The sequence below is a fragment of the Anolis carolinensis genome, chromosome 6 (assembly GCF_035594765.1).
Source record: "Anolis carolinensis isolate JA03-04 chromosome 6, rAnoCar3.1.pri, whole genome shotgun sequence".
In the NCBI taxonomy this organism is placed as follows: domain Eukaryota; kingdom Metazoa; phylum Chordata; class Lepidosauria; order Squamata; family Dactyloidae; genus Anolis; species Anolis carolinensis.
In genome coordinates this window covers 14,128,985-14,270,006 of record NC_085846.1, presented here as the reverse complement: position 1 = coordinate 14,270,006, position 141,022 = coordinate 14,128,985, and the positions used below count along the sequence as shown (strand labels likewise).

At 42.4% G+C, this 141,022-nt stretch overlaps 11 protein-coding genes across 21 annotated transcripts in view; 5 read left to right on the top strand and 6 right to left on the bottom strand.

Moving 5' to 3' along the window:
* mpv17l (MPV17 mitochondrial inner membrane protein like) overlaps positions 1–5,332 on the top strand; it is an 8,887-nt gene extending 3,555 nt beyond the window's left edge. Inside the window, exons 2-6 of the mRNA XM_008117176.2 lie at positions 1–119; positions 2,525–2,934; positions 3,014–3,084; positions 3,759–3,788; positions 4,607–5,332. The exon at positions 1–119 is cut by the window's left edge and continues 91 nt beyond it. Coding sequence (XP_008115383.1) covers positions 2,613–2,934; positions 3,014–3,084; positions 3,759–3,788; positions 4,607–4,813 — 630 coding nt within the window. The 5' untranslated portion in view covers positions 1–119; positions 2,525–2,612 and the 3' untranslated portion in view covers positions 4,814–5,332. The remainder of the gene's footprint in view (positions 120–2,524; positions 2,935–3,013; positions 3,085–3,758; positions 3,789–4,606) is intronic.
* Positions 5,333–6,526: 1,194 nt separating this feature from the next.
* Positions 6,527–12,723, top strand: izumo2 (IZUMO family member 2). The gene is made up of 7 exons (XM_062958104.1): positions 6,527–6,987; positions 8,927–9,001; positions 9,354–9,440; positions 10,756–10,776; positions 11,391–11,471; positions 12,260–12,383; positions 12,494–12,723. Exons 1-7 carry the CDS (start codon positions 6,753–6,755, stop codon positions 12,534–12,536), a joined length of 666 nt encoding a protein of 221 aa, XP_062814174.1. The 5' UTR covers positions 6,527–6,752; the 3' UTR covers positions 12,537–12,723.
* A 184-nt stretch (positions 12,724–12,907) lies between these two features.
* Positions 12,908–16,929, bottom strand: izumo3 (IZUMO family member 3). Its single transcript, XM_062958105.1, has 7 exons — positions 16,491–16,929; positions 16,181–16,255; positions 15,730–15,819; positions 14,609–14,626; positions 14,370–14,450; positions 13,909–13,999; positions 12,908–13,069 (listed from the first exon to the last, which is right to left on the bottom strand). Exons 1-7 carry the CDS (start codon positions 16,714–16,716, stop codon positions 13,012–13,014), a joined length of 639 nt encoding a protein of 212 aa, XP_062814175.1. The 5' UTR covers positions 16,717–16,929; the 3' UTR covers positions 12,908–13,011.
* On the top strand, positions 16,909–25,903 carry tex51 (testis expressed 51). Its single transcript, XM_062958103.1, has 7 exons — positions 16,909–17,187; positions 17,887–17,961; positions 18,528–18,611; positions 19,814–19,831; positions 21,293–21,382; positions 22,295–22,361; positions 22,556–25,903. The coding sequence occupies exons 1-7, from the start codon at positions 16,929–16,931 to the stop codon at positions 22,917–22,919; spliced, it is 957 nt and encodes a 318-aa protein (XP_062814173.1). The 5' UTR covers positions 16,909–16,928; the 3' UTR covers positions 22,920–25,903.
* epn1 (epsin 1) lies at positions 25,479–58,998 on the bottom strand. Of its 7 annotated transcripts, XM_016996060.2 has the most exons (12): positions 58,600–58,998; positions 58,333–58,504; positions 43,590–44,118; positions 42,347–42,596; positions 38,061–38,200; positions 34,428–34,499; positions 33,308–33,394; positions 31,831–32,089; positions 30,658–30,825; positions 30,327–30,428; positions 29,122–29,364; positions 25,479–27,969 (listed from the first exon to the last, which is right to left on the bottom strand). In XM_016996060.2, exons 3-12 carry the CDS (start codon positions 43,815–43,817, stop codon positions 27,620–27,622), a joined length of 1,899 nt encoding a protein of 632 aa, XP_016851549.1. In that variant the 5' UTR covers positions 43,818–44,118; positions 58,333–58,504; positions 58,600–58,998; the 3' UTR covers positions 25,479–27,619. The 7 variants fall into 7 exon arrangements, with proteins under 7 accessions (XP_016851549.1, XP_008115377.1, XP_008115380.1 ...); XM_008117170.3 differs by having other exon boundaries at positions 38,073–38,200; positions 58,333–58,998; XM_008117173.3 differs by lacking the exon at positions 30,327–30,428 and having other exon boundaries at positions 58,333–58,998.
* Positions 58,999–64,111: 5,113 nt separating this feature from the next.
* Positions 64,112–83,750, bottom strand: u2af2 (U2 small nuclear RNA auxiliary factor 2). The gene is made up of 12 exons (XM_008117168.3): positions 83,364–83,750; positions 76,116–76,251; positions 74,986–75,015; positions 74,661–74,764; positions 74,181–74,332; positions 73,233–73,349; positions 71,591–71,729; positions 71,381–71,460; positions 70,613–70,735; positions 66,789–66,875; positions 65,606–65,854; positions 64,112–64,647 (listed from the first exon to the last, which is right to left on the bottom strand). Exons 1-12 carry the CDS (start codon positions 83,410–83,412, stop codon positions 64,513–64,515), a joined length of 1,401 nt encoding a protein of 466 aa, XP_008115375.1. The 5' UTR covers positions 83,413–83,750; the 3' UTR covers positions 64,112–64,512.
* A 2,803-nt stretch (positions 83,751–86,553) lies between these two features.
* ccdc106 (coiled-coil domain containing 106) lies at positions 86,554–95,088 on the bottom strand. The gene is made up of 6 exons (XM_003225013.4): positions 94,998–95,088; positions 92,712–92,817; positions 91,562–91,675; positions 90,613–90,789; positions 90,023–90,202; positions 86,554–89,332 (listed from the first exon to the last, which is right to left on the bottom strand). The coding sequence occupies exons 2-6, from the start codon at positions 92,779–92,781 to the stop codon at positions 88,920–88,922; spliced, it is 954 nt and encodes a 317-aa protein (XP_003225061.1). The 5' UTR covers positions 92,782–92,817; positions 94,998–95,088; the 3' UTR covers positions 86,554–88,919.
* Positions 94,383–109,242, top strand: LOC100552086 (zinc finger protein 581). Of its 4 annotated transcripts, XM_062958100.1 has the most exons (4): positions 94,383–94,609; positions 96,962–97,135; positions 101,947–102,372; positions 106,113–109,242. In XM_062958100.1, exon 4 carries the CDS (start codon positions 106,159–106,161, stop codon positions 106,936–106,938), a length of 780 nt encoding a protein of 259 aa, XP_062814170.1. In that variant the 5' UTR covers positions 94,383–94,609; positions 96,962–97,135; positions 101,947–102,372; positions 106,113–106,158; the 3' UTR covers positions 106,939–109,242. The 4 variants fall into 4 exon arrangements, with proteins under 4 accessions (XP_062814170.1, XP_062814171.1, XP_008115373.1 ...); XM_062958101.1 differs by lacking the exon at positions 96,962–97,135; XM_008117166.3 differs by lacking the exons at positions 94,383–94,609; positions 96,962–97,135 and adding an exon at positions 100,915–101,556.
* Positions 109,243–112,903: 3,661 nt separating this feature from the next.
* Positions 112,904–118,963, top strand: znf784 (zinc finger protein 784). 2 transcript variants are annotated; one of them, XM_008117164.3, is made up of 2 exons: positions 112,904–113,092; positions 115,655–118,963. In XM_008117164.3, exon 2 carries the CDS (start codon positions 115,697–115,699, stop codon positions 117,674–117,676), a length of 1,980 nt encoding a protein of 659 aa, XP_008115371.1. In that variant the 5' UTR covers positions 112,904–113,092; positions 115,655–115,696; the 3' UTR covers positions 117,677–118,963. The 2 variants fall into 2 exon arrangements, with proteins under 2 accessions (XP_008115371.1, XP_008115372.1); XM_008117165.3 differs by lacking the exon at positions 112,904–113,092 and adding an exon at positions 114,843–115,066.
* Positions 118,964–121,326: 2,363 nt separating this feature from the next.
* Positions 121,327–135,581, bottom strand: znf865 (zinc finger protein 865). The gene is made up of 2 exons (XM_008117163.1): positions 135,379–135,581; positions 121,327–128,753 (listed from the first exon to the last, which is right to left on the bottom strand). Exon 2 carries the CDS (start codon positions 128,728–128,730, stop codon positions 125,794–125,796), a length of 2,937 nt encoding a protein of 978 aa, XP_008115370.1. The 5' UTR covers positions 128,731–128,753; positions 135,379–135,581; the 3' UTR covers positions 121,327–125,793.
* Positions 135,582–139,253: 3,672 nt separating this feature from the next.
* On the bottom strand, positions 139,254–140,618 carry LOC100551690 (zinc finger protein 524). Its single transcript, XM_003225010.3, has one exon. It carries the CDS (start codon positions 140,456–140,458, stop codon positions 139,823–139,825), a length of 636 nt encoding a protein of 211 aa, XP_003225058.3. The 5' UTR covers positions 140,459–140,618; the 3' UTR covers positions 139,254–139,822.
* Positions 140,619–141,022: the final 404 nt, after the last annotated feature.

Here is a 141,022-nt window from a genome sequence, read left to right as displayed (position 1 = left end):
TTTGCTTCAGCTGGTCTTCATTTCCACACCCTTCCCACATGTCCGGCTATTTTTAGTTCTGTGGAGCAGAGAGAGAGGCTGGGCCATCCTGTCTTCCTTCTACCACCAAGATATCTGGGGTAAGAAATATAAATACAATGTGATTAGGAGAAAGGTTGAAGGGGTGAGGGTCAAAGACAGGCATGGGCAAACTTCAGCCCTCCAGGTGTTTTTGGACTTCATCTCCCACAATTCCTAACAGCTGGTAGGTTGTGATGATAAAATAGTGTGATCATGTGTCACTTTAGACTCCTTGGGGGAGATTTAAGTGTAAAAATAAGCACATACCACAAGACAGGATCCTAGATGTCTGTCAGAACCCACTCACAGGTTTCTCCCTAGAAGCTATTACTGAGGTTATATGGATAAGACCGTTCTCTTGTCGAACAAATCAAAACTTTTCTATAGGCGTAGGTGGCTTTCAGGGCTGCTTTGAACACTTATCCTTTTCAGCACGAAAAGAAGTGCTGTGGGAGGCAAACATATGTTAAGCCCAAGAAGAATGGGGCTGTCGCTTCTTAATGCCATGTGAATATGGAAAGCATTCGGCAGGTTAATACAGACAAGGTCTGTAGGAGTCTGTCTTCACAATGTGCATAAGAGGACATAGGGTTACCTTACTGTGAGGGAAGTATACTGTTAGATGCCTAAGAAGGATGCATGATATGTTTCTATAGCCCCATCTACACTGCCATATAATGCAGTTTGAAACTGGCTGCACAATTCTCACTCTGAGTCTAGAAATCAGACAGTGTTAAAACAGGGGCATGCAGTGTTGGCGTGCACACAATGTGTTTGTATAAGGTGCGGAATATTAGTGTATGCATGGATAAAAGGTTTATATTATGGGTGTGGAGTGTCATGTGCTGTGAAAATTTAGGCATGAGATTAACACATTTATTAAGTACACAGACATGTTGACAGCGTATTTACATACTACAAATTAAATAAAATTGTTTCTACTTAACTATTAGATCAAAGGGGAGATCTGACTATGGATTGAGAGCCAACATCGTACAGTAGTTTGAGCACGGGACTACAGGTGTGACGTTCATTTATTGAGCAAGTCACATACCCTCAGCCTCCAAAACCTTCATGATAGGTGTGCCTCAGGGTTGCCATAAGTCAGAAATGACTGAAAGGCACACACAACAATTCTGTGTTGTGCCCTAGAAGATGTGCCCACTACTATTTATTTATTTACAGGGTTCATTCAAAGGTTTTTTTTCCTGCCAATAAAGTTCCCTAAAGGACTGTAACTTAATTGGGTTGCTGTGAGTTTTCCGGGCTGTATGGCCATGTTCCAGGAGCATTCTCTCCTGACGTTTTGCCCACATATATGACAGGTATCCTCAGAGGTTGTGAGGTCTGTTGGAAACTAGGCAAGTAGGGTTTATATATCTGTGGAATAATATCCAGGGTGGGAGAAAGAACTCTTTTCTGCCTGAGGCAAGTGTGAATGTTGCAATTGGACACCTTGATTAGCTTTGAATGGCCTTTCAGCTTCAAAGCCTGGCTGCTTCCTGCCGAGTGAATTCTTTGTTGGGAAGTATTAGTTGGCCCTGATTGTTTCCTGTCTGGAATTCCCCTGTCTTCTGAGTGCTGTTCTTTATTTACTGTCCTGATTTTAGGGTTTTTAAATACTGGTAGCCAGATTTTGTTCATGGTGTTAAAAACTCTAAAATCAGGACCGTAAGTAAAGCACAACACTAAAAAAAAACAGGGGAATTCCAGACAGGAAACAATCAGGGCCAGCTAACATTTACCGCAGACAGGAAGCAACCAGGCTTTGAAGCTGAAAAGCCATTCAATGCTGATCAAGGTATCCAATTTCAACATTCACACCAGCCTCAAGTTCTTTCTCCCACCCTGGATCTTCCACAGATATATAAACTCCACTTGCCTAGTTTCCAACAGATCTCACGGCCTCTGAGGATGCCTACCATAGATGTGGCCAAAATGTCAGGACATAGCCATACAGCCTGGAAAACTCACAGCAAGCCAATGATTCCGGCCATGAAAGCCTTCGACAACACATTGCAACTTAATTGTCTTGAAAGGAGAGAGGTACCATCTCCTAAGAGTCAGAGGACTTGAAAGACTTTCTAATAAGACTTAGAATCCTTTTAATCTGCCTGGTACAGACCATGAAAAAGGGGTCTTCATTACATACAAATATTCATGCTTAATTTTATGATAATTTCTTGTTATTTAGGAATTTTTCTAATGCGGTTGTATTTAAATGATGCAATGCCAATCAATAGAGGTTATGTGTAAAATGCACAAGGTTATAAATACCTGTTCAAGTTAATATGCTTTGGGGGGGAAACTAAATGTTAGGAAACTATTTCTCAGATGTTTTTTTCCTCCATTCTGCAGAATTACAAAATTAAAAACTTATTGGTTTCTAATAATTTAGGGGTTTTTTTAAATTCAAAAATGTGTGTGTGTCTTTCCCTCCATCTCTCTCTGTGTGCATTTGTAGACAACACAACTGCTATTACAATCCATCTGAAAAGAGAGATTCACCACCTTGAGGAACTGCTCTTCTGCCACTTTGGTGTGCCAACTAAATGCGCCCTTTGCGCAGCCTGGTGCATCGCCATCCTTGGGTGCTGAATGTTGCTGCCTATGGGACTCTGTTTTCTGCAGCCGATGTGGTCCAGCAGGTATTGTCAAGGGCCCATCAGGACCAGCTTTGGTGCACTGCTTTGGACCTGAAGCAGACGGCCAAAGTGGCGCTGGTAGGGTTCACTTTCCACGCCAACTTCAATTATGTCTGGTTCCGGGCCTTGGAACGTCTTCTTCCAGGAGCAAATGTTTCCAAGGTGATTGTAAAGGTGGCATGTGACCAGGCCATAGCCGCCCCAATCACCATTGGGGCATTTTACACAGGTGAGAGAAGGTACAGGTGAGAAGGGTGTCTTCCAAATATGGTGACATGGTTTGGAGACCAGTTTTCTGTGTTTTCCAGGCCTCTCTCTTCTGGATGGTGAACGTGACATCTTCGGGAATTTGCGGGAAAAATTCTGGTCATCTTACAAGGTAATGTGTTGTATATTAATTTTCATAACCCTGCAAAACTGAGAGTCATAGAAACTATGGGATAAAAATTATGCCTGCTTTGTGTGAGACTTTTATTGTGTTTTCCCCACATTAGAAACAGGGTGAGATTTTTCATCACAGCTCTGTGATTTCTGGATTCCTGATGGAATATTGTATTGATGATGCCGTGATAGATGCTGCTATTAAATATGAAATAAAAATGTTAACATATAACATTTATATTATTCAATTACCATCAATAAATATTAAATATTATACAGAAAAACTAACATACCAATGGAACTTGTACCCATGAATTTGTTTAAATGGCCAATACAATTTTCTCTCTAGGTATTTACTAGGTCCTCCAGCAGAATTCTATGATATGCTTTTACCAAAAGTTAACCATAGTATTATTCAGGAGGGGGATCATCTGTCTAAAATAATGGTTCTCAATCTGTGGGTCCCCAGGTGTTTTGGCCAACAACTCCCAGAAATGCCAGCCAGAAATCGCAGCTGTTAGGATTTCTGGGAGTTGAAGCCAAAACATCTGGGATCCCACATCTTGAGAACCACTGGTCCAAAATTTTCAGTGCTTAAAGAGAGATCTTGTTAGGGACTTTGACACTTAGTCTGGATGCTCCATTTTTTATTTTTGCTTCCTCTTCCTTCAGGCTGGGGTGTTGTGCTGGACTTTGTTCCAGGTAAGTGTTTCTGATTTCACTTTCCTTTTCTAGTCCCACTACCTGAAATATGGAGTTAATAGGTTTTTGAATGCAGAGAAGGAAATGATGGATTCAGTGCCTTTAAACAGCTATGGTGTCAAACATACTTCTCCATTTTAAATTCAGTTTATTGCAGCTTCTGGAGGACCCATTAGTTCTCCAAAAACAGCAGGACTACAACTCCCACTCTGCCCAACTACTGGTCATGGTATCTCGAACTAATGGGAGTTGGAGTCCATTTTTATTTGTGTCAGGAGCAACTTGAGAAACAACAAGTCGCTTTTGGTGTGAGAGAATTGGCTGTCTGCAAGGACGTTGCCCAGGGGAAGCTTGGATGTTTAATGTTTTACCATCCTTGTGGGAAGCTTCTCTCATGTCCCTGCATGGGGAGCTGGAGCTAACAGAGGGAGCTCACCCACTCTCCCCGGATTCAAACTGCCAACCTGTTGGTCAGCAGTCCTGTCGGCACAAGAGTTTAACCCATTGCGCCACCTGGGCTTCAATGGAGTCTAATGACATCTGGAAAGTCATGACTTCTTCAACTAGATTTAGAACATCTCCAAACCTCACCAGCATCCCAGTCTAGGTTGACCTAGAAAAACCAGTTTCAGAAGGAAGTACAGAAGGAACTTTGGGTTGACTATGCTAGGTGGAGGAGCTGTTCTCCCAAGGCAATCATGTTTCCAAACTCTAGGTATGTCCCAGCCAGTCTGAGATGAGAAGAGGCATCATACTGGAAAATCCACTTCAACCAAAATGTTAATGTTCCAGCTTGTCATCTCTCTCCTTTTCACCAGGCAGTGAATTTTGCTCTTGTGCCACCCATGTTCCGCACAACTTACGTGGGCGCCTGCTCCTTTGTGTGGACAGCTTTTCTGTGCTACCTGCGCCAAAGGGATGCCGGTGATGCCACCTCCCACCTCTTCCGAACCGTGCCAGGCTTGGCTCAGCTATTTCCACCTACAGCCCCAGAGAATCACATGAACCAGAACTCCGAGAAATAACAAAGAGACCTAATACTTAGGCTGATGCTTCTGTTCTCACAAAACTGTAGTATTTGTGTTTGAAAACATTGCCATTTGCTCTTATACTCAAGATTAATTCTTGCCCACCTGAACAGTGGTTTTGTTCAGGCTAAAAATATTAATAATGAATATTTTTTACTTTCCATAGCACCACATGCCTGTTGTCCATGGCAGCTGCTTTACTGTGCTTCCTCCCTACATTTTCCTTTCATATAACGTCTTTTAGATTGTAAGATTGAAAGTGCAATTTTCTTTTTTTCTAACCATCCATCTATCTGTTGTCTTGATCTGTAAACCACTTGGAATAAATACATATTTAATACATTTTTAAAATGCTTTATAAGTAATGAAACCTAATCATAATGTGTATGTCTCTGGAATATGATCATGTAATTACACACAGCCTTCTTATTGGGCATTTTGTGTGATCCATGAGCTTAAACAAGGATCGGTGACAATAAATCTGGTGTTCATGTTCACAGATGCTTAGCTCCAAAAGTCTGGACAATTTGTGAATTATTGTGGGACTAAAATTCCCAACAGATACAACTAGCATGGCACTGAATATGGAAAAAGTGGAGGTAACAAAATGTAGGAGGCCACAAATTTACCATCACTTCGAAACATCAAACTTTACCAAAACTTGAGAAGAGCTTGAGGTCTCATCTACATGACCTTATAACACTATTTGAACTGCATTATATGGTCAGCTTAGACTCATATAATGCAGATTGAACTGTGTTGAACTGGATTATATGAATTTATGGCCCCTTCTACACTGTCATACAAAATCCAGATTATGTGATTTGAACTAGATTGTGGTAGTATAGATTTAGATAATCCAGTACAAGGAAGGGCTGGGCTGTGGCGCAGATGGTTAGTTGCCTGCTCCAATAAATCACTACTGACCGAGAAGTCATGAGATCGAAGCCCGGGTCGGATTGAGTTCCTGACCATTTAATAGCCTAGCTTGCTGTTGACCTAAGCAGCTCAAAAGACAGTTGCATCTGTCGAGTAGAAAATTTAAGTACTGCTTTATGCAGGGAGGCTAATTTAACTAATTTACAACACTGTAAAAACTTCCAGCAGCGTGCGGAAAGGAATGAGGAAGTACTCCATCAAGGACTCGGTGTCACAAGTGGACGATGAAGCGGCAGCTCCCCCTGTGGCTGGAAACGAGTATACCCTCATGAAGCTGGAAAATGTTGCCTCTGTGTCTGTCTATATGTCATATGTCTAATGGCATTGAATATTTGCCATGTATATGTGCATTGTGATCCGCCCTGAGTCTCCTTTGGTGTGAGAAGGGTGGAATATAAATACAGTAGAGTCTCACTTATCCAACATAAACAGGCTGGCAGAATGTTGGATAAGCGAATATGTTGGATAATAAGGAAGCATTAAGGAAAAGCCTATTGAACATCAAATTAGGTTATGATTTTACAAATTAAGCATCAAAACATCATGTTATACAACAAATTTGACAGAAAAAGTAGTTCAATACGCAGTAATGCTAAGTAGTAATTACTGTATTTACAAATTTAGCACCAAAATATCACAATGTATTGAAAACATTGACTACAAAAATGTGTTGGATAATCCAGAACGTTGGATAAGCGAGTGTTGGATAAGTGAGACTCTACTGTACAGTAAATAAATAATAAAATAATGTGGATTATCTGATTAGATCATCTGGATTATATGGCAATGTAGAAGAGGCCTACATTGCCATACTGTCCAGTCCAATGCAGTTAATCTACATTCTGAAACTGTGTGATATGGCAGTGTAGATGGGTCCTGAGAGGCAAAATCCCATAAAAGAACTTTCTCAATTTCTGTGCTGAGAATAATGCAACACCCTCCATTATGATGTCATTTCCTACAGAACCTCGAAAGAGCAACTTTCTTGGCTTGCGCCATGCTTGATTCAGGTCTTCCATTTGTGTTGTCTCTGCTCTGTTTGCCCACAGCTGCCTTGGGCTGCTTGCAATGTGATGAACAGTTCAAGGAAAATGTGGAAAAACTCCGGACGATAGTCGTGCCGCGTCAGATCCATGACACCCGCATCAAGGGACGGGCTGAAGTTCTCCTCGAAGACCTTGAAAAAAACTTTTTCTACAACTACGCCAACAACCAGTTTCCTGGCCTTGCCGGTATGGCCTTGGCTCCATTTTGCGTGGTCAGAAATTAGAATCAAAACTTTGGGGTTGCTTCGGTGGATATGTTGTGACGGTGTGAAGAATTCACGCTTTGTGTCCCCAACGTGTATCTTTCTCCCATCTCACTGCTGAGAAGATGTGGTAACGTTTCTTTAATGTACTTTGTGAATTGCAAAGTGAAATTCATCAATTCATGCAAGAATTATACGGATAGTTATTAGCTCGTGCTTGAGACATCACTAACTCATGACATCTTCATCCTGCTTGAGCCATGTAATTAACTTAGTGAAAGGGTGGTTCTCAGCACATTTTAAAAATTAAATCCACTTTTAGACCACATCAGCACAGGAGTTTTTTTAAGGCACTTTGACAGAAGTTAGTATTTAAAAAAGGGGGGGGGGGGATAAATACTTATTACTGCTGGAGATGAATGCCCCGACTTTCTCCAATATTGTGACTTAAGGCAATTTACAAACTTTTTAGACAATAGAAAGGATCATAATTAAAAGGTAACTAACTGACAATGTCAGCAAGATTTCTGTCTTCCCACAGGTATGAAACACTCCTTATTTCATAAACCTTTCCTCTGCTTAAAGGCTCTATCAGTATAGACCTGGCATGAGCAAACTTTGTCCCTCCGGATGTTTTGGACTCCAACTCCCACCATTCCTAACAGCCTCAGGCCCTTTCCTTTTCCCTCTCAGCCGCTTAAGCGAAGGGGCCTGAGGCTGTTAGGAATGGTGGGAGTTGGAGTCCAAAACACCTGGAGGGACAAAGTTTGCCCATGCCTGGTACAGACTCATATAATGAAGTTTAACTACATTGAACTGCATGGCATTTTATTGATTCTACTTATATCACACTTTTCCTCCAATGACATTTCTTCCTCTCTACTGTATACTTATAGCCAAGCAGACAGAGTAATGTTGCCAGATCCCAGATCCTGAGTTTCCAGTTTTCAAGGTCCATCTTCAGGCGAAGGTGCACATTTTCCCATTTAGGTCCAGACAAGCAGCAAGGACTTGGGAGTGCAAGAGTTTGGTACACTTTCCAAAGTTTCATCGGATTCTAAGGAGAATCTAGATATCGACTTTGTTAGGTTTTCAGTCCCCTATGGGAGCCCCCGATGGTGCAGCGGGTTAAACCCTTGTGCTGGAAGGACTGATGACTTAAAGGTTGGGTTGCTGACCTGAAAGTTGCCGGTTTGAATCCAACCTGGGGAGAGTGGGGATGAGCTCCCTCTATCAGCTCCAGCTCCATGCGGCAACATGAGAGAAGCCTCTCACAAGAATGGTAAAAACATCAAAACATCCGGGCGTTCCCTGGGCAACGTCCTTGCAGACAGCCAGTTCTCTCACACCAGTTTCTCATGAAAAAAAGTTCCCTATCAGTCACTACAGTGCCAGGATTCACCTTCCACTCCGCTCTGCATTTACCTCTGGGATAGACACAAAAGGGATGGGTTAACAATTCCTTGTCCTATTTTCCCATGTCAGTGAGAAGGAATTATCACCTCACTTTGAACAGATTTCTGTCTTAATTTCCAAACCGGAAAATATGTTCTTCCGGTGATACATTTCACTTAATGCCATCAGTAATGTGTTTCACTACATGACATTAAATAGGGGCCAACCCTAGGTCTCAGGGTTGACCCATAAAACCTCTGGACTGACAATTATGGACTGGCAGGGAGGAGAACTAGCTGAAGAACATTTAGTTCATGTTTTGGTAGGAACTAGAACTTGGGCTTCCACGTTCTTAATTGAACCTTCTAACCACTCCATTATATGATTTTAAAAAAATATCAAATTAAACTGGGAAAGTGCAATGTGCCATTATTTGTTGCAGACTCTCGTCTTCTGTCATATACTCAGAGGTGCAGTGTGCTTTCTTTATATAATTTGGGTAAGGGGCATCTTTGTGTTCTTCCTAGTTAAGAGAAAAGTTGACGACTTGATCGTGGAGGTGAGAGCCACCACTGCAGAACTCCTTAAAACAACACTTACAGGTGAGGATATTAACTCCTCCTTTCCTAAAGTGCCTTTATATTGGGATTGTTCCCAAGCTGTCTCTCCCAGGCATGGGCAAACTTGGGCCCTCCAGGTGTTTTGGACTTCAACTCCCACCATTCCTGGCCTCAGGCCCCTTCCTTTCCCCCCTCAGCCGCTTAAGCGGCTGAGGGGGAAAAGGAAAGGGCCTGAGGCCAGGAATGGTGGGAGTTGAAGTCCAAAACACCTGGAGGGCCCAAGTTTGCCCTGGTCTAACCAATATGCTATTTTGCCAGGAAGTCTCTTTTGGTTCCTGAACCAACCTTGCAGGGGACCTCTCCCCAGCCACGCATCTTCTCATTCTGTTCCCAGATGAGGATCTGCTGGAAAAACTGGTCGCTTTCCGGAAGGCTACCACCCTGAAGCTGAAGCGGGCATTAAAAGAACACCAGGTGAAAGGTATTGGGTTCTCTCTAAGTCCCATAATTGGAGACCTTTGTATTTCGGCAGGCCTTTTGAGGACTGAGTGCTCAAGGCAGAAAATAGCCTTTTTTTTAAAAAAAACTATTATTTTTTCTAGCAATATAAGTATTACAGTAGAGTCTCACTTATCCAAAATAAATGGGCCGGCAGAATGTTGGATAAGCGAATATGTTGGATAATAAGGAGGCATTAAGGAAAGCCTATTAAACATCAAATTAGGTTATGATTTTACAAATTAAGCACCAAAACATCATGTTATACAACAAATTAGACAGAAAACGTAGTTGAATACACAGTAATGCTATCTAGTAATTACTGTATTTACGAATTTAGCACCAAAATATCATGATGTATTGAAAACATTGACTACAAAAATGCGTTGGATAATCCAGAACGTTGGATAAGCTAGTGTTGGATAAGTGAGACTCTACTGTATTGTACAATTGATATAGACAATAATTTTCCCCTCTATGACTTACAGCGCTATGCATATCCATTTAAACTAGTTTCCCCCACCTGCCCTATTGAAAAGCAATAATAAAAATGATAATCCAAGATCAAAATAGACTTCCCACCTCCCACCTTTAACAGTGAAAATATTGGGTTGCTGTGAGTTTTCCTGGCTGTATGGCCATTTTCCAGAAGCATTCTCTCCTGACGTTGCCCAAGGGATGCCCAGATGTGATAGCTGGGAGGCTTCTCTCATGTCCCCGCAAGCTAGAGCTGACAGATGGGAGCTCACCCTGTCTCACGGATTTCTACCGGCCACCTTCAGGTCAGCAACCCAACCTTCAGGTCAGCAGTTCATCTGGCACAAGGGTTTAACCCAGTGTGCCACTGCGGCTCCTTTATACAGTAGAGTCTCACTTATCCAACAGAAACGGGCTGGCAGAATAAGCGAATATGTTGGATAATAAGGAGGCATTAAGGAAATGCCTATTAAACATCAAATTAGGTTATGATTTTACAAATTAAGCACCAAAACATCATGTTTAACAACAAATTTGACAGAAAAAGTAGTTCAATACGCAGCAATGCTATGTATTAATTACTGTATTTACGAATTTAGCACCAAAATATCACGATGTATTGAAAACATTGACTACAAAAATGTGTTGGATAATCCAGAACGTTGGATAAGCGAGTGTTGGATAAGTGAGACTCTACTGTATGTATATACAAGCACATGATTCTAGAATTGAAGGGGAGTGGAGAGAGATGCGAAAATAGACTTGTGGACAATGGATCTTTTTGCCATGGTATACTAATGTCAGATTCTCATTCTTCACAGCTTGTAATAAAAAAATATGTGGTAAGTTTACTTAATCTACTTTCAGAATATTTGAAGCAGAATATTTGAGGGGGATCTGGCAAATAAAAGCTATTGTTATGAGTGCATGGGATGTGGTTGGGGAGGAATTCAAAGGAGCAAACTGTAGTGAGCTGAGAAATCCCATTTGCATTGTCAATGGCTGAGTGTCTCTAGAAAAAACGAATCACTGCTGTCTCCAAAGTATCTAAGAAAAATAATTATTTTGGTCTACAACTCCCAAAATATCATTATAGCCATGTTTCGCGGGGAGGGGGTATCATTCAGAAAGTTTCCAACAATTACAATTCCTACAAACAATTATAGCAGTATCCTTCCCCTTTAGCTGCATGGCAATGTCCTATGGAATACTCTTTCGCTGAGGATTCTAAAGGTCCCTTCCTAAACTGCAAATCCCAGGATTCCTAAGATGGAATCATGTCATGAAACATCTCAGAAGTATAAAGAATCTTCCCTTTGTCTTAGGAATTGTGTAAATCCGTGGGACGAGTTTTGGGAATAGGCTCTGCCAGTGTTTATATGACTGGGATTATTCTATGGCTGGTGTGACCTATATTTCCTTCCTCCATCCTATTCCTGGCCTGCCCCGGTTTCAGGCACACTCAACTATCAAGTGATGAATTGCAAAGGATGCCATGCGACTGCGGCTTACTGCATGACTATAGGCCAGTGCTTTGGTAAGTCCTGCTGGAAATATGAGGTGGTGGGTGGACAGCAGGCGTGTGACAGAAGGCACGAGGCTGCATGCAGCAGAGGAGGAGATTAGTATCATGGCGTGCCTCGCTCAAGACTTGCTGGATTTATGTCCTCCAACATGAAAGCAATTAAAAAACAAAGTTGGCCAATCACAGCAATGTCAGCAAAGAGCTCGTATTGTCCAAGCCAAAGAGAAGGACTGACATAGATGGGTTTTTTAAAATAAAGATCAAGAAGCTCCTGCAATTCCATAGCATTGAGTGAAGGGGGTGTCAAATTATTGATTCTACAGTGTAGATACGCCCCTAGAGACAAGCAAATGTGATATTTCAGGCCTTCGTGATGTTACAAAAAGTGCAGCTCTTGATAGTGTATCATATAAGAATGAAACACATAAATGTGAGGTATTTATAGTCATGCAGACACATGCTTTTCAAGGCCGTGTCCTTTTCCTGAGAGTCCCCCTCCTTCCGTAGGGCCAATGAAGAGGAACCAGACCCCAAGTGTTGGGAATCTAATCTGGAGTGTCTCTGGCCCCTTTCACACAGCTGAATAAAATCCACATTGAACTAGATTATATGGCAGTGTGGACACAGATAATCAAGTTCAAAGCAGATATTGTGGATTATATGCCTTGATATTCTGAGTTATATAGCTGTGTGGAAGGGCCCTCTAAGTTGCTTGGGGTATGAGCTCAAGTGGTAGAAAGAAGAGACTAGAAATTGCTGTTTCCATCCAAATACCAAATCTGGAACTTCTCCCCTTGCAGTTGATTTCGAGGAACGCCTGTCCCTCCGTTATGGACAGCCCCTGAAGGACCCCAATATTGCCCGAACTGGAGTCGCCATTGTTCTGTGTATGGGTGCAGTGCTCTTTCTGGTGATGTTATTCTCGTGAGTATCACCAACAACCAAGCTCTCCATCTCAAATAAATTTGTCGCCACATTAAAGGCTAAGATTTAGGGAGGATGGCAGAGGGACACTAACTCTCCCTTCTCTCCAGGATTATCGTCTACTGGAGGAACTGGCTATTTCAATATATTTAGTTGGAAGTCCTGCCTGAACGTGTTTAGTTGAAAGACCCACTGTATTCTCACCCACAAAGGATGTCTTCTGGAAAAGATTCCAAAGTATCCAGACAACCTTTGAACTCAAAATCTTTTTCTGACCCAAACAACGCGAACCCTGTCTTTTTTCAAATCTCTTAATTTTCCAAAATAAATACAAAACCTAGTTTTGTGCCTTTTCTATTTTTGTTTTGGTCTACAGAGATCTTGAATGGCATTCTCCTATCTCCTTCAGGTGTTTGACAGCCAGCACCCTTCTTGTCTTCATGACTAATTCACGAGGCATCGCTCCCATCCCAGGGAACCAAATGAGATTCCAAATTGGCTTTCCTCTGTTGAAGACAGAAACCTTCTTCCTTAGAGAAATGTCCTTTTATTTGTTCTGAGTGTTCAAAGGTGAAGGATATGTTGGAAGGTGGTGCAGCGTTGGGAAATCTTCTGGATTCCAACACAGCTAACGGGCCAAAGCTTTCTGCAGACTTGTCCTCGTGTGTTTTATGCACACCATGTATCTGGAGGTACAGTTAGGAAGGGGAGAGGTTCCTTCATCTTCTAGAACACAAATCAGGCCTCATCTAAACATGGTCCTTCATTGAGAAAAGTTTTAAGCTCGTCCTTAAGGCCCTTAGTTGTCTTTCTACCATCTCAGCATTCTCCAGCCATAGCCTGATGAATCCAAATAGGGCTACAAGGTAGTAAGTAGTTGTCCAGAAGTTGTGAAACTACAACTCCCAACATTTCCTTCACATTTGACTGTCATTGCTGGGACCTGCCGTCCAATAACATATGGTGGACCACATACTGTTTATACTCATGTATAACCCAACCTCATGTATAACTCGAGAGAAGGTTTTGTGGAAAAAATTATGGAACTTGATATGATCCACAGATACGTTGAGGGTCATTCCATAGAGAGGGGAAAAACCAATGTCATTTCAGGGGGCCGCTGCCCTTGGCTGCCACTGCAACTATTTCTCCACCCAGACATTTAAAAAAGCAAGAAGATGCTCTACGGTGGGGAGAGTAGAGAGGATCGGTGCTTCTTTTACTTTCTTTTGGGGTGGATTAAGCTCTTGCCTTCCGCCACACCACTCAGATAATAGAATGGTACATTCTCTGATAAGAATTGAGGTAGAGTACACACATCGACCTGTGGGTAGGTTAACCCAGGTTTTGGGGGTTGATTTTTGACTAAAAATTCAAGATTTATACATGAGTATACAGAGTAATTCCCATCAATGGGGTTTTGGGAAAGAATTACAAAGAGATACAAGAAGATCAACAAAAACCTCAGTTTGAATTCCCGAATTTCATAGGAGGCTGGAGGGACATGGCGGAGCAAGTTACTCACATAAGCAGAGTTGAGGTCAACACCACAGACTCACAAACGAGGAACACGTAAAGAACAACTTCATTGTATTCTGCAAGACGTTTGTCTTCCACTAAGAAGCAAAAGGAACACCATATTAACATCTTGTATTGCTTTGGGAATTGAGACAAGAAACAGAATACTGTATTACCAAACTACCAATGTGTCCACATAAATACCTGAAGTTAACAGAGAGTTTCAGATCTTGGAAGCTAAGCATGGTCAAGCCTGAATGGGAGATCACCAAGGAACACCAGTTTCTGTATGCTATTATTTTAGAAGACGGCAATAGCAAACCACATCTGAGTATACTTTGCCAAAGAAAACCCTACAAAATTCCTGGGGCTATCAATTAAAAGGTGATTTGAAGGCACGTATATGCACACACAAACTCAGTACCAAGTCCTGCCATATATTAGGTACCATACTTTTCTATGGCATACCTCCACAGAGCTCTCCATCATAACATTGGGCAAGAATCCGTAAGCATGTCCAGCAGTCCAAAATGGGACCTTCAGTCACAGCTGCCAAAAGGAAGAACATCACGGCTAAGAACCCAAAGCTCTTGGGGTGTCATACATTTCAGACACAGAAGATTTCAGGGACTGGCTGGTTAAAAAAACTTGGAAGGGTTCAGAGAAGTGTTTGGAATGGGGAGGGGAAAGGGGGACACAATACTTACTACAGTCCTCTGAACAAGCTGAATTGTGGGAAGAGAAGAGAAAAGATTGGATTAGGATCATAATTTTGCAGGAATTCTTGCTTCGTTCTTATACAATTCATGGTTTTATGTTAGTTAATCAACAATTCATAGTCATAAAACTAATTACACCCTCTAATGTTTCCCAGATGAAATGTGGGACAGCTTTATGCTGAGAGTGACTTGGTGGTTGCAGAATGCCACCTTGTGAGTGAATTGTGATGTTGCACAAGGAAAGCACATGCTCATCTGCATGTAAAATTCCTACTGGCATTTACAGTGTGCATCTGTATGTTGAAATGCGTACACAATGGAACTTATGTGCAACTTTGGGGCCACAAATTTGGATAGAATGGATATTTCCAACTGGTCAACAATGTCTAGCTCTTTTCACCACAGAACTCAGATGTATGTAAGACATCAACAGGATTCTAGCCGTTGCTTGTGTATTTCTTATTTTTCTGTATACAGTAGAGTCTCACTTATCCAACATAAACGGGCCGGCAGAACATTGGATAAGCGAATATGTTGGATAATAAGGAGAGATTAAAGAGAAGCCTATTAAACATCAAATTAGGTTATGATTTTACAAATTAAGCACCAAAACATGTTAGACAACAAATCTGGCAGAAAAAGTAGTTCAATACGCAGTAATGCTACGTAGTAATTACTGTATTTACGAATCTAGCACCAAAATATCATGATATATTGAAAACATTGACTAAAAAAATGCGTTGGATAATCCAGAACGTTGGATAAGCGAGTGTTGGATAAGTGAGAGACTACTGTATTTTCTGTTTGTCTGTCTTTCCTAGCTATCATATTCATTTTAGAAAAAGAAACCCATGGTGCATCACAGGTTGTAGCCCTGGCTCAACAACACGCGTCACCAAACCCTTGACATATAGGGAATCCCCATCAGTTCAGTGATTCACAAGCTCTAGTCCTCCATGTTTTGGACTTCAACTCCCAGAAGCCTCAGCTGCCTTGGCTAATTATCAGGGATGTCCAACACACCTGGAAGACCAGAGTTTGGGAAACACAGCAAATGATTATAAGGAGTTGGGCCCTGGTGGGTCTGCCCTTCCCTGCACGATTGGTACCAAGGTCGGCGAATTTCTCCAGCATCCGTTGCATGCGCTGTCGCAGGGAGGTTCTAATCTCGTACAAGGAGAGTTGCCACAAGAAAACCCCTAAGTGGAAAGAAGGGAAAAGGAGCTAAAGCAAAGCAGAGGGAGTGAGGACGTACTTGCCAACATTTCAGAGATGAAAACTGGGACATGTGTATCCAAACATTAGAGTTTGTTCAAAAGGATGAAAGCTATTAGTGTTGTTGCAACTTTTAAGAAGGGCAAGCTTGAAATATGCTGGCTCTCATTTTCAGCCAGGGTTGATGAGGATAATTGGGTCTGTAGTTCAAGACAGCTAAGAGAATGCTACATTTAGGAGAATACCTTTATGGTATCCACACGAAAACTTACTGTATGAAGCTAAGAGTTCCCCACAATCCAATCTCAGTGGGAAAATCCCACATGCACCAGCTTCCCAACATACCTTTCCACGTGCCGGCCTTTATCTCTCGCAGACGACTGATAATATCTGATTTAATAGCCTTCACTCCACGTACATCTAAAAGAAGACATCCACAGATTTAACTCTACATGTCTGATGCTAAAGCCAGAGCTTGGAAAATTACTGTGGTGCTGCAGCTCCCAGGATCCTCCAGTGAGCATGGACACCAGCCACTTTGTTTGTGGCATTCTGGGAGCTACAGTCCCCAAAGGTAACTTTCCCAAACTCTGATTATGTTACACTTTTCCTCTGCTTTCCCAGCCCCAGTGATGCATCTCTGTTCAGGTCGCACCCAGCACTCTTTCGTATTTCTGTCGGAGGTAAGTGCCATGAATATTTGACAAGGCCTCAACATGCCGTTCAATAAGCATTTCACGGTCAGGTACGTCTCCAGGCAATGTTTCCTTCATGACGGTGGCTGCAGAATCCAAGAAGCGGCGGTCACATTGCAGACAACCAGATGCTGCTTTGAAGGAGAGCAGAAACAGAAGGAAAACTGATAGGAACCAAGGCACCATGGAAGCAGCCCCAAAATCAGGACCAAATGCCGCAATGGCAAAAACAACCTCTCTTAAAGCAAGGAGATCAGTCAGAAAAGGTTGCCAAGGAGAGCGAGTGTATAGGCAAATGGTGGTGTGAGTCTCTATGATGCTAGATCTAGAACACAAAGTGATGTCAGCTATGTAGAAGCTGGAACACTGAACTGATGCCAGGTTCCTATTGATCTTCCATGCTTCTGTTCTTCCTCAAAGCAGTGTTTGGCTCTAGCCTTTTCGTTCTGCTTTTCATGGCTAAAGGACCTCTGATAGGATTGCTGGCCTGGACTCTGCCCATGCAGTTGGCTGGCACATGTCTCCGCTGCTGGCCAGATGCTGTAGTGAGCTTTGGCTACGATGCCAATCTGCTGCTTGGTCAGGATTCAGAAGCCGCTCGGAGCCTGGTGAACATCTTCCTGGGCGACACTACTTCCAATGGCAGAAGATATTTGGGTATAAATGAGGACGGGGCAATGGTTTGAGTCTACGGGACCACAAAGGAGTGTTAGGCACACTCCTTGCAACAATCCAGTACAATATACTACAATCTCCCTTAATGCCATTTCTTCAATGTTGTTTGTCCCCTGATGCCCTCTATGGCATTTTGTCACCCAAGACACCAGAAACATGGCAAAAATGCCCCTCTCGAAGGGGCCAAAAATGACTGCTGGTACTGGGATTGCATTGAGCTTACAGGCTGCATTTTGACCAACTCAACATAGAAATAATGGAAGAGAAAGGCCACACGACATCTTTTGAGATGCTAGGAAAGGCATTGCTAGTGATCTTGATTTCAGAGATAGATTGGAAGCTATGGGTCATGTATCTTTCCATCAGAACTCTTTACTGTAAAAATGTAACTACAGAACAATGATAAATATTTTGTGGGGAACCAAGCTTGTAAATAAATACCTTCAACAATAACTTTCTAAATTCTGAAACACCATCTTTCCCTGATCTGGTACCTGCTGGTTGCATTGGATTACAATTTATGTCATCTCCAGGAAGCACAGAAGTCTAAAATAAATATGACAACAATATGTCAAACTATTCCTAGTGTCTTCTTCAAAGCGGGAGATGATGTTCCAAAAGGAGGGTTTGGTCAGGAACTCTGCGCCTCAACTTTTGTGTTATCTGCCCTTATTTATGCAGAACGAGATCACATGGAGCGTGAAGCTGGGCAACTCTTTCGTCGGATTGAAAATATTATTTCGACAAGAGGAAAAGGTAGGAAATGATGCTATTTTGGACAGAGAAAACATTCTTAGATGGCAGCTGCGCTTGCTATCAAAATATCTTCTTGCACCATAATAATTTCTGATACATTTGTCAAGTGATAATCTGGATGAATTTGAGCAAGTCACATTCTCTCAATTTCAGAAGAAAGCAAAGGCAACCCTTTTCTGAATAAAACTTGCAAAAAAGTGTGATAGGTTTTCCTTAGGATCGTCATAAGTTGGAAATGACTTGAAGGTCCACAATAAATCCTATTCTATAACAACAATAGCTGGAAATCACGATCACAATTAGAGATGCGTAACTTAGACATAAACTTCCATACCAGGTTCATATTCATAGTTCCTACTCAATACCAATCGTGGCACTTTTGCCATAACTATAAAAGTATCTGGCTCCTAAATCTCACCCAGGCATTATCTTTTCTTCATTACTCAGAGCTTGGAAATTATTCTGGGGGACCAGAGCTCCCACAATCCCACTAGCTGAAAGATCATAGAAGTTTTAGTCCAATAAAGTATTTTGCTCTTTTTCGGTGCATTTTTTAAATCCCACAGAACATGTGATAGGTGCAGCAGAGGAGGAAAAAAAGAACTTTGTCAAGAAATTGGAAGAGGCATCCAATGCCTTTATGAAGCAACGTAAGTGCCATTCCATCCTAAATTCCTCAGTTTGTGTTGATGAATGATCCAGATACATAGGAAGATATTTTATGCTGAGTATCTATATTACTGCTGTCTGCATTGGCCAACAGTGACTGTTTGTGATATTACAGAGCAAACTCAGGCACCAGATATTGGGTGCCATGGAAGGGCAGTACCTTTTAAGTGATTGATTTAATGACAAAACAAGGAAAGAAGCTTGTGGAAGTTTGTTTTATGTTCTGAAATAATTTGATTAGCTTTGAGTACTTGCACTTTGACATTGCTGTTTTATCTCAAGACAGCATTTCTCATGAAGATTTTTAGTCCTGTCTAAAAATGCCAGCAATTGAATTTAGGACCATCTATAGTTGGATGGTTATATTCCACAGCTAATGCTGAGTTCAGAGGTAGTCGGATATTCTTTGCTTTAAGTCATTTTACTTGTTGCCATTTGTTGTGAAAAGTGAGAAAAAACTAGACTCTAAAATCACGGGAGTTGTAGGCATCAGCACTATTTGGCAGATAAGGCTAAAAACCTTGCAAAACTACAACTTATGACTCCAAGTAATATCAAACTGCATTTATTCTACATGTAGATACATCCTCAAAAGCAACACTTGTGTGTGGGCAGAATGGTTAACTTTTCACTAATGCCCTTTCAAGGCCTATTTATGATTTTTTTACTCCACTTCAGGTGGCTGTGAAAATGCAGCCAGTTCTTCCAGAGAATAAAGGTGGATTTATTAATGTGGGGTTTGGTAGTTTGTTTCACCTATATTCCACCTTTCTTCCAATGAGGACGTGGTGGTTCTATACTCCGCTCACTTTATCTTCACAACAATCCTGTGAGGTTGGCCAGGTTGAGACAAAATGTGTAATTTGACATCATCCAGTAAATTTGACAGTCTGTTGAAGACTAGATCCAGAGTATCCTAACTCCCGTCTTTTGTTGTCTTCATCCCGAGCTCAGAATAAAAAGTGATGGCTTCAATAGTCTTGGGACTATATACTGAATATAGATCAGCCATAAGAATGTAATGGAAGCATAACAAAGGAAAACGTACTTTGTTGTGTTGGGTAGGATTGGGCAATGGAAGCCTGGATAGGCTTTGCAAGTATTGTGTTGGAGAAAATTCCATTTGCTGATTCTCCTAATTTGTTCTTTTTTTCTCTACCTCCTCCTGTTTTAACCCTCACAGTCTGCGGCCTTTCCTGCGGTGAGTCAATCTGTCTAAACCAGATGTGCCTCTGTCTGGCCATCTGTTGCCTGGGGTGCATACATGTGTCGGTGTCCGTTGGGGTACATTTTTAATTTGCTTGCTTAGCTGCATATGTGAGTGTCAAGGGTGATGTGAATTCTAAATGTTAGATAGGAGGTACCAATTTTTCTACCCTTCTCCAAACTAGACCCATTCCCTTCCCTGTTGTTTGGAGTCACAACACTGGCAAAATATAGGCATAACTTGTAAATGTTACTTTTTGGACTACTGTTCTTAAGAATGCCCCAAGTAGGGCCTAAATCAAAAATGTTCTGAATACAACTTTCAAACAACCTAATTTTTTGCCACCAGCTACACACTTCCACATTTGAGATGGTGGCTGCAGTTTGAGAGACAGTTTGTCTGTCTCTCAGATCCTCAGTCTCTCTCAGCCTTGTGACTCATACACAACACAAGTAGCAAATTAATGAGATGCAAGGATGAAGAGACCAAGGTTCTGAGAGATGGATGGAGTGATGCAGCTGCCACTTCAAAAGATGATGAAGGTGGCTGATGGCAATAAGAAAGAGGCTGAGGATCTGTGAAACGACATGAGATAAAATCTGATAAACATCCTCCAATCTTGAAAAGAGAACAGCTCATCTGAAAATTAATGTGCATTTGTAGTTGTCAAAAGAACATTTGTACTCTCTTTCTGTCTCATATTGGCTCCTCTGACATCAATGTGGAGAGCATAGGATTATGGATACAGAGTTGTACAGATGGAGACATAATTCCAAACAAACTAGAAATGAATGAAGATGATCTTGTTTAGACATCCATGCATATGTTGACAATTCTAAACCACATTAGTGTCCAGTCAAAATGAAGAAACTCATGACTCTATAAACTTACACTATAAAGGATTGGATCCAAACATAATCATACTTCATAAAGACATACTGAAAACAATGGGATTCAAATTTGACTCCCTTGAGTCCTGTTAATTTTCGTAAGACTTTTCTTAGTAAATCTAGGCCTAGCTCCAACTTAATGGGTTTGCTAAAGTCTGGATCCAACTCATAACAGCTTTGTGTCAGTAGGTTGAGTTGCTTCAGATGTAATAACAAACTGTGGTTTGTGCTAACCAATCATACTTGAGGTTTTGAATCAGATATGCTAGAAAATCATGATAGGTGTTGTTTCCTCCTTTACTCACCTTCCTTGAGAAGCAATAGCTTCTGAACCAGATGTCTTAGACTAAGGTTGTTGATTCATATGGGGGTACCAAACCACAACTTGACCAAGCCATGATTCACAAACATATTCCAGACTGTTTCTTCAGATTGTTGGAGAACCATTTAGTTTGGTTCAGAAGTCGCAAACCATGGTTTGTCATTCATCTAAATCGATGACAATTTTATTTAATGTTTGAACCATTTCACGATTGGATCAAACCTTTTTCTGACATTTCCATAGCCAAGTCTCGCTTTCGGCCCTATGAAGTGGCTCACTGCATTGACTGCCAGGTTAGCAACGTTTTTTGCAATGACCCTGTAGTATGTGCAGGTAAGTGTCTTTTCTCCTTCTTCCCCGCCTCTCCATCCCTCCTTCAAACGTAACATACTTTCATCTTTCTGTGCACCCGCTCTTCAAAGCCGATTTGAGGGATACATTTCCACACTAGCAAAGCCTTTTTAAAGTAAAAACTAAATCCTGAAGGAGATTCATTTTCCCATTTACATCATAGTTACCAACTGCCACTGAAATTAAAAACTGCATCCAAGACCCTAAGCTAGAATTATACCTTTCTTCTTTGGAATAATTTACTCTCTTGCCTCGATAATTTAAGTGAACCAATGAGGTTCACCATTAACAATCTTAAATTCTTTAAGACACAGTATTCAAGAAGTTCTTGTTAGCATAGTCACAAATCACTCACAAGGAGAGTATCTGGTTCTTGCAAAGCGATCCAGTGTATGCTATGTAAGCACTTTAAAAAAGCGAATATTGTTGAAGACTTGACAACTTCAAAGGAGTTTTCATTAACCTTTCTAAGAAATGAAATATTTAAGCATACCTTCCAAAATTTCACAGATGGAAAATTGGACACATGGGGACAAGTAACAACAGAATATGACCAAGATGGCAAAAGGTATTGATGTGAAAGAACAGGAGAGGTGGCAACAGTTTGCTTTTGCCTGAGCTGCCTGGGAGGGGCAAGATTCTGCTTTCGCCTCTACTCTTCTACTTTGGCATTTTGAATTCATTTTGCAGCTACTGAAATAAACTGAGGGACAAAAGAGAAAAGGAGGAGGAGGGAAACTGGAATATTTTAATAGCAGCTGAAAGAGAAGATTAATAGGGACTGCCCTTACCAATTTGAGACAGAGGGTGTACTAAAAGTAGGCAATTATGTCATAGTACCCATTGAAATTTTCACCAGGTATGATTCCTCTCCTTTTTCTTTTTCTTATATAGGGGCTAACGTTCTGGCAGGAGTGCTGGTGACATTTTTCCTCTTGCTGGGCATAGGCGGTGGGGTTTGGTGAGTTCACTTTAGGAGGTTGTTACAAGGTGGATAATACAGATGAGACATTGTGAAGATTGAAGGCACTTGTCATGATTTCCCCCATCAATTTTTCCCCACTCCCTGGGGAGTGCTGCTAAAAAAAAGGACAGCCTTTTTTCTGTATCTCTAAGGACAAGCTGTATTTACAATTTCTGTCACTTTGGTTATAGGTACTACCGTCGTAAGAAAAAGGCAGAAGAAGAAGAGGAGAAAGAAGATGAGGACAAAGAGGACGAGGAGAAAGAAGATGAGGACAAAGAGGACGAGGAGAAAGAAGATGAAGACAAAGAGGACGAGGAGAAAGAAGATGAGGACAAAGAGGACGAGGAGGCTTCAGAGAGTTCCAAGAGCAATGAGGAGTCGGAAGAATCCAAAGCAAAAAAGCCACCAGCCTCAAATATCCCAAGCCCTCCACCATTCGACATCCCAAGCCCTCCACCATTCGACATCCCAAGCCCTCCACCATTCGACATCCCAAGCCCTCCACCATTCAACATTCCAAGCCCTCCACCACTTCCAGGTACTAGATATTAAATTGTTTACCACCGTATTTTCTCTGCATCAGCTGTGTCATGCAATACGTATCCTGCTCTTTCTTTGTGATGTATTAAGCTAAACCCACCTCATTTTGTATCAACACAGGGGGTATTTCAGACAGACTGATAATTTGAAAACTTTTTCCTTAGAGCTTACAGACTAGGGATAGTGAAGAGATTTTCCCACCTTTCCTCCTGACAGATCAGAACTTGGGTGGCCTTCGTCCCTCATACCGTAGGTGAGAGAGGGACGTCTTGCTTTGTTTTTCTTGGCCGAATTTAAGTGATACCAAAAACCTGTTCCAGCCTCAGCTCACAGTCCTTGGTCATAATCTGGTGTGTCTGTGATGTTGTGGACATGAGCCACAAACAGAATAATCCCTGACAAAAACTCCACATCACTCTAATGACAACCCCAAACCATTACATTTCAAACAGATGTAACTAACACATTGTCATGGCATCCAAATGAGATGTGAATGTATAGACCAGCCCTCAAACCACGCTTCTGACATGCTGTCAGGATCCAACCAACTCAGAAAAGAACCAGCCCTGCAATTGTACACAAAGGCTTGGTACAAAAGTACTCCCAATCCCATGTATTCCCCAGATCAAAGCTCTGCCTACAAGATCTTTCCCACAGCAAAAAAGTGAGATTTCAGCCTTATTAGACATCTTTATGAAAAGGCCTGGTGTGAAACTCTGAAAAGTAGAGTAGTAGTACATAGAGGATATAGATCTTGAGGTTGGGGAATAAAATGGGGGTAAAGAGATACTTGTGAGGCTAAGCTACAGGATGAAGAGTAGTGTTGTGGCTGATTTGGGGTAGCATTGCATGTAGCGGTAGGGAAGGATGGGCATATATTTGAACAAATGGAGATGTATATACCCTGTTTCCCCTAAATTAAGACATCCCCGAAAAATAAGACCTAGTAGAAGTTTTGCTGAATTGCTAAATATAAGGCCTCCCCTGAAAGTAAGACCTAGCAAAGTTTTTGTTTGGAAGCATGCCTGCTGAACAGAACACCAAAGCATGCAGGATTGGTAAATATACGTACAATAGATTGTTGTACATGGAAATAGTGGTAGTAACAAGAAATTCTTGATAGGATTCACAGTTTGTCTGGTTATGCTGGTTTGTGGTGACAACTACTGTACAGTATATAATAAATGTTCATTTTTTGTTCAACAATAAATGTGAATTCTTCTCCATGGAAAAATAAGACATCCCCTGAAAATAAGACCTAGCACATCTTTGGGAGCAAAAATTAATATAAGACACTGTCTTATTTTCGGGGAAACACGGTATATGGGAGTATATGGAGATTGGTGAATAGGGGAAGACTGCTGTGTCTATGGATGAAATGTGGAGCAGCTGTATGATGGAGATGAGGCAGCCTATTAGCGACTCTGATCGAGATTCAGTTGTGATGTCTTAGTTTGAATGTTGAGTTCAAATCCTTGCTTGGCTATGGAAGTCCACTAGGTGACCTGGGGCAAATCACACTCCTCAGCCTCGGAGGAAAGAAATAATAAACCCCTCTGAACAAATCTTGCCAAGAAAACCCCATGATAAGTTCATCTTGGGGTCACCATATGTCAGAAACAAGGGCATGCAACAAGGTGTCCATGGTGATATAGGCTTTATACTTTTAAGTCTCTAATTTACTTATGCATTCAGTGGATAAATGAAAGAAAAATCAGCAGGAGTGAGCAGAATCAACAACGCAACATGCAATATGTTCTTCCCACATATGTGTGCATATATACAGTATATACTTGTGTCATGAGCAACTTGAGAAACTGCAAGTCGCTTCTGGTGAGAGAGAATTGGCCGTCTGCAAGGACATTGCCCAGGGGATGCCTGGATGTTTTTACCATCCTTGTGGGAGGCTTCTCTCATGTCCCCCACATGGAGCTGAAGCTGATAGAGGGAGCTCATCCATGCTCTCCCCGGGTTGGATTCAAACTGGCAACCTTCAGATCAGCAACCCAACCTTCAAGTAATCAGTCCTGCTGGCACAAGGGTTTAACTCACTGCGCCACTGAGGGTTCCATCTTTATATTAACAGATGGATTGATGTCTCTAATCACTAAAGTTGGAGCATTTTTCAAAGGTATATGAATGATTTTGGCTAGCAAATATTGGGTATAATCAGGAAATTATCTAAAATTGTGTGAACAGCTCTAGGGCAGTCATAAAACATGGAAGATGTTGTGGGGTAGAACGTAGAAACATAGAATCCTAGAGTTGGAAGAGACCCAAGAACCAACCAGTGCGACCCCATCATGCTGGAACACATAACCTAATCATTCCAGACAGATGCCATCCAGCCTGTTAGAAAATCTTCAGAAAAGGTGACTCCATCACACTTTCAGGTAGCATGATGGCCCTCTAGATATCGTACCACAACTTGCCACTAATTCGGCTTGATGGGCATTGCAATCTAAGGCCACAGGATCCAGACAAAGGAGCAGTCCTCATCTTCCCTCATCTGAGACTTGCCTCCCTTCCTCCCTCAAAAGGACTCCCAGGAGAGGGGGCAAAGACTCTGGGTGCCATAGAAGAATTTCCATTTATTTCAATTCATTGAGAGCATTTGTTCCTGATGCATACCAGAGCGGGTAGGGGATCAGGACGGCAGGGGAGGGCGGGAGACAGAGCCAACAGGGAGGGCCACACACAGCCAAGATCACTCTGCCCTGCCCAAACCCACAACACAATGATTCTCCAAAGATACTCAGTGTGGGGAGTCAAATTGCCCCCTGGCATGATTGGTTTTTTGGGGGAGAAGGGCAGGGAGAACTAGGAAACACAACTGCAACATCTTTTTCTTCTTCAGGAACAGAAGGGAACGGAACAAAAGATTTAGCGGAGTGTCTTGGGCCGTAATGAGCATTAAACAGGAACTGACAACCACAGCAGCAACACATACACACACGCTCACTCACACACACACACACACACACATACAAACACAGCCTTTGACCCCCGCTTCCCCATAAGTGGCTTCGGCAGGAGAGGAAGACGCTGCCCATCATTGACGCCCTCCCTTTGTTCAACCAGTCTGAAGAATGAAGTTGAAGCGTCTCTGCTCAGTGCTGGTTGGGCGAAGGCAGCAGGACTCCATTCAATGCCCCCCAAAAGCACCCTCTCTGGAGCAGCATGGCGAGCGGGCTGCAGTGCGGAGAGAAAAGGAAGGTCACATGTGGAAAGCTGTGATGGAACAGGTTGTCTTGGTTCGCACCCAGGGTGGTGAGTGCTGCCTGGTGGCTTGTGGAGTGTTTGGCCTCTCCTTCCCAACCCTTTTGAGTGCATTGTTGGTGAAAGAGAGAGGAAGGGGAAAGCAAGAGAGATAATGTGTATACACTCGGTGTCCTTCACAGGTCACTTTTTCTACACTCCTCCTTTTGAGTCCTTCTTTGGGCTTGCCGTCACTTGCAGATGAAAGAAAGGAGAGCTCTTACAACCCACATCTCTTAAAATCCATAAAGGCTCTTGCTTTTCCTGGATCTCCAAAGAAGTAGGCCAAGAGCCTCAATCCCCACACAAGTTTTGCTCTGTTCATGTCAAGTGGAGAAACGTTTGAGAAGATTTCGAGACTCATAGAATCCTCCAATGGTTCCCAAATTCCCCTTTCATAGTAGGATGTTTTGATGATTTCCAGGCTCCTTTCCCAAGGGTGATGCATGAAAGGGCCTCCATGCAGTTTGCAAAAGGTGGTTGCCTTCGCTCTCTCTCTCTCTCTCAATTTTGGGAGAGGACAGGGGACCACGTGTAGTGCTGCCTTCCCAGCTTTGGTCTCTGACCTCAAATTAGTGGTACTCCTCTTGGCCCCCGGGAATGGAGGAGACAAATATATTCCTGGTGTCTCAATCCATCCCCAAATTAGCAAAGGGCCTTCACTGATTTCAACCCCATCTGATATCACTCCCACCTCCCCGGCTGATAAAAGACTGGTCCCAGCTGTGGGGGGAGGGAATGGGATGGTTTTAATCTGGAAACTGGGATGAAGGGTTTCTATTTCATTTAAAGGGAAGTGTGTGCCCTCCATCCTTCCCTCACCCCACAAGAAAACATCATTTGTAAGGGCCTAAAGAAGGGCCTGTACTCCTTCTAAAATGTGCAGGAAAGAGATTTATGTGCCAAGATGAGGGTGAGGCTAAAATATCCCAAACTTGCCACTGCATCCAAAATGGGATGAATATTTACTATGGTAAGTGTGGGAAAGGCATAAAAAAACCCTCAACCTTTGGAGACGATACCCCTGCCTTTCTAACCACCCCTTCCCTGTCCCCCATTTTGGCGGCTGCTTCTCAGTCCCCTCCCTTTTGGCTTCCCCATCTCCCCCAAACCCAATGAGAACGAGCAGGGGTCACTACTGCTGGGGACTGTGCTACAACAGCCAAAACGCACTCTCCAAGCTGCTTCAAAGCGCAACAAGGGAGATCTTTTATGCCTCACCCCTCTTTAAAACCAAAAAAGGGAAAGCCCCTACTGCCCCCAACATGGCGGTAGAGGAACTTGTGATAAAAAAAACACAAGTCTCTCCCCTTCCTTCCATCCCCACGTAGCCCAGGCTTGGCTGCCCCGCGTTTGTGGGTGGAATCTTAGGGGGCTCCATTGCAAATTGGGAATTATAGGATGAAGGGGGCTGGTGGGGGGTAATGACTGGAGGGCTAGATGGTTCCCACTGATTATAGCAAGAAGGGGTTAGTACTCCCCATGGTGGAAGCAGAGGTGCTGCTGGGGACCATGCCCGCAGGCGCCACGCTCTGAGGGGGCAGCCCCATGGCAGGGAGCCCCATAGCCGGAACGCCCCCCATGGGCTGAACTCCCACAATGGGGGAAACGGTGGCTAAGGGCATCCCGGGGGCCATGGGGGAGACTGAGACCATAGGGGCTGTGGCAGGGAAGGCAGGGGGTGCTGGCTGGGATAAAGGGAGAACCGGGCTGACGCGGAGTTGGTTGAGAGAAAGCGGAGCAGCTGCCGTTGCTTGAAAGGGGTTTGTAGCTGAGGCAGATGGGGCAGGGGCAGAGCCTGAACCTGTAGTGAACAAGAGGAAAAGGGGAGAGTGGAGAGAAGGAAGAGGAAAAGCGGCATTATAATCAACCCCACAAAGGGATTAAACAACTGCCTTTGTAATTTTGAAACACTGATTTTGGAGACTACAACTCCTAACACCCCAAAACCATCATATGGATTCTAGCTGTCATCGTTCCAGTAAGTAATGCTTTCAAAGTCTCTCCCTTATTTTAACTTCCTGTAACCTAGTTCCTATGTACCCCTAGATCAAAATCATGTAGGAAAATCTCCACTCCACCTCACCATGTTAAATTTATCAGAAATACTAAAAATTAACTAGTTATTTTTAATTACAAAAATGTGAGTCAAGCACTGAAAGGGTTAAATAAGCTAGCGTCGCCTTGAGAAGAGTGAGTAGGCCGAAGCCTGTGAAGAGTGAGTAGGCCGAAGCCTGTTAAGAGTTAGTAGGCCAAAGCTACTGTTGTCCTGAGGAGTGTTAGAATGGCTCAGTCTGCGAGAACACCTCAGAGTGAGAAGGTCTCAGTGGGAAAAAGTCCTCTGTATGAGATAGGTCGCTGTGTGAGGAAGGCTGCTGTGAGAAGCTCCTGTTTAAGTTCGGTGTGAGAGGAGGCTCTGTGAGAGCGAAGCTGTTTATCTGCATGAGAAAGAAGCCCAGTGTGGAAGCAAAGAAGGAAGTTAACTATTTGTTATGGAAACCTTGTTCTTGTAAATAGTGCAACCATATTATTTTACTACAAAGAAAAGCCTCCCAAGGAACAGATAACATTCGTCTGTGAGTTTTTGTTCTTTTTACCTCTTTTGGCTACTGGTGCTGGGTCACACTGCTGCTAGTAAGTTAATCTGCTATAGACTTATGGGGAGGGTTTAATCAGCCCATGCACACAACAAAGTTGTCAGTCTCAGTCATGGAGTCTTGAGAAGCAAGGATGGCTCATTTCACTTCTGCCTTAGAAATAAGGGCACAATAGGTCTCTTGGAAAGTGTCTCCTATGTTTATATCTGGTGCATTATTTCCAGGACAGTAAAAGTGAGAAAAGTGTGACTCTATTGTCAACCTCTGTATCATTGTTCTATTTGTATGTTCCTGACTTGGTCAGATTTGTTGGCTGGCTAAAATCACTGTGGCATGGAATTCATCCCTCAGATACTTACCAGTGGGTAGGAAGGGATTTGAGGCCTTTGCGCTACTAGAGAGGGCAGTGGGTTTGCTGACCAATGAGTCCAGATCAACAAGGGCAGCGTTGGGACCCAGGAAAGACTCTGGAGTCTTGCGTGTTGGCTTGGAAGTGTCCGGGAGGGACCCACTCATGGCTGCCATGTCAAAAGCATTGGGGCTCTCAGTGCCACCTCCAGCCCGGCAAACAGGCACCTCACCAGCTAAGAGTGAGAGCTCACCTGGGGATGAAGTAGGAAAGGGAGACAGAGAACAATGGTAAGATGAGAGAAGAAAGGAGAGAATTGTGACCACAAGCACTGGTGGGTGGCCAACAGAACAGATCTGCTGTTTGCATTCACTGATGTACATACATTCTGAAGTAGAAATTGGAAATGTTATTTTTTATTACAATGCCCAGAATCTCTTGGCTTGCCAGAGAACTGTGGGGACGATACATCTCCAAAAGCAACTTTCTTATACTCTGTATTCAATACAGGCCACATAAAACAACATACACCAACACAAGAAATCCCCCAAAGACCACCAAAACATTTTTTAAAATGGGGTACACATAATAATAATATAATAATACTTTATTTTTATACCCCCCTCCATCTCCCCGAAGGGACTTGGGGAGGCTTACATGGGGCCAAGCCCGGATAAAACAAACAAACCAAAATAAAATAACATCAGAAAATACAAAACACGATAATTAAAATGAACATTTTAAAATATAAAAATAATAAACATAATAAAAACATGGATTTGGCACCCAAGTAAAGAGGATAAAACAAACTGGGTAAGATGCAACGAGGGAATATTGTAAACAAGATAGTTAAAAAGGTGCTTTTTTGTTTTTACTCTAAAAGTTCTGAAAACCCCCCCTCCAACACCAAAAAACAAACAAACAGCAAAATCACAGCAACATGCCTTCCTCAGATTCCAAATATAGTGTATATACGTATTAGCTCTTGGTTTGCCAAACCCAAACAGGAGAGAACCTAAGCAGCTGTGTGTGGGAATCCTTCAGGTCAGGTGACCCTATCTTGTGCAATGTGGAACAGCAAACCAGGTTGTGATTTATTTGGGAGGGTCGGAGAATCAGGAAAGCACAAGCAGGTGAAAGGTGAGCAAACATGCAAAGGAAAGGGAGGAGCCAGAGGCAGGAAGGCAGAAGAGCCATGCAGGAAGCAGGGCTCACCTGTGCTGCTCCCGGATTTGGGCAGCGCTGGGCGCAGGCTGTCGAAATCTGAGAATTCGTCCCTGTCCCCAGGACCACCAAACTGCTCAAAGCCTCCGCCAGCTGGAGGGGGAGGGATAAGGCAGAAGGGGGAGTAGGAGGGCAGCTGGATTAAAAGGGAGTGAGGAAAGGTACCCCATTCCATGCTTACCCCCAACCAAATTTCATAGACCAGGATACCATACCAAGGGAACCTGGTTCCCAGCCTGTTGGACCCAATTCTGACTCCTTGAATCTCCCTCCGCCCTTCTGTTCCCAAACCTCAGTGCCCCAGACAACTCTCCAATCTGACCTGCAGTGCCATTGGTGCTGGGTTTGGAAGGGGAACCTCCCCAAGGATCTGAAAAAGTAGATGCTGGAGCCCAAGGATCAGAGGCCGGTTTCCCCTGGGAGGCTGGAGTTGGACTGGACGACCACGGGTCTGTGGATGGGGCTGCTGTTGTCCCACCAGAAACCCCACCTGGGAAGAAAAGTAAGGAACGATTTTAAAACAGCAGAAAAAAGAGTTCATCCTCCAGGCAGATCAAGGCTACAAACCTTGGAAATTTGGAGAGAAAATCTCAGGATCCCACAGCTGACATGGCCATGGAAGGTGGCCAATGGGAAGTCACTACCAGGCCAGTGCTACATGGACAAAGAATCCCACCTGGCTGTTTGACAGCAACTCACTTGTGATTATGGCCAATAGTTTGTTGGTTGGGGAATTCAAGGAGATGGTTGTCCAAAAAATAACTTTTCCAAGCTGTAGATGGTAGTCTGCATGGCCATTATCAGTCCCAAGCAGAGAAGGTCTGTATTAAAATGTCTCTATGCCAAAATGGCAACAACACAAATGGATCTTCGTTAAGAGGTTTAACAAAAAAGCAAAAAAGATGCCTGGAAGATTGCTTCTTCAGTCCAGCTGTTCTGATTGGTAGACCTATCCTGTCAGAGAGTGTATCACTGTCTCCTGAGATCACTGAGTTCATCCTTGATTCTGCTCTAAGACCCACTCACTTGTCTTTTCTAGCAATTCAGGGTATCGATAGAACTTTTCTCCAGCACCATATTTCAAATAAGTTGATTTTCTTTCTATCAGCTTTATTTCACCAAATTCCATAAACATATGTAGAAATCAGAAATACAAATAAAATGGCATGGATACTCTGACCTTCGTGTTCAAAGATACTGTATATCTTGACACTTGAGGAACCAGCTCAGTTTTTTCATAGTCATGCTTCCAAGTCCTACTATTCTGATATCATGACTGCTATTGCTCTACAACACTCAGCATTCTGACAAGGGTTGTGGTCCTAGAAACTTCTGGAAGGCCACATATTCCCCAGTCTTGCCCTGCAAGAATTAATGTGCTGAACATAGAAAGAAGGAAACTTACTGAAGCCTACAAAGCCACTGAATTTTAAAAAGCCCACTTATATTGTGAAAATGTATTAAGCACCTCACTCTGTTAATATGTATTTTTTACCTTCAGTCTTCCAGGGGTCGGTGCCTGCAGCTGAGGGGCCACCCCATGGGTCTGAGGGGGCTGCAGGAGGTGCTGTGGTGGTCCCCCATGGATCTCCTGTAGAAGCCGCTCCGGTAGCGGCTGGTCCCCATGGGTCAGTGGGAGCTGCGGATACAGCTGGGGCAGCACCACCCCAGGGGTCGGGCGGAGCAGGAGGAGCGCCCCATGGATCAGCAGTAGGTTGGGCGGTGAAGACATCAGCAAGATCCATCAGGGATGACTGCAAGCAAAGAAATGGGATGGGGGAGAGAAAATCCATCACGTTTCCACTGTTCACCTAAATCATCTCACCTCTCCCATTGTGTAATACCCGCAGAGTCTGTGCTGTGTGAGAGCACCAGATTAGAACTGGGAGGGACAGAGGTAAGGTATCCTTTGGGTGCTGAAAGGCAGTTCTGTTACTTTAGAAACATAACAATGTGTAATGTATACCCTGTTTTGGCATACAATTATCATGTCTGGTTAATTAAAAATAGAGTTTATTCAGAAAATGGTCCTCCACAGTGTCAAGACATAAGTAAGGTAAAGGTAGAGTTTTCCCTTGAAACCCTTTCCCCGTGTCCGACTCTGGGGTTGGTACTCATCTCCATTTCTAAGCTGAAGAGCCGGCATTGTCCGTAGACATCTCCAAGTTCATGTGGTCGTCATGACTGCATGGAGCACCGTTTACTTTCCTGCTGGAGCAGTTCCTATTGACAGTTGCATGTTTTCAAACTGCTAGGTTGACAAAAGCTGGGGCTAACAGCAGAAGCTCACCCCCACTCCCCGGATTCAAATCGCCAACCTTTCGGTCATCAAGTTCAGCAGCTCAGCGGTTTAACCCGCTATGCCACCAGGGGATCCCAAGACATAAATACTCATTCCAATAAAAAAAATGACGAAAAGAGAATCAGGGCCATAAACTGTAATTGCCGGAAAGCACCTAAGTATAGCATTGGAACATCTAATGGATGGGAAATGCTCTTTTTTCCTAATGAATCATGGATCAGTACTGCATTTACACCCATTGGACAGAAACTGTTGCTTTCAATGTAGACTTAACAGCTCTGTTGAGTATCCCTGCTGTACAAAATCACGCTGTACACAGTCGTAAATAAAATTTAATCTTGTATATATTTTTTAAGAATATATAATTCGTCATAAATGTCAGAACAATTTTTTCTTTAGATTTCTGGAATCTTCCAGGCCTTCGCATCTCTTTAAGTGTACATGGCTCGCATCTTCCCCATTTTATCCTTAGAACAAACCTATGAAGTAGGTCAGACTGAGAGAGCATGAGGCAGGTAGGTGAAAAGTCACCAACTGAGCTCCATGATTTCAGTCCAACCATCTAACTGCTGCATCATATGGCCTTACTGTCTGGCAACCAGACATACTATCTGTATCACAGCTGGTAGCCATAGGTTACCATCACACACAGCCCATTCAAACCCCATACCTCCTCCTTAGCAGGAACAGTCTCCTTCTTGCTCTCCTCAATGGCCATCTGGAGTCGTAGGTCATCCCCGCGCCGGATCCGCTCCTCCTGCAAACGAATCATGAGTGGGACAGAGGCATCAATAACTGGGAGAGGATAATGGCAGCTGGCTACTCACCTTTAGCAGAGGGAGGCAAAGGAACAGTTGACATGGCACAGCAGTAATTAGGCCATGAGCCAGATGAGATTTCAAGCAGCAAACATTACTATTTATTATTTTCATTACTTTACATTACATTGTTTGTACAAGAAGTTTTACATTCCTTATGATACTCCAGACAGCCAAGAACGAGCCAAGTGTTGCTCTGCCTCTGAAATAGTTCCTTGCCTCACAGTAGAATTCTAAAGTCCTCATGCTTTAAAACTATCAACCCCCTCCCCCATTAAGTCTTTCCCAAAATACAAAATCCCACCTACACCATGTCTTCATTTGATCCACCCCATTTCATCTAAGCACTTTGATTCTAACCCCTGGTTGACTAACTTCTGCCTTCCTGTTCTTGGGTTTTCCTTTCATCTCTTGCTTGCCTGGACCCACTATCATTCAGAAGTCTTCCTTCCTGTATCCCCCTCTCTCAAATTAGAATTTGCTTACTACTATCCATTCTCAACCTGTACTCCTATCCAGGAAGGAGCCAAGAGCCTTGCTCTGAGTTACGGCTTTTTCGTTCCATTTGATACGTCCTCACTCTCCCCTCCACCTTTGCACATTTTTCCTCTGGTACATCACTTCAGTTCCTCTGGAAACATATGAAGACGGCTCAGCAGGCCACGGCTTACAGACACAGCAGGCTCAGGACCCACGTACTGACCTGTCCTACCTCCAGGCCTCCCTCCAGGGAAGATATCTTAGGAAATCTTGATTCTACAGCGGACAATTAAAGAGGTCTAAAAGTCAAAATGGAGACATGGCACCACCGTTGTAATCATTCTGCTTGGGACAGGATGTGGAGAGATAGAGAACGCTGAGTTAGTGGAAAAAAGGTGTGAGGCTGGGGCCTGCTTGGGGAAAGTGGTTTAGTTGATTATTTTTGGGAGGAGCTGCTGTGAGGGAGGTGGGGTGCGTGGTTAAGAGTCTAACCTTGTCATGTTCCTCTTTGCTCAAGCTAAGGGCTAGCTGGAGCTGTAGGTCTTCGTCGGCCACTGCGGGGGGCTGGGGGGGGAAGAAACACAACATAAGAGGCATGGAATGAAGCTTGATGCAGCAGAGGTAGAAAAGGAGGGAGGAAGGAAGGAAGGAAGGAAGGAAGGAAGGAAGGAAGGAAGGAAGGAAGGAAGGAAGGAAGGAAGGAAGAGATGAATGGACTACACATACTTCTACTTGATGCAGCCATTGCCACACTTGGTTTCAAAAATCATTTCCAATTAACCTTGGCTGCTCGAATTCTCAGGGTGGATCTACACTGCGATATAAAGCAGTTTCAGAATGCAGATTAAACTTCATTAAACTGGGTTATATGAGTTTACACTGCCGTATAATTCAGTTCAGTATAATTAATCTGCATTTTGAAACTGTATTATATGGCAGTGTAGATTCAACCTCAGTCCATGCAGTTAGCCTTAGGACTGGCACAAACGTTTCTTGAGAACAGAGGTTACAGCTCCAAGAATCCCTTAGCCAAGCAGCAATGATGAGTAGAGGATTCTAGGAATTGTGGTCCACTGTTTTCCTCTGGGTCATCTAGTTTTGGAAAGGAGTACTCACAAAACATAAACTCAACCCATCCCTTAGCTGTTATCTCCATAAGCTGTTGCACATGAACAAAAAGAACCTGCTCTTGGTACTTGGCTTCAGAAACAAGGTGACTGGCTGATATATACAAAGCATGAGAAAGCAATGGCCCTCTAAGATTCCATTTCCCATCACCCCCACTGAGCTGATAGCAGCTGCTTTTCAACAACATCCAGAAGGCCACAGGTTTTCCATTTCTAATGTATAGTGGCAAGTTACATGAATTTACCTTTTATAACTTGGGAAGACATCTCATATTGGCTTCCTATCATTGTGCAAGGATAGGATATGACAGCCAAAAGGGCCAACCTTGGATTCAGGGAAGTCACATTTTAAAAACCTGATCAAACAGGATGCCTCCACAGAAACTTAGGTGATGTTGTGTCAGATTTTTAACCCAATTAAACTCCTATGGCAGTTGTCTAGGATTACTAATCTTGGGTTTCCTGCAGGCAAATTTGAAGGCAGTGATTAATGGCACTATTCCTACAATGGGGGCCAATTCTTGTACTATCGTGGTTTCTTAAAAGTAGAATTTCCTTCTGAGGTCAAGAAAAGGATCTACTATTCCTCAGACCCTTGACTGCCACAGAAGTCTGGGAATAGCATAAGAAAGATGAATAATTCTGAATCTCCTCTGTATCCAGCAGAGAAACCGAAGCCTCTGCACAGAAATGCAACTCTCTACCCCTCAATGAGGTTATTTTATTTAGGTGGGCAAGTTAGTAACCTTGAGGGGATTATTTACAAACAGATTACAGTTTGTAAGTAGCAGTTTCACCACAAATGGTTCAATTGGGAGAATATGTAATTCTTTGCATGCTTTCAGACAGATGTGCATGTTAGGGAAGAAATTGCTTGTGCCAAATTCACCCCTCTTCTCTCCATAAATAAATGTACACCAAAACCTAGATCAGCTCTCCTTTATCAATCTCAGACCTTGAATGTTTTGGAGTACAACTGCTACTCCCTTCCAATCAGCCAGGATAACAGCCATATTAGATAGGAGTTAAGAGTTGCCCCCCCAAAAGGGGGGGGGGACTTGTAGTCCAAAAGGGAACTTTTCTAACATCTGGTGGATCTTACTTCTTTACCTTCTGAGTTATGAATGGGGTGGAGTGGGAAGACATGTGGCATGAAGGAAAAGAAGGGAAGTCAAAATAAAAAACTAAAAAAAGGGGGCAAACACAACTGGAAAAAAAGGTGGGATGGAGAGAGGTGAAACAAACATAATCAACCTGCTGAGGAGGAACCACAAGGGGAGAAGGGGAGGGATGAGGTGACAAAACAGTTAGCGCTGGGAAGTGGGGTTTAAAGGCCTGACAGACTGCAGCATGTGTAGCGAAAATGTCTGGGAACAGCCAACACAGTAGCATCCCTGAAGCTCAGTGGCCGTGGAAGTGATCAGCGCCTGGATGGGCGACAATCTTTGTTTCCCCTAAAGGAAGAGCAGGCCTAAGTAAAAAACAACAATTAATAATAATGAACAGCATGTGGAAGTGAAGAAAAGCCAAGTGCCAGGTCTGATGGCTCAGAGAGATCACTTCTGCCAAAGCCTGGCTGTTCCGTGAGGGAGCCAGGCAAATTGGAACACATTGGTCACCAAAGAATCCCAGATGCCCAGGGAAAGGTTTCTACAGAGATTGGGGGACTGTAACATACAACAGAGAAAAGGTAGGTAAAACCTGGGGTTTTGAGGAGACAGGATCTATTCATGGGAACCCTGTGACAGAAGATGGAAGCAATCCCAATCTCTCCCTCTAGTTGGGGATGGTGCTGAGGGAACAAAGTGAAAATTTGGATGAAAAATCCCAATAGAAAACGTACTTCCTGTTAGAAAACGTCAGTATGAAACACAACAACACTGTTTTTGACTCTCTTTTCCCCCTTTTGTTTCTCAAGCTCTGACGGGAAAAAACACAACTGTCTTAAGATCTTAACATTTGTCTACCCAGGATGTAAAACAGTGGAAGATCATGGCTCCACAAGTTACCCATCAGGCTCTGCTCTCCACATAGCTTGAAAAGAGCTTGCGGCTAGCACATCAGCTACATCTTTGAAGGCAGCCTCCTCCCACAATGTTCTTCAGGTGTTTTAGAAACTATTTTAGAAGACAACCTGCTTTGCTGATGGTTACAATTGTCTCCAAAACTGTCAACTTTGTTGCTACACCATTGGTATTTGATAGGAGACAACAGGGATCCTTTTTCAAAAAAGCAAGATGTGCAGTTGTTATTGGGATCACAGTTTACCATTACCAACTACAGTTCTGTACCATCAGTAATTCAGATTTTGTACAAGAAATCTAGAAGTGTCTCTTTTTTTTAAAAAAATGTACTATTACGATACTCTCTATGGTGATTTCACTCAGATGTTTTGTCAGTCCATTTGGAATAGCTCACAGGGCAACTATCATTGCAGTATGACTCCCGTACCCATGGGGGTGTGTTTCTGGATTTCGTGAGGACATGCAAAACTGTGGATAATAGCAAACCTTATTGAAATGAACAACCTCTCGCCTAACAATGCCATAGAGTTATGCTGGAAGACCTAAAAGATACCTAGGGAGGACATATTTTGTCAAAAGTGGATAAATAAAATCATGGATATCAATCCTGTGTATACGGGTGTCATACTGTGTATTCTTTGTTGTTATTATTACAATATTATAGCTCCATCTTTTTCAGCAAATCAGGCTTCAAGGAAGATTACATAAGAAAAAATAGTTATTTCACTGCTGCACCACTGAATTTTGGCAATGGGAGTTGGGGCAGAACACAGCTAGTGGTGGGGCTAATGTAGTACTCACTCCAAATGCTGTTCAGCGCTGATTGAAACAGCTTACAGCTTGGTTAAATTGTCAGTTTATACCTTTGCCTGGGGACAGGCACACATCATTCTTTAGCACATCTTCAAACTTCCACAGTTTCCCAGAATCCCTTGCCACCCACATAGCCGAAATGCCTCCAGTGACAGATTTACCTTGGCGCTTACCTGCTCCGCTTCCTCTTTACTCATGGCCAGCGCCAGCTGTAGCTGCAGCTCTTCCTCTCCGCTGCTCTGAGGCCAAGCCTGCTCCGCTTCCACAGGGGCATTTGCCAAAGATGAGGAAGCTGAAGAAGCTGAAAAATAGGATGGGGTGGAGAAGAAAGAGTTAAACATCATCAAGATGGGAAGGCAGAAAAGGAGTCCTCCATGCAGATACTTTCCATTGACTTGGAGAGAAGAAACACAAGCAGGGCAGAGTTTAGAAAATCTATGTTGGAATACAACCTATTATATCAAGCTGATGATAGAAGTAATCTATCACTAGACTGCAGGAGCTATTTACACTTGATTGGCAAGTATTCCTTTATTAGGATTTACACTGTGAACTACAGACAAAAAAAGCTCCCAGAGCAGTTTATGGGATCAAGGATTGGGGAAGACAACGGTTCCTATAATCATACTTGTGATTAAGAAAAACACAATACAACAGGAAAGGGAAGGAAGAGGAACACAAGAAAATTCAGGCACTTTGTTAACACTTTGAGATTTCTCAGCATGATGAGAAATGGACGACAGCTGGGCAGAGGCAAATCTGGCTTCTTAGGAAAAGTAATTGTGTCCTACTCTTTTTCTCTCCTGCTTTAACAATCTGTTGGAATGGCTGCTAGATTTCTTCTGAATCCCAACCAGTAAACAACAGCCAAATTAACGAAACCGAAAACAAACCCCTTGTACAGCTGTACTTGTGCCAACTCTTCATCATTTAACCCAAGCACTTTGCCAATTGGCTGAGCCTTAAAACCAAACCTTTGCTCAGTCTACTGGCCATTTCAAGAGCTTTCTGTTCAAACAGTTGACCTGTCTAACAGATGGTGCATCAAAGTACTCTGACTACAGATTTGTCAGGCAGTGTTGGGTTCAAGTTTGGTACACCCAAGTGATGAATAAGCATAGCATAAGGAAAAAGATGACCACTGGCTCTGCTTAAACGCACAAAGGAAATCTGCTGGTTGAAGATCCAGAACAAAGCCCCCCCAAACCCTGTCAGAATTGTTTGGGTGAGGTAGTGGCCAGCGTAGAGGGGGATGCGGAGTGGAAAAAAGAGTGGCCTAGTCAGTGCGCCATGACCTGAATACCAGCCTCTTCCTCCTCCCCTCCACAAAACCCTAGACGGACTGGCACCAACTGTCGCCCTTCATTAACTCAGGGATGCATGTAACTGTGCAAGCAGTGTCATCAGGAGGAGGAACCCAGCTATTGCAGAGATGGGGTGAAAGGAGAACAGTGGCTTTCTTTCCCTAATCACAACCACCACAGCATTTTGCTTTTGAGAAGATTGAATCAGTGAAAAGAAATTCACCACAAAGCAGTGAGCACCTGAAAATTCCTTCTGTCTAAACATGCTTAATCTAAGAGGCAGTTAAAGGAGAGCTGTTGTCCATCCTTCCACACTTCCAAAGCTTGGAGGAAGTTGCCCTGCTGTCCAGCTCCATTTTAGATAGCACCCCCTTTACCATGATTCAATAGTGGTGGAGAAGAGGGGACTTGAGTAGATGTTGTATGTTACCTGGTTTAGTGACAGGCAACACCTGCTGAACTTCCCTCTTTTTTGTTGTAGTTAGCTGTCATTAAATCCACTTCGACTTGTAGTGACCCCATGAACAAGAGGCCTCCAAGTCACCCTATCAACAGCCCCAATCAGGTCTTACAGATTCAAAGCAAGTGTGACTTCCCTTGGATCTATCTATATGGAATGCAGTCTTTCTCTTTTCCTACTGCCTTTCTTCTTACCAAGTACTATTTTTTTTCTAATGAGTCATATCTTCTGATGAAATGGCCAACTTAAGTCTTAGTTGAGTCATCATGGCTTCTAGGGAGAGTTCAGGACTTGATTTTTTTCTAGGAGCAATTTTGTCTTTTTAGTAGTCCATAGTATCAATAGAACTCTTCTCCAGGAGCACTTTTCTATATGCTTAAAGGCATAGGGGCACTACCCCATTTTTATTCTGGCAACCCTAGACCAGATCAATGTCCATACAACATAGCATTACTTATTCAAATTGGCAGTGATTTTGGCCAAGGTGTCAACAAGAGAGGCTTTTCCATCACCTGTTTCTTGGTCATTTTAACCCCAGATTTTGGGGAGTGACTCTGTACTCTTTTGCACAGCAAGTATTGAGGTACACGCTCATCCCTTTCACTCACAGCATTAACATTCAGGATAATCTTCCTATTTGAAGTCACATAGTCTCCACTTGACAGCTTGATTCAGCTCTCTCTTCCATTTCTATCACCAGATTCTAGAGTTTAGATGTCTTAAAAACTAAGACCATATGGCATGTATTTTTGTATACATTAACGTATTGTATTTCAATAAATGTAAGGTTTCCGTCTGCCTAAGGTATTTCTCCAGAAGACAGACTGGCATTTTATGGCTGAAATTCTGTTCATGATATGCATTGTGTATAAGTATAGATTACACAAGCATATCTCTTTCTGGGTGTCCAAAACTCCCTCATCACACAGCTATCAAGCCAAGGAGACAGGAGGTTTTAATGAGAGAACAAGGGGGAGGAGGATATCCCCTTGCAATCAACCCAATAAAATGACAGATGTGATGAGCTGCATGGCCAGTGTTTTGTTCTACCTGTTTGCTGTGGGTCCAGAAGCAGACGCCTCTAAACAGAATTAGGGTAAGAATGAAAAATAAGAACCAAATGATAAACCTGCAAAGAATAGGCCATAATCGACCTTAGTTGTTGGAGGGCTGGAAAAGTTTCTACCTGCTCTTTTCTATTACATTCCTCTACTGTAATTCTTCATATTTCTTCTGAGCATCTTAAAATAGGAAAGAGAAATGCCTCCCATTTCCTTATCTTGACCTAACCCGTCAGAAACTCTGCAAACAACTGTAGTGGAATTTGAACCAAGGGTTATCAGAGTTGGAAAGGAGCAGCCACTGATCCAGCTAGCCAGTAACTCAGCCTCAGAGCCTGGCAAGTTGCCAAGATTAAGAGGGAGGAGATGAGCTTCCACAAGCACAGCTGCATTGGTTTCTATCAGGCAGCTATACCCAGAGATTCAGCAGGTATACATTTCAGGAGAAAGGACAGGAACAATGTTGAGACAGACATCCAACACCTTCACATAACAGCTTCACAGAACTACTCAAAGCAGGCAAGGTACTTGTAGGACATAGCCAACAAGGGCAAAGGGGTTCTACTGGAGACAAGAGGTAGTTTGCAGTTTTCAAACAGCCAGATAACCCAGCTTGTTTCACCTTACACAACTAGAAGGAAATCCTTTGAGTATTATCATCTTATCTCCATATCAATGTTAGGCAATTTGGATCCTTCAGGATGCTTTTGACTACAATCCCGCATCAGGCCCAGTCACTATGGTTAGTTATCAGAAATCATGAAAGTTGCAGTCTTAGACTACTGGGAGGCACCAGGACATCTATTCCTGCTCTACAGGAATGACCAATTCTTCTTTGGTAGGGACAAGTTTTTTTTTTTATGGTTGGGAGCCCAGAGGACAAAGCAATTTTGTTTTCTTATATGTTGTGAGGCTGAACAACGAAGTATTACATTTATATCACACTACTCCTGCACGAAGAAACTAGGGATTGGGCACATATGATTATCAGCTTGTCTCCCATTCAGTTTTTCACTAAATATATACATATATATATACATATATCTATATCTATATCTTTCTTTCTTTAGCCAAACAGCTCCAGTAAGTGCCTTCAGGTCATACACTGGAGGTCTTATGTCATTTAGCAATAAATCCTTTCTTTAAAGTACATGCTCAGATGGTAGGAAGGGCAAAGCGAGGTGGCAGAACAACCATATTTTCTCAACAATTCCCATAAGTGGCAGACTGGCTCCTTGTCTTTCTGGTGCTGAGAGAGAGATGGCAATGAAACCCCACTGATTTGTCAGCTTCCTTAAGAAACAAAACAATGAGCAAAAACCTGTAATTAAAACTACTTCAAGGAATGGGACTAGGAAGAGTCAGAGCCCTTTCAGACAGGCCCTATATCCCAGGATCTGATCCCAGGTTTTCTGCTTTAAACTGGATTATATGAGTCCGCACTGCTAGACAATCTGGGATCTAAGTGCAAAGATGGGTTTGCAAAGAATTATTAGTCCAAATAATTTTGTAGCCGGCTGGACATTTGAACTCCCAGGCCTAATCTAGCAATATCACAGATAGAAAGAACCACAGATCTGTACAACACGTTGGCTACATTTTGATCAATGTAGCTCACTCACCAGTTGCAGTCTGGGCCAGCTTCTCCTTGGTTTTTAGAGCATGGGCTCGTTCCTCTTTAAGTCGCTCATCATCTTTGAGAAGGGCCACTAGCTGCTTGGCTTTCTCCCGCACGTTGACCCCTTGGTCCTTTCCATCACGGTCAACATATTGGAAATCCTTTAGTGTCTGGATGGCATAGATGTTTTCCTTGCATTGCTGAGCCACCCGCTCTGAACCTGTCTTGATCAGGTATTCCATCAATGTCATGGCCTGGAAGACAAAGTAAAGAAGGGGCTCATTATCCACAGAAGAGAGAGGGTGAGGACCAAATCTCCAAGGACACTGTTGTATGAATAAAACCATCCCTGGAGCTGCATGTAACCCATGGCCCAGACTTAGCTCACACTTATTTTAAACCATTTAATGCAAAGACGCAACATGGTATAATAGCGAAGTGCTGATCTAGGACTGTAGAGAGCCACATTCAGATATTCATTCATCTATGAGGTTAATTAGGTGACCTAAGGCCTGTTAGCATACTTAGTCTAATCTATCTCATGCTTGAAGTCGGCATATGGAAATTAGTTGGCTGAGAAATTCTGGGAGCTGTAGTCTATAATTTTGCCAGGTTCTGCCTGATTCCACTGGTGCAAAGGAAGAGCAAAAAATGGAATAAAAATAACCAAGTCAGAAGGTTTCCAACTTTTTTCACATCAGAATATTTTCAATATTAAAGGTCAACAGACCAAAACCTCCAGCTTTCTCTTGAAATCTATCCCACTTCCAAATGGGCAATGGTTATGTAATTTAAATAACATGGTTCTGTAAAAAAGCCATGAGCCCTGGGTTAACTTAAAAGATATCCAGCGAAGCGCATGTGGACTATTTATTTATTTATATCCCACCTTTCCTCATTAATCATAGTTTGGTTCTACTGACCCAGGTTGGGTCAAAACTGATGAACAACTACCAGTTTCAGACACAGTGTTTCTTTATAAAACGTGGCAAACCAGCAGAGACTGAAAAGGTTCCTTTACCAAGATTACAACCTCCAGGTTTGCTCAGTCAGTATGGTCGCTGGCCATGCTGGCTAGGAGAAATGAGTGGCTAAGCCTATACATTTTGCTGCACTGTAGATCCCAGAAGGTCTTTCTAAACCCAAAACCCCTCAGGTTTTGCTCCATCCTAGTGATGACAGGGGCATTCTTTCAAGAGCAGAGAATCCAACAGCACAGAGTAGGGGCTAATGGCTATGCCCATTACCTTATAGACGTGACGCCAATTTTTGCCATGGTCATTGAGGCGCTTCCAGATCATGCTCATAATTTCAGAGAAGGCCACCACATTGTAGGTGAGGTCAGCAATTTCAGACATGAGGGAGCTGGAGGGACCCCATGGGTCGTTCGATGTGGCTTCTCGCACCTTGATCTCTGCTTCGGAGTAGTTGTGGACGATGTTCTTCATCTGACGGCGCAAGGAAGAGGTCGACATGGTGGCGGCAGCAGTTGGAGCAGGCAGTGGGGAAAGCAGCCTGGCTCTCCCCCACCTGCCACACGCTTCCTAGTGACGCCTTTGGAGTGTGGTTGTCTAATGGATCAGCACACTGCCCAGGTCACAAAAAATCCAAAAGACCCCTTTTAAGGCAATGAGTCCCCTCTATCCAGGCAGAAAAGACCCAAGAGCTTGCTTCTTCTGGCCCTCACAGCTGCTCCTGAAACATGTCACTACTCTCTTTTAGGGTGCGACGCTTCTCTTCCGCGGCCACCTCAGCTGGGCAGCCATTTTGAGACACCTGAAAAAGACATGAGGACAAATATTTTCACTCAAGGACAAAGAACTTTTCCCAGACCATGTGCTGAATTCAACTGCAGAGAAATTTTAAAGGCCACATTCCAGTGGTGGGTGGAAGCAAGAACATCAACATATTTTAATTGACTAATTTAAAATAGTTATACCCTGCCCTATACCACAGAATCTCAGGCTAGAAAATCAACTTGAGTAAATTAACACTATCCAAAACAGAAAAATCATTTAAGCAAACAAACAGATTGAAAACATCTTAGAAGGGTTAAAACGGTTTTTAAATTATATGTACAAACACCTTGGAGTTAAACAGCTAGGCCCTAAAATAAAGAGTTATGTATTTACTTACAAGATCCAGTGTACTGTTGTGGTGTGAGTAATGGACTAGGACTTTGAGAATCTGGGTTTGAATCCCCATTCAACCACAGAAACCCACTGGGTGGCCTTGGGTAAGTCAGATTCTCTCAGTCTCTGTTTAAGGCAAACCCAAACCCCTTCTGAACAAATTGTGCCAAGATAACACAGTGACAGGGTCAGCATAGAATTGGCATAGAGTCACCATAAATCAGAAATTACAAGAAAGTATGCAGTTTTTTATTTAGTTGGTGTTCAAATGAAGCCAGCATTGATACCAACTCAACCTCTAAGGGGCGGGCATTCCATAATGGGCTGCCACAGCTGAGAAGCCCCGCCCCAAAATCTTCTCACAATGTACTGACCCAACTCATGGGATCGAGATGAAGGCTCCTTTAGGAGACAGGGCAGACATATATAAGGAGAGATGCTTTCTGAAGTATTTTAATATAATGGCTCTTATTACCAGTAACTAAGGAGACGTATGTAAACCTTTCAATATGGGGAAACTATCCATCTGTGAAAAGGAGTGCGCTCTGGAGAAGCCCAGTGACCAACTGTGCTTTAATCTGCACCAAGGAGAAATGTCATCCTTTTCCCCACAAGTGGTTGGAACGGATGTTGAATGGATTGCAAAGTCACATTTTGAACCCAAGAATTAGGCCACAGAACTTCCTTTTCAATTGGCTTGTCTCCAGGACAAACAGAAAGGGGGTGGTGGTGCAAGGGAGAGATTGCATTGCATCAGTCATGTTTCCTTAAAGGCGGCCACATTCAAGCCCAATGGTGCTAACAGTGAAATTATCTTCTTCAAATTTATGGTACCTTAAGTTCTTTGGCTAGGTGGAACTGAACTCTCGGTGAATCACCTCAATGAACTCTCATATGAACTGAGTGACCTGCCAGTTCACACCTTTTCTTGTTGTCTATTTCTTCCTGAAAATTGGGAGGAAGGCAATGACTTCTGTAGGACATTCAACTCAGGAATACTCGCAGACTGGCTCCATCCTCCTTTTTAAAAGCACTATCCTGGCTAAAATGGCATTCAGAAGCTATGTGATTTCTGGTCATCATTTTGGCTGAGATCCAGCCATAAAGGACAGTATTTTCCTGGATGTGGCTTGCAGGGAATGTAGGAAAACTGGCTACACTGCAGTTGTCCATCTCTTTGCTACATGTTGCCCACATGCTTACCAAACCACTTAGGGTTAGAGACTTTAAAAACTAACAGAACAGGAGCAGAGATATTCCGGACACTAAATTCTACTGTTCTGCAGTACAGTCGCTGATTTGCCATTGGGTTCTTCCAAGTCGCTTCCAACGTATGGGGACCCTAAGGGGTTTTCCGAGGCTAAGAGTACATAGTTTGCCCAAGGCACTCAGTGTTTTCATGGCTAAGAAGGAATTCGAAACCTGTTCTCCAGAGTTGTAGTCCAACACTCAAACCACAATGCCCACTCCAATTTTCAGTAAAAAAGGCCCTTCTCATTCAGTCCTTCCGAAGTAGCCAAAGAGATATCCTAAGGAAGCCATTCCCTCCCATCTGTGCCCTCCAAATGCACTGAATGTGACTCCTATGAAGCCACAGACAACTATGCGAACATTGTAGTTGGAAGTATGTTGGAGGATGGCTGCCCCAGGGGTAACACACACACAGAGCCATTACCTCCTTTACTAGTTACAGTGGTGACTAAACTGGGTAGCAAATACAGGGGAAACGTCAGGAGCAACCAGAACCAGACTTATCTCTTGCCCTTCCCCTCCCCAGCAATCCTGTTTGATCTCCATCCAATGGCACACAGCATGCCTCCCAGCCAAGCTGCTGTGGCCCGGTCACCTTCATGCTCAGAACAGTAACAGAGGTTTAAGGTGTTGGTTTTGGCAGCACTCACCAGCAGCTGGCTCCAGGATCAAAACCAATGTTTCCCATGAGTATTATTTTCAATTTGTAGCTCACCCTTCCCCCAAAGGGCTCAGGGGAGCATATGCAGCTCCTTCTTCCGTCAAAGGAAACATACTAACTTTGGTATAACGTATTTTTTATATTTACCTTTTTTACTTAATCGAATAAAATAAAGTTTGTGCTCTTCAATCTAAGCAGCCTGATGATTCACATAGTGGTAATAATATGCATTGTGCTACCATTTTAACACAATTATTTTTATTACTAATTAATATACATTTGCTATTTATGAAGGAATTTGACTGTAAAAAAATAGAGGAGCCTGTCAAAGTCTTGGTCTACTTACTCCGCAGACTTGGCCAAAGCAGAACAAATGGGTCCAGCAACCCAATAAATCTTCTGGGTGAGGAGGGCTTTGAATCACAGTTTCCACAGTCTAAATCTATTATCTTAAATATCACACAGCCCAAGCAAAAAAAAAATGTCTTGATTTTTATGCCTGTTCCCGAGGTTATGTGGGGTGCTAATTCAGAAAATTGCACTGATAGACCACATCAGCTTTAGTTTCTTAGATATACTTATCATTATTTTCTATGAGCAAGCAGATAGCAACTGGTAGATGCCATATGTTCTGTATCTCATGAACTAGAGCTGACAGGGGAAAGCTGGTGCCATTTCTGGAATCAGCAGGTCAAGTATACTCAGAAACCTAACATTTGAGTGTTATAGCACATCATCACAAGCCCTGGCTCTTTTCTCTCTCTCTCTATGGCTGTCTTACATGAATAAACACCAGGCATCCTACATCATGTCCTTCAGCCTTCCTTGAGCAGGGTCTCTTTGGACTTGTCAATCTACAACCACAAAGAAGCAGAATCATAGGCAACCAATTCTAAAACATCTGGAAGGCACCAGGCAAAGGAAGTCTGCACTGATTTCAGCTGTCTTCCTCTGTGTAGCAAATCTCATTTCTTCCCTACTAAACAACCTTAACCAGCCCAGTGTATTTGTGGTTTGAAAGATATATTTCTTGGAGGATCAGAGATCTGTGAGCCATAGCTTGTGAGTGACTAGAAGCAGAGAAGTGAGGAGTGGAAGGTGAAAGATGCACAAGTTGAGGTTTCAATCTCCAATGTGTTCTTTGCTTCCTGAAGCCCCTCACCCCACCTGACCCTGACATTCTTAAATGTCAGAAAGGAAGGAAGCCTACATTTCTAAGGAATGAGTCACAGCAACCAGTGTTCGGAAACTTCCTCCTTCCACCCCTTTCCGGTTTGGCTGAATATTGCTTTCAGCTGTAAATTCCTGACTTGGACCGTGGATCATCAGAGCTTGGAAAAGTACAAATCATAGAATCTTCCAGTCAACCATAGAAATTGCAGTCCTAAAAAGTAACTTTTACAAAGATCTGAAGAAGATGCAGTGATACTAGCTTAGGATCTTAACTCTCAAATTCTTGATTTTTAAGAAAGATGTACCACTAGCTCAATTGAATTTTAGTAGTTTTCAGCTTGGTCTAGTCTCAGCTGACTTCCCCTAGTTGTGTCTCAAATGTATGTAGAAAACTTTGTTCCTAGCCTTGGGAATCATCATATCCAAATATTGAAGCTAATATCTTCTGCAAATCAGCCCTCTCTAGCCTGGACTCCCCTAGAGGTTTTGAACTAGAAGTCTCATCTTACTATGCCTGTGCGTGCTTGTGATAAGGAAATGGCAATTCTATCCCAATTAACAGCCAAAGTACATCCTCCAAGAATTATTGTGAAGAATTTGTCAATGCTGAAGGATTTCAATCTCTCTCATGCTTGGCAAAGCTAGTTTGTCAAAAAAAAAATCTGGCTATGGAGGTTCTTTCAGTCCCTGGCTGTTTTATGTGGTTCTTTCTTTGTCCTTCTCACTCTCTTGCAACCCTTCTGACAGATCAAAAAAAGAATGATTTCACAGATTAAATCAATGCTCTGAAACAGAGATGTTCTTCTCACCCAGGCTCCAGAACCTCATATTTGATCAAAAGTATTAAAATACAAAAGAGCAGAATGTCTCTTTCCAAAAGAAGTTTCAGCATCGGGAAACTGGTGGCCCTCCAAGATGATGTCATTCATCTATCATCACTGGTGACATTGGTTATGAGAGTTGTGGTTCAGCAATATTTGGGGGATATTATCTTCACCAACCTTGGATTCAATTATAGTACAAACTTTTTCTTCACTAAATGAGGAAAATTACTGGGTAGGTTCAGAGAAAAAGTAATCCTCAATTCATCTCCAGTGGAGATAAGACAAAACAATGCCATTATCACCAAATGAACCCTTTATTGCAGACAGGTCGGATTACAATCCAATTAGTCCCCAGTCCTTTTAAATTAATATATCAATGGATTGCAACAATGCCTCTGACACCCCAAAGCACTGTTTTCTCTGTCTCATATTCCATGCCTCTGTCTCAAATGAATGTATACCGCCCATCAAGACAGACAATAATCAGTTAGATGGATTAGTGGTCCAAATCAGTTTAAGGTAGTTTCATCTGGCAGGATTTACAGAACCCGGTTTATTATACAGATTGCAATGCATAGATTTCTAGAATTTAAAGGTATTTTTCAAAAATAAGTATCAGATTTCTAGTTACCATCCTTCAACAGATGGGCTGCTTATATGGATCAGTAGTTTTTAAATAAACACTCTCCTCAGATTTCTACCTGAGCTGGAAGTCCATCAGATTTCTTTACATCACTACATCAATATATCCCTGGAGCCCCCAGGGACACAATGGGTTAAACCCTTGTGCCAGCAGGACTGATGACTTGAAGGTTGGGTTACTGATCTCAAGGTTGCCGGCTTGAATCCAACCCAGGGAGAGCATGGATAAGCTCCCTCTATCAGCTCCAGCTCCAAACAGGGACATGAGAGAAGCTTCCCACAAGAATGGTAAAAACATCAAAGCATCTGAGCATCCCCTAGGCAATGTCCTTGCAGACGGCCAATTCTCTCACACCAGAAGTGACTTGCAGTTTTTCAAGTTACTCCTGACACAAAAAATATCCCTTATGAAACTGTACCTTTGAGTAGGCTGCAACTGTTTTAAGAGCTAATCTTGACTAAAGTAGTACATAAAAGAAAAGAAAAAAACAGGCAATAGGTGTGTGGTGATACATGCTTCTGGTCTTCTATGACTTCCTCTGCAGATTTTCTACTAATGTAGGGCTCCCAACACATTGGCACTATTACTGACCAATTTTTTTTTCTTTTCCCACAAATGTTATGCCACCCTTTGTGGGAAAGCACAGGTGTGCACCCACAGAGAGTTTTGTAAGAGCTATGTTCTGAATAAAACTCCGGTTGAACAACTTTTATAAGGGTCTAAGACATTTACAGACAAACAGAATAATTTGTTTTACTTAGAGAATCTAATATCTCATCTTGCAGAGTTTATTTTCCTTGCAGAAATTGCTGTGCAACCAGTCACAGATATCAGCACTTTATAACAGTAAGAGGAAAGGCTAGCTCATAAACTCAATGCCCATGCTGGGTTTTAAAAATGTTTCTTATCATTAAAACTGCAAAGAGATGGAAAAGGGAGTAGTATTTAAAAATGAGAAGATTTCTAATGTCTTTCTTATTCTCAAACTATTAGTCAGAACTTGCAAAAGTTATTCTTTTGTACTATAACTCCCAAGGTATAAAAGAAGCTAGCATGATCAAGAGTTTTGGCAATCCTTTTCAAACAGAATGGACAATCGTCTATTGAGAATGAGCCAGCTTTGAATTTCTTGCATCAAATGGGAAAAAATGAACTGGATTGGACAAGGCCTGGATTGGGGCTGGGCTGTGGTGCAGGCTGGTTAGTAGCCAGCTGCAATAAATCACTATGACTAAGAGGTCATGAGTTTAAGGTCAGGCCGTGTTGGAGTGAGCACCCGACAATTAAAATAAAAAACAGCCCCTGCTCGTTGTTGACTTAAGCAACTCGAAAGATAGTTGCATCTATCAAGTAGGAAATTTAGGTGCCACTATGTGGGGAGGCTAATTTAACTAAATTTACGACACCATAAAACTGCCACCAGCGTGCGGAAAGGAATGAAGTCGGTTTCACAGTGGATGATGAAGCAGCTGCTCCCCTGTGGCCGGAATCGAGCATACCCACAGGAAGCTGGAGAAGGTTAAATTGTGTGTCTGTCTTTGTCTCTGTCTCTATGTTCATATGTCACTGAATGTTTGCCATGTATGTGTACATTGTGATCCGCCCTGAGTCCCCTTCAGGATGAGAAGGGCGGAATATAAATACTGCAAATAAATAAATAAATTCTCCAATTCTATGGTTCTAGCCCAGCATTTCTAGTTTTCACTGATCAATGTTATTGCATGATGGGAATGTATCCCATCAAATTCTGGGACATCTTTCACAAAAAAAAGGGAAAAACAGGGAAATTCAGAAATAGATATTGATGTGCCTTCAAATAAGTTTCTGGTTTCTGGTGATCTTAGGGTAAACTGTAATGGGCATTTCTTGGCAAGATATATTCTAAGTTGGTTTGCCATCACCTTCAAGACTGAGAAGATTGTGACTTATTCAAGGTCACCCAGTAGACTTAAATAGCTGAATTGGGGGGGGGGGGGGGAGGCTTGACTATTGGTTTCTCAGATTCCAACTCCTACGTTCCTCTCCAATCCTGGCAATAACCACTGGAGGTCAAGGTCCTTGAAAGGAAGTAGGTTGACAAAGGCTAAATAGTACATAAAAGGCGGCATTTTTCCAATGTTGCTCATTTTTGTTTCACTTCTGCTTCGCCTTTATTGCCTAACTCTGTTCTCTTGCTGCAATCTTACCCTTGCCCCAGAAACAAAGAGGTGTGTACCAACTCAAGCTGTGCACTCAGTACAACCCATCAGATTGCTGTCTGTTTAAAGACAGGTAAAGTTAGTGAATTTCCTAGATGCAAGTGCTGTTTACTGGTTTCTGGGAAGAAACATTTTCTTAAGATGCATTTGTTCTTTATTTCTTTATAGAAAGAGCAAATATTCATCAATTGGTAACTCAGCAAGCTCCATAATCCACAGAGGTAAACCATTTTAAAAGATAGCATGCAAAACCATCTGTGTGGGCTCAGTGAAAAGTGTTTCACTTTTTTATTGTTATATCATCTAACTTAATCCTGTAATCCTGGAAATTACTTTTTTAAAATGGTCTAAAATGTCATAGAAAGAAAGAGACTTTTCTAAAGCTAAGTGCTGGGGGGTGCAGAATTTGGAAAATATACTTATTTGGGCTATAACCCCTAAAATCTCTAATCCTCAGACAGCACGGAACATGTATACAGTATGCTAGCTAATGGGATTCTGGGAGATGCTGTTCAAAAGTAACTTTTCAAAGCTCTCACAAGATCCTTGTGATGACTTCCTGTCCTCAACCTCCGGCCTCAATTTCATTACAACAATATTGTATAGGATATAGATATATTTATTTATTTAATTTATATACTGCTCTTCTGCCCCAGGGGGACATATTTGTGTTTAGACATATTCTGAAATTCTCTTGGTCATAAAGAGAATTCTCTTGGTCCTTGCCTTGCAAGGATTTTTTTTTTTAATTACATTAGGATTTTTGCATATGATATGGAGGGGGGGGGGGGGAATAACAGCTGCACTATTGCTATTATCCAGATGGAAACAGTTTTTCCTAAAATATAGTAACCAATCATTCTAGTTGGGAATAGTTTGCATGGATTTTGCTTTAAAAATGTCTTAAATTCGAGTGAATGGTAAAGTATGTTATACAGTAGAGTCTCACTTATCCAACACTCGCTTATCCAACATTCTGGATTATCCAACGCATTTTTGTAGTCAATGTTTTCAATACATTGTGATATTTTGATGCTAAATTCATAAATACAGTAATTACTACATAGCATTACTGCGTATTGAACTTCTTTTTCTGTCCAATTTGTTGTATAACATGATGTTTTGGTGCTTAATTTGTAAAATCATAACCTAATTTGATGTTTTAATAGGCTTTTCCTTAATGCCTCCTTATTATCCAACATATTCGCTTATCCAACATTCTGCCGGCCCGTTTATGTTGGATAAGTGAGACTCTACTGTACTTATTTTGCACAAGGTGCCATTTTAATACAGATCTAGATATGTTTCATTATTTTTGAATGTATATTTTCTGATTGTCTATTAGATTGTTTGTGTCAAATGATTAATAAAATAATTTCAAAAAAATATTGTATAGGACCCAATATGTCATATTTCTCATATGACATAGAAAGTCCTATGGATCTTTACATAGAAAATCAGGTTGGAACACAATGGTTGCATTCAGATAATCCTCCATTATAACACATACAGTAACTTTTACAGTAAGTCAATGATTCATTTGTTGTTAAAAAAAGAAGAAGATGTAAGCTTAATATGGTATTTATTCATTTATTAAAGTGGAATGGTATTTTCAAACTTACTTTTAAAAATTACTTTGACTTCAGAAATGATTTATTTTCTTCATACTAAATTGCGTTCTCACCTCACATTCAATTGCTAGTGATCACATGCTCCAATGAAGGTTAGGTAAAGGTACAGCAGAACTGCGAGTCCACAAACCCCGGGAGCTGTTAAGTGGAGTGAATCCTACTAAGCCTTGAAGTACAATTGTATTTTTATCTTTTTTAAAAAATCAGTGTAAATGTCTTGCTGTCATGCTGGGGGAAATCTTTATTTTCCTAAAGTGGGGCTTTTAAATGGTTCCATAATGGAGTCCAGGTGTGAAAATCAACCTTAATGTTCTTTTAGCAGTTCCTCAGCATCTTTCACTGCCCACAAGCCTACTATTTCCTGCAATGCCTGCCTTTTCTGTTCCTCTAGTTTGATCCCCCAAATCTTCCTTACTCTTGGCCTTCTCTACTTTCTGTAAAATAGGACGTAGTCCAAGTACTGCAAGATGGGATAAATTAAAATAAATTAAAATAGTACTTTTGAGTATTTGTAAAGTGTTACCACACTTTGTTATACAGCAAAACTAATATCTAAGAGAGTATTTTTCATCCTTTGAGGTAATATCCCAACAGATTAAGCCCCAGAAGTATGTTTCAGAAAGCAATTACAGGATGGTTCCAATTTTTTATCTTCCCATCTCTGTGAAAAGTCAAGTACCAGAAGATCAGGAAAGACTTTAGCCAACTATACAGGGAAGAAGATCTGAAATAGTTTTGACAGGCATAAGAGTTCCTCTCATCTTGTTTGAAGAATGAAGACAAGGAAAGAAAGGGAAGCAAAAGGGCTCATGTGTTCAAATTTGGAGAAGCTTCCTCAGGTAGCCAGGTAAGATCCAACAAGCAGTAAATTAAACTGCTGAAAAGCCTTAAGATCTCTATTGCCTCCTCAAACACAACATCCACTGTCTTCAACAATTGTTAGCTATATATTCCTGCACAGCTCATAAGTAGAAGCAAGAGGCACAATAATCCCTTATTATTTATTAACAGTATCTAGCCAAGTACAAAGCTGACTTTGCTAAAAGTGGTATTTGCCCACAATCTCTATGTATTTGTCAAATACAGTTTTAAACCATCCAAAGGTAGCTACAGTTATCACCATATCTGCAGTGATGAATTTATTACATGGACTTTGCTGCTTTCATTCAACAGAGGGGAGGCAGAATATATTTCTGCACTTTCTCGCCTCTTATGCTATTTTGTAAGCCTGTAAAATGCCCTCCTCCCTTTTTACTCAAAATTAAAACTAAGGAAATATCTTAATAGAGGAAGTCCACAGATGTAAGGCTTCTGTTTCACCAAAGTGCTCTCCTCCTCCTTCTAAGCAATTTGGCACCAATATAAATTGCCTCATATGTTCAACGTCAGCTGCGCTCCATGGAAATGAGCATGTTCCCTCTCCCGCCCACTCATGCCAGGCACGCCTTGTCCTGCAAGCAGATCATCGGGAAAACGATCCAACAAGGACCGAAATGTAAGATTAACAACAAACCCTAACAAATAGGAACATGAGTGTGGACTGCATTGCCCAGCGGTCTGTAGACTTGTAGTTAACCAGAAGTCAAGCAACCAGAATTTTCTTTTTGTAAAAATAATACGTAAAATCAATTTAAGCGGAAATGTTAACATTACATTAAGATTGCCCTTATTTGTCTTAATTTGCTTTAAATTCCTGCATTTTGATATTAATATCAAATCAATACAGAATTTGTAGTGCAGTGTAGTGTGGGGTATAGTATAAAATTCTAGTATCAAAGAGATGGAAGACCCTATGGGACATCTAGTCCAACCACATTCTGCCACAGAGGAAAAGGGGAATCAAACCACCTTTAACAGATGGCTATCCAGCCTCTGATTGAAAGCCTCAAGAAGAAGAGATTCCAACACACTCTGATGCAGCACATTCCACTGCTGAACAGCTCTTACCATCAGGAAGTTCTTCCTAATCCACTGCTCCATTGTGTCCTAGTCTCTAGAGCAGTGGTTCTCAACCTGTTCTCAACCCCAGGTGTTTTGGTCTACAACTCCCAGAAATCCCAGCCAGTTTACCAGCTGTTAGGATTTCTGGGAGTTGAAGGCCAAAATATTTGGGGACCCACAGGTTGAGAACCACTGCTCTTGAGCAGCAGAAAACAAGCTTGCCTCTTCCCCAATGTGACATCCTTTCAAATACTTAAAACATGATTATCATGTTCTCTCTCAGCCTTCTTTTCTCCAAGCTAAACATACCTAGCTCCTTAAGCCTCTCTTCACAGGACTTGGCTTTCAAACCTTTGATCATTTTGGTTGCCCTTCTCTCGACATGTTCTCGGAAAAATTCCTTAGGCTTATTTTTAATAGTTACTCTGAAGCAACCAGGGACTAAATCTATGAATTCTCATGGATGCTAGTTAACTGAGGTCCCTTCTACACTGGCAAAAAAAATCCAGATTATCTAATCCACATTATCTGGTTTGAGCTGGATTATTTGAATCTACAGGGCCATATAATCCAGTTCAAAGCAGATAATCTAGGTTTTATATGGCAGTGCAGAAGGGGGCTGAGAGTCTATCACAGAACTTTCCAAATATTTCGTATTGGTGACACACATTTTTAGCCATGCATCATTTTGCGACACAGTAATTAAGTTTGAATAGCAAACCGGAGATTAAACTCCTTATAAGAGACTAGCTGTGCCCGGCCACGCGTTGCTGTGGCGTAGTATGGTGGTATGGGAAATAAAGTATTGAGGAATTGGTGGTAGTTAAGGTAAAGGGTAAAGGTTTTCCCCTGACATTAAGTCCATTATAAATGGGTTATATAGCTGTGTAGAAGGGCCTTGAGTCTACACTGCCATATAATCCAGTTCAAATCTGATAATCTGTATTTTATAGGCAGTGTGGAAGAGGCCTAAGTGAGGCCTAACTCTGCCTGTCCACTGGGCTGAGTGGGTTGCTAGGAGACCAAGTGGGCAGAGCTTAGCCTTCTAACTGGCAGCAATTGGATAAAAACAATTATTCCTCTCTCTCTAATTAGGACTTTATTTTTCTTTTCTTTTTGTTGTATGAACGTAGAGGCATGGATGAGGGCTTGTGCTGCCAAGTTTAGTGTTTCTGGAATGTGTAGTTTTGTTGTTTTGCCCTAGGCTGAAATTTCATTACCCTTTTATATATATAGATATGGACACATACATAAATTGTAATAATGAAATGTATGGCGGCACAACATACCATGAAAAACTTTTATTTGTATTTTTTTTAAATATGATTTGTAAGATAATAACATAGACCTTTTAAATCCTACATGATTTGCGTTCAGGTTACCTACAGGATCGCCTTCTCCTGTACAATCTGCCCTTTAGGACACTGAGGTCCTCTAGCAGACGCTGACTCCAACCAGTCTGAAACCTGACTGGCAACGGTCACCCAGAGGACTTTTTCATTGTCTGCCCCAAGATGACTGTGGAATGACCTGTCAAAGGAAAAGATCTGACATATAAATGAGGTGTCAGATTTTAAAACTCCATTGAATACCCATCTCTTCTAGCAGGCCTACCTAGTCAACTTTCAATCATGAGTTTTGATTTACATTCTATTATTTCAATATGTCAATTTTGCATCTTTTTATATTTTTGTGTTTTTATCTACGCAATTAATTGTATAATAATAACTATAATAATGATTTTATTTCTTACACGACTCTCCTTGAGGTGGGATACAACACAGCTAAAAACACATAAACATTATATTTAAAAGACACATGTTACAATGTATTTCTACAAAACACAAATATTAAAATAATAGAACAGATTAAAATAGAATGAGTTTAAAATTCATGATTAAAACTGACTCTGCAGGCCTGTTGAAAGAGTTAGGTCTTCAGGTGGGTTTTCAACTCCAACAGCTCATTTAGCTGTCAAAGCTCTTCTGGCAGATCATTCCCCATTCTTGGGGCAGCCGACGAAAAAGTTCATATGCTTTTAACTTTGCCGTACGCTGTCTTGAGGCATCAGGAGAGATGGTTAGTAAATAAAACGTATTATTGGGTTGCTGTGAGTTTTTCGGGCTTTATGGCCATGTTTCAGAAGCATTCTCTCCTGACGTTTCACCCACATCTATGTCAGCCATCCTCAGGGGTTGTGAGGTATATTGGAACCTAGAAAGGGAGGTTTATATATCTGTGGAATGTCTAGGGTAGGAGAAAGAACTCCTGTCTGTTGGAAGCAAGTGTGACTGCTGCAATTGATCACCTTGATTAGCAATGAAAAGCCTTGCAGCTTCAAGGTCTGGCTGATTCCTGCCTGGAGGAATCCTTTGTTGGGAGGTGTTAGCTGGCCCTGATTGTTTCATGTCTGGAATTCCCTTGTTTTCAGAGTGTTGTTCTTTATTTAATACACCAGTGGTTCTCAACCTGTGGGTTCCCAGATGTTTTGGCCTTCAACTCCCAGAAATCCTAACAGCTGGTAAACTGGCTGTGATTTCTGGAAGCTGAAGGCCAAAACACTTGGGGACCCCAGGTTGAGAACCACTGTACTACACAGAGAAGCCATTAAAATCTACAAGCATGTGGGCAATTTCAACAGAAAGGAGGAAACCATGAAAATGAATAAAATCTGGTTACCAGTATTTTTTTCTAAATCTAAAATCAGGACAGTAAATAAAAAACAACACTCGGAAAACAGGCGAATTCCAGGCCTGAAACAATTAGGGCCAGCTAACACCTCCCAACAAAGGATTCCCTCCAAGCAGAAAGCACCCAGGCTTTGAAGCTGCAAGGCTTTTAAATGCTAATCAGGGTGATTAATTGCAACATTCACACTTGCTTCCAACAGACAAGAGTTATTTATCCCACCCTAGACATTCCACAGATATATAAACCTTGCCTAGTTTCTAATATACCTCTCAACCTCTGAGGATGCCTGCCATAGATGTGGGAGAAATGTCAGAAAAGAATGCTTCTGGAACATGGCCATACAGCCCGGAAAACTCACAGCAACCCATTAAAGCCTTTGACAACAAAATGTATTACAGTAGAGTCACACTTATCCAACACTCGCTTATCTAACGTTCTGGATTATCCAACGCATTTTTGTAATCAATGTTTTCAATACATTGTGATATTTTGGTGCTAAACTTGTAAATACAGTAATTACTACATAGCATACTGCATATTGAACTACTTTTTCTGTCAATTTTGTTGTATAACATGATGTTTTGGTGCTTAATTTGTAAAATCATAATCTAATTTGATTTTTAATAGGCTTTCCCTTAATCCCTCCTTATTATCCAACATATTTGCTTATCCAATGTTCTGCCGGCCCGTTTATGTTGGATAAGTGAGACTCTACTGTATTATTTCCCAGATTTTGGTAATTTCTCATTAAGTTAGTGCAGCACAGCAATGTGTTGCGACACACAGTTTAGAAATCGCCAGTGTGTGGTATGATTCCCTCCCCATTCTTTTCAAACCCCACTCACCTGGATAACGGGACCTCGGTGCCCCTTCTCCGGCAGGTGGGCCTCCTCTCTTCTGCCTCAGCCTCCCCGCTTCCCCCAAGCAGGGGGCATCGCCAGAGCTTCTCTGTGAAAAGCGTGGGAATCTTGGCAAAACGAGTGGGGGAAGGCTGGGCCTCTCAACACGGAATTGAAACTGTTAAATAAAATATTCAGGAGTAGAATCAGGGATAGAAACCTGAAAGGATAGGGGAATCCAATGTCTGAAGAAGAAAGGAAATTAAGACAAACCAGAGGGATGACAGGAGGCCTTGCAAGGGAATTAAAGGACAAGGAAGGGTGAGACTCTGAGTTCAAAGGTGACAGAAAGAGAGAGAGAGAAAAAAGCCAGAGGTTGCTCCAGGGTGAGGCCAGGAAAAAAAGCCCTGCCTCTGAAAGGAAGAGGAATGCCAGTCTCAGGGATAAGCAGGAGGTGAGGCGAGTCCCGCTCCGTCCTTTCAGGGAAACCACGGCCTTGAGGAGAACTCCGCCCCGGCCTCCTCCGTCGCCTTGGCAATGCGGGGGTAGGAAAAGGGGCTCTCGGTACAGGAAGCGCCGCTCTGCCCGCCCTCGCTCTATGGCCTTCCCGGAGGCGGCTAGATGCGGCGGTCGCGCCGGCAGGGCTTTCCCCGCAGGACGGAACCGGAAACCAGAGGCGCCCGCAACTTCCGCCTCCAGGTTGCGCCCATTTCCGCCCGCACCCTTCTAGGGGCGACCGCGCCATTAGGCCATAGAGACAGAGAGAGGTTGCCTTGAGAGCGGTGGCTCTCCTCCTATAGCGTTTCGGACTCCACCTCCCAGAGTTCCTGGTAGGTGCCAAAGTTGCTGGGGCTTCTGGGAATTGAAGTCCCCAAACGCTGGAGGCGGGAAGGAGCCACTGTTAAAAGGGAATTGTGGTGGAATCAAAGAAGTGAAGAGGAAAATGAGAGGAACAGAAAGGCTGCGGATCATATAGACCAGGCATGGGCAAACTTGGGCCCTCCAGGTATTTTGGACTACAACTCCCACCATTCCTAGCCTCAGGGCCCTTCCTTGGCCTGAGGCTGTTGGGAATTGTGGGAGTTGTAGTCCAAAACACCTGGAGGGCCCAAGTTTGCCCATGCCTGATATAGAAAGTTGATCCTTCAGTTTTCATTGCATTACTGCTGCAGGGTGATGGTTTTTATTATTATTATTATTATTATTATTATTATTATTATTCTCAGTAAATAGAATATCCAGAACATAACCCTAGCCCATTTCTCTTTAATCAATCGATTTCCCAAAACCCAATGAAACAAGCTAGGAGGTGTCCAGGGCGACTAAAATGACCAAAGGTCTGGAGACCATGAATCCCTCTGAGGAACAGCTTAAAGAGCTGGGTATGTTTACATTGTTTAGCCTGCAGAAGATAAGGTTTGGAGGAGATGATAAACATGTATAAATATGTCGAAGGCTGCCACAAGGACAAGGGAGCAGGCTTGTTTTCTGCTGCCCTGGAGATTAGACTCAAGAGCAATGGGTTCAAATGACAGGAAAGGAGATTTCACCTGAACATTTATTTATTATTTATTTATTTCAATTATTTATACCCCGCCCTTCTCACCCGAGGGGACTCAGGGCGGCTTACAAGTGGCAATTGATGCCGTTACACTGATATACAATAAACTAAAACAATTAAAACAGTTAAAACAGTCATAAAATAGTCATAAAATACAATATACAAGTTTAAAACAATGCAAAGTGCTTATGCCATTCATCCACCAGACCTTATACAAGAGCCGTAATTCAGACCGCGTCGAAGCCAACACATGCTTATTCTTCAAATGCCTGCGTACATTAGGAAGACAGTAGAACTAACTGCCTCGGAGTGTGATGGAAGATCCTTCTCTTTGGAGGCTTTTAAACAGAGGCTGAATGGGCATCTGTTGGAGGTGTTTTGATTTGCTTTTCTTGCATGGCAGGGGATTGGACTGGATGGCCCATGCACAGCCAGGCTGTGGCACAGGCTGGTTAGCAGCCAGCTGCAACAAATCACTCTGACCAAGAGGTCATGAGTTCAAGGCCAGCCCGTGCCTGCGTTTGTCTCTGTCTCTGTTCTATAGTTCCCCCCCCCCCACCTTTGAAGTTGACGGATTTGCATTGGTGGTTGTTTGATATTATTACTGTTATATAAACATTTGTTTTAACTTCTGTTTTATCATCTTCTTGTGTTTTAAACTGTGTATATTGTTTAATGTATTTGTGCTGTTACTTTTGTAACGTTGTGAGCCGCCCCGAGTCCCCACGGGGAGATGGTGGCGGGGTATAAATAAAGTTTTATTATTATTTTATTATTCTATGTTATGGCATTGAATGTTTGCCTATGTGTGTGTAATGTGATCCACCCTGGGTCCCCTTAGGGGCGAGAAGGGCAGAATATAAATACTGTAAATAAATAAATAAATATTCCAACTATTATTCTATGAAACAAACAAACGAAAAGACTTGACCTGCTTGTTGGAAGATGACAAGGAGGGTGCCAGTACAATTCCTTTGGGGAAGATCTTCCAGAGCCTGGGGCAACTAGTGAGAAGGCCTATTCTGTGAATTCACCAGATGTACTTATGAGGACAGTGGGAAGGAGAGCCTCCTATGAATCTCTCAAAACAAAGGACAAGATTCATATAGATCAGGTCTTCTTAAACTTTTCCCACTCATAGCCTCTTTCCGCCCAAAAACGCTTTATAGGACCCATTATATAGGCATATAAAATAAGTATAAAAATAAAACATTTGCAAGGCTTACTAAACAGTTTTTCTTTTATGTGACGTACAGCTGAAGCATTTTCTGCAGAGTCCATTGTAAACACCGCAATGTTGTTGCTAACAGATTTGTGTAAATGGGTGGTATTCAGAAACCTTTTACTGTTGCCAATTGTTTCATGATCTAACATTGAGCTAAGGGGATCCCATTTGGGGTTGAGACCCACATTTTAAGAAGCAGTGATCTAGAGCACTATACTGCTGTGGCCGTTTTCTCTTCCTGAAACTACAGAAAGGAAGGTACTGCTTTTCCAGAGGTATGTATCAGTGATGTATTGATTCTGTAGCACCTGAATGTTTGGGGAATCTCAAAATGCATTAGCACTGTAGGAGACCTGTTATTTTACCTCAATCTATCTCATTGCATTGCTAGAGGTCAAAATTGGGAAGGGGGCAGAAATGGGAACCATGTATTCTGAACTTAATTTTGAGAAATATATAATAAATACATCACACAACCCAAAATATCTTCTGTCAATGAAGATAAAGGGTTTTCTATCAAGACAAGCTGATAGCTAGCTCAGTGTTTATTTCATAGCTTCAGGAAATTTCGTACTGTAACTTGACTGCCGTGTTACTTCAAAGGCAATAGTCCTATATGGAGAAGAATTCCCGTAAGCAATATAATTTACTGGTTTCCAGCCAACTCTCCAGTCTGGATTTTTTTTCCTGTGGAAACAGTTCACTTCAAGCACAATTAAAGCAACAGTGTCATATGGTTTTTCCTGTAGCAGGAAGATTTACTTTGGTAACTGTAAAATTCATTGAGCTAAATCTGCACATTGAAAATTTCAGTATCTTTCTTGTGTACATAAAAATATACTTAGAAGACAAGAGACTTTCCCATAGCCCTGGATCCATTATGTGTATGCCTAAAAGAAAGGCTAAGTTGAGGTAAGATACTTAAAAGCACAAATAGGAGCAACATAAATTCCATTAACAACTTGCACTTAAAACAGGCTTGAAGTTAATGTGCATTATTACTTCAGGATGCTAATGTTAGACATAGCCATTTTTGAATACCCTCCTTCAAGCTGTTTGAAGAATATCCTACTTCTTAGCCTTAATCAGATAACTACCATGTATTCTGGAGATATATTAAAAGCTTTTAGACCAGCTCTTTCTGGGCCAAGTGTCAAGTTTTAGGCTGCAATCCTACATATACTTACATAGCATCAAGCCTCATCAATCACAATAGGCATTTAAATGCAAGTAAATGCACGCAGAATCAAGCTAAAAAATAAATTCTTCAAAACTCATCTAGACAAGGCACCATTTTTAGCGCCATGCAAATTATAGTGGTAGGGCTTCATATACTTTGGTAAAGAAGTTGGAATTCAGTAGTAAAGGAACCAAAAATTCTGCAGCAAGGAAAGATGAATTATGCAAACTGAATCCAAGTTGATGTTAGCACCACAGGTAAAGGCAAAGACAGCAGCCATAATATAAGAAAGGATGTCGTTGGAATGGTAGTAGTCTCACTTATCCAACACTCGCTTATCCAACGTTCTGGATTATCCAATGCATTTTTGTAGTCAATGTTTTCAATACATCATATTTTGGTGCTAAATTCGTAAATACAGTAATTACTACATAGCATTACTGCGTATTGAACTGTCAGATTTGTTGTATAACATGATATTTTGGTGCTTAATTTGTAAAATCATAACCTAATTTGATGTGTAATAGGCTTTTCCTTAATCCCTCCTTATTATCCAACGTATTTGCTTATCCAACGTTCTGTTGGATAAGTGAGACTCTACTGTAATGGGAAGACATCAAATTTGACCGCAGTGGCCTTAGGAAGCAATGCTTTGTTTTGGGACAGCCAACTTTCTACATCAGTGCTTCACATGGTTTTGGATGTGGATGATAGGCAGTTGTTTTTTCATCCATAGTGCCAAAGACTGGTACCATATCTGTACCTATTGGTTACAGTTATTCCTTTATTTCCTGGAAAAGAACAGCAGCTGATGGCTCACAAACCGGCACTGTTTCACAGAACACTCTGGAGATCCCCCTGAAAGGCAGTTCAGGACCATTAGTCACTTCCTCCTAATCATTATGAGAATGGGTCGAAAGTGTAACTCTTAGCAAAAAAGACTATTATGCTAGTGCCATGCGCCAACAGAATTCTGGCCTAAAACAAGGCAAAGCAATTGATTGTTTTAATATGCATAGGTTTCTGTTGTCGCTACCTAGTCACAGATAAGGACATGTACTGCCACGCAAACGCTGCAAATCTTATTGCACAATTTTCTAGGGTTCTAGGTTGTAGTGTGAATTGTCCCCAGTTTTGAGTATGCCTTTTAAGCTACAATGGTTACTTACTTTTTAGGGTGATACAATAATTTCATTAAATTATGTTTTATTTGTGCAACCTAAATAAACACAGTCCTATGTATTGATATTCTGCCCAGAACCACAAACAACTTGATTTCTGCCATGAGATGGCTGTGGTGATTTACCCACAAACAAAATTGATAAAAATGTAAAGGTTATTCATAAGACCCAGGGATAGAAATATAATCTGAGACAAGGAAGATCATATTTTATATACCTTAGTAATAATATATTTAGCTAGTGTCTCAATTACAGAAACAGGGTTACTGCGAGAAATCTTCAGTCAGAAATCAGATGCCCATACTATACGTATAATATAGTTGTTTCATAAAAAAGATCTTAAATTTGCCTTTCTCAACCTTGAACCCTCCAAATATGTTGGGAGTACTGCTTCCATAATCCATCAGCTTGCCCAAGGAACACTGATTGAAAATTGTATATGTAAAAATTGCTTAGTCTGGTAAGGGACCCAGCATTATTTCTCTGTACAAATAACTTGTGTCTGGATATAAGCAGCATCTATAAAAGGCCATTTTTCTTTGACCAAGCATTGGGTATTCTCCTACCCATAATAACTTGCTACTAGGAATTTATAATAAAACAAAAAAAGAGAGGAAAATATCCCCAATGACACCAGGGAATTGGAAAAAATGTTTAATTCTGAGAGACAACGCTAGAGAAATAGTCGTCCATACACACAGCGCAGAGGAAAGGAAAATACAACAAAACGAGCCCGTCCTTTTGAGTGAAACTCCTCTTAGCAAAAATCAGAATCACAGAGAAGGGAGGAGGGGGATATGGGGATAAAGACAACATTCCTACTACAGAGTAACCATCACTGGGAAACCGTGGGGAGGGGAGGGAGGGAGGCTCGTGGCAGGGATAGAAAAGGAAGGAATTGGGGCCCTTAAAAGAAAAAAAAAATACAGGAGATTTTGGCCATAAAATATAAACAGGCTATGCTGCTAAAGGAGCCTCTCTGGCCAGCGAGCTGCCCCTGCCTCCTCAGAAGACGCTTCAAGACCTGCTTTGGGCTGGGCTACCAGAAGTCTCGGCGATGATAGGAGTCCGGGTCACAGTACTTGGTCACCACGACCCGGTTTGCAAACTTTCGCCCAGTCAGGCCTTGCATTGCCTTCTGACAGTCAAAGACTGATGTGAACTCCACAAAGATCTAGGAATTTAGGGAGAAGGAGAGAAAAATAATTAATAATAAACCTATCCTATCTAAACATACAACAATGGTAAAACCAATTGAAAAAGGGGAATCTGGATCCCTCAGAGAAAGCTAACATCCACAAGAGACTGCTTGCTCCCAAAATCTGTTTTGGCCAGGGTTGATTTATTTCAGACTACAGCTGCATGTTGTAGGCAGCATGGACGATGGATCCTGGGATCTGCTGTCAACGTTTTCCAATTTTCAAGAGATGGGATTCCGAAAGAAATAAAGTTTTGAGAGTAGGAAGAATTTTAGAATTCATTACTTACTAAATTCTGCTTTGGAGAAGTATTACTTATTAGTATAATTACTAGGCATATTACACACATTTGGTGCATCAAATGCTAGGCCTGTTTCTGGGTAGATCTGACCTGCTGATTCCAAAAAATGGCACCAGTTTTCTCATATCAGCTCTAGTGTTTGAGATACAGAACATATGACATAGATTACTCTTTATCAGCTCTCCCATAGAAAATTGTGATAACTATATCTAAGAAAAACTAATGCGATCTATTCAATGCAATTTTCTGAATCATCACCCCAAACAACAGGCCTAAAAACCAAGATATCAAGATTTTTTTTTTGTTGGGCTGTTATCAATGGCAAGAATCAGGGATGTAAAACTGGAAAGTCACAAAACCTCTCCCCAGACAGCCAAAGCCCCACATTTTATCTATTGCCACACTATTTCTATGACTGAACCCTGCCATATCTGCACAGCAATGGGAGTTTGCAGTGAATTTATTTGGCATTCAGCAAGGCACTTTTTACCTTTTGCACAATTATTTGTGCTGCCTCATCAGTATTTTATTTGAATTGCAACTTTCTCAGCTCCTGTCCACTATGCTGCATTAAACTTGCCTGATTCCTCTTCCTAGCATCCAACCACTCTTCACAGAGAACTACCAATTACCTTGCCACAGCCAGGCACTTCAACGCCATCAACAGGCCGGGGGATCTCAATGGATTTGACCACGCCATACTTGCTACACTCGTCGCGTACATCCTCTACGATCTCCTCATATTCCTCATCATCCAACAGTTCCTCTGGCAGCACCATGTTCATGAGGCACAGCACCTCAGTGGGGTGACCACCCATCTGCACCTGTGAACTCATCAGGCCCGGTACTTGCAGTGTCACTGGAGTCTGGTTTATTGTACTCTGTCAGGTAGAAAATGGAAGAAGAGTTTAAAATCACAGCCATCTAAGACTCCTCCTTCTACATATTCAACATCACAACCTTTCTACCCAAGAAATCTGCCTCTTCTGTTTTGGATACCACAAAACTGTGGGCTACCTTCTTATTCAGTGAAGCACAGAGGCCAGCTCAGAATGACAGAAAAAGATGCAACAGGAATCATAATTTTCTGCAATTCTCAGACAAGGGACCATTTAGGCCTACGACTCTTGTGCACTTTGGAATTGGTTTCATAGGCTCTAAAACACTGTACAATTCTATACTTTGCTCCTCCAGATGTTTTGGACTTCAAGTCCCAGAAGCCTCAGCCAGCTTGACTAAGAGCCAGGAATTCTGGGAGCTGAGGGTGAAAGCAACTGGAGAAACCAAGGTTTGGGAACCACTGGTTTAGATCTTTTTAACACCAGCAGAATAGTATGGGCTGTTAAAAAGTCACATGTGGAGAGAAAGATTTGACTTCACACAGTAACACTGAGGAACATTTGACTATTTATTTTGGCGACTTGGGGAAATCTCTACATTAAAATTTGAGAAGTCAAATTTTTTCATGAGTACAGATGGTTCTTAATAGAAAAGCAAACTTGATTAAAATCCTATTTTGGTACCTTCTTTCCACAGTGGGTAATTATATCTCTGGGCAGCCCACACAAAAGAAACAAAGACAACAATCCTCCTTTCTCCCCCAACTCTAACAATTGGCTTCCTCTAAATCCAGAGGTGCCATACAACATCGTGAACACAGCCTTATTTCTCTAAGCAGACTTGGCTACCTAAGGGCTAGGCATGGTTTTTCATCATTCTTCTTCTTTTGCCCTAAACCAGATGCAAGAATCTGCAGGAAAGCTTAATTTCTCCCAGCCATGACTTTTCTTTCTCCCAGTTTCTTTCCTTTCTTACCAGAGTAGCATTCTTGGCTCCCACACTGGCTCTCTGCACCAACAGCTTTTTATCGCCCAGTTGCATGCCATTTAAGCCCGCGATGGCCTGTGAGGGCAGAAAAAAGTGAATCCAGACACTTCAAAACTTGAGCCTCAAGGCTGCCTGCCACACAGCCCCTTCCACCCTCTTCCCCATTCCCCAAATCCCACACATTCATACACAAAGGTGGCTTTCTCCTGGCCTCCCACCAGAATCCTACCTGAACTGTACTGCCATGGATCTAAAACCATAATTGGCTTAGTTACCTGCCGGATCCCAAAACGGGCAATGTCGCAAATGGATTTTGATTTTGTTTTTATAAAAACACATCTTGTTGAAAGGATTTAAAGTGGGATAACAATGACTGTCTGCATGAAGGAGACAAATGCAAGAGGTACGTTTTCAGCTGCAGCTAAACATCATTAGCATAGACAGAAAACTCCAGAATATACAGATAAAATTTTATTCATCCCCAAGTGCGACTTCTATTGCTTTTGGGCCACTGCCATCCCTTGGGAGTTCAGCTGAAACTGAACAGGTTTCACACTCTAAAAATTGTTTCCATGGAAACTACAGACAAGATTACAATTCCTTGCTGTGATACAGAAATTGTTCTAGTCATGGGAACCACAGATAGCTAGCTATCTGCCTTAGTCGTGCAATGAGAACTGGCAAGAAAAACCGGAAAGGTCTGTACTGCAAGGAGCCCATCCACCATCAACTCAGAATATTTAGTGGACAAAGGAAGGACTGGTCATGTTCTCAAATGGATCGGATTGAAATCCAACATCAACATGGGCCCATACTCATTAACTCATACCTAGAAATTCATGAATGGAGACATCTACTCAGGTTTCAGATATCTACAGAACCTCTGCTTGTTTCAAAATTGTACAATTTTCTAGGCCCTCTCCTCACAGGAAAGCACATAAGAATTGAATTACCTTATGAAGACTCAAAAAGTAGAGTAGAGATTAGATACAGCTTTCTGGACTAAAAAGAGCAAGGACTCAGTGTCTGACAGTAATCTACTTGCCCTCTTAGCCCAGCTCCATTGAGCTCTTTTGGAGGGCGTGCCTCTATTTTCCTCTTCTCTCAGTACAATTTGTCATCCAAATCTTTGCCAAAAGGAGTGTTTTAAAGATTCTAAATTTTGGAAGTGCAATTAGTTAATTCACACTATGTCTCCACAGTTAAAACACTGACGCCTTGGGACTCATCAAGCTTTGCATCCCATTTGTAAAAAAAAAAATGTAAATGGAACCCTCAAATGTTACAGCTTGAGAAGTACAGTAGAGTCTCACTTATCCAACACTTGCTTATCCAACGTTCTGGATTATCCAATGCATTTTTGTAGTCAATGTTTTCAATACATTGTGATATTTTGGTGCTAAATTTGTAAATACAGTAATTACTACATAGCATTACTGCGTATTGAACTACTTTTATGTCAGATTTGTTGTATAACATGATGTTTTGGTGCTTAATTTGTAAAATCATAACCTAATTTGATGTTTAATAGGCTTTTCCTTAATCTCTCCTTATTATCCAACATATTCGCTTATCCAACGTTCTGCTGGCCCGTTTATGTTGGATAAGCGAGACTCTACTGTAATTGCTTTTCCTCTTTAGATGCAGAAGACCTGGATTTAAATGTCACAGAAGGAGACTGAGTGGTTACAGCCTCTGAGAACTGTTGTATGGATAAAATTCAATTGTAGTTATCAATTGAACTTTAAAGAGCTCCCAGATCTATCAAATCCAAGACTCCAGTGCTAAAACACCACCCTTTAAATCTTGTTTGGTCTGCTTTCTTAACATTTGTTCCTGGATCAAAAATATTAAAACTGCCCTTGTTACTTTTTAATAACCTCTCTATATCTCAATACCTTCACTTTCCAAAGTGCCTCCACATGTTTTAAAGTAAATGCATGTTTAAAAATGCCACAATGCATTCTGAAAAGGTACTCCCAAAGGCATTAAGTATGAATTTTCCATTTTCTGGAGTACAGCACGCTGGCACTTACTTCTCATTCACATTTGCAAACTCCAAAACTGATCACAATAAGTTTTCTGAGTAACCCACCATTTGACTGCATTGTCAGTCATTTATAAAATCTTTTACAAAACCTGCCTGAAATATTTGTAGAGCACAGTAAAGAAACATTTTGTTAAGTCACCATGAAGCAGCATTCCTGATCATAGTATGGCCAGCTTAGAATGCCATTTATTGCCAATTCCAACTTTTCTTTTTAAACCAGTTGACTGACTACTACTTGTCTTACACTTCTTTAAAATAAAGAACTATAGAGATTTATTATTCTAAGTTTTTAAAGGGCAATTGAATTATATGGTTATGTAATCCAATTGTATGGATCTGAAAAAAGTCACCTACTCAAACACACACCTGCAAGTTAAGCAAGCACTGGCAGTACAAAAACTCCTTGTCTTATACACAGAACAAGCAATTCTATATCAATGATGCTAATATCCCCAAAAGCAATAAAATTAAGCAAAAAATGGCACCAGGGTGAGGTGAAAAAAGATTAGATCATCCACCTTCTAGGTCAGTTAAGAGTCCACTAAAAAAAAAAAAGCTTCCCTGAAGCAAATGTTTCCAGCTTTTTTTTTGGTCTTATGACCATAAACAACGTGTTCCTTTACTAAGGTGCTTCTGCAGGTAGGGCATTCAGCAACATGTCAAAACACAACATACATTTCCTGGGGTGTAAATAGGCTTTTATCTATCCTACCCTGAGCAAACACAGCAAATAATTACCATCCAACACTTTTAAATGTCTGAGAACTGCCAACCCACCTTTAGTTTTCTTTTCTTTCCGAAAAACCACAACCTATTTCTGGATGTCTGAACCAAGATTTTAGCTCTTGCTAAAAACTCATACCTTTCTCCTTAGTGCAGAGAGACCAGGGGAAGGGGAAGAATGGGAAAACACACACTTCCCAAGTAGCATATGGGAAGAAAGGCTATACGGAAAGGGAAGCAGGTAGGTTGGGGGGCAATATAAAACACGTATCCATACACACTAACAGAGGCACTCAGTAACAAAAGAAACACATGCACATCCCTTATGGAGGTCAACCCAGAAACAAGAGCTTGTGCTCAGCATGCAAAGTTACCACCGACACTCTCCGAATCCTATAGGGATTTTGGGGTGTTTCCTCTCCACCACAAGTCCCCCCAGTCCAACAGAGGCAAGGGGAATCTGGGGTGCTTTTCCTTTGGTTTAGTGTTACATGATAAATGTCATTACTGGCTTTTTACAACTCCCACCAGTCAGCAAGCAGAGCACATCTGCAGTTTAAGGGCCTGTTTCACCTCCTCCTGCTGTATCAAAAAGCACAGCGGGAGAAATGAAACCCAGTTTTTAAGAATGCAGGTTGGAGAATTCACTTGGGGTGGGGGAACAGGTGAAATGCGCTACGGACCCGGCTCTTCCCTGACTGGTGAGGGGAGGGCTTCTTACCGGCTCTCGGTCGGGCACGGCGGCCGGGGTCTTCGCAAAAAGGCCGAAGCCTTCTCCGACTAACATTCGGGGAGAGTTGTTGTTTTTTTGGGGGGAACAAAAAGCAGAAGTGATCAGAACACTAACTCGATGGTGTCTGCCGCTAAGTCAGCAGCTGTGCTGTAAAGGAGAGAAAAGCTGGCACCCCCTAGAGGGGAGGAGAAAAAAACACCCCACCTGCTCAGAGGACAAAGAACCCCCCTCATCCCACGGACAGATCGGTGGGCCGCTGCGAAGCAAAAATAAAAAGAGAGGACGAGAGCGGGAGGCTGGCCCTACCTGGTCTGTCACGTTGATATCCACATATTCACAGAAGGCATAACCCTTTGACAGGCCAGTGGCACTGTCCTTCACCAGGTTGAAAGCCTTTAGGGGTCCAAAGGAAGTGAGCAGCTCTTTGACCTGACAAGAGAGAAAAGGAGGAAGAAACACTGAGAAATTGTTAGCATTTCACAAACAAGGCAACTATTTCCGGTGGCAGTGGGCAATTTCCTCAAGTTCAATGGCTAGATACTAAAGACTTGTTGGCAATACAGGCAGTCCCCAGGTTACAAATAAGATAGAAAATTTCACTTTGTTCCTGCAACTACTGGCTTTTGAAAATGTTGGGTTGTTGTAGAAACAAGGATTGGTGATAAAACCTTGGTGGCATCACCTTTCCCCCATGATCACTCTTACAGAAGTGAATTTCCCTTCCTAGGGGTAGATTTCTTTTCACACTTCCTGTTGTCTCACCCTCGTTTGTAACTAGGAGTCATATGTAAGTTGGATGTTTGCAGCTTGGGGACTGCCTGTATTAAAAACTAGGCTATAAGGGCTCTATATATGGACTTTTAAAATAGAAGCTTTCAAGGATTGCTTTTAAGGGCATAACTAAGAATCGTAATCTGTGAGAATGTAAACAGACAGCATACACTTTGCCCACAAAACTGGAAGTGAGCTAGCAAGAGATGCTAGAGGTAGTGTCCTTATTTGTGTTACATAGAAGGTATGAAGGAACAGAGAAATACGACAATTCAAAAGTACTTTGCATGTGCCCAGACTCACCTGATCATCATTAAGATAGTTTGGAAGACCCCCAATGAATAGCTTGTGAGCAGAGTCTGGAACCACTGTGGACACCACACCTGGTAGAAATAATAGCAGGGATTATTTGGGATCAGCCACATTTAGAGAAGGAATCACGCTCCCTCCCACTTTGAGCCCTTCCCATGTATTTTACAGGAGCCAGCTTCTGTAAAGTTCTAGAATACTCACCTGGCACATACACTGAAGGGTTTTCAGACATGCCAGGGAGTGGCTGGTAATCGTGGGGGCGTCTGATCTTCAATGACTGTCCTTGAAAAATGATCCCATCAAAGGCCATGGCCTGGGTAGTTTCATCCACAGAGCGGAACTAAGTTGTGGGGAGAAGGGAAATGGAAAAGTGAAGCATGGGATATGCATCTTTATAAGGAGAGAGGTTCATGAACACTCTGTTAGATGGGAGATGAATCATGTGGCTCTCCATGTTGGGACTACTTGTTCCAATAGCACAAGCCAATACAGACAATGCTGAAAAAAATTGGGAATTGTAGTCCAATATCATCCAGAGGGTTTTGTGATCCCCATCCCTCTCTATAACAAGGGCAAATGATAAGAGACACCAGCTTGATGTTCCTTCGAATTCTAGCCTACAAGAAGTGAGATTAACTCAGCCTGTTCTATGCTCATGAGTTACAGTAAACACCATCTCAAAACAGTGAGCAATATAACTGTAGAGCACAAAGTAGGGGAAGGCTGCATTAAACTATGAACACATAATGATGGTACTGGAAAAATGCTCATGTTGTTGACTAAAATAGTATGTCCTGTACTACAAAGGAAATGGAATTTCCAGCAAGGTGTCATCCCCTACTTCTTGACGCAACTACTATAGCATGAAGTATCGCCACAGGAATACAAACTGAGAAAGTGTTCCCCTCTCATTTGCCAGTACAAAGAACATATAATTCTGTATCCCAAAAGTAACTTAAAAATTTCCCCTTCATCCAATTGAAAATAACACTGTTCTTCCCGAAACTCACACATCTTATTTATATCCTGACTTGGCAATCCAGAACTTTCTAACCATTTATTAACATTAGCTCTTTGAGGTTTGTATTTTAATACTGACATGTTATTGAACTCCATAGCTTTAATCAAGGTTGACTGAAAATCCTATACATGTCAAGATCCACCGAATGAATCATTCCTAGGAGGGCATGTACACACTGAAATCCCCTTTAAATCACATTTCCCATACAAGCTTTTTTTTCCCTTTTCTTATATGGAAGGCTATTAAATAAGCCCTGAAAATTGCCTTTTCAGAATATGCCACCATCCCAATTTGAATACAAAATCCAGATGTTGCTACTCTTAGAATCAAATCTTACAGCAACTTAGTGATATCATTATAAAGAGAAAATAATCTCTTGGATAGAGTAGTGCCAAACTAAAATTAATAGAATGACACTTTGGAAAGTGCTTAGAGTAAACAAATACTGTATCATATGTTTTATACTTCTTCTCAACACTCAAACACACATCCCAGATTCAGCTATAAGACAAAGTTTAGTGATATGCATCAGATCCCCTTGTAAAAACTTGCTCTATGCGGGTACTTCACAACTATGGACTAGTAATTAGGAAGGGGCCAGTTGGATCTGTGGAATTCTTAACATTATACTCTATTTTGTACAATTTCCACATGCAAGCAACATCCTTTTTGTTTACCCAGGCTTTTGACTGTTTAATCGCTTTTGTATTATCCACTGATTTGACTGTTATTTGTTTTAACTTATGTGGCAAGCTACAATAAATAAAGCATATATTTATTCTGAAGTGCCCTCTGATTCAACATGCCATGGTTTCTACTCACCTCTAAAAATGCAAAATTCTTGTCCTGGTTGATCTGCACAGCCAACACAGGGTTACCAGGAGCCTGAGTAAGTCCACCAAGACGCATCTGAGCATTGAAGAAATCCATCATAGCCTCCTGTTGGGTCAAAGAGGGAGAGAGATAAAAAGTCAGGTGTATATGACACAGAAATAGAAGAGCATTTGCCTTCAGAGCTACAAGTGGAACTACAGTTTGAAATGCTATTCATTTTAAAGAGAACTTCTTTTGAGTTCTTTCCCTTGATACAAACATTTAAATAATGATCACTGATTTAATTCCAGAGTCATTTTGGTATTAGCAGTATAATCTCACACATATTACTCAAAGATATGTACCACTGATTTCAATCAAATTTAATCCTAGGCAAAGGTGTACAGGATTACAGCCTAAATTTATCCTTTCCACATCTTGCTCTTGATTACATCTGTCTTAAAATATGAGCAGAAGAAGAATCTGGATTAAGAGAATTAGGCAAGGAAGTTTCGAAAAGATGTATAGTGCCCGTTATGAAACAATACAACCACTTTTACTTAAAAGGCAGGCAGATTATGTACCGTATATATGATACTTTTCAAAAGAATGTTTCAAATTATCTGTCTTGCACAATAATATAAAGATTTGGATAAATAGCCACAAAGAGAGAACATGATCAGATTATTCACTATTCAGCAAAGGTGCTGTATCATTACAGTTATAAGCACTGCAAGTATAGAAAAGATTCCTTCCTAGCCTTGTACTTCTGAAATAAAGGACACAAATGAACTCTTAAGATGGGGAAAACAGAGCACTCCATGTACAACTGGCCTCTGATGCTAAGGTGCCAGCTACAGCTTTCAGAATTTTTTGAAGGAGCTATTAAGGAGTTCACTTTGTTAGGTAGAAAATAAATTAAATCATGTTAGAAGAATCAGACAGGCAAGTAGATACCTCAGTAATTCCAAAGGGGATGTTTCCCACATAGAGACGACGTGCTTGCCGAGTCATTTGGCTGCCCACCACTGGCACAGGAGTGGGGGTCACTGCCAGGCCATCAGGGGTCATGGTGGGTAGGAGGGCTGTGGCCGGAATCTGCCCTGCAGCTAAAAACAATACAGCATTCATGGTTACAAACCCAGGACTTCAGACCCTAGAATCGGCAGTTATATCAACTAGCTAAAGTTTGACAGTCCATGGCATTGCTCATCTGGAGATATTGGATTACTAACATATGCAACACTAAGTGGAAACAACAACAACTACAGATAGTGAATTACTATGATGCCACCGTAATATGTAACAGTTCAAGGAAGAGATAAGAAGCACAATTACACTTTTTCAATTCTGGTTATTATAGTCATGCATTTTTCAAATGGCAGTAGGAAAACAGAAATCCAATATAGCCAGACAACAAAGCTGGGGTGTGTCTACCTTGCATGGCTTTATACTGCATGGGTGTGATGTGTTCAAATCCTGGAGGTGGGACATCCCAATACTTGCGGACCTTCTTCTTCTTCTCATGCCGGGGAGAGCGACTGTGGAGATGAAGAGGAGACAAAAAATCAACGGGAACTGTCAAGACCATGCTGACTTGATTTGATTATGGCTTTATGTTCCAGCACCATCAACACAGGATATAAGGCCAAAATCCTTTTAACACAGTATCCCCTAATCCCAGCACCCTTGGGTTCTCTTTGTTCTGCCTCACAGAACCTCCAAATCCTCATTCAGCATATGGAAGAATTGCAATGCTCACCTTAGGGGACCTGATAGGCTTAGAGGTGACCTGAAAAGCAAAAACAAAATGGGTTTGTGTCTTTTCCTGGCAGACAAATCAGGCTTAGGCAGCCAGTCAAACAGATCCAGTAGTAGCACCAAGGTCCCATCTGCCCTAAGACTGTGAGCAAAGATGCAACTGGGGCTGGGGAGAGCGGCAACAGGAAAACTGACCAATATCTTGTCAGCAAAGTATCTCACTCACATGCTGTAGTAAGAAACAAGTTTGTAACTGAGGTTAAAAGGAGACTATTTAAACAAAAATGGGGCATCCAGAGCTGATGTTGGAAACCATGAACAAATCTATAGGAGATGAGGTGCTTTATTTCCACACATCAAATAGGATTTTGAGTGTTTCAAATAATTACAGTTATTCATCCTCACAGCTGCAAAATTATTTTACAGCACATACAGAAAGCAAAGGTAACCATCAGTGATAGTGGAGTAATGTTCATTCCCTTGAAGGAAACAAGATGCATGAACTGAAAACTCCCAAAGAGCAGCTTGTTATCCTTTGTAACTCCAAAGTCACAAAAAGTTGCCTTCACAAACACTGTGTTCTCTGCAGCCAGCGAAGGCTGAGGATGACTTTTACTCTTTGGAGCATCACTCCTCTGTGTGATGTATTCCTTTGTCCACAAGTGTAGCTCCTCTTTTCTTAATGCCTTCTAAGGCTTTGCCAAGTTCAACAATGTTTAACACATACAGGCAAAGCTAATACATATACTGAGAAGCACACTGTTCATTAGACCTAAGAGCTCAGATGCAGTTCTAGACCAGCTCCCTTTTATTTCAGCAATACACCAGCATAAGGCTTTCACAGAGAACATCATCAACCTGATTGGAATGAACCAGAATAAATGAATAATCACACTATTAAATAACCAAATAGCACTACACTCAAGAATTCAGAAATACTGACTTTTTGTTGTCGTGATCTGGCCGCTGCCACCGTTATTACTCTATTCTCAATGAACTTATATACGTTCTAGTTCCCCAAAATCACTATTCTACCATGCATATCCCTCTCTAAATAATATATTTAAACGCATGGTTTAAATTTCCTCATAGCACACCCAAAAATGGAGAGGAAAGGAAAGCAGCCCCTACCTGCGTCTTCTGCGGTCCCGCGAGACACTGCGCTGATCCCTGTTGCGCCGATCACGGCTACGGCTGCGCCGCTTCCTGTCACGACTCCGTGAACGACTGTGGCTGCGTTTCCGGTGACGGTTTTCTTTGTCACGCTCTAAAAACAGAGAAAAATATAATGAATCACTAATTGTAGTGTTGGATACAAGTACGACCTTTGTCTTGTTATTGAGACTCTTTCTACTCCTCTACAAGGGCCAGATTAAAAATATATATTTAAAAAGAAATGTCATGGAAGTGATGTACTCTTCTGAACCCATGCTTCCATTTTCCAGATCTCAAATTACCAAATTTAGAAAGGCAAAATTAAATTTCAGCTTTCAATTAATGTAGAAACAGCAATTGTCAACTAAGAGGCAGAATGCAAAGGAAAAAATTCCCTACCTCTCAGTTTTATGAGTTATATAAATATTTTTTTTATGGGATTCTGTAAGTTCTCACCAGGAAACAAGAATTTGGGGATCTCACAGGGCAACACTTGGTGGAATATGTCACAAAGCTATTGTTGTCTTTTTGACCAAATCCCAGATATAGGGACTCTGAAAAAATGAATAGCAAACTGGGCCAACCACCTGTTCTCTGCTCTCCATCTTCACTGTACTTACTTCACCACAATCCCTTCCCGATGTCCTGTTCATTGTGTTCAGAAGAATTCATAATTCTAACAATTTTGCAAGTAAAATAAGCCACAGTAGCTGAAGGAAGCTGGATTTTCCTCCTTAACCCAGAATTGTTTATGTCCAATCTGTGCAACATAAACAGGGCAAAAAGAACTGGAGAAGGTCAGAAGTCACATGGCTTCTATAAATCTTATATTCCTACTTAGTAATTTTTTAATATTGTGAAGTTTCTTATTTGATGTAAAGGCAATGAATTAACAAAAAGTAACAGAGTTACAGGAAATATCCATCAACATAAAGCAGTCTTCTGCACATTGGAGAAGACTGTTGCAGCTGTGCTGGAAGTGAACAATAAAGAACATTGTACAATGACCAGCACAAAGCTGCATTTGTGCTGGCACATTTGTTGCTATACTATGCAAGGCATTTGGGTGTTAAAGCTCTCTTGCAACAGACATGTACACATTTTGATCTGGAAAAAAATACAAATACCAGTAGATGCATTCAGTGGAGATGGGAGCTATGATACTTTAGGTAAACCTCCACTCTAGTAAGATACTCCCTCAGGATAGTGTACAGTACATACACATACAGCTAATGCCTCTTCTGCTTTTTTTTTTTAAATGAACATGCAGTGTTTTGACTCAAAAGTGGTTTTATGAGCGAGGGAAACTTTTTGTGTAAATCACAAATACAGCTCCTTATTGAGCCTCCCCATGAATTACTTTCCATTTTGGGGGCTAATTCAGCCTTGATAAACAAACCATTTTTATAAACAAAAGCCTCCTTTTGTTCAAGCACCAATGTATAGTCCCAGACTTTCACTGCACCTTTTTAGGTTTGAACCAGGAAAAGAAGTTTTGAAGCACCCTGGAAATGCAGCACGAAAGAAACCCTACTTGTTTCTGAAAAGGAAGAGCACAGCAACTGTCAAAATAATCCTCACCTCCACTTAATATTTGTAATGTTGCAAGCAAGTCCGGGGCTTATCACTCTCTGTAGAGTACAGCTTTCCAAACAGTGTGTCGGGAAACACTAGTGTGTCGCTTGTAGTCCCTAGGTGTGCCTCATGAAAAATGCTCCCCCGCCCCCACAAACAAAGGCTGATGCTGTTATAACTAATAAGTGTCAGTACTGTTATAACTTTTATAACCTGCGCAATTTGTTGATTGAGTTGCAGTAAATGCCGCTAAAATGGAAAAGTTTCTAATTAAGAAAATAAAATCTGTTGAAAATCATGTTTTCGATTAATCACATCGAGCAGCTATAGAGGAAACTATGCAAGAATCAACTGTAGTATGTAATTATAAATGAAAAAATCTAAGCCTTGTTTATACAGTGAAGATAATGATAGATAGATAGATAGATAGATAGATGATGAAACTCTTATAAGGGGTTTGATTTAACCTCCTGTTTGCCAGTAAAACTGAATTATTGTGTCATAAAAGAATGCGTGTCTAAAACGTGTGTCACTAACCTGAAATGTTTGGAAAGCTCTACTATAGAGGGAAACAAAACATTTCCCAGTGTGACAAAATATTCTGTAATAACTCCACCTAGCTTGAACAATCTCTTATATGAAGTTTGCCCCAGATGGCAGTAGTAGGCAACCACTTATAGCCAAGCACTTCTTACACCACATAGAACATTGTGCACTTGTAGGTTTGGTGTGAGAATTCAATTATATCCGTGTGTTTCACAAGAGACTTGTCAAGTTAGGTCCTTAACAGCTTGAAGAAATGCAGATGTCTGCTGAATAACTTGTAAATAGCATGAGCCAACATGGTGTCGTGGATGGAATCTCTGCTTAGCCATGGAAACCTGCTGGGCGACCTTGCGCAGGTCGGGGTCTCTCAGACTCAGAGGAAGACATAGCAAATGCCCTCTAAACAAATTCTGCCAAGAAAATCCTTTCATAGGTTTGCCTTGGGGTCATCCTAAGTCAGAAATGACTTGAAAGTACACAATATCATTGAAAAAAGAAATGCAAATTCCACAATAACCTTTATGGAGAAACTTTATTGGATGACTGTAAATCCGCTCATCTGCAGCAAATAAGGTTCACCTTCTGATAGTTATGCAATGTACAGTTTCTGCAGGTATATTTGACGTCAGTCATCTGTGTTCACCTATTCAAATGCTCAGCCACAGTGAATAAACTAATCACACTGGCTCACTCCCTGGAAGCTTCCTTTTGCATTACATTTATCATAGATTTTTTAAGTGGACTTGGGGGGGGGGGGGGGGGGAGCAGGAACAAAAGATAAATACGTCCCAGTACAAGAAGGAGAAGAAAAGTTGATCCATAGCCTAAGACAGAAATATTTGTATTTTTATTTTGCCAATTATTATTAGAAGCTGTTTTAAAGGAGACCCATTCAATCTCCAGGATTGGAAGGCCATAAGCCTTCTCTGCAATCAGAAAATGGAATGGCAGTAAAATTCCAACAATCTTGCCATTATACTCTTTTACTTCTAGGACAACCACACAGTGTCTTTGCAGGGCAGAATAGTTGGTATTCCTCATATCACTAATGCCAAATTTCTAATTAGTTGATATTAAAGAGGTGGGAGCTCTCCATAGAAGTGATTAATGGACAGCAATGCACTGGAAAGAATAGGAACAGATCTAAAAGCTCAGATAAAGTGACTGAGGAATGACTTATCTACAGTAGCATAAAAGCATATCAAACAAGGGCCATTGGAGACTTGTATTCAAATATCTGCTTGGACCTGCTCAAGGCAGTCATTCATTTAGTATAACTGTGAGGAGAAACAGGGATTGGGAAAGATCTGAAAAATATATGAGGTGGGATAGACACACAGGAACATGCACAAGAAAATCTAAGAGCTAGAGTGGGACAGTATTTAGTATTAGAGTAGGATAAAGGAGATCCAAGTCAAAATTCCCACTCAGTTATGTTAAGGTGTATGTAACTATGTAAAATTGGGAGTAGTTGCCATCTCTGGCCTAATTTTAATTTGAGGATTGATCTGTGGAGAAGGAGAGGTAAAGAAAGCAAGCATCTATTCACTGTGGGCCCTTAGTATTTGCTGGGGTTTAGCTTCATGATACCCTGTGGATGATCAAATCCCAGCATGTACACAGGCATAATAAAACGATGTCCCTTATATAAAATGGCAAAAGGTGTGATTTTTGGATTTTAAAAAAATGTATTTTCAAGCTGTGGATTGTTGAATGTGTGAATGCAGAACCCATGTATACAGATTCTATTTTAATATTTTTATGTCAAGCTGCTTTGAGTCCCCTTTGGAGATATAAAGTGGGGTATAAATAAACATAATAAATAAATAGCTGACAATAATCTTATGGGTGTAAAGAAAAGACCCAGAATTTATACTGTTGAGATTAAAGGAAGAAGTGTACCATGTTCCCTCACTTATCGCGGGGGTGAGGTTCCAGGATCACCAACAATAAGCCGCGAAGTAGTGAGGGAACACTGTATAGCTTGATTGAACAATACTTTGTATGAAGTTCCCAAGTTCAATCTCCAGGCTTTCTACCCTGTGAATGAGTCCTGCTTTGAACTCTTTGAAAGTCGCTGCTAGGCACCTAAACTGCACTGAGCTACACTGAATACTAGGCTAGCTCAAGACAACCTTCAACCATCTTTTCCCTCCCATTTTTCCACAGGCCAAGCCCATATGTCTTTCATCATGGAGTCTGAAGCTGCTTGTACAGAAACCTATTGGCCCAGTTAATAATTTTGCAAGGATTAAAACCTCAGTCCCCATCCACAAAACTAGTGATTACTGGGGGTTGAGTGTCCTTTATTCAGAATTCCAAAACACTGCAAAATTGGGTTGTTGTGAGTTTTCCGGGCTGTATGTTTCAGCCATATCTATGGCAGGCATCCCTCAGAAGTTGTAAGGTTAAGACCTCACAACTTCTGAGGATGTGGGCGAAATGCCAGGAGATAATGCTTTTGGAACATGGTCATACAGCCCGGAAAACTCACAATGATCTAGTGATTCCGGCCATGAAAACCGTAGACAAGACGTTACAAAATTGCCCACATGCATGACTGAGATAGTGACACCTTCGTTTTCTGATGGTCCATTGTACATAAACTTTATTTCATGCTCCACATTATTGCGAAAAAGTTACCTTCAAAGTATGTGTATAAGGCATATATGAAACATATATAAATATCATGTTTAGACATGGAAACTGCCTCCCCCAAAAATACATCTCATTGTGTACATATATGGAAAGACAATACAAAATCCCAAACGGTTTTAGTATTAAGCATTTCAGATAAGGAAAGCTCAGATGATACAGCTCCAGGCAAGGAAGTCTCCCAACTCCAGCCTGGTCTCAGATCTTGTGGAGCAGGCCCACGTGTCTCCTTGGGGAAGAGAAGGCTGAGAGGCAACACCAGAGCCCTATTTAAATATTTGAAAGGAACTCACATTGAGGAAGGGGTAGCCTTGTTTTCTGCTGCTCTGGAGACTAGGGCATGGTACAATGGATTCAAATGGCAGGAAAAGAGATTCCACCTAAACCAGGCATGGGCAAACTTCGGCCCTCCAGGTGTTTTGGAGTTCAACTCCCACAATTCCTAACAGCTACCGGGCTAATTTCGGCCCTCCAGGTGTTTTGAAAAGAAAATCTCAAATTGTAGCCTCTTACTGAGCTAAGGATCCCAAACTGTGTCCTATTATATTATGTTATATTATATGTGGTTGCCCAGTTATGTTATTATTTAATTTTATTTACTGGGTACTTTGTTACAGTTATGAATTGATTGTTGGGATTAGGCAAGGTTGTTTATTTTGTCTTTGTTCAACGTATTATGGCATTGAATGGTTGCCATTTTTTGTTGGAAGCCACCTTGAGTCCCTTCGGGGAGACAGGGCGGAATATAAATAAAGTTTTATTATTATGATGTGTCTAATCCTGCTGCTTAGATTGGCCTCAATTTACAAACAACAAAGGTCTTATTACAAAGCGATTCTTGATGGAAAATTCAGACACTTCATGTGCCATTATTCCATTGTCCTCTTGAGCCTGCTTAGTGATTAGACTAGACTTAAGAATGCATATATATGGTGGGGTACCACTGCTCACCCCTGCTTTGATACTTTGTAAGAATTGTCTCCCTGCTGCTTTTCACTTTAATTTTCCGAAGACTGGAGAGATTAATTGTTCAGAAGTCTCCAGATACTTTCCTGAAGCCTCCCAAAATATTCCCATGTCCTGTCCATATTCTGTAGGCTGTCAGGAATGGTGGAAGTTGAAGTCCAAAATACCTTGAGGGCCCAAGTTTGTCCATACCTGCTCTGAAGGTTTCTGCCGACCAGAAAAGTTTCCGGTCCCAATTCAAGGTGCTGGTTATTACCTATAAAGCCCTAAATGGTTTGGGACCAGCTTATCTTTGTGATCATATTTCCTATTATGAGCCTGCATGATCTGTGATCTGCTGAAGAGGCCCTCCTCTTGCTCCCACCACCAACGCGGTTGGTGGGGACAAGTAAGAGGGCTTTCTTAGTGATGGCCCCATGGCTCTGGAACTCCCTCCCGAGATAAATTAGACTAGACCCCATCCTGGCCTCATTTCGTAAAGATCTGAAAATCTGGCTATTTCAATGTGCGTTTGACTGAATGGACACAATTTGATGACTGTCCCTTCCCTCCACCTATACCCCTCTACTGCACCTCTCAACTTGGTGTCCCCATATGTTTTTGGCCTTCAACTCCCAGAAATCCTAACAGCTGGTAAATTGGCTGGGATTTCTGGGAGTTTTAGGCCAAAAACATCTGAGGACCCCAGGCTGAGGACCACTGCAGTAGAGAGTACAAGATACTGTGCCTTTACAACGTTTGCCTTGCCTCTAGTCTGAATAAGCTCACTGCATCTGGCTATTAGCTATCGGTTTTAAGGATGTTTTTAATGTATATTATATGCTCTATGATTTTATGTTTTATGTTTAAAATGTATTCATGTGGTTGTATTTAATTGTGTATCATTGGGCTTGGTCCCCATGTGAGCCGCCCCGAGTCCCTTCGGGGAGATGGGGCGGAATATAAGAATAAAGTAGTAGTTGTTGTTATTATTATTATTATTAAGCACATGTCCATCTGTCGGTAGTGCTTTGGTGGAGTGCTCCCGCAGAGTGGGATTGAGCTGGACGGCCCTCGTGGCCTCCCAGTCAGCTCGGTGAAGGCCCTACTCCTTTCGCCGCCTGTCCCTGTTCTTTTATGAGCAAGGAAGGCCCCAGAGAGTAAAGAAAGGGCGCTACGGGAGCGAGCGATGGCGCCAGGCAGGCCTCCCCTCCTCCGTTCTCCCGCTCCGTTAAAGGCGCGCGCGCAAAGCCACCAACGGCCATGCTTCCCTCGCTCGCCCCAATCGCCTCCCGCCAAATCAGGCGAAAGAGGAGGAAGAAGTTGGCCAACAAGGAGACCAATCCTCCCATAGGCCCAGGCATATGGTTGCGCCCGCCGCGTCCGCCTCAGGTAAACGGGCCCTTCCATTCTCACCAAGGGGGGCGCGTCCGAAGCAGGCGGGATTTCAATGCCCTCACGCCCAGGCCAGGCCACCGCTTTCTCTCTCGTTCACCCACTCACCTTGTTTGTTTTCGTTAAGCTGCCGCTCGAACTCGTCGAAATCGGACATGGCGACGGAAAAAGACTCAAGCCCGGTCTGGCTTTTCTGTCGCTTGCTTCACCGCCGCCTCACGCAGTAGGCCGCAAAGGCGCCTTTCCTTGAGTTCGGCAACTTCCGGCGCGGGCTTCGGGTGTTCGCGGAAATGCTCGGCTACTTTCGGAAAAGCGCTCGGGTGGGGGGGGGAAGCGTCCTCTCAGGCGCTTGTCTGTCTGGGCCAGTCCCGTTGCAGCGAAGCCCGTATTGAACCTTCGGCTTTTTCCCGGAGAGGTTCGTGTGCTGACGGAAACGCTCGGCTACTCTCGGGAGAACCTCCTCTCACGATTCTCGTCCTCGCGGTCACTCCCCCTCGTTTGAGCTCAACCTGTAAGACGTCTTCGGCTTTTTCCGGAGATGTTCGGGTTCTTCCTCCTACGTCACTTCCCCTGCCCAAGTGTCGCACGCTCTTGGCTCCTCCCTGCATTGTGTTATGTTGACAATAGAGAAAGCGAACCCTTTTGTGATTGGTTCCGGGACTGGGGCTTTTCAGCCAAACGCCCTTTAGTTGCTTTTGGTCTCCTTGTTTGGGAGAAAGATGGACACAAAGGGGAGAGCCTGTCCACCACGTGGAGGAAGGAGTGGAAAAGGGGACATTAAGTTAATGTAAAATTCATGTTTCCATTATCCCAAAAGCATTCAGTATTTTATTTCATTGGCTTGTTTAATTCATATTCGGTCTCATTGTCCCCCCCCCCTCCATGAATTAACCATTTCCAGAAAATATAGATGGGTTGCTGTGAGTTTTCCGAGCTGTATGGCTATGTTCTAGAAGCATTCTCTCCTGACGTTTCGCCCACACCTATGGGAGGCATCGTCAGCGGTTGTGAGGTCTGTTGGAAACTAGGCAAGTTGGGTTTATATAACTCTGAAAGGTCCAGGGTGGGAGAAAGAACTCTTGTCTGCTGGAGGCAAGTGTGAATGTTGTAATTAGCATTGAATGACCTTGCAGCTTCAAGGCCTGGCTACCTGGGGGAATCCATTGTTGAGAGGTGTTAGCTGGCCCTGGTTGTTTCATGTCTGGGATTCCTCTGTTTTCAGAGTGTTGTTCTTTATTTACTGCCCTGGATTATATATAAATATACATTTATATATAAATATAAATTATCTAAATGTAAATAAAAATATAAAATATACATTCTTTCCCCACTTCAATCCAACTGATTATTTTAAAAACGTCTAACTTCTGCCAAATTAAAATATAGTGAACTACAAGGATGGAAGACACCGAAAGGGATCTTGTAGCTTCTGATGGAATAGATTAAAGGTTGCATTTACATTATCGAATGAATGCAGTTTGACACCACTTTAATCTCCACAGCTCCATCCTATGGAATCTTAGAATTTGTAGCTTGCTGAAACACCAGAGCTCTCTTGACAGAGAAGGAAAAATACGTGTTGTCGAAGGCTTTCATGGCTGGGATCACAGGGTTGTTGTATGTCTTTCGGGCTGTGTGGCCATGTTCCAGAAGCATTCTCTCCTGACGTTTCACCCACATCTATGGCAGGCATCCTCAGAGGCCTCACAGCCTCTGAGGAGCCTGCCATAGATGTGGGCGAAACGTCAGGAGAGAATGCTTCTGGAACATGGCCACACAGCCCGAAAGATATACAACAAAACCAAGGAAAAATACCTTGCAAAACTACACTCCCCAGAATTCCATAGCATTGTGGCAATTAATGTGGCATCAAACCATTTGCAGTTCTGCAGTGTGAATGCAGCCTTGATCCACAAAAGTTTATGCTATCAGTGTCTCAGGTTAGCACCCATCTACACTGCCGTATAAGGCAGTTTCTGTTGGGATGGATTATGACCTGTTATGATCACAACCTAATGGGGATTATGACTTGTTAGGGTCATAACCTATTGGGTAGCAGAGTTTCAGAGGTGTTCTTTTAGTTTATTGGATAATGGACAATCTCTAGGCACATAGGTATTTTGTTTCTATTTGATGCTGTCAGCAGACAAAGATTCAAGTATACTTCTTTTAAAATAACATGTTTGTTTATTCATAACTTCATGTATTTAAAGATACAGGTACATTTCTTGTCAAGTTAAACATTAAAACATTTCAGTTTGTATCTTTAATTTATAATCTTTAAGAGTCTCTTCAAAACTATATTGCTTTGTACAGCTCTCTTTAATAATAATCTACTTCCAAAGAAACACAAGCCTCGACTGACTTCTAGCTTCCTACATTGGCTTCTGCACTCTAACAGACCTCTGTACTCAAGCCTCAACTGACTTCTAACTGTCATCCTTTTAAAACTGAACATAAAACTGAACAGTCACTGAACATAAAACTGAACAGTCACTGAACCAGTCACATTGTCTGAAGCCCCTCCCACTACTTTAAGTACAAAGAGCTAAGGAAACTGCAAACCAGTTAAGACATACACTTCAGGAAATAAACTGACATTAGAAAACAGACAAAACATTGAATAGAGGAGGCTTGAGAAGGTTGCTATCTCCAACAGTTTCAGAATGCAGTTTAGCTGCGTTGAACAGGATTATATGAGTCCACACACTGCCATATAACACACTTTAGTGTTGTTAAACTTCATTCTGAAACTGCATAATATACTGTAAAAATGTGTATGGGGTCTTAAGTCTCAAAAGTGCCACAAGGATCCCTTTGCATGAGGATCCTGATTAACTTGGCTATGTTTCTGCAAGGATGCCTGATGTATCTTTCGTCGTAGGGTGGAGGAAAGGTGTAACCCTTCAAGTGTTGATAGCAGACTCTGTTCATCCTTTATTGTTGGCAGTGTTGTCTGAGGCTGTTAGGAGTTGTAGCCCAATAGACCCTTTGCGTTCTTGAAAGGTATGGATTGCCAGTTACTTCCAAACATGAGCCATTCAGTGAAGTCACAGAAATGCACCTAGCCCATGTCCCCTCTTGTTTTTTACAGCTAGGATATTCCTTTCAGAATATTATAATTTACCTTCATCATTCAACTGTGAAGCCAGGTGATTGTTTTTATTTCATAATTTGATAATTTAATCCAAAGACCTCTAGAAAATACATGATTGGCTGAGAATTTGAATGTCTCCCATATCCAGTCTCCTTGTTCATTCCCAAAGAGGCAGTATAGATATAGATAGATACCAATGTATACATAAATAGATAGATCACAGATGTTCAGTTTTATTCAAAACACAGTTTAACTTAAATCTTAGTAGATATAATTTTAAACTTTTTATTTTTAAAATATTTTAAACACAAGAGGAAAATGGGGCAGGGTTAAAAATTACAGGCACAGTGGAAACAACCCATTAATTACACTGAATAAATGAGCGCATTCCCAAAAACCAGAGGTAAACTGTTGACATCCTTATATTCATTCTTTGTCATACACATCCACAGTGGTATCCTGAAGCCATAAATGTGCTGAACATCCTTCTTAGATGACATCCTCCAGATACTTTGGACTACAATCCCCATCATGGCCAACCATTCACCATGCTAGTGAAAGGATCAATAGTCCAAAGCACCTGAAAAGCCTCAGTTGACAAAGCCTGCACCGTGTCTGCGCACGCACAGTGCTCACATAAAAGGAGCAAAAAAGAATGAAAATTACCAAAAATTGGCAGAAAAACAAGTTATTTATTTATTTATTTATTATCCCACTTTTCTCCCATGGATGGAACAAATTGTTAAAAAACAAATTACACAATACAAGAGTACAACATCATCCCCCCAACCAAAACAAATAAACAATAAGCAAAAACATATTGGTTTGAGTGCCAGTAATAGGTAAACAGAAATAGAAGAAAAAGCCTGGCACAACCATGAGGTAAAAAATATGAGATATGTACAGAACATGGGAATATTTTGGGAGGCTGAAGGAAAGTATCTAGAGACCTCTGAACAGTGCAGTTGATCCTTCCAGTCTGAGGAAAATTTGAGTGAAAAGCAGCAGGGAGAGAATTCTTATAAAGTGCGGGTAAGCAATGGTACCCCACCATATATGCCTTCTCAGGTCTAGTCTAATCACTCAGCAGACTGGAGAGGGCAATCGAATAATGGCTTGGCACATGAAGTGTCTGAATCCTCCATCAAAAATCGCTTTGTAAGGAGACCTTTGTTGTCTGTAGGTTGAGGCCAATTTAAGCAGCAGGACTAGACACATAATAATAAAACTTTATATTCTGCCCTATCTCTCCGAAGGGACTCAAGGTGGCTTCCAACAAAAAATGGCAAACATTCAATGCCATAATACATTAAACAAAGACAAAATAAACAACCCTGCCTAATCCCAAAAATCAATTCATAACTATAACAAAGTAACCGATAAATAAAATTAAATAACATAACTGGACAACTACATATAATATAATAAATATAATTATACTATAATATAATAGGACCCAGTTCAGGATCCTTAGCTCAATAAGGGGCTGCAATTTGGGGTTTTCTTTTGCTTTTGCAGACATTTTCAACAAGGTGCAGAAGCAGAAGAGCCCCTTGGAGGAAGCAATCCAGCTTTCGGCTGAAAACCCCAACGCTATTGCTTCCAGAACTGTGTCAGAACTGGGAAAGCAAGCCTGTTGCATGAACCTATGAATCCCAAAGCAAGGAAAGAAGAAAGGACCCAGTGAAAGTTATTGGCTGCAAAGACCCTGGAGCCATTCCTCTCCATCCATTTGCTTCTTTGGGTTAAAGAATCCAAAATGGGGGAAAGATCTGGCCCAGATGGAACACACACACATCCTTATCCACTCTATTGAATAAGCGTGGAATTGGCATCTAAGCATCCTCACTTAATTTTGTGGCTCTTTGTAAATAAGCTACGACATGGGAAAAATGAGGTAAGGAAATGTATTTATCAACTTGTAACTATTTATCTTTTCAGACAATTGATGTGCAACAAAAGACTTCTGTGTGCACGAGAACATGATCCCATGCACGTTTGTGGGCTAGAAACCGATTTAGAGGCAGGGCTCACATTTCCAGAGCTTCACAAAATATTTTTAATGTAATTCCTGAAATCTCTGAGCCAACACATACTGGCTGGGAGAATATGGGAGTCCAAAACAACTTTCCCAAGCTGTGTACTTCCTATTAACAATTTGGCAATCTGAACAGTGTCACTCTACCGCTTTAGCAACTCCCAAGCATCTACCTTTGGATACAGCAAATTCTGTCCCACTGACTTACTTCACCTGTCCTCTGAATAACCATTTTTGTCAGTTCTCAGGTGGAAGTAAAGAATGAAATGTGTTCCTTATGGTCCAGTGGGAGCATCCAGTCAGATTAAGCGATACACCTTAAGAAGTTAACACTGATCATTCCCTCACCTCATGAGCAAGTTAGCCAAGCCTACAAAGCTGTCTTTATCCAGCCTTTGAAGCTGTGGGGAATGTTTGGCAAGGACCAAAGAGATGGCGAGAGAGGGCACAAGAGGTGCTTGGAAAAGATTGGGCAGGGATGGAGGTATAACAGCTTACAAAGTGAGCCCCAGCAGCCAAAGGCGGGAAGTCATCGTTTACAGCAATCAGCAATGGGCAGAAGTGGCTTGGGTGGAGTAGCGGGTGGTGGAAGAGGGTTGCCAGCAGCAGGGATGGGGGAGTCTGTTTTCCGCTTGAAGCGGTAGGTGATGGGCAGGAGGAGCTTGCTCTTCTTGAGGGCCTGGACCTTCTTGAGTGTCTCATCGTCCAGTGCCATGAAACATCGGCGGGAATACTCCAGCAGCCGCTCTTTGGAGGAGTCAAATTCTCCCACCTCAGCCAGCTTTTCAGGGGCCACAATGAGGAGCTCAGCAATGGGAGTGGTCAAGGCCACAGTGTTCCGGTCCACTCGGTGGTGCTCAAAGGCCCGGCTCATGCTTTGCAGCTTTTGGAAAGTGTACAGGATCTTCTTGTAGCGGCATAACACCCCATCCACATCTTTGACTGCACAAGTTCAGGTTCAGATGAAAAGTACGGGGCAAAATAGAGAAAGGTAGAAGAGTGATGGTTCATGGACCAGGATTTAAAAGCCAAGATGAGTTGGAAAAACCATAAGAAATGAGACAGACCACCAGGAAAAGAAAGTGACCACATTACGTCATGTTGGGAAAGCAGATAATTATATATAATCAGTAGCATGGAAGTGTTGAGAATGCCCCAGTAACCAAACAAAGAATGGAAAGTAATGAGAACAACAAAATCAGCATCATCCAGTAATGTAGAAATTGAAAATATTGGTGGATATGAAAAGGACACAGGGAAATAAATGGTGAAATTTTGTAGCAAGAAGTGGAGAAGAAATGGTAAGAGATATACATAATGAAGAGCAGACAGAAATATGAAATAAAGAATGGAAACAGATTAGCAGAGAGAAAGGCAGTGGGGATGGGTCAAGAAAGAAAAATAATGTTTAAAAAATGTTATTGTAACCATTTATCCAGATTCTTGGAAACTACTTTTGGGCTTGGAAAAAAAATGCTTGCTTGCAATGTCACAAATTCTCCAGGGATTTCTAGGAACTAAAATCCCCAAGAGTAGTTTTTTGAGACTCTGACAATATTTAATACGTTTGTGAGGGAAGAAAAATTGGGAGATGAGAAGCAGGGTTGCGGGACATTTTTTTACTCTACTCACCTCTCTGCCTCTCACGCATTTTGGGTTTCACAAAGCGTCTTCTGTTAGTCCCACCTTTCTGCTTTTTGTGTTCTGTGGAGCCCCCTTCTTCAGGGCTGGCAGTCAGCCAGGAGCCCATACTGTCATCGTCCGTCGCATCCCCATTCCGCCGGAGGGCCTGTTTGCTGCGAAAGTGGTCATCTAAGAAGAGAGGGAGGAGAAGGGGCAAAGGGCATGGTATGGAGAGAGACACTGCGTTCTACTTGGCATTGTTTTCTAGACTAGCATGCACAATATCCTTGACTGATATTGAGGGAGACCTAGCCCTTTACTCAAATGGGTAGGCAACCTATGGCCTCCCAAAAGTAGATAGATTCCAGCTTCCACCAATCAGTGGTTATGGGAGTCAATGTCATTCTTTGGAGGACAAAGCAGTCACTTGTAGCATTTAGGCGCAACCATCTCTCAAATTGTGACCATTACTCTTGTTAGATGAAAATCGGGATATCTTGGTTCCCATTCCTCTCGCCTAGATTGTTCTTCCTTCCAAAAGAGCCTTTATCTAATGCAATCCAAAAAGCCACCTAGCTGCCAAAGCACTTTTGTTGTACCTGCATCCAGACGAGCCGAGGAGATGAACTTGTCTAACTGGCAGCGCAGGAAGTCTCGCTCTTCTTCAAGGTCTTTGATTCGCTTTTGCAGCCAGGAGTTCCTCTCAAGGGCCATATGCAGCTGGGTCCTCATACTGGTCACAAGAGTCAATGAGGGAGCTGGCATCTCTGCAGCCTCTGCAATGTTCAGTAGAACGAGAGACACAAGTTGTATCATAATGACATTTGATTCCTCAGCATCGCTTACTTCTCCTGTTTTCCACAAAACACCATCAATTCCTGCTTGCTGCCCTGGCTCCCAAATCTTCTCAACAAAGTCATCCACATACCAAAGTTGTATCTCTTTCCTGATTTTTATTTCCTTAGTATTATATTATAACTCTGCAGGTCTCCTACACAGATCCTTCACTTCAGTAGGAGAGTATCGATTCCATTTTTTAATCATGTCAGAAGCAAATTAAGAACACTGCAAATCACTTCAGGTGTGAGAGAATTGGCCATCCTCAGAGACGTTGCCCAGGGGATGCCCAGATGTGTTACCATCCTGTTAGGAGGCTTCTCTTATGTCCTCGCAAGCTAGAGCTGACAGACGGGAGCTCACCCTGTCCCACTGATTCAAACTGGCAACCTTTGGGTCAGCAACCTAACCTTCAAGGTCAGCAGTCCAGCCGGCACAAGGGTTTAACCCATTGCGCCACCGCAGCTCCTTTTTTATCCTTATTGACCTCATGATCAGACACAAGAGATTGCATCGAAGGGTGGGGAAGCTTTAGCCCTTGCGATGGCTTTGCATATCAGTTCCGAGAAACCTCAGCCATTATGGCCAATGGTCAGGAATTCCGAGAGTTGTAGTTCATCCTATGCAGAAGGCCAAAAGTAATCCAATATGTATTTAAAGGATGCACAAATACTACACATGGAGGGTTGGAAAATGTGTTTTTTTTCTCACCATCAAAATTCTGTGGTGGGCTCAAGCCATAATACAATTGTTGCTGAGTTTGTGTCTGAGACTCCATCTGGAGCGGTTCATCCAAAAGTTTGTAAGCTTCATTATTTTCTTTCACTGTAAACACATAAACCAAGGGAATGGGTGATAAAGAGAAGAAATACAGGAGCCTAATAGCTTTCTTTGTGCATGAAATCCTACAGGAAGGAAAAATAGTGCTGGAGTTTAGCAAATAGCTGAAGTAAAGCAGCTCTGCTTTTGAACATAGTTTGGGGAGATGGTGGCAAACAGTCCTGCTTACCATCATCAGGGGGCCGGGCTGTGGCGCAGCTGGCTAGTAACCAGCTGCTATAAATCACTACTGACCGAGAGGTCATGAGTTCGAAGCCCGGGTCAGGTTAAGCCTCCGACCATTAAAAAAAAAATAGCCCCGGCTTGCTGTTGACCTAGCAGCCCCGAAAGACAGTTGCATCTGTCAATTAAGGAAAATTTAGGGACGCTTTATGTGGGAGGCTAATTTAACTAATCTACAACACCATAAAACTGCTCACGAGGAAAAGAAGAGGAAGAACAGCCACCAATGGACGGTGAAGCAACAACTCTCCCTGTGGCCGGAAATCGTGAAGCTGGAAAGATGTTAAAAAAAATGCCTCTGTGTCTGTCTAAAACTGAATGTTGTTTGTCTATTGGCATTGAATGTTTGCCATATATGTGTTCATTGTAATCCGCCCTGAGTCCCCTTCGGGGTGAGAAGGGCGGAATATAAATACTGTAAATAAATAAATAAATAAATCATACTGTTACAGGAAGAATTAAAGCTTGTGTCCCCCCAGATGTTTTGGAGTATGAGCTTATTACCCCAAGGCAATGATTGTCCTGCTTGTGTCTTATGGGAGATATAATTCTGAGTATCTGGAAAGTACTAGTTGCACCTCCTTTCATTACAGAACACTGTTGGGACCTCTAACCATAAAAAATGGCTAAAGAAACTACTATGGAAGGAAAACATGCACACATTACATGTAGTTCATGTTCACTTGCATATCTGATATGTTGGCATGAAGAAAAATAGCTTTCTTCACCCTGGTTTTTTGCACTGCAACTCCTAGTATCTTTTAGCCAACATGGCAGCTTCTAACTGACATACGCTTACCTTGCTTTGCTGCACCTCCACGACGTCTCCTACTTGCATTTGCCCGTTGGTAATGGTTACTTTCACTCATCGTCCTACCTCCCCAGGCAGGATGGAGACTATCAACCTACAGAAAAGGAATGTAAATGGCTAAAACATGGCGAACTGTAGAACCACCTGTTCTTCTATTTGAAATAGGGTTTAGATTTCCTTAAAACGTGAACTTCAAAAGAAAGAACCAAAGTGCAGGGTGCAATCGATCACAGCAGTCATTCATTGTAAAGTTAGAAACTGCATAATGGCCTTCCTGTGTATAAATGTGTTTTTATCTTGACGTATTTTACCTGCTGATGATGTGTATTATGTATGTATTTTATTTCAGTCTGTTGTAATTATCTGGGCTTGGCCCCATGTCAGCCGCCCTGAGTCCCTTCGCGGAGATGGAGGCAGGGTACAAAATAAAGTTATTATGACACAGCAAACAAGATAGATATGCTGGATTTCGTTTCACAAAATCACAAGTCGAACACTTCCCAAGTGTCTAGGACTGTGTGATGTATTTTCGGATGATGTGCACAGATCCCAGCAGGGTGGCCTTTTGCAGTTGGCAGATCGTAATTTTGTCAATGTCTATTGTTTCCAAATGCCAGCTGAGATCTTTTGGCACGGCACCTAATGTGACGATCACCACCGGGACCACCTGCACTGGTTTCTGGCAGAGTCTTTGAAGTTCAATCTTGAAGTCCTGAAAGCGGCTGAGTTTTTCCTGTTGTTTTTCGTCAATTCGACTGTCACCTGGGATGGCAACATCAATGATCCAAACCTTTTTCTTTTCCATAACTGTGATGTCTGGTGTGTTGTGTTCCAGAACTTAGTCAGTCTGGATTCGGAAGTCCCACAGTATCTTTGCGTGCTCATTTTCCAATACTTTTGCAGGTTTGTGATCCCACCAGTTCTTTACTACTGGGAGGTGGTACTTGAGGCATAAGTTCCAATGAATCATTTGGGCCACATAGTTGTGCCTCTGTTTGTAGTCTGTCTGTGTGATTTTCTTACAGCAGCTGAGGATATGATCAATGGTTTCGTCGGTTTCCTTGCACAGTCTGCATTTTGGGTCATCAGCTGATTTTTCGATCTTGGCCTTAATTGCATTTGTTCTGATGGCTTGCTTCTGGGCTGCAAGGATCAGGCCTTCTGTCTCCTTCTTCAGTGTCCCATTCGGGAGCCATAGCCAGGTCTTCTCCTTATCAGCTTTTCCTTCAATTTTGTCAAGGAACTTTCCATGCAATGTGTTTGTCGTGCCAGCTGTTGTTGTTGTTGTTGTTATTATTATTATTATTGCAGCAAGAGAAATCACTTGCATCTATTAACCCATGCAACACACCTACACGTGGACCCTTGCTACACATACATCTACTTTAATCTTGGTGTTGATCCTTCCAAAAACTCACCCAGTTTTCTGTATCCCTTAACAAACCCCACTTAACCCCCCCCCCCTTTTTTTCTGGCTATAGGCCTGATGATACTGCATTGTTCTAACCCCACGGTTCTACTTTAACTGCTATAGCAGCATCCTGTGGAATCTTGGAGTTCATCCCTTAGGGAAGAATATCTGGAATCTCCAAGGCAGAGAGTGTTATCTGTGTCTCTGGAACCTCAGCAAAGGACAAGCCCCAGGAGTCCACAGGATGTTGCCATGGCGATTAAAACGAACTCAACGCGCTTGACCACAGTGCAGTGTGACAGGGTCCGTAAACGATGCGGTTTCTCTCTCTGGCTCAGGTGCGCAACCGGCCACTTGATCCCCGTGCGCGCTCGCTTTGGGGATGCTTTGTGGATCCAGGTCAGCGTCGGACTTTTGCTCCCACGGGGGAAGACATCTCTGGCGGTGGGCATCACCAAGGAAGAATCCCGGGAAGGTGAGGGCGCCTAGAAGCAGGAACTCGGGCCAATTTGGAGCGGCGGGGGCGAGAGGATTTGGAGTCGAGCCTTTGCCAAAGGAAACCAGATCCCTCGGTCCCCGCTGCTGCAAAACGGGTGCCCGCTCCTCCAAAATGGCCCCGGATCCCATCCTGTAATGAAAGCCCCCCCCCCCTTCCTGCTTCCCTTCCTGCCCAAATGTCGTGCGCGCCAGGACTTCGGAAGCGCCTGGATTTCCCCGGAGCCCCAGGACACGCGGGGATGGAGAGGCGCAAAGGAGAGGGTCCTTTGGGGAGCCCACCCCAGGGCCTCCACCCACAGCCCCTCCCCAGGCTGAAGGGAACCCCAAGGGCGAGCAAGGCAACCCCCTCCTGGCCCAGCCCATACCTGGCTCTTTGGGGCGCATCCACCCCGGAGTATCCGGACAGGCAGCGGCTGGCAAGTGCGGCTGAGGAAGGAGGAGCGGCTAAAGAGGAGGAGGAGGAGGAGGAGGAGGAGGAGGAGGAGGAGGAGGAGGCGCGGGGCCGGCCCAAAGGGCGGGGGGCTCTACCTGGCCCACCGAGGGAGGGACAGGTCGGGAGTGACAGGTCCCCTTCAGGAGGTTCCATCGCTTCTAGGGCTATTGGAAATAACTGCACCCACTCTCTGGTGGGCACATATCCCTTTGAAAACAAATTGCAAGCATAACCTTACTGAAAAGGAAAAAAATGATGTCATATTCTATCACCTTTTGAAAACCGCTAGTCAAGAAAAGTATGACCTTGTTAGAAGTCAACACTTTGAACAAGTGATATTCATAAGCATTCATGTAATGGCACACAGGCAACTCCGCTGTTAAACTGAAGAACCATGTCTTTGAACTGCCAAAGACAAAGACATGCCACTACTAAAATAGATCTGGTTAGCAGAGGATGGTTGTTTCTTTGAAGTTGAAATTGTAGTTGCAGTTGTAATTGCACAAAAGATATACGCTCCCCTGAAAAACCCTTAGTTTAAAATATGCACTCAGAGATGTAAAAAAAATCAAAGTCTTCTTTAAAAAAAAAATAACGTATCTTGTTTACTTACAAACATCTTGTATTAAATTAATATACAAGCACATTTCTTATTAAAGTTCAGGTATAGATAGGATGAAGTTCTCTGTGTGTTGAATACACAGGGTATCATTCTTAATCAATAGTCCATAGTTTTTAGGTATAGTTGTACTCACTGAAGTCCATAACTCATATGTCTCTACTGAAGTCTAAACAGCAGCATGCATCCACCTCCACTGAGGTGTGATTCAAACAGGCATCCACCTCCACTGAGGTGTAAAACAGACTGGACACAAAATGGAGTCCTGAGTCTGAACATGCTCAGTACAATCACATGTCTATAAACCTTCCCACACCAAAGAGGTACAGTCAAACTGGCAAATCAACAAACAGTACATGTAGAATACAGGTTAGCAAATATAGCAAATATATACATTAACAAATAAATAGTGAAAGGCTTGGGATATTGTTATTTCCAACGGGTGAAGCACGCATCTACAGGGAATGACCGCTGGCACCTGTAGATGAGCCATCTTTGGCAGAGTGACTCGTGATAGTGCCCCCCAGCACTGGACCCCAGGGACGCTTCACTGATCCAAATGGATTTTCTTTTCAAGGACACAACATTCATGATTTAGTACCTGGCCACCCCCCCTCCCTATGCATGTACAGGCAGTCCCTGAGTTACAAACATCTGACTTACAAATGATTCACAGTTATCATGGGGAAAAAGTGTCTCCACTGAAGCTTTATCACCAATTCTTGTTTCCACACAAGCCAACATTTTTCAAAATCCAATTAACAAAGAACAAAAAGTGCAGTGAAATCTTTTGAATAGGAGCACAGAGAGCAAAACAAACACCAAGGGGCTATGAAACCTTCCTTAAGCTATCCAAAGCACGTACACCACACACACTTGATTACATGGCTGGAGCTACACTTAAAATGTAACTGGTCGAACTTAAATATGAATTCAGATTAAGAACAAACCTACAGAACCTATCTTGTTCATAACTTGGGGACTGCCTGTACTTTTAAAACATCAAAGAAGTCTCAGGCTCTGATCCATTTGACAATGCTACTATGATCCAGGTAAGCAAGATAAGCGTGCTTTTGATTATGTGCAGAGAGCTTTCCTTTGAACATTGTTTCTTCAACTTGTTGTATTTCACAGCCAAACCAAAAAATGTGTTGTTATTGTTGTTATTATTATATTATTATTATATATTACTTACTTGGCGATCCCTCATCCGAGTATGATGGCCTTCCAAGTTCTTGGAAAACACCTGTTAACGGTGGCTTCTCAATCTGTTGCAGCCTTCGCAGCCATTGTAACATGTACCATGTTATCTTCCGCCTGATCCACCGTTGAGGTCTTCGGATTGTGTTTGGTCTGGAACCACTACTGCACCCCCCCACCCCCGAGTGCATGACTTCAGTGGTTACGCCTACAAGTTCATTGAAAGATGCAAGCCCCCTCATCAAGACAAGGTGACAATCCATTGTGGAGGATATATATTATTTACTTTATTTATACCCAGACTTTCTCCCTATGGAGACTCAAGGCAGCCAACAATTCCACACTTTAGTCATAGTTTAAAAAGCACAATACAAAAACTAAAAAAAGAAATAATACAGTGTTTATTAAGGTTAAAAAACATATTAAAATATAATAAATACACTTAAATAGCCTTTTACCCCCCTCCCCAAATCTCGCCCACATCTCTCCCAGCAGCATGCCCCTTATTCTTCCACAAACGCTCGCTGGCAGAGCAAGGTCTTGACCAGCTTGTGGAAAGCTAGCAGGATGGAGCGATCCTGGTCTCTTGTGGAAGGGAGTTTCACGGTTTTTAGGTCTGTTCCTGGTTTATTTGGGGCCCTGGTTCAGACAATTGCATTGGATAGACCACATCCATTCTAGTTTCTTAGATACCAGCTGTAAGGAATTGTGGGAGTAGAAGTCCAAAACACCTGGAGGGCCAAAGTTTTCCTAGGCCTGTTTTAATGCATCTCTGGTGTTATTAGCTGCTATCCCAAAACATGGCCTGTCTTTCATTTCACACCTTGATTTTTGTTACTGCTCCATACCTTTACAAACATGTACTGCCATAGCCAAGAGTCAGACATTTGAGGGTGGGTATAATGCACTTCTGAGTATTCCTTGCCTAAGAAAACACTTTGAAATTCACAGGGTTGCCATAAATCAACAGTGACTTGAAGGCATGTACACAAATGCAATAAATCAATTCTTCAACCCCTCAAAAGGCAGCCATTAAGGATTCAGCAGTACTTCTTTCAACATCTTTCCAAAAGAAGAACTGAGTGAAAACTCAGCTGGGTGGGGAGGCTGGACATCTTTAATTGAAAAAGAGATCTCCCAAATAAATAAGGAGGAAGCCTGTCCTAAAGTGGTGATACAAAGGACTGGAGAAGAATGCAAAAGCGTTGGAGAGGATGCCAGAACATGTGCATGAAAAACATGAATTTAACACCAAAACCCTCAATTAAGATTAAAAATAGGATACCTGTGCCCGGTCATTATCCCATTGGGTTGGGAAAACAATGTTCGATGCTGTAATAGACCTCACCCTAAATATATCACACATACTGTATCTACTGTATTCTTCGTTAGGACATGAAGGGAAAAATAGTTTTGTCCTATGAGGGCAGAGGGGAGGCAACATGGGATGTGATCATTCAAAGTTAGCGATTCTAGTCTTGGCAAAAACAGGATCTGGATCATCCAGATGGGTCTGAAAGGAATAGATGATCCTCAGATGATAAGAAGAGTGCACCTTGACCAAGGCATGAGGTAAGTGGGTCTCACAGTCAGGATATATGGGTTTTTAGGCCTGTTCCTGGGATTATTTGGGACTCTGATTCAGAAAATTGCATTGGATAGACCCCATCAGCTCTAGTTTCTTTTATATGGTTATCATGGTTTTCAATGAGTGAGCAGATGGCAACTGATAAATGCCATCTTAGAAACTAGAGCTGATAGGGGAAAACTGGTGCCATTTTTGGAATATCCAGAAACAGGTCTAACATTTGAGGGACCAACAATTAAAGAAAAGAGTGAAAGGGTAAGGAGCTTGGGGATGACAACTTTGCCCATACTTTCCCATGTCAGATAATGCACAAAGAAATAGTCCAGAAATTGGGATCAGGGTGGAAAAGGGGCTGAACTCCTTGTTTGGAAAGATGTTTTCCTATAAGCGAAGACAAGAGTCCAGAAAGCATGAGTGTGTGTGTGTGTGGGGGGGGGGGGGGGGCTGTAAGTCTAGAAATGGAGGATGGGGGAAATGGGATTTTTTTGGAGAGACATGCTTTCCAAGCAAAGACAAGAGTCCAGAAATGTGGTGTGGGGGTGGCCTGGAAACTTTGTTTGGGGGAAGATTGCTTTTCTTCCAAGTAAAGACAACAGTCAAGAAATAATAATTAATAATAATAACACATTTTATTTATTACCTGACTCTCCAAGTGGGCACAACAGAATCAAAACTTATGAACAAAAAAACACACACACACAATAAAATACATAAAAGCACATAGTTATAAAAACATGCACCAAACACAGGGTACAAAATCAACATGGAGCGGTACAAAATGCACATTCAAACTCATGATTCAGAATGGACTGGGTAGGCCTGCCGGAAGAGATAGGCTTTTTAATTCTGTTTTAATCCGGCAGGTCATTCCACAGTCGTGGAGCACAAGTGGAGGAGCAGTAGGATTAAGCTCTTTCTTTGCAAGGGGGGGAGGGATTTTTCCTAGAAGCACAGACATTTTTTCCCCAGAAATAAGAAGTGGGAAGGGGAAGTGGGACTAAGTCAGGCATGGGCAAACTTCAGCCCTCCAGGTGTTTTGGACTTCAACTTCCACAATTCCTAAATGCTATGTTCAGCAAAGAGAAAGAGGGATCCTCTCACCTCTGCAGGAGTCTACCGAATACCATGCAGCTGTGGACAACTCGACATAGGGACCACCAACTGCAGCATTGCCCAAACACGAATCAATGAACATGAAAGGCACCGCAGACTAACTCAACCAGAGAAGTCAGCCATAGCCAAGCACTTGATGAACCAACCTGGACACAGCATATTATTTGAGAACATAGAAATGCTGGACCACTCTAATAACCATCATATCAAACCACACAGAGAAACCATTGAAATCCACAAGCATATGGATAATTTCAACAGAAAAGAGGAAACCATGAACATGAACAAAATCTGGTTACCAGTATTAAAAATCTCTAAAATCAGGACAGTAAATAAAAAGCAACACTGAAAAATAGGGGAATTCCGGGCAAGAAACAATCAGGGCCAGCTAATCACTTCCCAACAAAGGATTCTCCCATGCAGTAAGCACCAAGCTTTGAAGCTGCAAGGCTATTCAATGCTAATCAGTGATCAACTGCAACATTCATGCTTGCCTCAAACAGACAAGAGTTCTTTCTCCCACTCTGGACCTTCTACAGATACATAAACCCCACTTGCCTAGTTTCCAACAGACCTCACAACCTCTGAGGATGCCTGTCATAGATGTGGATGAAACGTCAGGAAAGAATGTTTCTGGAACATGTCCATACAGCCTGGAAAACTCACAGCAACCCAGTGATTCTGGCCATGAAAGCCTTTGACAATACAGGCCGAATAAGCTGTTAGGAATTGTGAAAGTTGAAGTCTCCCCGACTATATCTGATACTACTAGCACTTTTATGGCCCAGTTTTTTTTAGGAGCCAACCCAGGATTTTATCAAGCATGTTTGTTTTATATGATCTTATTTGTTTATGACTTGCTTTATTGTTGATTGATTTGTTTTATTGTTGTGTTTTATATTGTCTGTTTTGTCTGGGCTTGGCCCCATGTAAGCCGCCCCGAGTCCCCTTGGGGAGATGGCGTGGGGTATAAAAATAAAATTATTATTATTATTAAGTCCAAAAACACCTGGACGGCCGAAGTTTGCCCATGCCCGGACTAAGTGTGGTCAAGAGTCCAGAAATGCCAGGGAGGGGAGAGATGGGCTGAATATTTTGTTTACGGGGAAACTGCATTTGTCACAAGCAAAGAGAGACAAGAGTCCAGAAATTGGGGGAAGCAAGGAGGGCTACCCTCTTTGCTGGGAGGGGGCCTGCTTTTCCTTCAAGCAAAGACTAAAACCCAGATTTGTGGAGTTGGGGGGGGGAGCTAAGTTCTTTGTTGGGGTGGGATGTGTGCTTTTTCTATAATCATAGGCCAGAAATGGAGCCTCCGGTGGCGTAGTGGACTAAAGCCTCGTGACTTGAAGGTTGGGTTGCTGACCTGAAGGCTGCCAGGTTCGAATCCCACCCGGGGAGAGAGCGGATGAGCTCCCTCTATCAGCTCCAGCTCCATGCAGGGACATGAGAGAAGCCTCCCACAAGGATGGTAAAACCGCCAAAACATCCGGGCGTCCCCTGGGAAACGTCCTTGCAGACAGCCAATTCTCTCACTCCAGAAGTGACTCAAGTTGCTCCTGACACGAAAAAAAAATGAGGGTGGGGTGGGGAGCTCTTTGCTGGGGCGCGGGCTCCATTCTAGAGCGATCCCACCCCAAGTGAAAGGAGGAATCTCAGCTCCAGAGGCCCCTGGGCATGACCCCCTTCCTGGCCCCACGGAGATGCCTCGGTGATGCCGAGTGGGGAGAACGGAAGGCCGAGGCTCAAGGCCGAAGGGGGTGACGACAAGCGGGAGGAAGGCGGGCTCGGTGTCTGGGAGAGAAGGCCGTGGCGCCCTTCCAGACTGGAATGTTTACCCGGGAACCTCTCTCCCCGGAGCCGGTGGGAGAGGCTGCTGCGTTTCCGTCAGGACTCTTTTCGCGGTGACACCCACTCCTCCTCTGTCTCCTCCCCCCCCCCAACCCCCCCCCCCTCCCTTGCTGGAAGAGCCAGGTAGAAACCCCCCTCCCGAGACCCCTCCCTCCCTCCACAGGGCTCTTCCTCCAGCCTCCCTCCCTCCCTGCTAATGCATTTCCCTTCTACCTGCTGCTTTCCCATTTCTCTTTAAAGGACACTTTAGTGGCTGCTCATGGGCAACTGATGGGGGAAATGTGGGGCAGGAACCCTGGCTGAGATCCCTGTTGTGGGTCTTTTGGGAGGGGGGTCCAGGTGGAAGATGGTACCCTTAGAGAGTTCCTTCTCTCTCTCATCTTTGGAAGTGTATTGCTGCAAAACAAAACAGGACTGGCTTCTTCCAATCTGACATTTGGAGATAGATCCCCCCCCCCAAAAGCTGAAGGCAAATCATCACTTCTGATCTTTTTTTTTAAACACCCTTTCCAGGATGCGTTGGCCTATTGACAGCTCCGCCTGATGGATGGATTCCACTTCTCTCGAGCATCACCGCTAGTTGTGCCTTGGGCAACTTTGCAGCTTCTCCCTGTTGACGCTTTGAGATCATCCTATGCCTGCAATACATGGATGTTAAGGTGGCGTTGCTCAATCCCTTCATCCTCGTCCTCCTCCTTTCTGGTAACTTTGGACCTGGGCCACGTTTTGCCATTCGTACACAACATGCAACCCGGCTTGGTCCCGCTGAATGCTTTGCATGGATCCTTAGCACCTGCTGCCAGTTGAGTTGAAGAAGACCTCCACCTGGACGTTCCTGCAGACTTTACTCCAAGATGATAACAAAAGGCATTTTCTGGATAAGGTCCCGCCTTTGGTGCTGAAATGAGAGCTGAGACACTGGAACATTGCCCAAGAAGGGTAAGTTTGAGGCCAAGGCGTTATGTGACCAGTTCTGCATGTGAGGGATGATGTGAACTGTGAGAGGACGTGACAAGGGCATGTTCCAGGAGCTTTCTGGAGAGCTTTGGTGCCAGTCCTTCAGGCTATGTGTAAATATCTGAAGCTAAGAATGTAGAATCATGGAATTATAAGGTTAAAAGGCATAATAATAATAATAATAATAATAATAATAATAATAATAATAATAATCTTTATTTATATCCTGCTTTTCTCCCTCACGGGATCCAAAGCGGCCTAAAACATATTAAAATCATGTAAACAACAATCCAAATACATCGATATTAAGTATAAAACATCATAAAATAAACAGTTTAAAGCAACAGTAATATACATTCACATTCTTGTGGCATCATATCAGATTATACATGCCATGCAAGAAAATACAATCAAATCCCTCCCGACAGATGCCCATCCACCCTCTGCTTAAAAACCTCCAGAGAAGGAGACTTTGGAGGGAGCATATTCCCCTGCCAAAAAGCTCTTACCATAGAAAAGATGTGTAAGTTCATGAGGGAAATGTCCTATCTGACAATGGATGCATTCCATATGTAGAGATCCTGGATGCACTTGCTCATCATAACAACATTCCTTACCCTTTCGTACTTCCACTCATCCAAAGCTTTTCCATCCATAGTTGTGCCTATGCAAGCCCCTCCTTTTAACTATCATAGTAAAATTGAAATTCTATATTCAGCAGCAAGGCATATCAGCTCTGGGGGAAGCAATAGGAGGAACACAATTCCCCTCAAGCTTTGCAAACCTCCCAAAGACATTTAATAGGATGATGGACAAATCAGGGACAGAGCTGCAAATTGAGGACAAGACAGAGGAGGCATTGCAGTCTCAGCCTCACAGCTAGGACTCAAATAGTTTGTCATAATGTTGATGTGGGAAGGATATAAAGGAAGTCCTCCCCTTTTACCTGGAAATGGCCTTAGATTAACTTTTTGCTGTTTGCTCATGGGCAGAGCTATATATAAACAAGTTGCTGGTAGCAGCATGCCATTTCACCAGTTTTCTTAGTCCTTCATACTCTTTTGATATTCTGTTACACTTTAGAACCATGTGTCTCCTTTTTCTAGACCGGAGATGGGAACATTTGGCTCTCTAGATGTTTTGGACGATAGTTCCTTTGACTTTTAACCATTGATCAATGTGGTTGGAGCTGGTGGGATTTGCAAGCCAAACACCTGGAGATCTAAGGATCTTCAACCCTTCTCTACAGATGAAGTCTCATAATATTAACCTGCTCTGGCCTCCTAGCTAATGTTCTTCCAGCTCCTCTGTCTTCGCTCTGTCATTGTTGTAGTTTCTGTTTTATATACTGTACTGCTGCAGACTCAACTCTACAAATTGGACTATAATTCACACAAATGATGAGAACTAATGATTAGATTACCAGGATCTAAGGCAACATATATTTTGTGCAAGTCTTCAGCAGTTATGCCAGCAGTCTTAGCATTGCTAGGATACATAGACTTTAAAATTCCCTGTCCTAAATAATGCCTGCATTGATTTTATTTATATTTTAAATTTAAAACACCCAAGTGTTGTTTTCTGTTAACAAAATCTCAGGACACTGCACAGACATTCTTGAACAACAATGAAAAGGAAAATATAAAAATTCATACTAAAAAACTGAAGATCTAAGCTAGATTTCAAAATCAGCAAATGTCTGATTAAACAAATAAAAATTTAATAAGTACTTAAAACATCCTAAAAACTGGTGCATGCTTTGCTGGATTTCAATGGCAGGTGTTACAACAGAGTAGGCTCTTGCATTGGAAGCCATCTGTACATCAGAGGCGGGTTTACGGCAGAGAAAGTATGGTCAGCCTTGCATAATTGTGGATTTCACTTTGGTGGATTTGAGTAATCCGTTCTCTGTAGAAACCTCTAGGTCAGGCATGGGCAAACTTCAGCCCTCCTGATGTTTTGGACTTCAACTCCCACAATTCCTAACAGCCTCAGGCCCCTTCTCTTTCCCCCGAAGGGCCTGAAGCTGTTAGGAATTGCGGGAGTTGCAGTCCAAAACACGTGGAGGGCCAAAGTTTGGCCTTGCCTGCTCTAAGTGAGTTCCCAGATGTTTTGGCCTTCAACTCCCAGAAACAGCTGGTAAATTGGCAGGGATTTCTGGGAGTTGTAGGGCAAAAGATCTGGGGACCCACAGGTTGAGAACCACCAAACTAGAGAGATGCTCTCTCGCATAAAAAGTGATTTTTATTTGTAGATTTTTCAAAAGGTTCAGGTCCCCTTGCTCCAGCAAAAATGGTGGGCTGACTGTATTCCCTCAGAAAATCAGGTTCCATGTTATTAAGGAACTTAGATATTAATAACTTTGCTTGGTAATAACTGCAGTTATTTGAGCAAACATGTAACATGTACTTGTTTAACCGCCCCACTCAGCAGTTTAGCAGCGGAGTGCTGCATTTGCTGCAGTTTCGAAACCATTCTCAGAGCTCTGCTGAATTACACTGCAAAAGGAAGGGGAGCAAAACTGATTCTATTACAATGGTTGATATAGTTTCTTCTTATCTGGAATTCACTACATGTAGATTCTCCATATTTAGGAAAAGTGTAGTTCAAATCAATGGGTGCTGGTTCAGAGGTCTGTTCCACTGTTTCAGCATGGCCTATACTTACTTAATATCCCGGTGGTGCAGCAGTACAAATCTGGGAAGCGGGGTGAGCTCCCACTGTTAGATCCAGCTTCTGCCAACCTAGCAGTTTGAAAACACGCAAATGTGAGTAGACTAATAGGTATCGCTCCAGCAGGAAGGTAACAGTGCTCCATGCAGTCATACTGGCCACATGACTTTGGAGGTGTCTATGGACAATGCCGGCTCTTCGGCTTAGAAATGGAAATAGCACCAACCTCAAAGTCTTAATGTCACGTGAAAACCTTTACCTTTACTTGTACTTACTCAGGTGTGACTAGGATTGCAGCTTTAATAGCCCTGGGATTAAATGTTTAGCTGCAGTTGTAAAATTAAGCAGCTGCAGTTTTGCAGCCAAGTTTTGTCCTTATTTTATGAGATAAACACTCCCTCACTTTCATTTGGATTTCGGCCAGAGTGTTGGACTGAAATTTGGGTGATCCAAGTTCTGGTCCTTTGGGTCAGTTACTCTCTCACAACTTAATATATCTCACTGAGATAAAATGAATAGAGAGAAAAATCAAGCTATTTCTAATAAAAAATTTAAAATAAGAATAATTGCTTAAAAATTTGATTTGAAAGCACAGTTAAATGAAGCAAGTCTACCTTCCAGGTAAACATAGGATCACACTGCCTTTTGATTTATCAGTAGAGCCATTCATAATTGGTAGAATCAACAGCAAAGATTGAGCTGTTTATATTGTCAGGGTTTTTTGCTACTGGTGTTTTACAATAGAGAGTAAGAAAACATTCCAATGATTTTCCTTCCCTTAAGAGGCAGTAGCCTTCCTGCCTTTAATTGCAAGTTACATTAGGTCTCCCTTCAACACCTTGAAAAGGCAGCTATGTTGGTGTTGGCAACATGCCACTTTTATTTCCATTGATTAACTGAATGATTAAAAAGAAGGTGATTAATCAGCGACAACGCTTTAATTGGCTGGGAGCCCAACTTAATTAAAGCTTTAATAGTTTGCCTGAATATACCTATCTGAATTGTTTATTTTCTTTGAACAATGAGTGCACTTTGGGTTCTTATTGTAGGCTCGGCGTTCCACCCTGAGGGAATAATAACTGTAAGAAGATACTGATGGAGCTGCAGAGACATTCCAAGTCTGTCGGAGATCCACATAGATCACCGGAATCTGTGGGACACCCCTGCCTGCAAGATCCTCCTAGTGATGTGGAGAAGCCCATCAAGTTGGAAAAAGCCAGTGAGGGAGAGGATGTCCAAACATTGCCTCCTAAACTCTCTCGTCCACCAGTTCCTTCTGCTAGCAGTGCTCTCATTCAGGGTTTGAATGGGCTGCCAGGAACAGGCAGGAGGGCCCACATTTCTGGAGGGACAGTGGAACAAGGCGAATCCTCCCGACTGGGACGTTACTTGTTGATTGACAGTCAGGGTCTTCCTTACACTGTGCTGGTGGAAGAGGGCGTGGCGGCTGCAGGGAGCAATGACAGTGGGAGCGTGGGCTCCCTGCGCAAGGTCTACAGCTGCCCTGTCTGCTCACGGACATTCGAATACCTGTCGTACCTGCAGCGCCACAGCATCACCCACTCGGAGAGCAAGCCCCATGTTTGCCGGGCGTGTGGCAAAGCCTTCAAGCGCACATCCCACCTGGAGCGCCACAAGTATACCCATTCGGGACGGAAACCCCACCAGTGCCCTATCTGCCAGCGCAGCTTCCGGGATTCGGGGGAGCTCTCGCATCACCAGCGGGTACACACAGGCGAGCGGCCTTACCAGTGCGAGGCATGCCACATGCGCTTTGGCGAACGCAACACCCTCCAGAGGCACATTCGCCGGAAGCACCGCCTGCAGCTCCTCCCTCCAGGCATAGAGACTGGCCTTTTGGGGGACTTGTGCTAGAAATAATTGGCGTGAGGACCTACCCAGGCCTTAGGAACCTGCTGTCCAGGCCCTGCTAGCATCCGTGCATGCTGAGCTAATCCTAGCCTGAAAATTTCTGCCCACATCTGATGGATTGATACTCCCACATCTGTCAGACTAATGACTGGCAGCTTCTGTGAAAAACAAAATGTGGAATGGAGAAACACATACCCAGCTATACCACAAAGTATCTGGCATGCAAATGCCAACTTCCTGAGTCCTCAAACAGATACCTTCTGCCCAGTGTCATGACAATCTGGTTTACCACCCTTTTGTAGAAATGCTTAGTCTGTCCTGCCTGCCTATGCTCCTCATTAACCCATCAGGAAGATCTGTTTCCTCCTGCTTTGTCCCCTGTTAGCACTACCCTTGAAGGCCACATACATTTAGCATGAATTCATTACCTGGTCAACCCCCTTCTCTACAATAGAGAGCAGAGCATACTAGTGCCCTGAGGAAATCTTCTTGTCTCAGATTATAATGGGTGGTAGGGAAAATCCAGCAGGCCTTGCCTAGACTCTGCATGTATGGCATGGATATATTCCTCCACTGCCTGTTAATAATAACTCTTATCAATGGTACACTTGGCTTTGAAATCTATCTAGAAGCTTCCATTTATTTTATATCCACCCACAAACATAGCATGGAGACATCTACTCAATTGAGAACTAGAGTATTCCTATTTTAGAAAACTGCCCTGTGGATAATGTTCAAGTTGCTTTGGGTGTGAAGGATTGCTAGATTGGGACAGTGAGGATGTTGCTTCTTATTTTGGCATAGAATTTCCGCTAAAATTTCCAGTTGGATTCTATAAATTCCAGTTGTCTTATTTGGAAGTGCCAAATGCTGACCTGAGACAGGATGGATCTTTAGCTTTACATCCTGGGCTCCCATCATCTCAGGAACAGACTGTCCTTACATTCTTGTCGAGCCCATTCCATTCTCACATGACACACCTTTTGGCAAAAGTGGTAGTATGAAGTTTAGAAAGAGCTAAATGAAATATCGGCCGAAAGACATAGTGTTGGAGTAAGGTGGGGTGAATGCTCCTTCAGAAAAGGGTTTGTGGGCTGTAATTCATGGCATTCCACACAAATGTTTATGCTGACTAAGGCTGATTCCTATTTGTCAGTGATTCCCAGCCTGTGGTTCATGGACCACTAGTGGTCCACAATAACTAAAATATGATCCATGGCCTCACCGTTACTACTACAAATAATAACACTGACCAACCAATTTTTTTTCTTGTTGTCTTAATTTTTAGGCCTGTTCCTGGGGTTGTTTGGGGTGCTGATTCAGAAAATTGCCTTGGATAGACCACATCAATTTTAGATTATGAAATATATATTCTGTGGGCGAGTAGATGGCGACTACTGGATGGCATATGTTCTGTATCAGAAACAAGAGCTCATGTGGTCTCTCCAGTGCAATTTTATGAATAGGCACCCCAAATAACCAAACGGAATCTAAAGTTGACCAAAAACTGATTTGTAACCCTTTTTGGTACTAATGTTGGAGCGTGGTCCCTGGTCAAAGTGGTTCCTGGTCAAAAAAAAGATTGGCAATCACTGCTGTATGTGGATATATATGAAGAGTGGGGGCACTGAAGGATGGATAATGGATATGTCTCTGCTTTTAGACCTTAACTGTCTTAATTTAAAATAATTTACTTTTCCAGTGGGGAAAATGTGATTTTACATTCCTTCAGAAAGATGCTGCTGCTACTTCTGATGCGAGTCCAGCCTCCAAATCAGATCTGTACCATGTCCCATGTGTTCTGCTTTCAGGCCTTGTTTCCTTCTGTCCTCAAATTAGCCAACTGGAATCTATTCAGATAACTTTCCAAGTCTTTGTGGGTCAGCATCTATGTGTCTGTGGATTTAAACCCCAATTCTACACAAAGCAAAATAAAGTACTTTGCCTTCCCTCTGCCTTTCAGTCCATGGGGTATTATCAGATTAGACTGTTATGGTTTCCTACAATATTTAACAAGCATAGGATCTCCTGTTCCTTTACAGAGTTAAAAGGATGGGTTGGATGGACCAGAAGCAGGAGAAACTGATATACAGGCATGTGTTCCAAGGTGCCAGATAAAATGGTGCCTCCAAAGACGCCAGGGAAATCCCTGGATCATGTTTCCTCTACTTCATGTATCATGTGGAATCTTTGATCTATGTGAGTCTTCTTTGTCATTTTTCTTTTTTAAATTAATAAAAACAGTTCTATGGTGATTTGGTTCATCTTTGTGTACTACCCAAATAAAGTGATGCTGTATGACTTCCATCTTGTAGCTGGATGACGATCCATTAATTCAATGTGAGTTCTTTGCATTGAGAAATGGTACAAAAACATGCAACAAAGGCATACCTTCTAACACTCAGTAGATTAATAACGTATTATTATTATTATTATTATTACTATTATTATGGTCAAAACTAGTAGATCAAGCAACATCAAAGTGTTGTCTAGATGGCAAAATGTTTCACTGAAGAAGAACACATAAGTCAGGAGAGGCTGCAGTAGTTTGCTTTTGCCTGAGACTGTTTGGAAAGAGCAAGGCGCCATCCTCTCCCCTCCTTTCTCTCTTGCTGTCTTAATTGAGTGCAAACTTTTGTATTTTGAACCCAGTTCACAGCAATTGAAGTAAGCAGAAAACAAAAAGGAATGTGGGAGGAGCAGAGAAGAACTGGGACTAATTATCTGAAAAATAGCAAAGGGTTAAATTGATTTCTCCCTGACAGATCAGAACACTTGGAAAACTGCAAGGACTTTGGGTTGCTGTGAGTTTCCCGGGCTGTATGGCTATTTTCCAGAAGCATTCTCTCCTGCCGTTTTGCCTACATCTATGACAGGCATCCTCAGAGGTTGTGAGGTCTGTTGGAAACTAGATAAGTGAGGCTTTATAATTTCTGTTGAAATTTTCCACATACTTGTGGATTTCAATGGCTTCTCTGTGTAGTCTGACATGGTGGTTGTTAGAGTGGTCCAACATTTCTGTGTTCTCAAATAATATGCTGTGTCCAGGTTGGTTCAGCAAGTGCTCTGCTATGGCTGACTTCCCTGGTTGAGTTAGTTTGCTGTGCCTTTCATGTTCCTTGATTCATGTTTGGGCAATGCTTTTGGTGGTCCCTATGAGGATGCCTGTCATATATGTGGGCAAAACATCAGGAGAGAATGCTTCTGGAACATTGCCATACAGCCTGGAAAACTCACAGCAACCCAGGCCATGAAAGCCTTTGACAACACATTGCAAGAACTTTGCACAATATATTGAATGCCAATTCATTGCCTTGATTATTGATATGATAATAGGGGAAGAAGAAGTACTGTAGCTCAGTAGTAGAGGTCATGATTTGATTGCAGAATTTCCTTGAGTTCATCTACACCAGTGGTGGCAAACCTGTGGCCCTCCGGGTGTTTTCGACTTTGGCTCCCAGAATTCCTGGCTCTTGGACAAGCTGGCTAGGACTTCTGGGAGTTGGGGTCTGAAACATCTGGAGGGACACAAGGGTGACACTTCCTACAAAAAGCTTTCCTTGAAGGAGAAAGACAGTCATTTATGCACCAGAATAAAATTAAAAATCCAGATGTATATCAAGAAGTGGGTGGCTCAATAGTCCAAACATGCAAATTGGAAGTTTATTTGTATCGTATTAATTTTGCATCAGCTTTATCAGACACCTGCCCTTTCCTGAATGTAACATACTGAGATATATATATCAGTTTGTTACATTCGGGAAAGGGCAGGTGTCAGATAAAGCTAATGCAAAATTAATACAATACAAATAAACTGCCAATTTGCATGCTAATTATTATTACATTATAATAAAATAAATAAAATTACAGATATATATACCTGTAATTTTATTTATTTTATTATAATGTAACGTATGACAACTAGAGCATTTCGGAAGGTCATACAGACCATAGATTTGAACATGGACGTTCTTTTTGCCAATCTGTTTATACATTTGCAAACCACTTCCTTCAGCATAGAGGTCTTGAAACATTTTGGGATTGGGATGAAGGCTGACATTGTTGCAAATGCTAAACTCTGTATTGTGAAAAAAACAAAACAAACAAACTGTGGGCTGCATGGTGCAAGATAAACAGATGTTGTAAAATAAACAACCAGATGGATGTATCTAGTCAAAGTATACCATAATTCCTATCCCATAGAAACAATTACAGATGTGATTCAAGGATTAGTAACCTGTTGCCTCTCAAATCCTTTGAGCTATAACTCTGAAAATGACAGTATAGTGCAGGCATAGGCATAGTTGGGCCCTCCAGATGTTTTGGACTTCAACTCTCACAATTCCTAACATCCTCAGGCCCCTTCCTTAAGCTTAAGTGGCTGAGGGGGGAAAGAAAAGGGCCTGAAGTTGTTAGGAATTATGGGAGTTGAAGTCCAAAACACCTGGAGGGCCCAAATTTGCCCATGCCTTGTATAGTGGTTAGTACTCTGTGTTGCGCCCACAGCAACCTCAATTTGTGTGCAAATCACAGTGTCCTTGAAATTGTATTTTAATCCTTAAACTCCATTACACAAAGATTGAATTGGTTTTTTTTTTTAATTTTTATATTGGTATTTGTATGCTTTGTTTTCCATTCATATTGTATTGTGTCATGTTCATGATTAGGCTGCCTTGAGTCCCTGTGTCTTGAAAAAGGCAGGATAAAAATAAAGTACATAAAATAAAAATATAGTACATAATCAATTAAGTAAATAAATAAGCAGCATAAAATAAATTTAACAAAACAACACAAATAATGTAACCATTATTCTTTTGTAATCATTGTTATTACTATTCTTTTGGAATAATGGAACAGTACATTATTATTTTGTATTCGTTTTATTATTTTATTATTTTAATGTGTTGACAAAATTCACAATCATGTGGACAATTTCAACAGAAAGGAGGAAACCATGAAAATGAACAAAGTCTGGCTACCAGTATTAAAAAAACCTCTAAAATTAAGACAGTAAATAAAGAACAACACTCTGAAAACAGGAGTTCCAGACAAGAAACAATCGGGGCCAGCTAACACCTCCCAACAAAGGATTCCCACAGGCAGGAAGCAGCTAGACTTTGAAGCTGGATGACCATTCAATGCTAATCAAGGTGGTCAACTGCACCATTCACAATTGCCTCAAACAGACAAGAGTTCTTTCTCCAACTCAGGACATCATTTCACAGATACGTAAACCCCACTTGCCTAGTTTCCAACAGACCTCCAAACCTCTGAGGATGCCTGCCATAGATGTGGGCGAAACATCAGGAGAGAATGCTTCTGAAATATGGCCATACAGCCCGGAAAACTCACGGCAAACCTGTTATTATATTATATAAATATTGTTTTGTTATTACTGTATTTTATACTATTATATACATATTATTTTGTATTGTTTATTAGTTATTTATTTTTTAATAAATATATATATATACAGTAGAGTCTCACTCATCCAAGCTAAATGGGCCGGCAGAAGCTTGGATAAGCGAATATCTTGGATAACAAGGAGGGATTAAGGAAAAGCCTATTAAACATCAAATTAGGTTATGATTTTACAAATTAAGCACCAAAACTTCATGTTATACAACAAATTTGACAGAAAAGGTAGTTCAATATTCAGTAATGTTAGGTTGTAATTACTGTATTTACAAATTTAGCACCAAAATATCACGATATATTGAAAACATTGACTGTAAAAATGGCTTGGATTATCCAGAGGCTTGGATAAGTGAGACTCTACTGTATATTATTTATTTATTATTTAATAAAATAATAATAATAATAATAATTATTAGACTTTCCCAACTTTACATACCAGTCTGCCCCTTTATTTAGTGGTGGAAGGAGGAGCAATCTCAAGATGCCTTTTTGACGGCAGGCAAAAAAGAGAGGCGACAAACCGGTCTGTTCCCCTTTAATTTCCTTTTGGGTTGCATTTAAAGGGGAGGCGCCTGTTAGGGAAGAGAATGGACACCAGCAGGAGGAGAAGCAGCAGCAGCAGCAGGAGGAAGGGAGTTTGCCCCAACTGCTTCTTTCCCTTTTGAAAGAAATCCTGAAAGTTGGAAGGGGAATCTTGGAAGGAGGAATCTTGCAGATCGACTGGAGGGAGCAGATCCAGGTGAGGATCGGTGCTGGAAGGGGAAGGGATCAGCCTTGGGTGCAATGCGATGAAGCAAGGCAACAAAGAGACCCAAGTGAAGCAGGAGCGGCGGGCCGGGCTTGCAGAAGGGATCTCAGGGAAGCCAATCATCGAGCCCTCTTTGCTCCCTGACCCCGCACCCCCTTTGTCTCTCTGCTTTGCTGCGAGGCTTTGGGCTATTGTTCTCTCTTGGCTAGCGGTGCATCTTCACTGTGGAAGGAATGCAGTTTGATCCCACTTTTAACTGCTCAAAGCTGTGGAATCCTGGGAGTTGTCGTTTGCTGAGGCACCAGCACTCTTTGCAAAGAAGGCTAAAGACCTTGTAAAGATACAACTCCTATGATTTCATAGCATTGAACCATGGCAGTTAAAGTGGCGTTAAACTGAATTAGTTCTACAGTGTAGATGCACCTTAGGCCCTCCCCCCCCCCTTTGCAAGGCAGGACTATATAAGGAAGGCAAGCAGGTCTTTGTTTATAGATGAAAAGCTTTTAAAAATAAAAATGTCTTTGCTAGCAAGCGAAAGGAAAGCAGGAAGAGACTACCCTGTTTCCCCAAAAATAAGACATCCTCTGAAAATAAGACCTAGTAGAGGTTTTGCTGAAATGCTAAATATAAGGCCTCCCCTGAAAGTAAGACCTAGCAAAGTTTTTATTTGGAAGCATGCCCGCTGAACAGAACACCAGAGCATGCAGGTTCAGTGATTGTTGTACATGGAAATAATGGTAGTAACAAGAAATTCTTGATAGAGTTCACAGATTGTCTGGTTATGCTGGTTTGTGATGACAACTATTGTACAGTATATAATAAATGCTCATTTTTTTTGTTCAACAATAAATATGAATTCTTCTTCATGGAAAAATAAGACATCCCCTGAAAACAGGACCTAGCACATCTTTGGGAGCAAAAATTAATATAAGACACTGTCTTATTTTCGGGGAAATACGGTAGCTTTGCCTCTCTTGAAAAAGGTGTTCTCGATGGTGGCAACCTAACACAGAATTCCCCAAGTCAGAAAAGATATAGCCAAATACTGTTGGAAACTTTGAAGCTGCAAGGCCCTTAAATGCTAATCAAGCTGGCCAATTGCAACATTCACACATGCTTCAAACAGACAAGAGTTTTTTCTCCCACCCTGGACCTTCCACAGATAGATGAACCCCACTTGCCTAGTTTCCAACAGACCTCACGACCTCTGAGGATGCCTGCCATAGATGCAGGAGAAATGCCAGGAAAGAATGTTTCTGAAACATGGCCAGACAGCCTGGAAAACTCACAGCAATCTTCTGCTAGGAACTAAAGTCCAAAACACCTGGAGGGCCGAAGTTTGCCCAGGCCTGTTGTAGAATAAATGCACTTTGGCACTATGTTAAACTGCTATTGAATCCAATTCATGAGACACCAGCCCTCTTTAGCAGAGAAGTCTAAATACCTGGTCAAAGTACAACTTCCATGATTCCATAACATACCATTGAGCCATATGAGTTAAAAATTGTGTCAAAGTACATTAATTCTACAGTGTGGGTGCCTCGTGCTGTTTTCTGGCAGCCCTTCTGTCCATTTAATACAGGGATTTAGGTTCTGAATCTCTGACCCAGTGATCCCCAAACTAGTCTTCCAGGTGTTTTGTATTTCAAGTTCTAATAGCCTCAGCTTCCTTGGCCCATAATCAGGTATTCTGGGAGGTGAAGTCTTGGGCCCCTTCTACACTGCCGTATAAAATCCAGATTATCTGCATTGAACTGGGTTATATGGCAGTTTAGAGTGATGTATTCTAGTTCAAAACAGATAATGTGGATTATCTGCTTTGATAATTTGGATTATATAGTAGTGCCGAAGGGCCTAAGACATCTGGAAGACCAGAGTTTGGAAAACTCACAGCAACCCAATGCATTCAGTGTTTGAATTGCCATTTTAACTTTTTTCAATACTGGAATCTACAGTTGATTTTAGGTATGTTTTTCAAATCATTTTTTATCTTTGGTTTGTTCTAATTTTTTGGGGGGGGGGTTCATCTCCTGGTGAATCCTTGCAGGCTGGGAGGTGATACAGAAATGCCTTAAATCAGTTAACCTTAGAGGCACATCAGTTTTAACAGTAATTTGCCTGGTTGATTTCAACTGCTTTTTTGAAGCCAGCAGTTTGTTCTTGTTACTGACCATTGCAATTTGGCTGAAATCATTTTGTCATCATGTTTTACCATTAGTCACCTTGGCTGGTTTTGGATGGAAAGGCACTGGATTAATAAATATAAATGCTTTAAGAACATTATGGGTGTTTGAATTAGGGAAGACGAATGAGCTGAAGTTCACACGTTGAACTAATTTTATCAGTATTCAGGGGTTCCCCTTTCCCTGACACTCTTAAAACTAGTAAGTAGGAGAAATCTGTACCTTTTCAGCTGTGCTCTGTAAATTGAGCCCTGGCCTACTGTGCTGTGCTCCATTAAACCCACCTTCTATCTCTCTTGACATAGGGAGGTTGGTAATAAATTTATTATTGCTGTTGTTACTATATTGACTTTTCTTTTGTTTTCTCCAGGGGCAAATATTGTGATTTGTAGCCCTGCTTCAGGGCCTCCTGATGGAGATAGAGCTGGTGACGGTGAAAGAAGAGACAGGGCCAGAAATCCCCTCCATCTGCCCATTTTGCCAAGAGGACTTGCCAACCCTTGCTGGGCCCACAGGACACGTTCCACAATGCCCAGGATGCAAAAGCTTTGTTTTAGAGCCACAGAATTGGTTGCCGGACAATCCAGAGGCCATGGGCCACCCTACGGAGAGGCCCTACACCTGCTCCTTCTGCTCCAAGCGGTTCAAGAGGGCTTCTGACCGGCGCGACCACGAACGGGTTCACACCGGTGAAAGGCCCTACGGCTGTGGTGTCTGTGGCAAGCGTTTCACCCAGAGCTCCGTGCTTTCTGGCCATATGCGCATCCATACTGGCGAGCGGCCCTTTCACTGTGGCGTCTGCTTTAAGTCTTTCAACAACGGCTCTAATTTCCGGAAGCATCAACGCATCCACAGCCAACTGTTTGGCCACTGTAACACAAGGGATGATGAGAAAGACTGTGATCTCTTTCTTGGGAAGAAACAGAGCCAGTTCACAGAAGGACAAAATGGCTATCAGGTCACCCAAGAATTAAATAATGGTGAGAACAGGAGGAACCAAGACCCTAAGGAATGGCAAGGCATTAGTTCCAATAACAGGATACCTCAAAATGGCAGCTTAAGGCAACCTAGTGACAATATGGCCTATTTCAAAGGAAGAGGACTAAGACAAGACAGTAGCCATCAAACAAGGCAGAGTAGCCATGGATGTATTGGTGTTAAGATGGAAGATAGCAAATACGATTATGGTTGCTTGGGAGACAGTGGTGAATGTAGCCAAGGCTCAGAAGTGACTGAAAATGGCCACAGCTTCCAGCCACTGAGGAATGTGAGTGGTGAAAATGACACTAAAGCCCTGAGGCCAAATAAAGCTGGTGGAAGTCACACTCGGGAAGAACACAAGCAACTTGAGGAGAACAGTAATAAGTTACAGCTAGATGGCAGCAGTTTTGGGAAAGGCCTTTTGCAAGCTGATGGCGACAGGAAGGGTATTCATAAACAGGGTCAAGAGAGCAGAGTCAGGAGCTATTTATTAAGGAGGCCAAATGGAGACTACCTTAAAGGGCTGAAGCACAGGAGTGGAGATGGTACTGGCCCAAACATGAGGCAAAATGGTACAAGCCATCTCAGTGGACTGAATCCAAATATGGATGTTAGTATCTTGGAGCCGAGGCAAAACGGCAGTAATGCAGATGTCGCTGATGACCTAAGACACCAAAACCCTGGACAGTTTGAAGAGGTAACCCAGGATGGGGGCACCAACAAGGAGAAATGGATGAACGTCCAAGTAGACACTCCCAAAAATATTAATGTTGTTGCACCCAAAGTGTCTTCCTGGACACGTGCCAATGAGAGTAATGTTTTGACCTGGGAAGAGCCAAATATTAGGATAATGAAAGAAAAGGATGAATTTGAGGATTGTTCTACCATAGGCATATCTAACAATGCATCTCCCTGGCAGCGAGAAAGTCCTGAACCATGGTCCTTGCCTTGTGACATCTCTGCGTCCTCCCATAGCCATTCACAACACCAATTTAGAAGCGTTTCCCATCACTGGGAAGAAGATGGGAGTTCACCACTTAGTTTTCCTTTTCAAGAACCTGAAACCTATAGACAGCACTCTTTGCCAGATTTAGATTCCAAACCCTTCCTGTGCTTTGCATGCCCCAAGCAGTTTCGTCGGGCCACAGATCTGAAGGAGCATCTGCGGGTTCACACGGGCGAACGGCCCTTTGGTTGCAACGTCTGCGGCAAGCGATTCACTCAAAGCTCAGCCCTGGTTACTCACCGGAGGCTACACACTGGAGAGAAACCCTTTGAGTGTGCTGTCTGCTACAGGCGTTTTAATAATTCTTCCAATTTTGCCAAGCATCGCCGGCTTCATGGGCAGGAGGGGACAAGACATGGGGGTAAAGTCATAGTGAAAGACCTATGGAGTGTCAAGCCACACTGATACCGTTTTAAGGAACAAACCTGTCATTGGGAAATGGAAGTGTAGCTATAGATAGAACTGTGGGTACTACTTTTGTTGTTGATGGGTGCTGAGTTCAGTATCCTGACAATCTTTTACCTTTATAGAATACAGAAAGTTCTTAACTCCTATGGTGTGGTTTTAATGTCATGAAAAACTATGGTTTGGCATTTCATGCGCAAACCATAGGCTTATGTGCTCCTTCTTTCTTCCTGTAATGCTAGTTGTGACGGTTACTATACAGCAGACTCCTGTGCTAATAAGGCTCAAGGACAACAAATATCAACAAGAGCATAGTGAATGAGGTGTGACAAATCCAGGAACCTATTAAACACTTAAAAAACTGGCTTTAACGAGATGTTACAATACAGTACCTTTGTACTTCTTGGTAAATAGATTATTTGAAAACCATTGCTAGAGCAGCAATCAAACCATTATTTGTAATTAAATTGGTGAGTAAGCAATGATTGGTGCAAATCTTGCTTTGCCAAGAATCAGGAAATGTTGAGAGAAGGGTGCATGTAAATCTTAGCCAGTTGTGTAATACTAAATCATGGTTTGGCATTCTGTTCAGGACTTAATCTTTGGGAGCTAGAATGTCACTTTAGAATATATGTTAGATCTAGATGGAGCAGTGATTCTCAACCTGGGGTCCCCAGATGTTTTTGGCCTTCAACTCCCAGAAACCCTAACAGCTGGTAAACTGGTTGGGGTTTCTGGGAGTTGTAGGTCTAAAACATCTGGGGACCCCAGGTTGAGAACCACTGAGATAGAGGGAGTGGAGCAGACTTTCTAGTAGTCAGTGCCTTGTATGGACATGTGTCCCTTCCCATCACAAATAGACGAAAATATATCATGGGAAATTTGCTTAATGTATGAAATTCAACACCATTGCTGGAAATTAGATGGTTTGTATTCACTTAACCTGAGTGTAAGCCCTGTTGAATTTTGGTTGAACATGTAAACCATTGTGCTATCGATACAAACCTTTTCCTACAGTGTATTGGCAGTATATTCACTCTTTTTTTAAAAAATGGATGATCTGATTTGTAGCAACCAATACACACAGGGTTTTAAATATGTGCCTACACTCAGGAGCACATATCTGATTTTATAAAAAGGAATTTGGTGAAAGATTTGAATAAAGCAATGTTACATTAGCATTGGAGCAAGTTAAGGGGAAAGGGCTATAGAAAAGGTGTTTCAGAAATCCTTGTAAATACTTGCAGCAAATATCCAAAGCTAGAAATAAAATCTTTTCAAAATTCACTGTTTAGAAGTAAATCATGATTCTTGACATTGTGCTTTGGAAATCCAAAGTATTTTTTTAAACCTTCATGCCAAATATTAGTAAATGTTTATATAGTTCTGAAGAAAGTTAGGAAGAAAGAGCATAGCATGGGCCAACTAAGGCATTTCTCGAAGCTCCTTCCTATTATACTATGCATTTTTTTTAGAAAAGGTGTACACATCCCCATTTCTGTTGTTTTCATTGTACATCTTGCAGTGCAAACCCTTAAAGATCTTTATTGTCTCTTCTAAGAGTGGCCCTTTTAAGGACTTTTCTTATATGCAAAAGAAATTGAAATTGTTGGCTGAGCTTGGTGCATTTCATGAAACTCATTATCTCCAACGTAATCAAAGTTTTATTCCGAATTTGTGGTTTCCAGAGTACCGTATTTTTTGTACTTATGGTCTATAAAGGAAAGTCACCTCCTACACGTTTAAATTGAGGAGTTCCTGGTGGGTGGGTTAAACTGCCGAGCTGCTGACCTTGCTATTTTAAAGGTCTGCAGTTCGAATTCAGGGAGTGGGGTGAGCTCCTGCTGTTAGCCCCAGCTTCTGCCAATCTAGCAGTTTGAGAACATGCAAATATGAGATCGATAGGTACCGTTTTTTGGTGGGAAGGCAATGGCACTTCATGCAGTCATGCCGGTCACATGACCTTGGAGACGCCTATGGACAATGCTGGCTCTTCAGTTTAGAAATGGAGATGAGCACCAACCCCCAGAGTCGGATACGACTAGACTTAATGTCAGGGGAAATCCCTTACCTTTACCTTACATTTTAAAAGGCAATTTTGACCATTTTTGTTGTAAGGGCTAAAATGTCTAAGAAGTATAAAGGGACTCTTACTGGTATCATGTAAATGTTCTAGGTATTAATCATATTCTCACATAGGAGACCTGAGCAAGTTAAGAAAGAGCAAATACAATAATTCTACATGATGTAGTCTTGTTTTCAACTGCTAAGAAAGAGCCAAAATGAAGACAAAAACATGGCTTAATTACAGGATATATGCTTTGTAGAAAGTCCCTACATCTACCCCAGGCATCTCAGGTTAAAAGGACGTTAAAGAAGTGCTGCCAGCCTGGTAGGTAATATCCAACTAGGAAAAAAAAATACTGGCATATGGCAAATCCCTGTTCATGGAGGAAGAGCGAGATTTATCAAGCAAATATGCCTAACTTGAATTTGTATTTTTACACCCCAATTTAAATTCACCAAATTTATGGATGCTATTGGATTGTGTATATATGTACCCCCCCACAAGAGATAAAAAACAAAATATTCTTTGGAAAGATTACTTTTAACGATTTGCTTAAAATATCAACATTTAGATTTGTGTACTCACAATTCTGAAACCTCAAGCTTCTGTTGGCTATGCAAGAATTTTCCTTTTCTCTTATTTTTATGAAAATTATGCTAACAATGCATGTCTCCTTCAGCTTGTCCACTTCTTCATACCTACCAGATCAGAGGGTTATGTCCAACCAGGCCCATCAATCTCAAGTTGGACAGTGAATTGTTCAAAGGTTCAAAACACTTAAGTTTTCTACACAGCTATCCACACCCTTGTTCTGGCTGGATAAAGGGGGGGGGGGGGATAGGACTTTGGAGGAATAAATACCCTCTTCTCACCAGATAATTTTAATACTAGATTCGCAGTGATCATCTTCAATACCTAGAGTACATCTACACTATATAATTATTGTAGTTTGACAACTCATGGGAGTTGTAGTTTTAAAGTCTTCAGTCTTCTCTGCCAGTTCTGGTACCTCACTAAACTACAAGTTCCAGGATTTCACAGCATTGAGCAATGGTATTTGAATAAGCATTAAGCAGCTTTAACTCCATACACCTTTTGTGTAGAAGCCTTTTTTTTCTTTTAAACAGATCAGCAAAATGCAAACATTTCTGCACAGCTATCCTCTGCTGTTATTATGAGCATGTGTTTCCCTAAGAACCAGTGTGGTGTAGTGGATTGAGTGTTGGACTAAAGACTCTGTGAGACCAGGGCTCAAATCCCTACATAAGCCATGGAAACCCACTGGGTGGCCTTTGGCAAGTTACATTTTCTAAGCCTCAAAGGCAGTGGCAACCATCACCACCAACTAATATTGCCAAGAAAACATTTATTTGCCTGAGGAAACAATTTGAAGGCATACACAGATTTCCCCATGTTTTCAATTCTTTGAGAATCACTACCTTTCCAATTCTTGTACTGTACCTAGTTACTAGACTTGTCAGTAAAAGATCCAGCCATTTGAACTCTTAAAGGGAAACTCCATCTTACACCAACACGAACAAAATAAGCAAACCTGGCCCCCTTTTAAAGCACTTTTCTCCAATTCATTGTCTCTTTTTAATGTTTGTTTAGTCTGTACATCATAAATCAGATACTTTTAAAACAATTGGTTGGTTTAAAACACACACACATTCCCATTCCCCCACCCCTGATTGAGAAAACACACGCTGTACAATCCCCGAGGGGTACAACGAAGTGGAGGAGGGACAGGTTATCGGTCCAGGCCCATCAGCTGCATGGACAATGACAGGGTCCTATACATAGTTTAGTACACACTATTAAAGGGTCTTGGATCTTGGCACCAAAAGAACTGCACATCCTGCACTCTGTGGCCAATGGGAGGAAAGGGTAGTTAGAAAAGAAGTATTTATATATAAATGTATGTATATATCTATATTAATACAAAAAGTCGTTTGCTAACATGATCGCAATGGGTTGGGTCCTATTAGTGGCACGACTCTTCATTCAAAGGTTATACAACAGTCATTGGTCTGAGGATGTTTGAGTCCTCTCTCAAACAATGCCGATCTCCAGTTTGGGACGAGGTGAATCGAGGCAAATTCAGTTGCAGTTAGAAACAGAGAATCCTTATTTCCCAAAAAACTGCAAGTTTGAAGAAATCCTCAGAAAATGGCTGTGCATCTTGAGGAATCTGAAAAGGTTCCGATGCTAGAAAACGATGTAGTATAATTCCCACCCTCTACGTAGTCCCAGTAAACAGCAAAAAGGCATTTGGGATTGATGAGGACCGGTGTGACATCCATCATTGCAGTCATGCACACTTCAGGGCTGAAAAATTAACCAAGATTATAGAAGCCAAGATAGTATAGTGGGAAGGATGGTTGTTAGCATCTGCAATTTCCAAACCAATTGGTCTTCCAATGAATTATCCAACCAGAAGCAAAATCCACACCAGCTTTTCAACCCACTTACAGTATCCTCTTCATATATAGAGTTCAGATCAAATAATGCTTCCTCCCTTTATCTACTAGTCTCAAATCTGCCAGACCACCTCAGATATATAGGAAGGAGTACCCTAATTTGCTTTGTTTCCAGTATTTTTCACATATGTTATTTGAGTTCACAGTAATCTCACATCAAACCAGCTAGCAAAGCCCAACCAAGACAGAAGAGTATAGTTTAATAAACTAAACTGCTCCTAGAAAGAAGAGTGGATACAGACTTCATGTAAACAGCTGTGCTCCAACAAATATTAATGGTCAGACAAGCCCTTGCTAGTTAACACTATGCCTTCTCACTTCCATTGTACATTTTACTAAAAAGGATAGCCATTTCATATTCTCAACTCACACCAACTGCAAGTATTTATTCAATATTATTTATGGATGAGAAGAATTGTGTTTTGCCACTTGCCAAATATCCTGATTTTGAATAAAGGAAAGGAAGTTAAAGGTGATAATTACCACTTCTTTTTTTAGTGAGATCAGAGAAATTAAAAACCAAACCAAACTAGGAAAGTCATACCACATTCCTTATCTTTAGGAAACAGGCTACCATTTTGACAAGACCTGGTTGGACATCAGTTTTGCAATTAAAACAGTCATTATAGAAACCTAATTGTTTCTCTTCACCCACCTATGCTCTCTGCTCTCTTATGTTTCATTGTCCAATTGGGAAGGTACAATTAAACAATTTAATAAACACTCCATATACTGAGTTAGTCGTGACCACATTTTCTGGATAGTATAAGCTAATAATACACTTTTGTGTAGGAACTAATTGCCAGTTCTGAGGTTCTCAGTTTCCAGTGGGGTTCCTGTAGAAGCAATGTTCAACTAAATGTAAAGGCAGATGACACTATAAAGCAGATTGTATAATTAAGATATGTTGTATTCATAAAGGGCAAAAGGAATCTAACATCAGACTTAGCTCTACTGGCAAATACCAAGGTGAGGGAGAGAATATTCTATATGAGAAAAAAAATCAGCTTCCATATAATGCAGGCAAAGGTATAGCCACCACTACAGGAAGGTTCCACTGAATTTTAGCTACAGGTTCAGGCCTTTACATTTTTATATCAAGATATAACAAGAAAAGGAACATCCAGGTATCAGCCACTTTTGGAAACCGCTAATAGTAATATTTCAGCTGATCAGAGACATTAGTCCAACTAGGTCGGATTCAATATGGGCAAAATAAGTTGTCCTTGAATTGAGCCAGCATGGGAATTGTGGTTGAATGAAGACTAGGCTTCTTCTTCACTCTGTTCATTATGTATCTAGCCAGCTTACTTTTGTATCACCCAATTTTGCAAGGTTTCTTCTAATACCCTGACTTATTTATTGTCCAGATCTATCACAACTGTCTCTCCCACAAATCACCCTACACCTTTGGCAACAGCCACCCTCCTTTCTCTCTTCTTCCAGGCACTGGAGTGGATGGACAAAGACATTGGATTCAAAATGCATCTTTGGGTCCTCATATCCTTGGCCGGCTCTCATCAAGGCAGGAACCATAGGGGCACTAGATCAGGAATAGTAGGGAGGCACCTTTGGTACTGCCACCTGAAAGAAGTTAGCATACTCTGCCCTTGCTGAAATGGATAAACAACAAATCTCCAATAGTACAGCTTTCAGCGGAAGATCAACTTCAACCACCATTTTGTGGTGATGCAATCAGCTTCATGGTGTCCACAAGAGAACATCTCGAGAACTCTTTGGTTGCCACCTTCCCTCCTGTCTCTTGAGATTTCCAAAGTATCTTATGAAACCTGATGAAGGAATGCAAAGAGGAGATGCACAGGAGGAAGATGGGAAATTTACAAGTATCTTTTGCCCATACTGTATCCATCCACTTCCTTTCCATTTGGAGAGGTTGTGGTGGAAGGTCTCAATATAAGACTGTAGATGAGAATGCTACCATGGGAAATTCCAGCCTCAGACTAAGACAACCAGCACTGAGTCTGATGTAAGAGTATTGCATCTCTTGCATGGAAGAGGAATGAGCTTATGGCTCAGTCTACAGAATACCTGCTAGGTGTGCTAGGCAGCCAATGCAACATACAGGCCTGGCTTAAGGAATCGCCAGTTGTATTTCCTTTCACCTCTCTCATCTTCACAACACAGGAAAGAGACAGCAATAACACAAACAAGTGGAAATGGCCTGGAGATGGGTGACTACCCAACCATAACTCCCTTTACAGAACCGATCCACTTCTGGCTTGAGAAATGATATGCATAAATTGATGGAGGCTTATATATGCAAGGTGTCAAAATGTTCTGGATTATGTAAGAATAGTAGCATTCTGAGACACATAAGGGAAACACCATGCATATACCCAAGTTGGATGACAAGTGATGTACAGTACTTTTATACTTCCTGACTACCTTCTGAGGGCCAATTCAGAATGTATATGGTACAATCATCCTGGGAGTGTACCAATTTAGAATGTGTATGGGAGAATGACATCTTGGAATGTTTTCCCACATTGAATACTCCCTCTATGTGGAAAGCTGGCATGTCAACAAGAAGGTAGGGCTTGAACCAGATTTCCACAATTGTTTGCCCTCTGAGTAGAGGGTTTTTTTCTTTCTTTTTTATTTGAAGAAGCATTCATGTTTTGATCCTCCAGTTAGTTGCACTGTGAACCTGCACTGTCTTGGGAGACAGGAAGGTAGGTAGAGATTTGATGGTGCAAATGCATCTATTGCACCATATGCCAGAACATAATTCCAGAAGACTCCTCTATTTGCAATTCTGATCATGAGTTAAACTCTATTTAGTTAGCAGCCACCTCCCACTAATTCCCAAGGTCTTTAAAGATAACTAATCTACTGTCTTTATAAATGTGAAGAAAGCACACAAATTAACACATTTCCTCCCCAGAAAATAAGCAAGGCTTGTATGGCATAGAGCAAGTGGCGAGGTTTGCAAAAAAGTGGGGTGAGCATTCTTGAAGAACTATACCATGTCCTTTCCAGTCCTGCCTCCAATGTGTGGATCTGCTCTTGCTATTCCATTCAAGGGAAAGGGGCATACAGGAAGCACCATCTCTTCTTGCAAGGGGGAATCCAGAGTGGCTTCTGCTCCATTTCAATATCTTCCAACAGAAATGATGCGATTCTAAAACAACTATTCCATAACTTGGTTTTGACTGATCACAAGGAATAAAAAAAGCCAAAAGCTTTCATTCCCAACACTGTATACAAAATTGGTAGCCACTTGTCAATTATCTCTCTCTTGACACTTAGGCTAGGAAATCCAGGGGAGGACAGAATAATATGCATTTGTTGTTACCAGGCAGCTACCTCTTGCAATTGAAGCCCCACTTGCATTCAATCTCTGGTACATGGCTTGTTATACTCATGGCCTTGTGATTTTATGTGTCTTCACAAATGTAGTATCTCTCTGCCAACAAGCACTGCCATCTTACCTATTATATTTGGAAACCTGCTGTTCTCATGGCTCACAACAGCCAGGAACTAGCATCATCTCTCACCTTAAAGTACCATAGTAAGGACTGCCCATTTCTCTTGCTATCACCCCAACCCTAGGGTTGTTGTTCCTTGTGAGCCCCCATAGCAGCAAAGCGCTCCATCTTGTGAATGTGGCGGTGCTTCTTGAGCCCATAGGTATTGGAGAAGGCTTCTCCGCAGGTGCTGCACTTGAATGGGCGTCCACCTTGGTGGGCCTGGAGATGTTTGCTGAAATACTTGGGGTCTTTGAAGAGCTTGAGGCAGGCCCCACATCGTAACTCACGCTTTGCATCGTGGGAACGTTGGTGACGTAATATGGATGACAGGTAGAAGAAACTCTTGGAGCAACGGTCGCAGCGGTAGACCTTCTCACCCAAGTGCACTCGCTGATGCTCCAGAAGGTTGCTGCGATAGCGGAAGGTCTTGCCACAAGTGGGGCAACGCTGGGGCCGAGCAACGACATGAAGGCGCTGATGTTCAGCCAAGCTGGACGACTGGGCAAACCGTTTGTTGCAGAGGGCACACTTGTAGGCTCGCTCGCCAGTGTGCACCACTTTGTGTTGACGCAGGTACCACGAACGTAGGAAGCCACGTCCACAGACTGTGCAGCGGTAAGGGCGCTCCTCGGTGTGGCAACGCTGATGGCGCATGAGAAGGGCAGCTTCCCAGAAACGTTTGCCACAGACTGGGCAAGAGAAATGGCGCTTCTGCAGGTGGGTACGTCGATGCAGCAGCAGATCATAGGCTCCTGCAAAACTCTGCCCACAGACTGAACAGGCCAATGTGCGTCGCACCAGGTGCACATACTTATGGGTCACAAGACCCAGGAAATGCTTGAAGGTTTGGCCGCAAATGGAGCATGAAAAGCGCTCGCCACTTGGCAAGGTGGGATGGTGATCCTCAAAAGATGTCAAGTTGTCGCCACTGGCCATCCCATTTTCCAGAGGGGCTACCGCAGCTGCGGTTTCATCTGGTGGCAAGAGCCGCTCAGGAGCAGCCTGGTGGACCAGCTTGTGCCACATGAGGTTTTCAATGAATCCGAAACACTTGCCACAGACATCACAAGGGTACGGCTTCTCAGCCACATGGACTTCTTTGTGGCTCATGACATGAAAGAGGTCAGGAAAGCGCTCCCCACAGTCCGAGCAGCCATACGTTAGCCCCTCAGGAGGTGGGGGTAGCGATGGCCCCATGGGTGTCAAGGAGGGCCCCATGGGTGGCAAAGAGCAAGGAAGCTGCAGCCGGTGGATTTGTTTGTGGCGGGTTAAGCTCTGTGGGTAACCAAAAACCTTTCCACATATCTCACACTTGTAGGGTCTCTCCCGCGTGTGCACCACGTGGTGCTTGCTGAGGTGGAAAGATTCACGGAAGCGCTTCCCACACACAGCGCACTGGTGAGGCTTCTCACCTGTGTGGATCCTTTCATGCCGCTTGAGAGTCTCTCGGCGCCCAAACCCTCGGCCACAGATCCCACAACAGAAATTCTTGCCTGCTGCTGTTCCCACCAGCAATGGATGAGCACCGAGAAGTCCATACGAGGTTGGTTTGGTGTCACCATCAGAACTAGTTGCCTGTGGGTCTTGTGGCAGAAGATAGGCCCCTGGAGGCAGGTAGGACAGGGCACCGGTGCCATCCTTGGGCAGTTGAGCTCCTTCGTGTTGTAGCTGCCGATGGCGCAGTAGATTCTGAGGAGCCACATAGCCTTTGCCACAGATATCACACTTATACTCAGGACGTGGTGGTAAGGTACCAGGAGGTGCATGGGTTGCTTGGTGCTTAAGCAGGTAGGAGGCATCCCGGAATTCCTTGCCGCAGACTCCGCACTGCACTCGCAACAAGTCTGAGTGGGTCCGCACATGTCGTTTCAAGCTCTCCCGACGGTTGAAGCTTTTCTGGCAGACAGAGCATGAGAATGGCTTTTCGCCTGTGTGAATGATCTGATGCTGGTGCAGGTGGCTTGGCTTTTTGAACACCTTCCAGCAAAGAGAGCAGGTGAAGGGGCCTTCAGCCTGAGCTATGGCAGCACTGAGAGCAGATACTGCTGTGCCCGCAGCAGGCGCAGGTACCACTTGAGGGTTGCTGCTTTGGGCAGGAGGCTGGGTGGTTCCCTCAGCACCTGGAGCAGTAGCTGCATTGGCAGCCACCACAGCTGCTGCTGCTGCGGCTGCCGCTGCTACCACATTAGCATCAGCTGCACTGGCAGCTGCTGTGGCATCCTCAGTGTCCTTGTGACAGCGGCGGTGCCGGATGAGGCTGGAAATGTGGTTGTAGGTGCGCCCACAAGTGGTACACTCATAGGGCCGCTCACCCGTGTGCACTAACATGTGTTGCACTAAGTGAGATGACTGCTTGAATGATTTTTGGCACACTCCACAAGGGAAGCGCCGGTCGATGAAGTATTTTAAACGTCGGAAGTAGTTCTTGTCGTCCTTGCCTGCCTGGCTGTCACCAGCTACAACACCAGCAGAAGTAGCAGGAGTTTGAGCCTGCCCACGTTTTAGGCTGCTGAAGAGGTGCTGATGACCGGACAGATCCACAATGCCCCACTGAGGAGTGTTATAAGCTGCAGCTGCAGCGGCTGCAGCCGCTGTGCTATCAAAGAGAGGCTGACTGGTTGCAGGCACCACTGCTGGAGTGCTGTAAGGTGGCTGTTGTTGTTGTTGCTGCTGCTGCTGCTGAGGAGCCGGTGCAGGACCTCCTGGTTCAGATTTCTTGACTTGGATGTTAGCTGATGAAACAGTTGTAGAGGAAGAAGGTGATGGGCCTTCAACTTTGGGCTTTGATGTGCCGAGGGCAGTGGGCACACGGTCAAAGTGGGTCGGTGGGGCAGCTGTCGTCTGCTGGGTGTAGTCGTACTGTGGCTGTGGGCAGGGAAGGGCAGCGACTGCTTTGGCGTGCTCGTGATTGTAGGCCTCCATAGGTTCAAAGCGTTGGTGGTTCAGGAACTCCAAAAAGTCGAAGGGGTAGCTCTGGAAATGCACACCCTCGTCGCTTGCTGCATTGGCTTCCATCTCCGCCCAGGAGGGGGCACTGCCTAGAGAAAGGGGAGAAACAGGATAGCAATGTATGTACCCCACATATGTCAAGTATATCAACATTTGTATTTGCTATGCTTAAGACAGGGTAAAAAATTCTTGTTGAATTCTTCATTTACTGAACACGGATTTTTTTCATGTTTGTAGTCTAGGATTAGACAATGATGCATAACCAATGTCGTAATGCAAGAATGAGATAAAAAATCAGACTGACAAACAGAATACTTGCAGGTTTTGCCACCTACTTGGGGGAAATGAATTCACACCCCTATTCTATCCACAAAATTGGGTGGTTTTAAATTAATTAATGTCACCATAAAATGCCAGAAGCAAAGAGTTAAGATTTGCTTGAAATAGCAAGTGGGCACCGATAGTCATCTTCCATGAATTTATATAATCATTTCCTACTTTTTTTTCAAGTAAGTGGAAATCACTTATGATCTTATGGTATTGAACTTCATAGTTTAACTATGTGCTATATAAAGTAATACAGTACTTGCTTTAATCTGACATCTTATTTCTGTATCTAGCAGAATTGCTTACTCAGACCTTTAACAAGAAATATCTCGATTTGACAATGGGGTCTTGTTCATGTGAAGCATTTGGCTCTACCACTAAATGACAGACTCTTCACTTTATATAACTGTCAGAAAAATTTGTATTAGTTCTATACTAATTGGGGATTGTTAATTCACAGGACTCGTTCTGCGGAGATTTATGGGTTCTAAGAATGGATACAATCCAATGGGATGTTGGGTACAAACAGAGAACACTCCAGCTTAACTCTGTATTAACTTATAAAACTTCCTGAATTGCCTCGAGAAAGTTGTTCTAACTGACCTTATTGGGCCATTATAAAATTATGTAGGCCTATATATCCTAGGCTAACCCAAAAAGAAAGCTAAAGTTGGTGCATGAAGGGATCTACATTAAGAAAGTACAGTAGAGTCTCACTTATCCAACACTCGCTTAACCAACGTTCTGGATTATCCAACGCATTTTTGTAGTGAATGTTTTCAATATATCGTGATATTTTGGTGCTAAATTCATAAATACAGTAATTACTAGATAGCATTACTGCGTATTGAACTACTTTTTCTGCCAAATTTGTTGTCTAACATGATGTTTTGGTGCTTAATTTGTAAAGTCATAACCTAATTTGATGTTTAATAGGCTTTTCCTTAATGCCTCCTTATTATCCAACATATTCGCTTATCCAACATTCTGCCGGCCCATTTATGTTGGATAAGTGAGACTCTACTGTATATTTCTCAATCATTTCCTTTTAGTCACAGACTAACTGTCTGTTTTATTAAAATAAATATTATTTTGTGTTCCATTTATCCCAATTGCATGCATACAGAAACACTGGATTCTGAAGCTGGTATCAATTCTGTGAATTAATCTGGTTGCAATTATTTTATTTTGTAGGATAGCATTCTGTCTTGATTAGATACACAGAAAGACAGTGACTGTTTCACAGTTTGAAACTTAAGACACATACTAGAATTCCCATGGAGGCTGTGAACTCGAGATGTATTCTAATCGTTTCATAATTTGCAAGAACTGTACTTCAAGAAAAGAGAAGGCTCAGTATAATTTCTTTACATACAGTTCACTGAGAGGATGCTAGCTGGCAAAACTCAGGCATTTTTGGCTACAACTTCCATCAATCTTGCCCACTGGCCATGCTGGCTGATGTTCATGGGAAATACAGTCCAAAATATCTAGAGCTGAAGGTGGTCTACTTTAGAATTACAATATGAAGACTATACAAGGTTGGCTAATGCTTGAGGGCTCTGAGACAGCAAGCCAACTGTTTCTTGTTCATGCTAAGCAGGCAAACCTTTCCATATGTCTTCTAACATTAGAAAATTCAGTGACACCAGAAGCAGTCCCTGGTCCTTAAGAAAACTTTCACCACACTTTAGAAATCTCCAGCTAGCATGACTACTGGCTGAGAGAATCTGGAAGCTGCAATCTAAAAGAGTAATGTTGCCAAGCTCTGCTTTCCACATTAGTAAAGGCAAAATGGACTCTAGAGAAGCCTTGGAGAGGTGGGATGTAAAACAAAGAGAGTGGAACCTATAGCCTTCCATATACTGTAGGACTACAGCTTCCATCACCCCTGGATCCAGCCATAAGCAGACGATCACTGAATCCAAAACCTTAGTGTAAAGCTATAGATATTGAAATTATTAGATGAAAGCCAAGGCAGCACTGAGAACTGTACTCAGCACTGAGACCTTTTACAACTCTGTTGCGTTCCTTTAGAAATGCTTGAGCAGTACAAGCATTTTCCAGAAAATGTGTGGCCAAGGTTTGTCTGGTTCCTGCCCAACTTAATAAGATGAGTAATGATGGAAATTTATCAAGGGTTACGTTGGGATAAAGCTAACCTTCAATAATACAAGGATTGGGTAGCTTTGAAGCAACATTGTTTTTGTCTCTCTAAAGTTCCTGGAAAAGGAGGAAGCATATGGTATGTGACCACAATGCCTTAAACCAGGAAAAAGGAACAATTATCTATGGTCAGAAATGATTGGGAACATAATTCCAATAACAAGTAGAAGGCCACAGATTTCCCACATCTTCGTTAGTTGAATTCATGTGCATAAATGTTACTAATTCATTTTATTTATGCTCTGACATCTTTTCAACAATACTCTCAAGTCATACACCAGGAACAAAGGGATCTCCAAAAGAACTTCCATTCAAGCACTAATTGGATCTAGGCTTTCTGGCAAGGTTGATGCATCATGTGCCTTGAAGCTGTATCCTTTTCCAATCTCCTACCTATTACTAAAAATGTACTGTCATCGTATGTACACCAAACAAAAGTCTTGTCCAGTTTTTAATGAAGGCTCATTTGAAAGCCTTGGCAAGACTAAAAAAAGGCATCTTCACAAAAATTCAACCTGGTCCACAGAAGTAAATTGTTTTAATAATTGTACAAGTTTAATTCTGTTTTAATATTTACACTTAAAACCATACTAAAAGTATTGCTTGTTAAGTGGGAGCCGCTTTGGGTTTCAATCTTGAGGGGAAAAGCTGATATAAATAAAAAAAATGTAAAAACTACAAGATTCTTCCTCCACATAATCCCAGGCAAGATCAAGGTAAAAGATTTTCATTATCCCTTTCACTTCATCCATCACGATATCCAAATTATTCAACATCTGAAAGAAAATTGGCCTAACAGCAAATAAGAATGTGCTCAGTTATAATACAAAAAGTGATGGTTTGGGAATGTGGCATTCAGGATTCTTAGCAGAGGAAAAGAACAGAATCTATTGCAGTAAGAAACATAGAAGCCAAATTCCCTGCAAGGTCTTCAGTCTTCTATTACAGACACCTTTATTTAAAGTTAACCATATTTTAGGAAATATAGTGAGCACAGAAAAGGTGCAATGCCTAACATAGGCATATGGAAAAAACCCACAAAATATTAATAGCACAGCACCTGTCTAGAAAAATTGAAGTCTACTTTAATTTAGAGAAAAGTGAGGTGCCAAAGAGTTTACATCAAGCCATCTAGAGAAGCAATTCTCAAGCTTTGCCTCTCCAGGTATTTTGAACAGCAGCTCCTGGAATGCCTAAACACTGATTATGCTGACTGGGAGCTGAAGTCCAAAACATTTAAGAGGGCAAAACCTTGAGTCTAGAAAAAGACAAAGAGCCCTAGTTAGCTTAAGGAGTCCTAGATGGGTAATGGTGGTGGGACAGAGTAGGATAAGGACCTAAGGAGAGTAGCACTATAGGTGAGAAGGCTCTGAAGTAGAGCTCCTCATATGTTGCAATGGGGAATGGAATTTGTTGAATTAATGCAAGCATAGTGCTTACAAAACAGGAATTCCCAATTTTATCCGTTAGCTTGCACTTGTGTGTGTATGTATCAATATCAATATAGAGATATATAAATAAAACTGGCAATGAAACAGTGTGCGTTCTTGCTGTTTTCTCTCTATTATGTCTGAAAAAGACATTGCTATACTTCTTTCATGGTTAGGAATTTCCAGAAAGATCTACAACCAGTGGTTCTCAACCTGGGATCCCCAGATTTTTTTGGCCTTCAACTCCCAGAAATCCTAACAGCTGTAAACTGATTTCTGGGAGTTGTAGGCCAAAAACATCTGGGGACCCCAAGTTGAGAACCACTACTCTATACAGACAAGGAACGCTTAAGAAGTGCCAGAAATACCAATTTGCACATTCACAGGCTGTATCAATGCAGTTCAAACTGCATTATGTGGGTCTAAACTGACCATATAATTATTTAGCAGTCCTAGTCACAAACTTACTATATAAAGATAAATTAAAAACACATAACAAGGGCAATGAAGCCGTGTTGCAGGAATGTAAAAATCTCAGAATTTCGGGGTGGGGACAGGAATGCTGAGGAAGAGGACCTGTACTCTCAGATAAAAACATGCATATCAAGGAAGGAGACTATCCAGCAAGTGGTAATACACATTCATGAATCCCTAACCAGAGAATTGATGGGGCAAATTATTCAGTGGGAAAAGTACAATACAGTGTACAGTTCCTTATCTATCTTCCTCATGACTAGAAGAGCAGAGTGAGCCAAAATAAAATGCATGTACAGAATTTTCTGCTTAATCCCTAGAGGCTCAAGCTGGAGGAATCTGTGCAATACATTTATAAATGCATGAAGATATGCCCATCAGAAGGGATTTTAGTGCAAAGTTTCATCGTCTGCTGTTACAGAAGGATCAGAGCACCCAAGGCAGAGAATGATTCCATCTGACACACTGCAGAGCCACTGCATGGGACCAATTGCATAATTATGGCAATTACGCTTAGAAATATGCATAACCCTGAGCATAAAATGGGAGAAAGGAGCACCAGCTTATCTTAGTATTCGCTGAAATAGGAATGGGAGCAACCTTACAAGAGGAGCTATGTGTGACAGAGCTGGGATTCAAAGTGACAAAATGAAACAAGATGCAATGTGAAAATGTGTCTATTCCAAACACTGATTCAGAGGAATACATGGGAATGATGGATCTGGGGATTCTTGTAAAATAGGATATGATGTTAGCCAGTAGCAGATAGGAACAGACAGAAGGTGAAGGCTGGGCAGCAAAAAAATGTCTAATGAGCTGGATTTTCATGCATTCTAAGTAACATGTTTTCTTGCAATTTGCCTCAAGAGGAAGTAAAGGGCATAGAAACAGGAAAGTCATAGCGCACACAGGCTATGCATGCAAGAAGTCCAGGTCTAAGCCTACTGGGACAGGACTATGGAAAAACTCAAGCTGTGTGACTCAGTATAGGGCAGCTTCCTATGGACTACCTTGAAGGGTTAGCCCCAACTAGCACAGAGGCATGTACATAACTGTAGGCTTACCCTTCAATCATTGATTCAAGAGGTCTAACTCTAATTGGAACTAGCAATCAAAGTATTATTTTTTAAAAATTAGGAAAATTGAATGCCGTAGAACCACTACACTGTTCTGCAATCAGTAGCTTGGTTGCAAATCTTGGGTATGTTTAGAGTACAGTTTTCCAAACAGTGCACTGGCTACAGTGCGCAGGTGTGTTCCATGAATATACCAAGAAAACCCTGAGTCTGTGAAATAAGCAATAAATCATATATATATATATATATATATCAGGCATGGGCAAACTTTGGCCCTCCCGGTGTTTTGGACTTCAACTCCCATAATTCCTAACAGCCTGTTAGGAATTATGGGAGTTGAAGTCCAAAACACCGGGAGGGCCAAAGTTTGCCCATGCCTGATATATATGTGTGTGTGTGAAAGGTTTTCATGAGTGATGTTGCATCTCGATAAATTCCATTATAACAATTTATCTCTGTGTCTGCATCTCTTAGAAAAGGTTATTGTATTATCTGTTTATCAGTTTTATCTGGCTTTTGTGTCATGTAATTTCTGTCAATTTAATTATTGTTTGCTGCTTTGTGTCCCACCCATGGGAGAAAAGTGGGAGAAAAATAAACAACAACAATAATAATAACCTCCAGCTTATTTGTAAAACTGAATGACTGTGTCACAAAATGATGCATGTCTAAAAAGTGTGTCACCAACATGAAATGTTTGGAAAGGTCTAGTTTAGGGCATAATACAGACTGGGATGGTTTTCAGAGGGGGGGGGGGGTAAAAGGGCTGAGGGGGAAAAGGAAAGGGCCTGAGGCTGTTAGGAATGTTGGGAGTTGAAGTTCAAAACACCTGGAGGGCCCATGTTTGCCCATGCCTGGTGTAGAAGATTTGGGAGTGATCTACAAAGTGGGAGGGAGAGAAGGCAACCTTTACAATTGGGGGGGGGGGGGCACACAGAACAGCAATCTATGCTAGAAAATCAAGATTGGGGCGGGGGTTATGCAGATGTAAAACGGGAGAATGTGCAGGTGAATCAGAAAGACTGGATCCAGGTTGTCAGATGTTAACGTAGGGTGGGACGGTGAAAAGCGATGGGGCCGAAGCAGCGTGAGGCGGAGGAGGGGGCTTTAGGAGAGCGAGAGAGGTTTGCAAAAGGGGAAAACAGAGGGGAGGGGGGCTAGCCTCAGAGGACAGTATGGCGCGAGGGCCTTCCTGCCTTCCTTCGGGGAGCGGGCCCGTCTTGGCTCTGGTCGGCACTCACCGGCGTATGGCGCTGCCCCAGCCTCCTCCGCGCCCCAAACAGGGCTGGTCCCGGCGTGGCACGGTCGGAGTGAGGGGAGCCCCCCAGAGCCCTTCCCTGCTCCCTCGCGGGTCGGGGCGGAGGGCCCACCGCCAGGCTGCAACTCGTCCAGGCCCGGCCGGAACCGGAAACCAGCCTCCCTCCCCTCCCCTCCCTCTGGTGCCCCAGAGGCCTCCGCGGATGCCGCTTGCCAGACCCCGCCTCCTCCTGGGATCACGTGATTCCTCTCTAGTCATTCACACTTTGCTAGTTTCTTTCGTACAAGATACCTGGTCCAGGTTTTTTTTGGACTTCAACTCCCAGAAGGCTCAGCTGCCTTGGCCAATGATCTGGGATTCTGGGAGCTGTAGTCCAAAACATGTAGTTTAGAGAATACTAGAACAGACCTGGGCAAACTTCCGCCCTCCAAGTGTTTTGGACTTCAGCGCCCACAATTGCATTTAGGAATGTGTTGTCGAAGGCTTTCATGGCCGGAATCACTGCCTTGCTGCTTTCCGGGCTGCATGGCTATGTTCCAGAAGCATTATTTCCTGACGTTTCGCCTGCATCTATGGCAGGCATCCTCAGAGGTGGAGCCCCCGGTGGCGGAGAGGTTAAAGCCTTGTGACTTGAAGGTTGGGTTGCTGACCTGAAGGCTGCCAGGTTCGAATCCCACCCGAGGAGAGCGCGGATGAGCTTCCTCTATCAGCTCCAGCTCCATGCGGGGACATGAGAGAAGCCTCCCACAAGGATGGTAAAAACATCAAAACATCCATGCGTCCCCTGGGCAACGTCCTTGCAGACGGCCAATTCTCTCACACCAGAAGCAACTCGGGTTGCTCCTGACACAAAAAAAGTCCTCAAAGGTTGTGAGGTCTGTTGGAAACTAGTCAAGTGGGGTTTATATATCCGTGGAAGGTCCAAGGTGGGAGAAAGAAAGAACTCTAGTCTGCTTGAGGCAGGTGTGAAGCCAAAAAGCTATTCAATGGTAATCAAGGTGGCCAATTGTAACATTCACACCTGCCTCAAACAGACAAGAGTTCTTTCTTTCTCCCACCCTGGACATTCCACAGATATATAAACCCCACTTGCCTGGTTTCCGACAGACCTCACAATCTCTGAGGATGCCTGCGAAACATCAGGAAAGAATGCTTCTGGAACATGGCCATACATCCCGAGAAACTCACAGCAACCCACTTTAGGAACTGAAGTCCAAAACACCTGGAGGCCTGAAGTTTGCCCAGGCCTGCTGTAGAATGAATGCAGTACAACTTCCATGATTCCATAACATACCATTAAGCCATATGAGTTAAAAGTGGTGTCAAACTGCATTAATTCTAGTATGGATGCCTCCAGCTATTTTCTGGCAGCCCTTCTGTCCATTTAACACAGGGATTTAGGTTCTGAACCTCTGACCCAGTGACCCCCAAACTAGTCTTCCAGGTGTTTTGTACTTCAAGTCCCAAAAGCCTCAGCTTCCTTGGACTATAATCAGGGATTCTGGGAAGTGAAGCCTTGGACTGTGTTTGTGCTGCAGTTCCTATTTTCATCAGACCCTAGTTTGAGCTTTGAGAGGCCTCTTCTACACTGCCATATAAAATCCAGATTATCTGCTTTGAACTGGATTATATGGCAGTTTAGGTTGATATAATCCAGTTCAAATCAGATAATCTGGGTTATATGGTAGTGCCGAAGGGGCCAAAGCCATCTGGAAGACCAGAGTTTGGAAAACACTGTTCTGGCCCCCGAACAACCACCTCCCCAGGAATCAATAGATGGGCATAAACAGATCATTGTGAACTGGAAGCAGAGTATATTTAGCTTGGAAAAGGGAAAGTTGAAAAGGGATATAATGGCCCTTCTTTTTATTTTACTTTGAATATTGTGCTTTAAGTACATATACATGTGAAAGGGTCTATAGCTTTCATCCAATTGCCACAGAATCACAGTTGGAAGAGAACATAAGGGCCAGTCCAACCTCATTCTGCCACGCAGGAATACACTAAGCACTCCTGACAGACGACCATCCAGCATCTGTTTAAAAAATGCCAGAGAAGATTCCACCACACTCCAAAGAGCATTGTCCAGTGTCCGCTCCCTAAAAGCTCTTGCCATCAGATGGTTTTCCCTCATATTTAGGTGGAATGTCTTTTTCTGCCAATTGAATTCATTGCTCCTTAGTCTCTAGAGCAGGAGAAAAATATGACAAATATTTCAGATATTTAAACATGGCCATTATATCCCTTCTCAACTTTCTTTTTTTCCAAGCTAAATATACTCTGGTTCCTGAACCACTCCTCAAAGGGCTTGGCTTCTTGAATCAGGGTGCCCAGATCTGTGAAGTGGAAGAGGAATGGAAAGCTGTGGGACTATTAAAATAGGAGTGTATCTAAACTAAATGTGGATGTATGTTTGCACATGCATGTGTCTGCTAAATATTGCCATCTAAAATTGCTGTTAAGACATTGCAGGAGTTCATAACTACATAGTAAACTAATGTGTACTTGATAAAATTCAATAAAGATGCAAGGTGTCACAATGGACACAACCATTTATACAAACAATACAAAACTGGTTTATTTCTAAAATTTATCTTCTATCCAAAACATTAACTCTACCTCTTTCATATGAATATTGCTTCTCCAAGTACTTAGTCCTCATGCTCGTTGTACTGCCAAATATGGTCTGCAAATGTGCTAAGGACAGCCTCAAAAGGTTCAAGGTGACACATATAATTGCAAAGTTCATCCTGTTTTACACTGACCTCATGACTTATCACCATGAACTGCAAACTAGGAAGAGATGGGAAAAGTCTGAGATGGTGGCACATGTCATGTTGTCCTTCTAAACAAATTGGTTCCCTGGACATGATAGTGGGGACTATAGAAAAGACACTTTGAAATAGTTTTTACCTCCAAAGGTTTTGCAAAGCTTCTGAATCTTATATTAATGCTCCTTACCCAATGTACTGCACATTGATTAAAAGAGGATGGGGCTAAGAGGTAGACAGAGACAGTAGCCACTTTATATCAGTTATCAGAGACAGTAACCACTTTATATCAGTAACTCCTCTCTTGCTGCTGGCATATGCAGAGACAAGAAGGGAAAATCAGATTTATGTTCTCCTTCACCTTGCGTTATCTTCCATTTTTCACAGATGAAAATCACAATGATGATACATCATCCCACACTTAGAGCCAGCATGGGTACAATGTTGGCCTAGCACTTCTGGAGACTAGGATTTGCAGGCTCACTCAGTCAAGCAAGGTAAAGGTTTTCCCCTGACGTTAAGTCCAGTCATGTCTGACTCTGGGGGTTGGTGCTCATCTCCATTTCTAAGCCGAAGAGCCGGCGATGTCCATAGACATCTCCAGGTCAGGTGGCCGGCATGACTGCATGGAGCCCCGTTACCTTCCCGCCGGAGCGGTGCCTATTGATCTACTCACATTGGCATGTTTTCGAACTGCTAGGTTGGCAGAAGCTGGAGTTAATAGCGGGCGCTCACTCCGCTCTTGGGATTTGAACCTGGGACCTTTTGGTCTGCAAGTTCAGCAGCTCAGTGCTTTAACACACTTCGCCACCAGGGCTCCCTTAGTCAAGCAAACCTCCTGTAAATAAATCTTGCAATGAAACCCCTATATTTTGGTTGCCATAAATGGGATCTGACTTGAAGGCGCATAAACAACAATCCCATACTTAGCAATACGTTCACACACCCTCTTGCTCTAAAACTCTTGCACTACAACTGAAGTCTGCAAAGAGCAAGAGAATAATATCTCCCAGCTTTTGATAACATTTCCTGGATGTGGTGGTATGGGAAGAGGGACAAAACACAGAAAAACAGAACGCCCCAAAACTATTGTTCTTTTGCACATGTTATTTCATTGAAATGTTTGAGAACTGAAAATGTCCTATTCCATAAAGGCTGATCTTAAAAAGGAAACTTTAAAAACAAAAACTTGGAAATTGACAATTCATCTTGCAGAAGATTACCGAATATCAATGTTTTGTTTGGTACAATTATGAGAGGAGCATAATTATCTCAGCACTCATTTATCTTGAAAATCACAAGATACTTAACAGAACAAAATTCTCTGTTCCATTTCCTCCACCCTGTAGAGAGGTTAATACAGGAGGCTCTTCCTCCAGTTCAACAATAACTCTGGATATCATGATATTGTATATTCATTCACAGGAGTGGGCAGCCACGACGCTCTGCCCACCAACAGAAATCTCCAGTCTTTGGCAATGCTATTGCATTCATATTCCTCTGTTCTAGAGCAGTCCTTGAGGTTAGAGTCTCATCCTTATGTTCATGTCCATCTTGAGTGCCATTGCAAAGGTCTAGGTCCTTTTAGATAAACTGCAAGGCAAAATTGCAGTTCCCCGTTTGCCTTTATTCCTGGTGCCCCAAGGCTTTGTGCATTTATGGAAGTTGTGTTCCAAGTTTGTCTTTGTCCTTGATATGTTCAGTCTCAGGCAGGTGTGAAATGATTATGGGACTGTTTCCTCTCCCGCCTTCTACAGCTTCCCCCCACTGGTTCCCCTCCCCAACACAGTCCTCTGATGCTTCATTGCTCCAGCTATTGCCAAGGTCCTCTGTCCCCCAATCACCACTTCCAGGCACCATTTCTGATTCCCAGTCTCCTTCCTCGACTGAGCGCTGGTAGTGGGTCTCCCGGGCGTGTTTCCGCTTGGCGTGCCGGCGAAGGGTGCTGCGTTCTGTGAAGCGCAGCCGGCAAATCTGGCACTGGTAGGGCTTCTCCCCCGTATGGACTCGCTGGTGGCGCAAGAGCTCACCTGATTCCTGGAAGCCCTTGCGGCAGATCGGGCAGATGAAGGGTCTTTCACCAGTATGGATGTGCTTGTGCCGCTGAAGATGTGAGGAGCGCTTGAAGGCCTTGCCACACTCGCGGCACACATACGGTTTGCTCTCTGAGTGGGTGATGCTGTGGCGCTCCAAGTCCGACGGGTACAGGAACGTCCGTGGGCAAAACGGACAAAAGTACAGCTGCCGTGGTGGCGGGGCTGATGCCAGCAGCTCCGGCTCTGAAGATTGCATCCGCCCAGGCAGTTCTGCTTCCTTCGCTCCCCAAACAAGGCTGGTCCCGGCGTGGCACGGTCGGAGTGAGTGGAACCCAACTGAACCCACCGCCAGGCCGCAACTCGTTCAGGCCCGGCCGGAACCGGAAGCCAGCCTCCCTCCCCCCTCTCTCGTGCCCCACTGGCCTCCGCGGATGCCGCTTCCCAGGCCCCGCCTCCTCCTGGGATCACGTGGTTCCTCTCTAGTCATTCACAGCTTTACTTCTCTCTTTCGCACGAGCTACCTGGCCCAGGTTTTTTTGGATTTCAAATCCGCGAAAGCTCAGCTGCCTTGGCCAATGATCTGGGAGTTGTAGTGCAAAACACTTAGCCGACTAGAGTTTAGGGAATACTAGAACAGGCTTGGGCAAACCTTGGCCCTTCAGGTGTTTTGGACTTCAACTCCCACAATTGCTGTTAGGAATGTGTTGTCGAAGGCTTTCATGGCCAGAATCACAGGGTTGTTGTATGTCTTTCGGGCTGTGTGGCCATGTTCCAGAAGTATTCTCTCCTGACGTTTCGCCCACATCTATGGCTGGCATCC

Excerpts from the sequence above, each read along its gene's own strand:
- epn1 (XM_016996060.2), bottom strand. The coding sequence starts at position 43,817 with ATGTCGACCTCTTCCTTGCGCCGTCAGATGAAGAACATCGTCCACAAC. Across the intron at positions 42,597-43,589 it reads ATTGGCGTCACGTCTATAAG|GCCATGACATTGATGGAATA; the intron begins GTAATGGGCATA and ends TTTGTCTTCCAG. Across the intron at positions 38,201-42,346 it reads GCTGGCCCAGACTGCAACTG|CTTCTTCAGCTTCCTCATCT; the intron begins GTGAGTGAGCTA and ends CCTATTTTTCAG.
- LOC100552086 (XM_062958101.1), top strand. The coding sequence starts at position 106,159 with ATGGAGCTGCAGAGACATTCCAAGTCTGTCGGAGATCCACATAGATCA.
- izumo3 (XM_062958105.1), bottom strand. The coding sequence starts at position 16,716 with ATGGTGCCTTGGTTCCTATCAGTTTTCCTTCTGTTTCTGCTCTCCTTC. Across the intron at positions 16,256-16,490 it reads GAAATACGAAAGAGTGCTGG|ATGTACGTGGAGTGAAGGCT; the intron begins GTGCGACCTGAA and ends GTCTTCTTTTAG. Across the intron at positions 13,070-13,908 it reads TTGACCTCAACTCTGCTTAT|ATACATGGTGTGCATAAAAC; the intron begins GTGAGTAACTTG and ends CTGTACCTCCAG.
- u2af2 (XM_008117168.3), bottom strand. The coding sequence starts at position 83,412 with ATGTCCGATTTCGACGAGTTCGAGCGGCAGCTTAACGAAAACAAACAA. Across the intron at positions 73,350-74,180 it reads TCCCCTTTGGAATTACTGAG|GAGGCTATGATGGATTTCTT; the intron begins GTATCTACTTGC and ends TTGACCCAACAG. Across the intron at positions 66,876-70,612 it reads ATATCAACGTGACAGACCAG|GCCATCGCGGGCTTAAATGG; the intron begins GTAGGGCCAGCC and ends CTGCCCTCACAG.
- ccdc106 (XM_003225013.4), bottom strand. The coding sequence starts at position 92,781 with ATGAGTGAAAGTAACCATTACCAACGGGCAAATGCAAGTAGGAGACGT. Across the intron at positions 91,676-92,711 it reads TGGAGGTGCAGCAAAGCAAG|TGAAAGAAAATAATGAAGCT; the intron begins GTAAGCGTATGT and ends ATGTGTTTACAG. Across the intron at positions 90,203-90,612 it reads CTCGGCTCGTCTGGATGCAG|ATGACCACTTTCGCAGCAAA; the intron begins GTACAACAAAAG and ends CTCTCTTCTTAG.
- znf865 (XM_008117163.1), bottom strand. The coding sequence starts at position 128,730 with ATGGAAGCCAATGCAGCAAGCGACGAGGGTGTGCATTTCCAGAGCTAC.
- tex51 (XM_062958103.1), top strand. The coding sequence starts at position 16,929 with ATGCTTCTGTTCTTCCTCAAAGCAGTGTTTGGCTCTAGCCTTTTCGTT. Across the intron at positions 17,188-17,886 it reads CAATGGCAGAAGATATTTGG|AACGAGATCACATGGAGCGT; the intron begins GTATAAATGAGG and ends TTATTTATGCAG. Across the intron at positions 22,362-22,555 it reads GGCATAGGCGGTGGGGTTTG|GTACTACCGTCGTAAGAAAA; the intron begins GTGAGTTCACTT and ends CTTTGGTTATAG.
- izumo2 (XM_062958104.1), top strand. The coding sequence starts at position 6,753 with ATGCTTGATTCAGGTCTTCCATTTGTGTTGTCTCTGCTCTGTTTGCCC. Across the intron at positions 10,777-11,390 it reads TTGTAATAAAAAAATATGTG|GCACACTCAACTATCAAGTG; the intron begins GTAAGTTTACTT and ends CCCCGGTTTCAG. Across the intron at positions 11,472-12,259 it reads GACTATAGGCCAGTGCTTTG|TTGATTTCGAGGAACGCCTG; the intron begins GTAAGTCCTGCT and ends CTCCCCTTGCAG.
- LOC100551690 (XM_003225010.3), bottom strand. The coding sequence starts at position 140,458 with ATGCAATCTTCAGAGCCGGAGCTGCTGGCATCAGCCCCGCCACCACGG.
- znf784 (XM_008117164.3), top strand. The coding sequence starts at position 115,697 with ATGGAGATAGAGCTGGTGACGGTGAAAGAAGAGACAGGGCCAGAAATC.